This window comes from Schistocerca cancellata, chromosome 1 (genome assembly GCF_023864275.1).
Source record: "Schistocerca cancellata isolate TAMUIC-IGC-003103 chromosome 1, iqSchCanc2.1, whole genome shotgun sequence".
Classification (NCBI taxonomy): Eukaryota; Metazoa; Arthropoda; class Insecta; order Orthoptera; family Acrididae; genus Schistocerca; species Schistocerca cancellata.
Genome location: NC_064626.1, coordinates 924005667 through 924149845, shown reverse-complemented (window position 1 = coordinate 924149845; position 144179 = coordinate 924005667). Strand labels below are relative to the sequence as shown.

At 40.4% G+C, this 144179-nt stretch overlaps 1 protein-coding gene and 1 long non-coding RNA gene across 3 annotated transcripts; one reads left to right on the top strand and one right to left on the bottom strand.

Moving 5' to 3' along the window:
• Positions 1-8044: 8044 nt before the first annotated feature.
• Positions 8045-18127, top strand: LOC126191411 (uncharacterized). 2 transcript variants are annotated; one of them, XR_007538345.1, is made up of 7 exons: positions 8128-8177; positions 8370-8594; positions 9042-9198; positions 9413-9483; positions 12000-12057; positions 16236-16269; positions 17490-18127. It is a non-coding gene; the product is annotated as an uncharacterized LOC126191411 (long non-coding RNA). The 2 variants fall into 2 exon arrangements; XR_007538346.1 differs by lacking the exon at positions 8370-8594 and having other exon boundaries at positions 8045-8177.
• A 7775-nt stretch (positions 18128-25902) lies between these two features.
• Positions 25903-117681, bottom strand: LOC126162656 (uncharacterized). Its single transcript, XM_049919298.1, has 7 exons — positions 117562-117681; positions 117015-117268; positions 76988-77186; positions 62882-63196; positions 56263-56508; positions 55360-55521; positions 25903-26542 (listed from the first exon to the last, which is right to left on the bottom strand). The coding sequence occupies exons 1-7, from the start codon at positions 117652-117654 to the stop codon at positions 26219-26221; spliced, it is 1593 nt and encodes a 530-aa protein (XP_049775255.1). The 5' UTR covers positions 117655-117681; the 3' UTR covers positions 25903-26218.
• Between the last annotated feature and the right edge of the window lie 26498 nt (positions 117682-144179).

Genomic DNA, 144179 nt, shown 5'->3' with positions numbered 1-144179 from the left:
GTAGAGGCTGGGCGCGTGCGTATCGCGGACAGCACATAGAACAGCAGCCATCTAGCGGCCAAGACCTGGAACCGCCAGCTGGTCGGCAACAGCCTCTCCCCACCCCAACCGGGCTAGCGCCTGCCTGCCCCGCCTTCCCATCGCCTTCGGCTGGTGGGACGAGTACAGCTGACTCACGCATATGCTGGTTCCACACCACTTCCAGGGACACCACTCGCAACTGTCGTCCGCCCTGCGCGTTCCCAAACGCCGCACGCGGGCCGCAGTAGGCGCCATGGCCTGCGGATACATGCAGGGGCGCCCACATACATTGCATTCTGTCAGATCCCCCACCTCACGAGGACGTCTGTACGCCTTGGATTTAGGTTCGCGCCGGTATTTTCTCGTCGATACCGGAGCAGACGTTAGTGTCATACCTACCACATTTTCTGTAAAAGACACGACACCAACCAAACTGTCCCTTCGAGCAGAAAATAAGTCGCTACTTCGTGTCGATGGTTTGGCCAAGTCACCTATTGAACTCATACCTGGCAAACAGTTCACTTGGTCCTTCTACGTGGCTGACGTCGAAGATCCAGGATTAGGCATTGGCTTCCTTTTCCACATGAGACTGTCTCCAGATCTTCGGTCAGCTGCATTATTGCATCACACCTCGTCCACTCATATTGCATGTTCAGTCGCCTCTTCGGCCCCCCTCCCTCTCAGCTGCCCGACGACTTCGATACAGCTCCCATCAAGTGCTCTTCATTGGCGGACAGCCTCACAACTTCCATTGCCCAGCTCCAGCCCGAACGCCCTGCAGTCGACGATCTCTGTGCTCACAACGCCGAACTGAACCGTGCCATATCGTTGGCTACACAAGCCCTCACCGAGGCACAATGCTGCGTACAACGCCTGTCAATGCCACCACTATCCAACACCGGAGAATCACCTCATGGAACTTCGTCGCCGCCAACGCAGACAGCTGCCCTAGCACATCATGTTAGTGACTCTTGTGTGCTACTGATTCCCGTTCACGACGGCCCCCGAGTGAGTTCGCCAGTCGAGCTGAACGCTATCATGAATGGCACGACACACAAAATTGTCACGACAGATGAGCCCCCAGTGCGCCATAAAGCGCGCCGACTGCCACCACATAAACTACGCCTTGCTAAAGCTGCAGTGGAGGAACTTCTACGGGCAGGTATTGTTTGCCCATCGGACAGTAACTGGTCCTCGCCCGTACATTTAGTCCCCAAAAAGGACGGCACTGTGCACCTCTGCGGCGACTATCGTCGCCTCAACGTGCGGACAGTATTAGAAAATTACCCAATACCTCACATACAAGACTTTGCGCAAGTACTTAGTGGAGCACGCATCTTCAGTGTCTTGGACTGCTGCAAGGCATATTTACAGATACCAATGGAACAGAGTGACATACCAAAGACAGCAGTGATCACACCTTTCGGCCTGTACGAATTTTGTTACATGCCTTATGGTCTCAAAAACGCGGCCCAAACTTGGCAGCGTTTTATAGACTCACTTCGTTTTAACTGCACATATTGCTACGCATACCTTGACGACATACTAATTTTGTCCCCCTCTGACAGGGAACATGAACTCCACTTGGCCACGATACAGGACTTATTGACACATAACGGAGTTGAGATCAATAATGACAAGCCACAACTCCACTGCACCGCTTTCACTTTTCTGGGGTACACCGTCTCCTCGGACGGTATATGCCCTCCTTAGGAGCGGGTTGACTGCATTCGCGATCTACCCCTTCCAGTGTCGTTTTGCGATTTACGCCGGTTTTTAGGAACTGTCAATTTCTACTGTCGTAACCTGCCGATGGCGGCAGCAATTCAACCCCCTTTGACTGATGCATTGGCTGGGAAACAAACCTCAGGCAGTCGCCGAGTACTGTGGTCTAACAACATGGTGAGAGCTTTTGAAGGCCTTAAATCAGTGTTAGCACGTGGTGTCACTCTCACCCACCCTTTGCCAGATGCCTGCATCTGTATTACAGCAGATGCAAGTGATTTTGCAGTCGGTGCAGTCCTCCAACAGCATGTCAATGACACGACGCAACCACTCCGGTTTTTTTCTGAAAAACTATCTACAGCTCAACATAAATGGTCAGCATTTGACAGAGAGAGAATTGCTTGCAGTTTATGAAGCTGTAAAATATTTCTGAACAGACATTGAAGGAAGGAATATAACAATTTTCACAGACCATCACCCCCTCAAGGAAGCTATCTGTAACCCCGCTGCTGACCTTCCCCCAGGTAGGTTCTGGCAAATGGACTTAATTTGCCAATACACAACAGACATCCGTTACATTCGAGGTTCAGAAAATGTGGTGGCTGACTACCTATCACGTATCACTGCAATTTCATCCCCCATTAATTTCGTAATTTCGACGAATTGGCCCACTTACAGGACAGTGACACTGAATTGCACAACCTCCGACAGTGCCCAGATACTACCCTTCACATGGTTTCGTGCAACCTACCGGGCTTGGCCAAGCCACTGTGGTGTGATACATCCATGGGCACCGCTTGGCCCTTTGTTCCCCCTGCGCTGCTGCGTCGACAAGTGTTCACTGCTTTACATAATCTGGCACATCCTGGTGCTAAGGCTACTACGCACCTGGTTACAGAACGCTTTGTGTGGCCAGGTGTGAAGAGAGATTGTTGTACTTGGGCTCGTGCTTGTTTACAGTGCCAGCGCAGCAAAGTCGGCAGGCACACACAACCCAGTCTAGAAAGATTCGACATCCCAAAAGGCCGCTTCCGTCATGTACATGTGGATCTCACAGGACCATTACCCGTGTCTGATGGTTTCAGGTATATCCTTGTAACGCCAGAAATGCATATCCTCCTATTTCCATCTATTGTACTATAAATTTTTTTCCTTATTTTGTTACCTGAAGATATGACATTTCTATGTCTTTATATATTGTAATTGATTTACTGTTTGTAAATATATATATATATATATATATATATATATATATATATATATATATATATATATATTTATAGATGTCGATGTATAATTGGTTTGTTTTGTAAATATTATTATTTGTATTTTTACGCTGGGTCTGGCCTAGGGAAAACTATGCTATCAAACGATTACATCGATAGTTCGTGTGGAGAACCAAAGTGTTTAGGATCTTTGGTAGTGTTAACTCTGCCGCATGGAGCACGGGCAGAGGGAGAGTCTGGCTGGAGTAGGGCGGTGGAGCAGGTGTGTTGTGCGATGCTCCCACGAGTTGCCGTGCTTTCGGGGTTTGGCAGCATGTAATTGCGCTCGAGTTGGTTTGATAGTTTCTGATATGGTGTCGCGGACAGGAAGCATTAGCTGGCGCACATCAAGAGCCCGTTTCGCCTGGTGACCGTTACGAGAAGAAGGTGCACCAACATCCAGCTTCTGCAACAGCGACGGCCGACAATGAGTGACTGTCGCCACCTCCCCAATCAATGAGTGCAAACCTTCAATCAACCAACAAGGAAGACTAAAAGCACGTAAAGTTTTAGAACTGCATGGTGGACCTCAGCTTTTAGAACTGTTGCATCACAAAAATACAGCAACTTAACATGAACCTTTGCTGCTCATTGTCCCAATTGAATTACCAAGCAGGGTCCCTTCCTTTTCTGGAATGAACCCAAGTGTCGTTGAAATTCATACGCCAGCATTAAAGTAATATCATTCTGTTTCACTGCTTTAATTTCAAAGTTCAGTTAAAGTATTCATAGCTGGCTACAATATTTAGATTACACAAGCAGAAATTAAGAATGTGAGTTTTGTTACCATATTTTAGCTTACCTGTGACTGCAGCTCAGCTTGGTACATACTAAATTTTACTATTGTTAATTGTTCAGAATCATTTAATTCAAGTTCAAAGTTAAATCTCTTATTTCTAAATTGTGTAGATTCAAGTAGCTTTTGAAATGATTGTTAAGGTAGCCCAAGACTAACCTTATTTTATTGAATTTCGTAGTGCTTCAGAAACAAAGTTCACTATTAATTTCAGTCACTAAATTAACTTTCAATTTTCTGATTTTATTAATTCTTTTGCTAAATTAAGTCAGAGTGTAGCAAAATTTATTACTTCTGACAAACATTCAGTTTTCACACAACACGTGTCAACCTTCAGTTGCCACACTTTTAGTGCTAATTATATGTGCATTTATCTTTCATTTTCAGTTATTATAGTAGTTGTCCACAGGACTGGCGACCGTAATTTTCCCCAAATCTCAAATATCTAATTAACACCAATTAATTGTTAATGTAATGACCGCACATTTACTTTCTTTATTAATTTTACCCTTTTCTCAAAATTAATTTCCAGCAATATCATTTGCATTTTTTCTTTCATTTAGATGTAACCCTTTCCTCCCTCTTTACCAACAAATTAACTTCGGTGATGATTGCTTTTCCCAAATTTCCATTAGGTGCTCGCAGTTTAATTTTTCACTGTCATTAAGGTCGATAAGTGAGGGGGAGGTTACATCCTGTCCGTCATTGACCGCGTTACACGTTAGGTGGAGGCAATACCCCTGCAGGACATCGCAGCGGATTCCATAGCACGCGCATTCGTATCCTCCTGGATAGCTCGATATGGCTGTCCTACATCCATCACCACCGACCAGGGAAGACAGTTTGAATCCCTGCTCCTTAACAAACTCTGCGTCCTCTGTGGGGTGGATAGATTCCGCACTACGCCTTAGCACCCTCAGAGCAATGGACTGGTCGAGTGGTGGCACAGAACTCTGAAAGTGGTGCAACGCCCTTCCCTGGGTTATGCTAGGAATATGCACGGCTTACAAGACAGACCACCAGGCTTCACTCGCAGAGCTCCTGTATGGCGAGACCCTAGTTCTCCCCGCAGAGTTCGTCAATGATGAAGCAATCGCCGACCTATCCGACCTCCCCACACTAGTTGAGCGTGTCCGGACACACATAGCCATGATCCGCACGTCTCCTTCATGACCACATACCCATCCTCGGGTGTTGCTGCATTCGGCACTGGACCCTTGCGAGTTTGTTATGTTACGGGATGACACAGTCAAACTGGCATTACAGCCACCTTACTCCGGCCAGCAGCGAGTAGTGGCTCGCACGGACAATACTATGGACATTCTCGCCAGTGGTCATTGGCAGACAGTTTCCCTCCAACGCGTGAAACCAGCCTGGATGATCAAGGAATCTGTAACACACACCCCCGAGTCGAGTGTTCTTCCATCAGGTGACAACCCTGATCTCACACAGACCACCCACTCCGCTGCGCCCCACCATGATCGTATGAGCACCAAGCCTACACCTGTGGGCAACTCAGTAGTTGCGTATGATGATACTCTACCCTCGTTTCAAACAGGCACTGCGTGTGACAATCCACAACCTCAGTCTCAACCACATGTTGCGTGTGACATTACACGGTCCCGAGTGTTGGCACCCAATACCCCCACAGAGTGTTCCAGTGTTTATCCTGAACTATGTTAATTTTATCCCCCACACCCCCTAGTGCCCCCTACATCCACTGTCGATGAAATCTGCATCGCAATCAACGTCTCTGAGTGCCCACGAGACGAGATTTCCTTGCATCTCCACGAGGGATCCATCTTCGTCCTCCGCATAGAGGACACTTCACGTGGGTCCACACCCACGTCACACATCACCATCCTGTGCATAGTCCCTATCCCAAATGGGTTGGGTATGGCTGCCATAGCTGCAATATTCAGCACCTACAGGATGTTCAAGATTCACATCCCCCTCTCCGCCGGTACTGCAACAACGACATCTTCTGTGCCAGTCCAGTTCACATGTGCAGGTCGACCAGTCTGCCCCCCCCCCCCACTGGATGGCGGACTATACGAGCGTTAGTCCAACCTGCACAGACAGTATGGACTCTTAGCACATGCTGCTATCAACCAGCGAGCATCCCACAACGCCACTACACAGGAAGGCACCCACATCCTTCCCCCAGTGCTCAACACTCCCATGGGGGAGGGAGGGGGGTCTTTGGCGACAGTCGACCGCCAGTAACTTCACCGGCGAAGTGCAGAGTAAACGGTCTTTGGAGATGCGAGATTCTTTGGCAGTCCCGACTACAACTTGACTGAGTGATACATGTGCCGTGAATTTCAGCGTTGTTTTTCTTGTGTTTCTGTAATTATACGAACCTTAATAAAAGTGTCTTATCGTAATAAGTTGGAGTTTTCAGTGCGTGGTCTGTCACTATAGCCAAAAACCCACCGAAGTCTGGCAACAGCAGATGGTGGAGTAGATGGGGGAATTACAAAGGTTCGTTTGAGCACTTACCAGACAGTGCCAGGCACCAGGCTGTACTGTGCATGCACAGGTACGATGACGTAGGCAGTCCGCGCTTGGTGCTTGCTCTGCTCATACGCTTCTCGTCGAATTTCTCGTGGAATTTCGTGGTGGGGCTCCGCGTGACCATGTACAGCCCTGTGGCATGTTGTTGAGAGGACATACAGAGTTGTACTTAGAGCAATTGTTTTATCATATCCCACTCAAATAAAGGATGCAAATAAGGAAGCAATTCTTGGCAAAATATCTTTTCAAAATTAGACTCCACGGTTTGAAGTACCATAACATTTTGCCATGGGGTGAATTTGACAGATTGTTTTTTTTTATTCGTACTCTGCAATATTGTTATGTAGCATTTCCAACAGGTTTACATCTACACAGCACTGCATAAAGCTAGTAGGATGGAATACAAATTTCTTGGGGAAAATAAACAGTTTCTTGTGTAGCTTACACTGGAATAAAGGACAATAAATTTCACGACTATTTCAAAATCTGCAAAAAATTAACAACGTTGTCTGTGAGGCAAAGAAACTGTACAACGGACAGTTTATATTCTACTCTAGGATTAAATATGAAGCCATGTGTGGGGTTAAAACGATAAAACACGGTATGCTGCCAGTCTACAATTTACCATAGAATGGCATTCTATAATTTGAGAAGTAAACACAAATTAAGAAATAACTTCAGGCCTAAAGGAAGTAGTAGACAAGTGCCTTGTGTTCGAAAAACACTTGCACAGAAAGTAAATTTGTAAAATTCTGCTACAGCTGTCATTATATTTGAAACAAAATATTTAGTTCAAAACTACTGACCAAATTTGCCTACTTAGTCAACTTCAAGTAAATGTTTACGTTTGTTCGTATGTATATAGCATTAAGATATGTTACAGTGTCATAAAAGGAACAGGACATCAGAGACTACTCCAGCCAGCATCGGAATTTCATAAACCAAACTAAAATGCTTCATTCCGCTCTAATTTCACATTTCTATGTCCAGATGCACTCTGAAGTACCTGATATTCAGCTTTTCATGTGGTTTTCGTGATACCAATTTTCTTGGGGGTCCAGTACTGTATTCTCATGTTTGGTTCTTTATTATGGTATAACGTCATTCGTCCCAGAAAATGAAAATTTGCACTTGAAATTGAACGAAGTTGAAAGTAGCCAATAGTGCGGAATGAAATACTTCGTTCCAAGTAAACTAACTGCCTCACCAGAAAAAAATTAATAGAAGCAAATTTATCTACAAAACAGACAGAAGTAGCTTCATTAAGACATTAATGGTTGATTGGTAATAATGTGGAAATAATATAAAATCAGAAAATTGAAACTACTCTCTTATTTCGGTCTTTCATGGTTATGAGAATGTACATTAATTCACTTGATGGCTCCAAGCCACAGAAATCTGTTTTGATTTCATTTGACGTGGGAGCTGTAAAGTAAAAGACCAACAATACTACGAAGACACGAAACGTATGCACGGGTCACGTGGGGAAGGACTCTCTAACTCAGCTTGCTTTGTGCAAGCGCGAATCTGGCAGCTTGGGCGCGCCAGAAAAAATTTTCCGGATAGCATTTGGCTACTTGTTGCTACTGCTCATACACCAAACAGCCACGCTACGAGTATCCAGAAGCGGGAGGAAGGCACTGCTCATACGCGAATACAGCTTTGCGCAGGCGCACGAGCCCCCTTGCAACTGCTCATACGAAGCTTAAGCTGGTGCCAGTTTAGAGATCAAGGAAGCCAGTAGAAGTCTGGCAACAGCGGATGACGGAGTAGATGGGGGAATATCTTTTCCGTACTCTCCGGCCCACGCCAAGTTCTTCAACTGACGGTAGCGGGACTGAGCACATGTGTTGGTAAGAGAAGGCAAAATAAATTGTGAATTTTAGCCGTTTTCTCCGTTGTTGCTGTCATATTTAATCACCCGAAAATGATTTGTTTTTAACATCTCCACACTTTTGTGATAAATAACCGTAATCGAGTGAATTAGTTGTAATCTCATTTATAGCCCCTTATATCGTCATTTACTCATGTTGATGTGGTTGCAGAGCCATGCAGACTGTGAGAGGATTACTTCAGTTTGCAATCAGTGGGACACATTATTGTACGTCAGGACGCCTTGTGACGCGCAAAGGCCTATATTCAGACAGTATGGAACTTGTGGAAGAATGCATAAGTATACCTGCAAGTTACGAAATCGTTTTCTTATTGGGGAGTGAAGAACTTATGTAGAGACTGGAAGGGTTATAGTGCAGCCATCACATCTTTTCGAGGTATTTATTATAGTGAGGTGTAAACTTCATTGTACCATTTTCGGTTACGTTACGTGCTATAAAGAACATTGTTAAGCAGTTTTGTTTGGCATAGAAATATATTAGGAAAGGGCATTTAAGGTTTTGTTTGGCATAAATATAGTTGGAAAAACTAATAGGAAGCGATCCGGTGAAACTGGTAGGAACGATTTGCTGGGTTTTTAATGGGTGGGGGGCGGCTAGCGTTGGCGTATTGTTCCTTTCCTCAAATTTGATGCTGTCAGTTTTTCCTTCTGTTCTTTACCATTGGTAAGCACTTATAAATGAACGACATATGATGATATGCTAGCAAATAGCAATTACTTGAAACCTGAAAGTTTTTCACCTCTAACGTCCTGAAACTGTAGATAACATTTCACAGATTTGGCCTTGCATGTGCATTTGTGTGATGAAATTTTGTTGTTCTAGGTTATCGTCAGTTAAATAATGAAGCATACCCATCGTTTGCTCCCACATGGAATGTGGAGAGGATGGACATAAGTTACTTCATGATAATGGAGTCTGATCTTGTTAGAAAAGTTGTTGAGTGTTCCAAGGGATGTACTGTGCCATGAAAACATGAGTGGTAAGCTTAAATTATACATTTTGACACTTGTGGGTCTACTTTAATGAAAGTTTTTCATAGGTGATAAAAAGCTTTGAACTCATTTGTTATGATGATGTCCTTACCTACTCTGAAAATTAAGCTGATGGTACCCACAGCGTTCTGAATATGATGTGTTTATATTTTTATTATTTGTTATGTTGATGTAAAATATTTCAGAAAGTCAATGTTACAGGTTTTCTGTCCGAACGATGCAGCTGGAAATTAGCACGTGGGGAAATATTGTTGAGGATAGAAATTTGTAAGGTAAATTTTGGATTTCTTTAATGACTTGCTTGGAAAAACTAATTGAATTGTACAGATTTAATCAGTAGAGAATAGCAGACACAGTACGTTATAGAAAAATTGGCGTCAAGAGATAAAGAGAATACTACCAAATTACAAAATATATTGGAATGTTTAAATTTCAGCACTAGAAGCCCACCACAAGTTTTCTCATTGCGTTAAACGACTACCTTTTTGCAAACTACGAGAAATGACACCAAATGGGAATGGTGATGGTGTGTGTCTGTCAACGCAATGTACAGTTAGCTTTGTAATATCATCACATGTATTTGTTTACAGTAATTAGTTTTTATATGCAATGAAAAAATTAATTTTTGTAGTTGTTCCTAACATGCAGTATTTTGAAACAGTATCATGCTGACTATCATTCAGTACACTTTAGCATTCTTTTTCGTTTTGGATGTAAAGTTCATACATATTTTAGCAACACACAGGGAATGATTTCTTAATGATTAGTGTCTGCTTATCTCTCACTGCCAGCTTATGTTGCCTTTGTGACTCTGTTACTGAGGCCCATATTGCACTACAAAAGAACTTTGTCAAAGCTGTTTGGTCAAATCTTTGAGAGATTACTGGAGTATCTTCTATCAAAGACCTTTGATAAAAGTTGAAATGAGGACCTAATACTGATTAGTCCCCCAATGTATACATTTTGGGTTACTAGTTTTAGTGTGTATCAAGCTTCCAGATGATGGAAAAGTATATTTGGTGCAAAATTGCTACAGTGGTCATTGCAAAGTATGAAGAATACAAAATTCTTTATAACACAAAGTATGCTGTCATAAGAGGTAGTAATTGTTTAAGTAGCTGCAACAATCAGTTGCATTCAAAGGCTGCCCTGAGGATGATATGCTAACATGTGGAAAGAGATGCAGAAAAAGATAAACACAAGGAAAGTCAAGTGTTGTCAAATTGTGCATAGATGTTTATTTGTAATGCAGATAACAGGTATTCAGTTTAAAGACTGGTTTGCTGCAGCTCTCCGTACTATTGTATCCAGGTCAACGGAAGCATCAGATTCCACCCATCTGCTTTGACCCATGACGTAAGGGTGTTGTGGTGTGTGACATTAAGGTGCGGAGTTTGAGTTGGTTGTGTTTGTATATGTCGTCCTGTTGTTTAATGGCGCCGTGTGTATGTATGTTGTGGTTTTGTTTTTCATAATTGAAGGTGTTGGTATTTTTGTATCAATACCTATGACTGAAACTAATTTACATAGTTGTGTGTAGGTATCGGTGTTTCGGAAAGTGTCATTCCTGTAGATTTTGTAATTTTTTTTGTTAGTCATTTGCGTGTTTTGGGATCGTGTGGTTTCTTTAGTTATATTTAGTTTGTCCCCTCCCTAAAATCCCCAGTTTCCTGTGGTTGTCCCACTAGTTTGATTGTATTTTAGGTGGGAGATGTTATTGTCTTATTTATACATATTTTCATGTTTGTTGCTTTGTGTATGTAGATGACATCATTGGTGCTGTATTGGAGACGCTTGGAATAGCCATTTCCGCCACATTGATGATGTCATGGGTCAAAGCAAATGTGTGGAATCGGACACTTCCATAGTCCTGTGTATCCTGAGTAAGCATCACCATCGCAAGTAACTACTGCAGCCTACATCCTTCTGAATTGGATAACTGTATTCATCTCTTGGTTTCCTTCAATTGCATTAACCCCCTCCTCCCCCACATTTCCCTCCAGTACTAATTTGGTGATCCCGTGATCTCTCAGAATGTCCTAACAAATTTCTTTCCTCCCCAATTATATTCAGTAAATCATTAGTTATGTGATATACTCTTCTAATCTTCAGCATTCTTCTGTAGCATCACATTTCAATATTAAGAAGACACAAAACATATAGGCCTACACGGGTCACGTGGGGAAGGATCCCTCCCTACTATCTCAGCTTGCTCTGTGCATGTGCGAATCTGGCAGCTTGGGCGTGCCAGAAAAATTTTTCTGGGTAGCATCTGGCAACTTGCTGCTACTGCTCATACACCAAACAGCCACGCTTCAAGTAGCCAGAAGCAGGATGAAGGCACTGCTCATACGCGAATTCAGCTCATGCAGCATGAGCCCGCTGGCAACTGCTCATACGAACCTATTGTAACACTGAAGTCTGAGCCTGTGCCTGTCCTGGATGCTGGATGGTTATTTTTGCCTAAACTGGTCTGTTGCTGTGTATTGGTGTTAATTTGTTACACCCAAGTAACAACTTTCATTTTATGAGTGGATGTCTATTTTGCTACCAGTGGCTCTGCCTTTCTTTCCCTCACATAAGATCAAAGTAATGTTCTTTAGGAATTGTGTATCAGTAGTGCAATATGTCATATGCTCTAGTCTTAATTGAAAATTTTGTAATGATGAACCTCCTTACCTACTCAGATAATGAGCTGATGGCAACCCACAGCGTTCTGATAGAATAAGATTTGTTAAATTATATTTCTCTCTGATTTTAGGGAACTGAACAGATTTTAATATTTCAGGTGTAAGCCACTCGGGGAGACCCGAATAGTTAATGAATGCTGTGGAGTTCTTTAAAAGGTAAAGTAATTTTTAATTACTCCTAATTACTTATTTTTAATTCATTGATATTTTGTGCGGGGGAGGTTTCTGAGAGAGAAGTGGGGCACTGAAGCTGTGTTCACCCTGAGTTTCCAACAATGTTTCAAAATATATTTCCAGGCTACTACTTTGTTGCAGAGCTTACAAAGAGGTTTTGAAACATGTATTTGCAGCAGTTTTAGTATGCATCAAAGGAAACAATGTTTCTGGCCACCTACCACATATCCCCATTGCACAATGCTAGCAAATGTTTATACATGTGTTTTCAAATGCCACTATTTAGTGGGTTTCACAAATAATAGCGGACAAGACAGGAGAGTGTGTAATTTAGTTGCTTATGGGGAAAGGAGTTCCTGTTAGAAGTAAGGAGTTCTGGGACACTATTACTTTTTGCAGCAACTGCATAAAGGAAAAAAAAATTGTCATCCTTTACCAGTGAGGGGAAGCAAAATATGGAGAAAGTAACAGATCAGGCAGTGGTGTTGACAGTGTAGCAATCTATACGTGGTAGGTATGGTCACCCTCTCCTGCATTTTGCGGATGAAATTCATAAGCCAAAAGAAACTTGGGCATCATGAGCAAAGAGGTACAGAAAGTTGCTTGTCTTCGATTTAAACTGTGCAGTAACGTTCATCTAGTTACTTTGGCACAGTACATTTACTTAAGACTTTAAAAAACAATTTGTAAACTTGTCATGAATTTGTTTGAGGTAGACTTTTTGTGGTTGTTCTGAGGTGTAGTAAAATCGGATGCAGTGACAGTTTGTCTCCACGTGCCTGGGATAATCTGACCTGTGTGTAAATTATATAGGCTAAATCAAAGCTTCCTTGTGGGGTATTGATTCTTTGCTGCAGCATTTCACCTTAACACTTTGTAGATTTTTCTTTTTTCCTCCCTCCCCGACCTTGAACATGCCAGCCTGTATAGGCTGTCAGACTTTCCTGTCATGGAAAAGTGTTGTATGCCATAAAAACACTTGGTAGGCCTTTGTCCCTCCAGGGTAAACATTCAGCTTGGTCAGGGTTCATTTTTTGATTCCCTTAGGGTTGCTTTCTTGAAAATACCTTCATCTGGAATTCTTTCTTGCAGCTAATATTTGCATACACATGCAATTTTACGTCATTTCTTTTGTTGCTAGCATTTGAGTGAGAAACTTGATTTCAGGTTTTGGAATATTTATTAGTGGGAGGAGGTGATGCTGAAGAGGAAGTGGCTGGTCCTTCCACATCTTCCCCACAGAAAAGATATTGTGTGTGGGAAGCTAGATGGCTACAGTGTTGCTTTCCAATTGCTAACTAAAGTATTGTGAAATCAGGGGTAAAAGTCCAGCAGTGCTATGAATCTTCCAAAGTTGCTCACAGTAACTGAGAAAGACTCTGCACATTTTATATGGGGTACCTGTAGAACATTCAAAGCTGCAAACTGCTCAAATTTGTTCATCTACAACGAAAACTCAGTTTTGCTCTCAACCATGTGATTATCTTATTCATACCTCTTAACAGTATTTAAATTTATTAAAATGTCGCATATTCCATTAGCCATTTGTAGCTGACATAACTTAATGTGGTAATAGTAATCTTGAACAAGTTCTGTTACTCAATTCAGTGCTTAGTTGAAATAACAGTAGGCTTTACTGCACTTAAACATGAATGTGCTTAGAAATTGTTGTTTGAAGTGGAGCTTGCGCATGGTAATGATCAAAGCAAACAAAGAGTAGTTTTTATGTCACTTGTTTGTTTCCGCAGTGTTTGAAGAGTTGATTTGGGACTGAGTTTATGCATCTTAAATATATTTGCTTGGTGTATAGGGTGAGTCACATAAGAGTTATCACCTTTTGTTTTGTGAAAAGTTCCAGATATCGAAAATAGGATTTTGGCAATTGATAGTGTGCTAAGGGACAAAGGGACATGTACTTCGTTATAAGGATCCTTAACTCTTACATTGGTGGAGATACAGAAGCAAGTATGATTTTTTAAAATAGATATGGCATCCGAAAGAGCTTGAAGAGAAGAGTGCAGTGATAAAATGCTTGTTAATGTTTTAAGTTGAAAGTCTTCACAAAACAATTGGAGCAATATTGTGTTATAAACACATTCATGCCAGGCTAGGTCCTTTCATTAAGCCTTTAGATAGCTTACTTGTCTGCATTGCAGAAGTAGCAGCAAGTGTCATTTATAGGTACATCATTTCTGCTTAAAAATTCCATGCATGCAGACTGCACTTTCAGAGGTTATATGTGCATAGATTCTGCCCTTTTTGTGTACCTGAATATCTGAGCCATATAGAATTTTGTTGCTTCGCTGTGCATTGCTAGGAAGACAATGCTATGTTTATTCAGACGAAGCAACATTTACGAACAACGGTACTACAAATTTACATAGTATGCACTACTGGACAGCGGAAAATCCTTGCTGGCTTCATGGGATAAGACGATAATGGCTGCAACGCAAACCTTTGGTGTGCCATCTTGGTAAATACCACTAGGGACCTCAGGGATGGTGATTGGAAACCTGGTATGCACTTGTTCTTATGGAACATTCTGTCTGCTCTTTTAGAAGAGGTATCACTGCAAAAGTGACAAAGTATGTGGTTCCAGGATGATAGATGCCGAACTTTCTCTTCCCATGTTGCAATGCAAAGACCAGAGGAAAAGTTTCCTGGCTGTTGGGTAGGCTGGAATGGTGCAGTACAATGGCTGGCCAGGTCTCAGGATTTGACTTCTTGGTTTCTTTCTGTGGAAGTACTAAAATGTGTACCTATCATGAAGCCCTAATTATGCTAGACAATATGCACTGTTGAATTGCCACAGTATGCAACAGCCTATCCTACAATGTACTTTCATCTTCTCTTGAATGGCTACGATAAATATGCCTTGCAGTCAGTGGTAAACTATTTGAACATATAAATCAGTGTAAAATAAAATTTCGTTTAGAAAAATATTTATTTTGTGGGTGGCATTTTGGCCATTCTGAATACTGTTTAGTTTATTTAATGTGTATTCTTTCTGATTACAATTTTGAGTAATATTCATCAGACAGCAGGTGGTTTACTTTAAGCAGCACTTGGGTAGAGGTATGTCATTTAATTATTAACAATAAAAAAAATTCCTAAGAAAGTTAATAGATAAGTTTCCTTATTCCCTTGAAGAGGGCAGTGTGAAGTATGGATGATGTTTGTTTTGGCTTTGACAAGTAAGCAACAATGAGGATGATTTAAATGTAAAATTTCCTGGCAAAACTAGTTTTTTCCACAGAAAACTGGAGACATAACATTTGAAGTTGTTTTCCGAAGCCTGATCTGATACACCACAATCTAGTATATGTTGTAGTTCCTTGTACAAAAATCATAGCTGACCCTGTATCTGTGTTGTGAGGTTTTATCTTAGTAACATAGGCCTGTCTTGCTGCACATAATGATGTAACCTCACATGAGCTCTGCTTCGCAATGTTTACACTGCAATAACTGGCTCTTGTCTCATTGCTTTCCAATTTTAGTTAATTTCTCAGATTCTTTTGCTTAGAGTTTCAGCCTCAACATTAACAAGCATTATAATATCACTGTACTCACCTTTTCAAGCCCTTTCGGATGCTGTTAAAGTATTTATCACCCTATTTACAAATCATACTTTGTAGAATTTGTCAATACAAGTGAGGGCACCCATACCCCTCCCCCATCTCTCAGGGCAAGGAAAAACTTGTGTAGTCAGGTGTTTTTCCTTGAAAAATGAATTAAGTCAGAATTGTGCAGGTTTTTTAATGGGGTTGGAAATGGAATGGAGACAAGAGTTAAGGCTTGTTATCACATAGCAAAGTCAATGCCCTGTAGTGTACTATAATTTGCTGAAAACTTTGTTTTGATACCTGGAATTAACTAAATGAAAGGTGTGTTACATACATGACTTGCCATGTATAGTTAATATTTATTTTCTGGCACTTAGCTTCTTACTATATAATTTCAGTTGCCCTTGTTGGTGATACTTGCAGAAAATAAGTGCAGTCAGTATAAGGCAGATGATGAAATGCTAATATGTAGCAGTAACTTGAAACCTGAGAGCAGAATTCACCTCTAACGTCCTGATGCCTTGTTTCCTTCCTTCTTTGTTTGGAGTGGCATTTACCAACTAGTCTCATTAATATGGAAACTTCTTGTCATTGCAGGTCAGTGCCTGTGGCTTTGGGAGGTGAGATTAAGGTAAGGTTTAAGTTTATTTTGTAAAATGCTTCCAGTGCACTAACAGTGTGTTTACAGGCATTCTGCAGAGTTATTTTCATTATGTGCACAATATTTAGATGCCCAAGCCAGCCATCTTCTTTAGGTGCTTTGAGTTTTGCTACTGTGTACTTGCTGCCTGTGCAGAAGTTGGAAACTAAAACAAGTCTTTGTTTTCCTGCTGCTTAAGTCTTCATTGTTTGGTACTGCTTTCACACATTGTATGAACACAAACGTCTGTTCATACTAGTGCATATTGTGCATTTGTGTTTGTGCACTCTCTCTAGTGCAAATTTTGAATTCACGATTGCCTTGGCTATATTTTACCAGATATGCTGAAATGATGTATGGCAGCGTATGTACATAGGAGTGTTACAGTAAGTCCTTTAGTAAGACAGTTTCATCGTCATGTAACCACATTTTAAGGTTCTCATACTTATTCATTAATCTCAGCTTAGCCTCATTTGCCTGATGAAGTATTACCTAGGTAAGATTTCTTGAACATTTCGTATTGGGTGAAGGAAATTGCACACCTAAAGATGGAATCTCTGTTGCAATTACATGCAGAAGTAAGTTATGGTTCATTTATTTTCAGAAGTTTCATTTTTAACAAATGTTACTTTTGGATGTAGAACTGTTAATCAGAAGTAGTTTAAATTCAACATCCTGTTGGGCTCAAATGCTTTTATGAACACTTTTATGTATATAGTTTTGCAGTGTTTATGGATTGGTGAAGGAAGATAAATTTTTGTAAAATTCTTTGGTAGTTAGATGCATTTCAGAAAGTTTGGAAAAATTTTCTGCACTTGGTTTTACTTTCAGTATCATTGCTGTGAAGTTCTAAAAAAGTGCTAAAGTAAACATCCACTAAAGCCAAAGGCAACAGTTTCTGCATTGTGATTGCCTTAGGATGTGTGATGGACATCTGTACTTGCTCCAGATTTGCAGCTGTGTACTATTAGATTCATTTGTCTTGGGCACTTGGAAAATAAGTTGCTGATTAAAAAATTTTGTGCCTGTGGCATTTAATGTGTCATTCCCAACAATCTACTAATTACTGTTTTCATTGTTTATAATTGAATACGCTTATTCAAGGTTAAATTTCTTTTCCTTTGAATCTCAGATAATGAAACATCAACTAAATGCAAATGATTATCCAGTGATCAGATGTTCTACTAAAAAACTTCTCATTTTGATTTCAGATTACAGCTTCGGTATCTTCAGATCAAAATGGAGTGATGTGAATAGTTGTGGCTTTATTGAATTACTGACAACCTAGTTAGGGAAAAGGAAGGCTTGTTAATGCAGATTATTTCACAGGACTAATGTGGGTTGGACCTACAAGGTGAGAAAAGTAATGAGGCTGACAGTACTGTGAACAATCTGGTAACACTGTGTGCTTGTGTAGCCTGTTGTGTTCATCCCTTCTAGATGTTCAGTGGTTCATCTCCATATGGCCATCATGTGATTTTTGAGACTGCCATCGGTGAAGTTTTTTTATAAGTGGAACATTGGAATTTAGAGCAACATTATTCCATAAAGTTTTGTGTTAAACTTGGGGAATCTGTATGTCTTAAAGAGTGTCATTTTGGAACTTTGGAGAACATTCAAAAGAAGTGACCGGTGTGCAGCACTGCTACCAAGACTGGGAACTGACTCTGCTGGTAAACAGCTGCCAACAGGAACTAATTTGAAGGGGATAATATTGTTGTTTGAAAAAATAAAAATTCCTAGAGAAAGTCTCATTACTGTTTTCATGCAACTCATATGTTGTATTAAATATGTAGTTGTCAGTACCTGTATCTGTAAGGTTTGAAAATAAAATGTGGTGACTCCAGTATATGATGAAGCAATGTTACTGTTTCATACCTGGCTCTGGTGCATGAACTGTTTTTATTCCTTAGTTGTTTAATTCCACATGCAGAAATGCTTTGATTGGCCTGTCATTGATTCTTAATCTGACATAAGAATGTTTTTCATGCTGTGGCAATTGTGAAAAACAATGTTACTGTAAGAATGACTTGTCATAAGTGTGATCCATATACAAGGTTGATTTCCTGCTTTACTTGAGCAGTCTCTTTTACTGTTGGGCCCTACAAGCTTGTCTCCAGGCCTGACACTGTTATAAGTTGTCTGTTTAAAATAATGCTTCTTGCAACCAATTTATGTCTTCGTATTATGTGTTTTACTGATTTGTTGTACACACACACACACACACCAAAAAACATGTGAGCAATCACTATTTCAGTACGTTGCCCGATTAAGAACTGCATCTTCAATCTAAGTGCTGTTCTTGGAATGAAATGGTCCAATCCAGCATGTTGAAACATACCCTGAAATTTTCCATACAGGAAGAATACACCAAGAAAATGCAATGTCGAAATTTTAGCTGCTATTATGCACTATTTTTTTCCACAGAGACTGCTTATAACTGCAGTTTGTACAGCCCTTCCTGCCTAGTACACTTTTGGTGAATAAGCAGTTGTGACACGAGCAAAGTCCAGAGTGCACATGAAAATTTTAGGCATCCAGACCACACCGAACATCTCAAATTGTTAGTTTTTTCAGTAACTTGCAGTTCATATTCAGAGCTAAACTGTTGTAGGTATTTTTGCATTTTCTAGCAGAGGAAAGAAAATAAAGGCAGTGTATATGATGCATTACAAATGACTTCTATCAATTGGGACTTGACTGTCAAATTATAGAAGTATAACAATCATTACAGCACACATTTTTTGAATAATGTATGTTTTACTGACAGTGAAACAGCTTGTTTGTTTGGTGTAGTCATCACAAAAATGTGAAAGTGTATTGGATGACAAACTCTTACTAGGCACACCTGGTAAAAGAAAACTTTATGCCTTCATGCACTTAAACAGTAACTGCTAGTTTTATTTAGTCAGAGTTGGGATGGAGTAGGAAATGGCCATGGCTGTTGGGCTGCATACAGGTATACTTCATCAGATTCGGAGAACATAGTAATGCAAAATGAAACAATGTTGTCCTGCTGAGCTATTGGAATCTATTTTCTGACAATTCTCTGAAAAATGCTGTTGGTAAGAAAGCATTTTGGGTGCAATATTTAAGATTTTTGTAATGGTCTTTATATGTTTGCCTTGTGTTCCTGTTAAACAGGATTGTAGGGAACAAAAAGAAGTTGGCATCTCCATCAGTTATCAATTTATCTGTAGTGCCACCTACTGACGTTGCCTATGTTTTCCTTAATCAACTTGGCAATTTTGCAACTTCCCTTTTTGGATAACTTTTTGTTTAACCAGGTCAAATAAGTCTGAAATTGTAATGTTCGTTCCATTTGCAATTCAGAGGACCTAATCTCATTTACAAGCAACTGCCACCACAAGCTGGTGGAGTCATGTGACATTGTGTCCACATACAAGCAATTGCCACCACACGTGGGTCTTATTGCATGCTGGTGGAGTCACATGTGACCAAGTGTAACTGTTGTATCAGATGACTGGCTGCTTATTGAATTTTTTTGGTCACCATCTTTGGAGTCAAATTAAAGCAACAGCTCATATTCTCAGCTGGTATATTCCCTGGTATATTTTGGAAACTATTGGTCTTATTTTCTTTGAAAATTTGAACTTTTGAAGAAAAAAAACTCAAATATTCTTTGTAAATGATGAGTTAGAAAGCCACAGAACCAATGTCATAATGGTTCATGGTGACAGGTCCAATGTGTCTGTCTGGAACAACCCCTAAAGAAAATGGAGATTCATAGGAACGAACTGCTACTCCAGAATAAATCTGGCTATGGTGCTAAAATAACTGAAGTGGTTAATTTTTTAAAGATTTGTACGGGGAAAGAATATCCCACTTGGAAGAACTGCTTCTCTCATGAGATAGCGAGTTGGTTTTTGGAGAAACTTGCCTTTTGAGTGGTGCCAGAGAAGATAGGCTTTCAATAGAAAATATAACAGATCTCACAAAATTGTTTCATTTGTATGAAATGGCGAAATATGGATCATTTTAGATCAATTGAGGACACTGACGGAGTAACAGTGAAGGCTCCCAGGTGGAAAAAAATCAACAGGCTCATTCTTTTAGATGTTGACTACTGATGGGTTTATTCGACATGCTTTGTGGTTTTTTACATTGAAGAAACTGGGGACTATCATGAAGAATGACACCAACAAAATTTAGAGTGGCTTATACACTTTTTTATATTTGGGAGTAAAGAACGCTAATATTGATAATGCAGCATTTCCCTCAGTTTGATTAACCCAAGCACATGCACCCAACAAGTCACACAGTGGGCCAGCTAGAGAAGAATGACAGATTCTTAAATAGGGAAGTGGAGGAGGTAGAAGTGCTGGAAATTATGAAACAGCATAAATCACATGTGACATTGACAAAATTGCAGGAGAAAATGTTAATAATTAACTGTGCATCCCATTCCAACTCGACATTAGTACCTTGTAGCAGATATTAACAAATGAAGAATTAACATACACTAGACTAGCCTACCTGTGAACTTATATTTTCTAGCAGAAAAATAAAATTTTGGATTTTATATATAATACATTTTTATGTGTGTACTTGTTAATTTGATATTACATTAAATAGGGGCTCTAGTAATAAGATTAGGGGATGATATCAGAACCAGTGAAGGATGACGGTAACACATACTTTAGGTTATGGAGTCTATCCTTTTCCATAATATGCAGGTGAGAAATGCATTAAAATGTGTACCAAGGAACTGAAACATAATTTTTACTTTATCTCAATATACATCTCACACTACCTCTTTATTTATAAAGAGGGTGTGTTTCAATCACTTGGTGAACAGCATTGGCTACATAGCCATTGGCTGTCACTGATTTTCTTTCGATGTCTAGACTATAATTATTGTTGGTTTGCAAGAGAAGTTATTAAGAAGACTGTTAGAAAATGGATAGATGCCTATTTTGCAAAACCATAATGCTCAGAAAGGTCTAGAGATGACTTTTATCCCGAAGTGGATTTAAAATAGCTGACTGTAATGATGGTGATTATGACCTGAGCTGTAAAATATTTATTTGTTCACTGGGTTTTCAAGAATTAGTCAGTTTCTGAAGTTGGGACACATTCAAAATTCTTGTAGTAGTAGTTTACAGCCAGCTGCTGTAGTCGAGCGATTCTAGGCACTTCAGTCTGGAACCGCTGCGCCCCGCACGTTAAAATCCTGCCTCAGGCATGGATGTGTGATGTCCTTAGGTTAGATAGGTTTAAGTAGTTCAAAGTTCTAGGAGACTGATGGCCTCAGATGTTAAGTCCCATAGTGCTCAGAGCCATTAACTTACAAACCTGATTCTAAGTTTCTGTTACTATGAAGTTTCCATTCAGAATGGTATCCACTCTACACAACATACCAGGTGTACCGGTATGAAATGAACCTTAAGATACAAATGTGTCAATGTGGAACGTTTTTGCGAATGAGCCTTAATTTTTTTTTTTGGTTGGTTGGTATGACATCTGTCAAAGATATTTAGTATACATCAAGTCATTGAACAAACATCATCAAATGTTTTCATCGTGTTAAAGTCGAATTTTGTACCAGAAAGTGACGAATTGAAGAAAGCATTAATTTTTTGTTTTCATTTGAAAAAAAGTGCTGCAGAGTCGCATCAAATGCTTGTCGAGGCATACGGTGATCATGCTATATCAGAAGCACCATGCAAAAGATGGTTTCAACGGTTCAGAAATAATGATTTTGATGTAAGAAATGAAGAACGTGGAAGACCCACCAAAAAAGTTCGAAGACGCCGAATTGCAAGCAATATTGGATGAAGATGATACTTTGAGTCAGAAGCAAATGGCAGCAATGCTAAATGTTGCACAAAAAACAATTTCAGACTGTTTGAAAGCCATGAGAAAGATCCAAAAGTGTGGAAAATGAAAGACAGATGGAAAACAGAAAAACCATTTGTCAAATTTTGCTTCAAAGACATGAAAGAAAATCAATTTTGCATTGAATTGTTACTGGCGATGAAAAATGGATTTATTTTAAGAACCCTAAACGGGAAAAATCATGGGTTAATCTGGGACAACCATCAACATCGACTGCAAAACCAGATCGATTTGGCAAGAAGACAATGCTCTGTGTTTGGTGGGATTAGAAAGGTGTGTTGTATCATGAGCTTTTAAAACCCGGTGAAACTGTGAATACTAAACAAATGATCAATTTGAACTACGCATTGATCGAAAAAAGACCAGAATGGGCCAGAAGACATGGCAAAGTAATTTTTTTTACATGACAATGGACCTGCACACAAAGAAAAACTGGTTCAGGATACAATCAAAACACTTGGCTGGGAGCTGCTACCCCACCCACCGTATTCACCAGACTTGGCCCCTTCTGATTACCATTTGTTTTCATCAACGGGACACGCACTGGCTGAGGAACACTTCAATTCCTATGAAGAAGTCGAAAATTGGGTGTCTGAATGGTATACTTCAAAAGTCGAACATTTCTATTGGCGTGGTGTCCACAAATTGCTAGAAATGTGGTCAAAATGTATAGAAAGCAGTGGTCAGTACTTAGAATAAAATGTTTTTACTTTTCAATTCAAAATTAGTGTTTCATTTTCACAAAAAAAAAAAAAAGCTCATTTCATACCGGTACACCTGGTATGAATGAATGCCAAGTGATCATCTTGCCGTCTGTAAATGTGGACGTGTGGCTTTCACATGAAAAGAAATTGCAATAGCTACTAACCAATCGATACTGAATATCTGATCATGATGTAATAAACTGAATCATCTGTCTTTGTTCAAACATACATTGTGGAGGCCCTGCCAGTGAAACATTCACCACTCAATGTGTTAACATTGATGACAAATACATGATAATACATCAGTGGTGAGGCCTTCCCCACCCACTGATTTCCTGTAAATGTTCACCAATATTCTCAATGCTTGTGTGTGTCACACACTGTTACTGTAGTGTTTTCCAGAATCTGTCACATGTTTGAAAGATAAAGTGCCTTGCTTGATGCAACAAGCACATTATGTAGAATAATGATAGTTCGATGGGCCACAATTGTTACTTATATATTGTTACCAAAGGTGCTTATGGTTCACTGTGTGTTTACACCCACGTATTGTCTACGCATTATCCCAACTACAAAGTTTGGGAGTAAGATGACTGCAAGGTTGCCACACCACAATAGTAATGTTCTCTTTCAACAATAATGTAATGCCAGCCCACTGCTAAACAGTAGTCTTGTGGTATGTAGTGGACACTTAACTTGGCTTGGAGAGTGTTTGCAACTATGGTTGCATAAGATACCAATAGAAATTGGGCTTGAACTACCTCACTTACAACACTGCAAACCTCAGCAAGCTATTTTGCAGTATCTGTTGCCAAATGCTTTGGGTTGCTCATTGTTTTCTATTTTGAAATGGGTGAGGGAAATAATCCTGGTCTGTCACGGAGTTCAAGTACAACTCTCACCACAACTAAAGGAATTGCTGATTTCTGAGTGTGTGTGTCATGTCTCCTTTCACAAAATATGGGTGTAGCCTGGCAGCTTTGTCAGAGTATGGCAGATCTTGTTGCCTCACACCACTCCTTTTTGCCTCAGGTAGTGAGTATTGCATGTTTCCGTTTGCAGGCAACTGCCGTGTTTATACTACATACTATAAAGTCAATGTTTCACTGCCCACACAGTGGATACACCACTTCTGAAGGGTATGTTATCATTGCAATTCATCTCATACAATTAATAAGTTAAATGTAATTTATAAAAGACTGTCAGTGAAAAACATGCTGTTGTTTTTGTGTTGTCTTCAGTCCTGAGACTGGTTTGATGCAGCTATCCATGCTACTCTATCCTGTGCAAGCTGCTTCATCTCCCAGTACTTACTGCAACCCACATCCTTCTGAATCTGCTTAGTGTATTCATCTCATGGTCTCGCTCTACGATTTTTACCCTCCATGCTGCCCTTCAATGCTAAATTTGTGATCCCTTGATGCCTCAGAACATGTCCTACCAACCTGTCCCCCCTTCTTGTCAAGTTGTACCACAAACTCCTCTTCTCCCCAATTCTGTTCAATACCTCCTCATTAGTTATGTGATCTACCCATCTAATCTTCAGCATTCTTCTGTAGCACCACATTTCAAAAGCTTCTATTCTCTTCTTGTCCAAACTATTTATCATCCACATTTCACTTCCATACATGGCTACACTCCATATAAATACTTTCAGAAACAACTTCCTGACACTTAAATCTATACTCGATGTTAACAAATTTCTCCTATTCAGAAACGCTTTCCTTGCCATTTCCAGTCTACATTTTATATCCTTTCTACTTTGACCATCATCAGTTATTTGGTCCCCAAATCCCAAATAGCAAAACTCCTTTACTATTTTAAGTGTCTCATTTCCTAATCTAATTCCCTCAGCATCACCCGACTTAATTCGACTACATTCCATTATACTCGTTTTGCTTTTGTTGATGTTCATCTTATACCCTCCTTTCAAGACACTGTCCATTCTGTTCAACTGCTCTTCCAAATCCTTTGCTGTCTTGACAGAATTACAATGTCATCGGCGAACCTCAACATTTTTATTTCTTCTCCATGCACTTTAATACCTACTCCGAATTTTTCCTTTACTGCTTGCTCAATATACAGATTGAATAACATCGGGCATAGGCTACAACCCTGTCTCACTCCCTTCCCAACCACTGCTTCCTTTTCATGCCCCTCGACTCTTGTAACTGCCATCTGGTTTCTGTACAAATTGTAAATAGTCTTTCGCTCCCTGTATTTTACCCCTGCCACCTTTAGAATTTGAAAGAGAGTATTCCAGTCAACATTGTCAAAAGCTTTCTCTAAGTCTACAAATGCTAGAAATGTAGGTTTGCCTTTCCTTAATCTATTTTCTTTAAGATGAGTCGTAGGGTCAGTATTGCCTCACGTGTTCCAACATTTCTAATAAAAAGTTTTTAAAATTGTGTGTGTAAAGCATAGTAACTCCACACTTTAATGGGATATGATGATGTAAATTCAGTGAGAACCACACAATGCAGCATCATGAAGATGACCATTGTCAAAAAAAGAGATTTTTTTTGTATGTTCTTTAATGATTGCAAGTTTATTTCATTAATAAATGAAATACAGTAATTACTCATTACGAAAATGAAAACTTGTATATTTATCATAAAAGCAAATTTATGCAAATAACACAACAGATCAGAGCTCATAAATGACTACAAAAACTAAAGGACTGAATTCTTACTTATCCAGATGAACAAATCTGGTAGATTTTCATATTTAATAATTATCTGAGTAAAGTGTGTGTGTGTGTTTTATTTGTTTCTACTGCAAAGAAATATTTCCTCTTCACTTGTCTGCTTACTTTGAAAATGGGACCTTGAAACAACCATTATCAAAAATAAGTAATAATTTTCACCAAGAGTAAGACAAAATGAAAGGTTTAGTAAATATTTGTCCAAATATATTGGCTATATAATTATCTGCAAAATGGCTTTTTTATAGTTATTAAAGTTATAAGACATAATTATATGTCAAGATCTACTATTAGATAATTTTAGCTATTACACAAGTATAACAACCAATGATTAAAGACTTGTAAATGAACTGAGACAATATAAACACTACATGACAAATTATGCTGTTAAGGAATTGTTAGCAAAAATATAACATGACTGATGCGTTCAAACGAGAGAACTAATTCTCTTTGTTCACGAGACAATTTAGCCTCGGGAAATAAGCTGTTTGCAACAAATGAGCTAATGGGACTTCAGTGTCAGGATAACTTCCTGTGATTTTGCTTGTCTGGTACCCAGTATAAAATAATATTGCAGTACACCAGGATTATGACTGCAGTCGTGCATAAAGATACCAAGAACATTCAAAAGGCAACCAGCACCTAGGATAGTGTCAGTTTGCTATTGTTGTTACTATTTCCTTTCCTTTGCTGTTTCTTGTTGCTTCTTATTGAGATTCTGCTGTTGTGCGAAGGTGTCGTCTTCTTCTTGCTCCACGTTTTTATGTGTAACTGGCAACACCATAGGGGCATGAAGTGAAATTGAACAATACAGTGTGATGGAGGATGACGATCCAAGTGCAGCAGGATCAACAGTGAGGCAATGTTTGCGAGCCCACAGCAAAGATAAGGGTTCATGGTATCCTCTAATTCTGCCCCTCCACGATCGAGGTTTGCCATCACTGGCCACAACTTCTAAGGCTCCTCTGGCTACACCTGCGCGGCCAGATGGAATTGACTGTTGAGAAAGAAAATTAAAATGTTATTTAATTCATCCTGTGTAATGTGACATAGATACCAGAGATACAGCTGTGATGACATGCTTCTGTAGACTACATTAACAACTGCTTATCTTAAGTGATAATAACTAATTTTGTTTAGGAAAGTGTTGATGCACTAGTTTAGTTCCTCTCATAGTTTGCAGCACTATACACCTGCTGTCCATCTGTGTCACACCTCGCTTTTCAAAAGTGTTTCCGAAGAGTGAGTTAAAGCCTGATGTTCTTGAGCTAACTATTAGACCTTTGGGGTACTGCAATGGGGAAGGAGCACATCCATGCATACACAAATGCTGTGACCATCTCAAAAGATCTACTGCCACCTCTGTATTGTTAGTTGTAAATTGAGGAGTTCACAGCTTGGGGTACCATGATGATGTCTGTGCCTCTGGGTAGGATTACCCACAAACATGGGCCCAATGAGGACAGAGTGGTCAAAAAGTGAATGAAGGGTAGCAGGTTAAAGGACAGAGAGGTGGGGGGGGGGGGGGGGGGGGCGGGGGGGGAAGGCAAGTGCCTCGGGAAAAACAGTGTTAGCGATAGTCAAGATGGGTAGTATGAGCAGTCGTGAATTGCTTGATATATGAGCAGTCGTGAATTGCTTGATATCTGTAACATATCATGCAAGGGTAGGCTATGTTGGTTGTGGCTATATCATGCAGCTTGATACTGTGTTCTGCTTTTCATAAAGAGGTCAGTCCAAATCTGTGCAGCAGCATGGTGAGGTTGTGTGTGTCAAGTTATGACCAAATGCTAGGTTTCGTATCCTAGGGCCTTGAGCAACAGTGTCACCTAGTGACAACACTCATCCTGTGTTGCCTTGGGTGACAGATGGAGGTCTGTCCTCAGCTGGATGTCTCCTGTGTAACGAATGAAGTAGCCAAAGCCTCAGAGCGTTTCCTTCGACTACTTGATTCTTTAGTTGATGTCGACTCCTGATGAATCAAAGACGTCCTGGTTTGTTCAGCAGTAGCCCCTTGAGTACTTCCACAGTGAGGTCTGCCTGTTGCTCTCTCCCTCCCACTCCGTCACTGGGGCAACCGTCAGTGGGGCAGCGATAGAAACCTGTTTTTCTGCTGTGTGGGCTGGGAATTTGTGTGTGAGCTGTGAGTACATTTTTCGCTGTTGATGGGACACTCCCATCATTTCAGCAGCCAGGGCTGCCATGAATGAGGTAATCTCTGCTGCTATGGTGGCTTTGAAGGCTGCTGCTGCTGCTGCTGCCGCCTTGACCACAGCTGACAGCGACAGTTGCTGTCCTTCCACTAGCCCCCCCCCCCCCCCCCCTCCCCCAGCCACTCTCACGGGTGGGGTATTGTGGCCATGTACGGGTGGTAGTTGGTATCTGGTCACTCCTCAGTAGCTGCCTCTCTTCCCCCCCCCCCCCCCCCACCCTCCCCTCCCTGATACACACACACACACACACACACACACACACACACACACACACACACGCACCCCCACACCCGCACCCGCACGCGGAATATTTCAGCTGTTTGCAGACAGAGGGAACACCTGATGTCTGCTCATGTCTTGGGTGCTGTTATCTGTTGGCAACTTCCCCCTCGACGGCATTTCTTCTTTGCCATTGTCTTCAGGTTTGTGGCCTAGTTCTGACCACTGAAAGTTGGGTAGTTGCACCTGTTAGCAACATGTGGGCCACCAGAGGAAGCACATATTGCTGCTTCTTATCTTCCACTGTCACACATGGCTGCCTGAGCATTTTACGTAATGCAGGGCTTTAACGGCAATGCTTAGTCATGTGGCCTTCTTCCAGGCACTTTAAGCACTGCTACTATAGCTCCAAGCATGGAGGGAATGCTTCTGCTTTCATCAGGAAACCTAGTAGCTTCCACAGTGCAAAAGTTTGCCTGCCATTTGCTTGGCCATGACAAACTGCAGTGGCTTCCTCCTGTTTGTCCGGTTATGCCCACATCCCCAAACCCAGCATGCAACAGGCCTTCCTTCACTGCTGCCTCGTCACAGGTCCAAGGACACCCATAGATGAGTGCCTGGATAGACTTCTTGCACTGTCTTGGTAATGTCTTTTTTTCTTTTGTGTCTCCACCATCTGGGTGCCCAAAGTGCTCTAGAGTGCACTGTGGTTGGCCTTGTCTGCCACTTGCAGTTCAATTGCAGCATTAGAGTCAATGGGCTTGATGCTGGCTTTATCCCTGTAGCAGCCAGCAATCATATTGTATACCTTTGTCCATGATGTCCCTCTGCATTAAATATACAGAGGAGGGATGGGTGTGTGATCGTCTTGTGTCATCCATCGCTAAGCAGACTATGAGTTGCATGACCAAAGGCCCCTTTGCTGCCGTAGCTCTCTACTCACCGCCTCATTGCCCATTTTGTTGCACGAGAAACACAACAAAATTTGCTTTGTGTCATAAGAATGACACTACAATTCTGCTTACATCTCACCACAGCACACACATGCTGTCTCAGCTCTGTCAGCCTCAGCGGCGTAGTACGCAGCAGCAGCAGCAGCAGCAGCAGCAGCAGCAGCAGTTCGCTTGCTGTACTACAAAACTAGCACTACCATCTGTTGATTCTTTGCTGTACTACATTGTGATAATAAAACATGTGAACAAATAAGTTCAGCAGATAATTTTAGATATACTAGTATATGAGATCCAATTTTGAGAAATATTGCCTATACGTTCATTGCCCTGAGCTACACTCAAGTTACCTGCAAAAACCCAGATGACAATTTGTCTAGTACCTTTGGAAATTAGCATGTTCAGACAGACAAGATGGTTTTAAATAAAACTTTAAACAACAATATCATTTTATTCCATGATCCAATTTTGATGCAATAAGGCAAAGTGCATGAAATTTGTCTAATAGTTTTGGAGATCAGCATGTTGAAACGGACATATGCCCAGCATTACAATTTTTTTGTTGTTATAGATCTCATTATTTCTGAAGAACAAGAGTTACGTACTGTATGCTTTGATGATTACTTGCACTGAACACTGATTCCTACTTTGTTTGTGACAATCTGCAACCTCAGACTCCAAATTTAGAGTAAATTTATGAAACATACAGCTAATAAAATTTCCTTTAGAAGGCCACAAACTTCATGTCTGAAATGCCTTGTTAACTTTCACATCAGTATAGAAAAATCTACTGCAAGCGGTGTGCAGCAAAGAAAATTCCATGTAGAACTTTTTTCTTTCTGTTGTGGCTGCATACAATTCTGAACAGATTTTTCTACTTGCCAAAAGTATAACTCAACAGCAAAGTACTTGGAAGTAAGTATGAAATTGCAATATTTTTGGATAGGCACTTGGATGTGTTTTATTCTCTCATTTCAACACCAGGCCTACTGCTCACTTTTGCTGAATATTTTTTTTATTTTGAAACTTCATTATCTCAGAAGATTATTCCTTAACTCAATGGCAACTTCATGTTAAAAAAAGTAGCAGTAGTTTTTGTCTACACAGTAACACAATAAAAGCTGCATAGCGTGTGGATTTACCAATCTGCTGACTAAGATATACATGTCAGAAATAGAACTTTGCAGTTTTATTGCATTGTGTCTATTAATTGTTTCTCTCTAGTATCTGAAAGTGTTATTAGTTTCAAATTTTACAGTATTAGTTAGGTGAAATGCAGGAATAAAAGTGGTAGGTTTATTAAAAAACAAATATGGTGACAAAAGACATTACTGTATGTGTGAAAAATACACACACGTAGAATACTGTATCTCACAACTCAATAATAATTTTTAGTGAGGCCATAATTAAATTTTTGAAATGAGCTGGGATTACTTACTCTAAATTTGACATCAACTGTAAACTGCCTCACCTGAATTTTACAAGATAATCACACCTTATTATAACATCATTATACAGTCAGTATTTGGTATTTAGTTGAAACAATTAAATTTTTATTATTTATCATGTAGCTGATATTTAATCAATTCTTCTCAGTAATGTGAGGATCTCATTTTTTAATGCACAGCATGAATTGCCTCCTTCTGCACCATATAGATATCTTGTGCAAATCATTTTGCATTTCATAACAATCTTTTGAGGACTTCACTACATTGTAAATGACATCATTTGCAAAAAATCAAAGAGGGCTGGTTACATAATCTCCCAAACAGCAAAGGGCCTATAACACTTTCTGGTGTGAAGCTGGGTATCACTTCCATTTTACTCAATGACTTTCCATCAGTTATTACAAACAGTGACCTCTTTGACAGGGACTCATGCATCCAGTCACACAACTGAGACAATACTCCATACACACACTATCTGATTAGACAGGCACTTGTGAGGACCAATGTCAAAAATCTTATGGAAATCTAGAAATATGGAATCAACTTGAGAGCCCCTGCCAATCATACTTGTTGTTGTTGTTGTTGTTGCTGTTGTTGTTGTTGTTGTTTTCAGTCCTGAGACTGGTTTGATGCAGCTCTCCATGCTACTCTATCCTGTGCAAGCTTCATCTCCCAGTACATACTGCAACCCACATCCTTCTGAATCTGCTTAGTGTATTCATCTCTTGGTCTCCCTCTACGATTTTTACCCTCCACGCTGCCCTCCATATCTAAATCCCTTGATGCCTCAGAACATGTCCTACCAACCGGTCCCTTCTTCTTGTCAAGTCGTGCCACAAACTCCTCTTCTCCCCAATTCTGTTCAATACCTCCTCATTAGTTATGTGATCTACCCATCTAATCTTAAGCATTCTTTCGTAGCACCACATTTCAGAAGCTTCTATTCTCTTCTTGTCTAAACTATTTATCGTCCACATTTCACTTCCATACATGGCTACACTCCATACAAATACTTTCAGAAACAGCTTCCTGACACTTAAATCTATACTCGATGTTAGCAAATTTATCTTCTTCAGAAACGCTTTCCTTGCCATTCTGTCTACATTTTATATCCTCTCTACTTTGACCATCATCAGTTATTTTGCTCCCCAAATAGCAAAACTCCTTTACTACTTTGTCTCATTTCCTAATCTAATTCCCTCAGCATCACCCGACTTAATTCGACTACATTCCATTATCCTTGTTTTGCTTTTGTTGACGTTCATCTTATACCCTCTTTTCAAGACACTGTCCATTCTGTTCAACTGCTCTTCCAAGTCCTTTGCTGTCTCTTGACAGAATTACAATGTCATCGGCGAACCTCAAACTTTTTATTTCTTCTCCATGGATTTTAATACCTACTCTGAATTTTTCCTTTTGTTTCCTTTACTGCTTGCTCAATACACAGATTGAATAACATCGGGGACAGGCTACAACCCTGTCTCTCTCCCTTCCCAAACGCTTCTTCCCTTTCATTCCCCTCGACTCTTATAACTGCCATCTGGTTTCTGTACAAATTGTAAATAGCCTTTCGCTCCCTGTATTTTACCCCTGCCATCTTTAGAATTTGAAAGAGAGTATTCCAGTCAACATTGTCAAAAGCTTTCTCTAAGTCTACAAATCATAGAAACATAGGTTTGCCTTTCTTTAATCTCTCTTCTAAGATAAGTCGTAGGGTCAGTATTGCCTCACATGTTCCAACATTTCTGCGGAACCCAAACTGATCTTCCCCGAGGTCGGCTTCTATCAGTTTTTCCATTCGTCTGTAAAGAATTTGTGTTAGTATTTTGCAGCGGTGACTTATTAGACTGATAGTTCAGTAATTTTCACATCTGTCAACACCTGCGTTCTTTGAGATTGGAATTATATTCTTCTTGAAGTCTGAGGGTATTTCGCCTGTCTCATACATCTTGCTCACCAGATGGTAGAGTTTTGTCAGGACTGGCTCTCCCAAGGCCGTCAGTAGTTCTAATGGAATGTTGTCTACTCCCGGGGCCTTCTTTCGACTCAGGTCTCTCAGTGCTCTGTCAAACTCTTCACGCAGTATTGTATCTCCCATTTCATCTTCATCTACATCCTCTTCCATTTCCATAATATTGTCCTCAAGTACATCGCCCTTGTATAGACCCTCTATATACTCCTTCCACCTTTCTGCTTTCCCTTCTTTGCTTAGAACTGGGTTTCCATCTGAGCTCTTGATATTCATACAAGTGGTTCTCTTTTCTCCAAAGGTCTCTCTAATTTTCCTGTAGGCTGTATCTATCTTACCTTTAGTGAGAAAAGCCTCTACATCCTTACATTTGTCCTCTATCCATCCCTGCTTAGCCATTTTGCACTTCCTATCGATCTCATTTTTGAGACGTTTGTATTCCTTTTTGCCTGCTTAATTTGGTGCATTTTTATATTTTCTTCTTTCATCAATTAAATTCAATATTCCTTCTGTTACACAAGGATTTCTACTAGCCCTTGTCTTTTATCTACTTGATCCCCTGCTGCCTTTACTACTTCATCCCTTAGAGCTACCCATTCTTATTCTACTGTATTTCTTTCCCCCATTCATGTCAATTGTTCCCTTATGCTCTCCCTGAAACTTTGTACAACCTCTGGTTCTTTCAGTTTATCCAGGTCCCATCTCCTTAAATTCCGACCTTTTTGCAGTTTGTTCAGTTTACTCATTACTTCATGGGAATGAGGGCAAGTTGTATACTGAAAGACTGATATTTTCTAAATCTGTGCTGGCTATGTGTCTGCAGACTGATTTCCTTTAGGTATTTCATAACTGTCAAACACAGTGTGTGTTCCAAAATCTTACAGCATTGCTAAGTATGTAGCTATTGCACAGTGCACTCCGAAAGGAACCTCACTGGTATACAATCGGGACAAGAAGACTAGCCCTTATTAAATGGCTTGAGTTGCTTGACTACACCAAGAGTATTTACTTTTAAGTTACTTATGGTGGCAACTGCTTTTGATTTGAATTCTGAAGTATTTAATGCATCTTCTTTGGTGAAGAAAGTTCGGAAAATGAAGTTCAGTCACTCTGCTGTAGTGGCCTGTCATCAGCAACAGTACCATTGCCACAGCACAGTGAAGTTAATGATTGTGCTGTTGGTGTACATTACATGTGATTAAAATCTCCCCAAATGTTCTATCAAATTTCAAGACAGAGTGTCATTGTGTAAGCTATTAAAAGCATCTCGCACTGAAGTCCAAGCTGATTTTGGAGCTTATGTAAAACAACATCAGTCTTCAAAATTTTTCTTTCTATTAAATCTGGCATGTTATTTCATTGCATCTGCGAAAGTGTCCTGAACTGCTTTGTGGATGATGGGGGACCTGTTCAGTTTCTCTTAATTTACTGGATATGAACCTCTCAACTGCCATCAGTACTACTACTTCGAATTTAAGCCACGTGTACTCAACACTTATGTAGTTAATTCGGGAGGGATAGAGACACTCTCATCAAGCTATCAGGCAAATTCTTATCCTTTTTCAATAGTTATATTTTGCAATCATTTTAGATAGATTTGGATGTTACAATATTCAGTCTGTATGGAACCTCCTTGTGGGCATGTGGGGCGGCAGGTTTTATTAAGAAGAGTTGGTTGTATAGTTGTTGTATATTACGCTGTCTTTCTCACGCGAGGCTGGCAACTAATTTTGTGGTCAGACAGAAAGTGATGGAGAACATACTGACCATATTTCCCAGACTGCATGGCCACATTCTGGTCCAGCCCACTGAAAGAAATGTTTCTATTTTCCTTCTACTTAGTGGGATCAGGACTATGATTATAAATGAAAGTACAAAGTTCTATTCAAACATATATCAAGTATCTCTCACACAACACTTTGAAAGTCACAAAGTTCAACTGACAGCAAATCTTCCTATTCTTAACAGCACAACTAGCAATTCATAGGCGACTTCTACGGTATGTTCATACCAAATTCTCTTACGCCTTGACTAATAATACTCAAATGAATGTTCCAATGTAACAGTAAGAGAGAAGGAAAGTTGCTTCTCACCATATAACGGAGATGCTGAATCGCGATAGGCACGATAAAAAGATTCACACAAACATAGCTTTCGGCCATTAAGGCCTTTGTCAGCAGAAGACAAAACACACACACACACACACACACACACACACACACAACTTGCACACACGTCTGCAGTCCCAAGTGAAGTGTTGCAGTTTATATGGAGGGTAGGAGAGAAGGTGCGGAGGGGGTAGGGGTAAGTAGCGAAAAGGAGAGAAATAAAAATAAAAGACTGGGTGTGGCGGTGAAATGACGGCTGTGTGTGCTGTAATGGGAACAGGGAGGGGGCTGGATGGGTGAGGACAGTGACTAATGACGGTTGAGGCCAGGAACATTACGGGAATGTAGGATGTATTGTAGGGAAAGTTCCCACCTGTGCATTTCAGAAAAGCTGGTGTTGGTGGGAAGGATCCATATGGCACAGGCTGTGAAGCAGTCATTGAGATGAGGGGTATCATGTTAGGCAGCATGTTCAGCTACAGGGTGGTCCACTTGTTTTTTGGCCACATTTTGTTGGTGGCTGTTCATGCGGACAGACAGCTTGTTGGTTGTCATGCCAACATACAATGCAGCACAGTGGTTGCAGCTTAGCTTGTAGATCACATGACTGGTTTCACAGGTATCCCTGCCTTTGATGTGATAGGTAATGTTAGTGACTGGACTGGAGCAGGTGGTGGTAGGAGGATGTATGGTACAGGTCTTGCATCTAGGTTTATTACAGGGGTATGAGCCATGAGGTAAGGGATTGGGAGCAGAAGTTGTGTAAGGATGGATGAGTATACTGTGTAGGCTTGGTGGACAGCGGAATACCACGGTAGGAGGGGTGGGAAGGATAATGGGTAGGACATTTCTCATTTCAGGGCACGACGAGAGGTAGTCAAAACCCTGGCAGAGAATCTAATTCAGTTGCTCCAGTCCCGGGTGGTACTGAGTTACGAGGGGAATGCTCCTATGTGGCCGGACTGTGGGACTTTGGGAGGTGGTGGGAGACTGGAAAGATAAGGCATGGGAGATTTGTTTTTGTACAAGGATGGGAGGATAATTACGGTCAGTGAAGGCTTCAGTGAGACCCTCAGTACATTTAGAGAGGGACTGCTCGTCACTGCAGATGCAACGACCATGGGTGGCTAGTCTGTATGGAAGGGACTTCTTGGTATGAAATGGGTGGCAGTTGTCGAAGTGGAGGTATTGCTGGTGGTTAGTAGGTTTGATATGGATGGAGGTACTGATGTAGCAATCTCTGAGGCGGAGGTCAACATCTAGGAAGGTAGCTTGTTGGGTTTAATAGGACCAGGTGAAACAAATGGGGGAGAAGTTGTTGAGGTTCTGGAGGAATGTGAATAAGGTGTCCTCACCTTCAATCCAGATAGCAAAGATGGCATGAATAAATCTGAACCAGGTGAGGGGTTCAGGATTCCAGGTTTTTAGGAAGGATTCCTCTAGATGGCCCATGAATAGGTTAGCATAGGATAGTGCCATGCGGGTGCCCATAGCTGTACCACAGATTTGTTTGTAGGTAATGCCTTCAAAGGAGAAGTAATTCTGGGTGAGGATATAGTTGGTCATGGAGACTAGGAAGGAGGTTGTTGGTTTGGAATCCATAGGACATCTGGAAAGGTACTGTTCGATAACAGTAAGGCCATGGGCATTAGAAATGTTAGTGTACAGGGAGGAGGCATCAATAGTGACGAGCAGGTCACCGTGTGGTAAAGGGAGAGGTACTGTGGAGAGTCGGTCGAGGAAATGGTTGGTATCTTTTATATAGGAGGATAGGTTCCAGGTAATAGGTTGAAGGTGTTGGTCTACGAGAGCAGAGATTCTCTCAGTGAGGGCACAATAACCGGGCACAATGGGGCGTCCTGGGTGGTTGGGTTCATGGACTTTAGGAAGCATGTAGAAGGTGGGAGTGCGGGGAGTGGTTGGGGTAAGTAGAGAGATGGACTCTGGGGAGAGGTTCTGGGATGGGCCTAAGGATTTGAGTAGTGACTGGAGATCCTGCTGGATTGCTGGAATGGGATCACTGTGGCATGGTTTGTAGGTGGAAGTGTCTGACAGCTGACGAAATCCTTCTGCCACGTAATCCTTGCGGTTCAAAACTTCGATGGTGAGGCCTTTGTCTGCAGGTAGGATTATAAGATCTTGTCCACCCTTACACAACCCCTGCTCCTAAACCCTTACCTCCTGGCACATACCCCTGTAATAGACCTAGATGCAAGACCTGTCCCATACATCCTCCTACCACCACCTGCTCCAGTCCAGTCACTAACATTACCTATCACATCAAAGGCAGGGATACCTGTGAAACCAGTCATGTGATCTACAAGCTAAGCTGCAACCACTGTGCTGCATTGTATGTTGGCATGACAACCAACAAGCTGTCTGTCTGCATGAACAGCCACCAACAAACTGTGGCCAAAAAACAAGTGGACCACCCTGTAGCTGAACATGCTGCCTAACATGATACACCTCATCTCAATGACTGCTTCACAGCCTGTGCCATATGGATCCTTCCCACCAACACCAGCTTTTCTGAAATGCGCAGGTGGGAACTTTCCCTACAATACATCCTACATTCTCGTAACCCTCCTGGCCTCAACCTTCATTAGTCACTGTCCTCACCCATCCAGCCCCCTCCCTGTTCCCATTACAGCACACACAGCCATCATTTCACCGCCACACCCAGTCTTTTATTTTTCATTTTTATTTCTCTCCTTTCCGCTACCTACCCCCTCCCCCCTCCGCACCTTCTCTCCTACCCTCCGTCTAAAGTGCAACACTTCACTGTCCATCACTTCCACCATACTATCCCTCGCCCTCCCCGCCCCAGCCTCCTCCTTACCCACACCCAGTCGCCACTCCCATCATGCACTGGTGCTGCTGCTCGCATTGTAGTTTCAACTCTCTGTGACTGCAGATGTGTGTGCAAGTTGCATTTGTGTGTGCGTGTGTGTGTGTGTGTGTGTGTGTGTGTGTGTGTGTGTGTGTGTGCTGCTGACAAAGGCCTTAATGGCTGGAAGCTATGTTTGTGCGAATCTTGTTATCGTGCCTATCATGGCTCAACATCTCCGCTATATGGTGAGTAGCAACTTTCCTTCTCTCGTATTGTTACATTCCATCCTGGATTTTCCATTGTTTGATCAAATGAATGTTCGAAATAAATGCTCGCCATAAAAGTGGAAATAATAGTCACCATTCGCCACGCGGATATGTAATTATCCCAAATGGCACACTAACAGTTCCTTTGGAGAATTCTAAGTGATACAGAACAGTGTACAGTCCTTGCGAGTCCACTACTAGTTATTACCACAAATACGCGATTTGTCACAGTCTATTTCTGACGTCATCCAAGGCAGAGCGCGATCCGACGATTAACAGACGTGGATCTTACAGTGGCTGAGTGTGAAGTGAACCTCTCCCGCCTTCGGGCTGTATTTATATATGTGTCACAACAGACGACTGAGGGAACATCTGTTGTTACTGCCTTAACACATGGCAGCAGCCCCAGAATGACCGCTTTCTCAGACACATAATCTTTAATAACAGTTATGAATTAATTTAGAACCTTCTGAATTTTTACATGTATTTAGATAAGTTGTTTGAAAGCACAGAAAAAGTATCAGATTGATTTAATAAAAACTTTGCCTTCTAGTGTTTTTATAGTGGAACTAACGGTAGATTGTAACCTCTGAACCTTACCTTTACTAGAACCTGTATTAGCTGTTATTAATAGAACTCTAAAATTTGGTATAGCTCTATTATTTAGTAAGTTTTAACATGTGCTCTAACCGAAATTCTTCGCCATTAAAATTACTGCTACTTAATCTACTACAAATGGGTATATTTTAGTTACAAATTTGTTTTTCACTTAATTACTCAAAAACTACAAGAGGTAGCTTAACGTGGTCTCTTAGTAATTATTTTTAGGGTGAACTGAAGCATAAAACAAATTTTTATGTTTCGAAGTCCAGTTTTTAGCACCTTCCATCTTTTAAAAATATGGATTCCGGTCATAGTTTTCGTTCTGTAGCTTTGAAATTTGCCACTTATTTATGTGGTCCATGGGCACATTCTGACCAAATTCTGCCTTTCTAGGTTTATTATTTAGCGCCACTTTTTTCATAAAACTGCATTTTTGCAGAAACTATCAAGTCCAGGTACATTAAGACTTGATATTTGAAACGTTATTACATTAAGGGGAGACGGAAGGCAAGTAGGCTTCAAAAATTCGATTTTTAGATTTTAGCATATTTGAAATGCCTGGTCTTCCCTGTGTGAAACAGTTTTTGTTTTATATAAATATGACAATTTTTTCGTAAGGTATGAAGCTTTTTCCTGACACCCTGTGCAATCTATGGACGGTGACAGCAAGGCTTATGACCGGGTATGTGCAGAACAACCTTATGGTTCTAATGTCACAATTTCTAAATTAGAGTGCATTGGGTATGCCCAGAAGAGAATAGGGTCCAGGTTGAGAAGATTATTGAAAGAAAAGTAAAAAATAGTATTGGAAGATGAAGAAGATAGGTGGTAAAGGTCGCTTGACAAATGTTGAAATAGATAGATTACAGAATTATTATGGCTTGGCCATAAGAAGACATGTAGGTAATCTAGAAAACATGAAAAAAGCTGTATGGGCTATCTTTTTCCATAAGCTTTCCACAAATGAAAATCTAGTGCGCGGTCTTTGCCCGAATGATCCTGACACTTAGTGCACGTACAGGAGAAGTGTCAGACACTACTACAAAAATTCTTTACCTGCATCACTAATGAATGAAATTAAACCCATATTTAGAGACCTTTGTAAAGATACCTTGTTGAAGAAATGTCTTCATGGGAAAACCTAAAATTTAAATGAATTTGTGAATTCTGTCATTTGGGACCAGTTACCAAAAACAGTATTTGCTCAGCTTACAACCCTCAAATTTGGTGTTTATGATGCTATTTTATGCTTCAATGATGGTGTAATTAGAAAACTGGATGTTTTGGAATTATTTGGCATAATATCTAGTGGAAATACTGCAAAATCCTTGGTGCAAATAGATAGAGAGACAATCTGCAAAGCAGATATTGTTAATTTAAAATGCACAAAAAAAGATCAGTGTGATTCAGATGATGCTCAGTATGGTGCAGGAAAATATTAGTGGTAAGTAATTCTCATCAATAACTGTACTAGAATTGCAATATTAAACTTTAAATGGATTTTTCTCAAAACTAAATGTTTTTATTACTTTTAGGTACCATTATTTGATAAATTAATGTGGTTAGAAACACGAAATTTGGTCAATTTGTACTGCAGATGGTAATAAGTTATTACAAGTAAATTGAGAGCCACCAAACAATCAGAAACTGTTTAATAATAATTAATGTAAAAAAAAAAGTTAAATTTTACTCGTGAAAGAATAAATTTTTTTCTCCAAAACCATAAGAGGTATTATGTTCATTTTACTTGTAAATTGAGGCATATATATATATAAAAGCAGATATTATTAATTTAAAATGCACAAAAAAAGATCATATATATATGCAGTAAAAATTTCATTGTTTTATCACATAGTTATTTTGCAAAGTGTACCTATTCAAGGGTAAAATAGCATTGGCAGAATAGGAATAAAAACTGCCTTCCATATCCCCTTAAAATGTACTTTAACAAAGTTTTAAATGTAAATTTTGACTTTTAATTTTATACTTGTGGTGCAATACTTGCGCGCTACCAGACGCATTAAGGTGACGTGGTGCTACTAGCAGAAAACTGGGTTAAATCCCAGCACATTCATTTGCATCTGTATCACACACACGATACAGTGCTTGTTTGCTTCAGACACTAATTCCTGTACCCATCATCGTGCATTGTATTTGCTCAGGATTGATGTCGCCAAGACAACTAGTATTTTTTTTATTGCAACCGTTTACACATTGTGTGGGCTCCTGAACTAACTGCTCAAAATAATATTCAGTGCAATTTCGGATGATGTTTTGTGCCTCCAACATTAAATATGTATTTTCCACCACCTTCTCATCGGTATATTGAAGTTACCCGCAACTATGATATAATGTGTCAGCTAACTATTTGAAATGAGATCCCCAATTTTCCTTGAACCCTTCAGTACCTATGTTATTTGAGTCAGGGTGTCAGATTGTCGAGTATAACTGACTTCAATTTCAGTAAAAGATAAACTACTTTTAACAGCAATGAAAACACCGCCGCCTTGGTGAAAATTGAATTTACCTCTGGTTTTAGCCAGCTTTCAGAGCCTATAACTATATCTTGTTTCAATGCTTCCTATGCGTTCTTGGAGCTGTGGTTCTTTCCAAACACAGTTATGACACTTTACAACTATAATACCAATGTTTCCTACCGTTGGGTCAGTTTATAGTTATACCCTTTTTCAGTGTCCAACATGCACCCTTTGACACTGAACCCTTTTTTTCATACTTCTGCAATCTTCTAACCTAAAAAACCATCAACTCCACTCCACACTGTGTAGCAACCGCTTGTGTGTAATGAGCCTATGATCTATTAAGCAGATCCTGACACCGCTCCACCCTACAGTGTAAATCAAGGCAGCTGCAGCCTGTACATTAGCAGACCTGTTTCAGCCTCTACTTCACATCCTCTGTACCACAGGTCCACAGTTGGACCTGCCAGTGATCCTGCAGATGGTGATCTCCAACTTCAACTTGCAAGCAAGAACGGCTCTCTTTACTACTTCAGGGAGCTGCAAGAAACCAGAGAGTATATCTTCCGATGCAAAGTGATCATTAGCACCAGCATGAATCACACCCCTCCAGTTGGCTGCACCCTGTGCTCTTCATGGCATTCAGAATGACCCATTCCACATCTGGATGACTCTCTCCAGTATGCAGACTTCACACTGGACTTCCTCCCCTCCTTGCCAGCCATGTGCTTAAGGAGCTCCATCAAGAGATTAACAGTGGAGCTCCCAACTACTAATTGTTCCAACCTCGCTGAATACTCGCATCTTGTATGCTGAGAGGCTTCCTCTGAAACATGCCAAGTGACTGGATCAGTCCCACAAAATGTCTTTCGCTGTCTGCGTCAGCTCAAATCAATCTCCCACTCTGCCATGGGTAAGGGATCAACATCAATGTGACCAGTAACGGGGCTGACCACAGTAGTGGATTGATCGGGGAGGCAAGTTGAATGTACTGAATGTCTCTTGAACCCACCATCCATGTCACCACTGCATGACAAACCATTACTATCTGGAGATGTGAGAAAATGGTCACCAACTAAGCCTGCATCAGAACACATCCATATTAAGAACTGTGGAAATCTCTACTACAGAAACAGGAGAAATTTGAGAACGTTAATTGTGAAAGCAGGCAAAACTAAATAAGTAGCTCACTTCTTGTTAGAACTCTCCTATTGCTGCTACTGGGGAGCAAAGACTGATGAATGAGTGACCTGCCAATTCACAATGTCTTCTCCGTTTCTCTCTTCATAGAAAAACATTATTCAGTATACTGAAGTACACTCTTCTCTAGTACACGCACAAATTAGCAACTGTGCTTTACAAAACTTTGGACCTTGGTAAAATCATCCAGTGAATCTAAGACAACTGCTTGAATGATGGCACTGAAATGGAAGATTATAAAAATGAAGGCAGAAATAATTATGTCATTCAAAACTGCTTAACCAACAAATCATCGTGTCATTTCTATTTTATATTATCAAATGATAAAAAAATGACAGATACAGAACTGAAAACCGGACAGTATTAAAAAAAACTGTCATGGAATGTGATAGATCAGTGCATATTTCTTCATACTTTTTCTATTTAGGTCTCTAACAATGATTTTGTTTTATTACCGAAACTGAATTGAAAAAGCTGTTCTACATCTACATCTACATGGATACTCTGCAAATCACATTTGAGTGCCTGGCAGAGGGTTCATCGAACCACCTTCACAAATCTCCATTATTCCAATCTTGTATAGCGTGCGGAAAGAATGAACACCTGTATCTTCCCACACGAGCTCTGATTTCCCTTATTTTATCTTGGTGATCATTTCTCCCTATGTAGGTTGGTGTCAACAAAATATTTTCGCATTCGGAGGAGAAAGTTGGTGATTGGAATTTCGTGAGAAGATTCCGTCGCAACAAAAAAAGCCTTTCTTTTAATGATGTCCAGCCCAAATCCTGTATCATTTCTGTGACACTTTCTCCCATATTTCGCGATAATACAAAATGTGCTGCCTTTCCTTGAATTTTTTTCGATGTACTCCGTCAGTTCTAGCTGGTAAGGATCCCACACTGCGCAGCAGTATTCTAAAAGAGGACGGACAAGTGTAGTGTAGGCAGTCTTCTTAGTAGGTGTTTCCCTGTTATTACTTAACCAATGTTGTCAGACAATTTTTTATTATTGTAAAATTTAACATCTATTTCATATAAGATAAGTGAGTCTAAGGAATTAATAGCTGATAGACACCACAGTATTCCATGTCAGTACTGTAGGTAACATTTATGCAGGAGATAAAACACTGTCCTGAACTACCTGGGAAAGCAGGAAACTACTTTCTCTAACAGTTGCATGTACATAGGTAGGATTCCACGTTAGTGTGTTCTCGAATCCTCTGATATGGCACACTATCAAAATTATTTGATACAACCTTAATTTAGGTATTGAGCCTGGAACTTTGCACTGTCCCCCCCCCTCCAAGTATAACTAATTCCTTTCTATTAATTGTACTATAATACCAACACATTGCCATGTGGAGGCACTTAGTCAATTTCTGTGACTTACAGAGAGGTTGTGACAAGTGTAGAGAATCTTCCTTCTAACATTTCACTTTACATATTTTCATTTAAGATACTTCTTATGTTTTGGGATAATACAAAATCGAGAAGCATTTTTCATCTTAGTCTTGTTCAAGCTTTACTCCTATGCTTTTCTAGTATTTGTCTCAAATATTAGCTTTTTCTAAAACCACCTGCTCTTAATCACTGAGCTGATAGTACACTGGTTACACTGAGTCCTTCCTCCTATTAGCCACATCAGTTGTCCCTTGCCAGAACCAACTGTTTGTGTGTGATGCCACCAACAGAATGTCAGTGTACCTTTCCCAATTATGTGTCATCTATAAGGAGCAGATTTTTTAGGTAAATAAATATTTTTTTACTTTTAGATAAAAAGCTGTAACTAAGATAGAAATTCCCGAAGCAGCCCACTTCAGTCATATATTTTTGCAATCTATAATTAATAATGTATGTTTTTGGAATATATAAGTAAATATATATTTTAAATAATATTGCTAAAACACAATTTGTCACTTTCCCTTCTTAGAATTTTTAAGTTACCAGAAAGTCTCATAATTTTTGTATTATGAGAACACAATTTGAATGAACTTCATTCATAAATGTACTGCGTAGTGATTGACCTCCACTACATGTGCCTGTCTCGCTATCTGAAAGGGGAATCCCTTATTTATGATGTGGGTGGATGATGCAATATATGCAACAATTTCCAGTCATTGCCCGTGTCTTGTTTAAAGCAGAGGATTATACAGTATATTAAATGAAGTGATTGGTGATATAATGCTGTAACTAAAGTCAAGTGTTCACACTCATTTGTAAAATATAATGGAAGGATACTACTCAGTCAAAAATGTGGGATCAGTAAATGCAGACCAGCGATCTGAAGTCTTGCAGTGTTTACCATTTAGTATACATAGAATGTCCACTTCATGTAGAACAACCAGACAAGTTCTTTTAGGTGAGGCAGCTTTCTCTTCACATATCCTAATTTTAAAAAGTTCCGAATATTATGCAGATTTATCCAAAACTTTTCTTTCATGTGATATTTCTTTATTGATGAGTCCAGTGCTCAGGAATTTTCTTACAAAACAAGTAAATTATGGAACACCAGAAGAATCAACATTAAGAAAATTGAGTGTGCCTGACTGTTATGAAGAAATGCTTTATGAAAATAGAAAAAAATGGCAGGGGAAAAGCATTGACAAATGAACAGACTCTGCTGGTAGGAAAGTAGGACATGTTGTGGTAGGTGTGCTAGAAAACAATGAAATATTTTCCAAGCAGAGTTTTCTATCAGCATGTAAAGAAATATCAGCATCAAATCATATAACAATGGCTTGCTTATTCATCTTCAGTTATGGTGGAATGGGGTGAAATTCAATAGTATTTTACTCTTGCTTAGAAGTGCTGCTCCTTTTAAGAAGAAAAGTAACCAAAGGCCTTTCTGTAAACTTCCCGCACAAAATATATGTGACTCGTCTAGTACATGGTTTACATAGAGCATGTGAGCAGATATGTACATTATATTCTGAAGTGACTAATTGAACTCAAGACACCAAAAAAGTGTTTGTGAAAGTGCCAACAAGAACCGATTGGCTCAGAGCCAAAACTCCAGATCTTGCACTTCCAACAAAACCCACTGGGGACATAAACCTAACTGGGGAGAAATCATGTATGGGGCTCCCCAAGGTTTATTATTAGGACCATTATTGTTCCTCGTATATGTAAACAATCTTCCGTCTAGTATACGACAAGCAGAATTAGTTCTTTTTGCAGATGACATTAGTATTGTAATAAAACCAAACATTTGTACAGATCATAGAATGAAGGCTTTGATGACTGGATGACATAGCTGTTGGTAAACCTTTCAGAATGTAAGGTCGTGGTCCAAGAAACTGTTCTGTTCATGACGTTTCTTCCAGGACTGTGCTGGACATCCTCAGAGGCACTCCTCCACTAAGCCTTGCCGAATGATTTATGTCGCTCTCGGATGTTGTACCGGTCAGTCAGCAAGACTCAGCGGAGGAGCGCCTCTGAGGATGTCCAGCGCAGTGGCGGATGAAACTTCAGGAATGGAAGAGCTTCTTGGACCACAACCATACATCCCAAAAGGTTTACCAGCAGCATATGTACAGAAACAGAAGAAATGGTAAACAAAGTTCTTAAAAGTATCACTGGTTGGTTTTTTGTGAATGGTCTTACCCTCAATTTTAAAAAAGATGCAACAATTCAGTTTTGCACATCTAGAGGTACAGCACCAACGATAAGTATAACACATGGTACAGAAATAATAAATAGGGTGGAAACTTCAAAATTCTTAGCTGCCTACATCAATGAGACTGTAAACTGGAGGAAAAAAAACATTTTGGAACTCCTAAAACAACTTACTTCAGCAACATTTGCACAGAGAACCATTGCAAATCTTGGGCAGAAGAGAGACAAATCATATTTTTATTCAATAATGTCATACAGAATAATGTTCTGAAGTAACTCATCTTTAAGAAAGGAAGTCTTCATTGTGCAAATATGTGCTGTAAGAATAATATGTTATGCTCATCGATGATCGCCCTGTAGACATCTGTTTCAGGAATTGTGCATTCTGCTTCACAGTATGTTTACTCCCTCATGAATTTTGTTGTAAATAATCCACTACAGCTCAAAAGGAACAATGTGGTTCATAATTAAAATAGCAGAAGGAAAAATGACATTCATTACCCCATATTAAGGTTGTGTTTAGGACAAAAAGGGGTGCACAAATCTATGACAAAAATGTTTGGTCCCGTACCCAGACATATAAAATGTCTGACAGACAGCAAAATAAAATTTGATAACAAACTGAGAAAATTTCTCCTTGACCACTCCTCCTGTTCTGTAGAAGGATTTATATTACTGTAATGTGCTAAAAGTGGCAGGTTGGAATTACTTTTTTTGTAACAAACTGATTTGCGGTGTGAATGTAAAATGACTTATGCTACTCCATTACAATCTATCGTGCAGAATGATCCACGGAACATGTAACTAGCTGAAATTGTTTAACCTATGTGCATAAAACTATTATGCTATAAAATACAGAATAAGTCAGGACCGTAAATGTGAACAAGTGTTACAACTCTTAGTCCCTCAATAATGAGAAAGCCCAGAAGAGACTTAGATTAGTGGACTCTGACTTATTTTTATTTATTTTTTTTATTTTTTATTTATTTATTTATTTATTTATTTATTTATTTATTTATTTATTTTGTCGCTACAGCTGGGGGAGAAAAAAATAGACTTATCTTTATAACTACGGGCCAGCCACAGTGTTCCAAATGGTCCATGAGCCAATGTAAACAGAGGCTCAGTCCGTCTCCCATTTGCTCGATCCTTCTCGGAAGTACTTCGCACAGTGTGACACGTCATTTAGTATTGCAGAGTGGTACATTTTGGTCAGCACAACTTTCTTCAGTTTGGAGAATCGTTGTGAGAATGCTGTTTACCCTTCGCTATTTGTTTGTGGTATGACTGGTCTAATAGATGTTTGCATAAAAAGGGCCTGTTCAGGCTGTTGGAGGCTCTGCAACACTGTGGGGCATTTGCAGTTGGAGTGATATGGGACCACAGTTACATCTAGATAAGACTCTGACAGGTGACACATAAGTAAGCATCCTGTCTGATCACCTGCATCCTGTGCATTCCAACAGAATTGTGCAATTCCAACAAGACAAAGCAACAATCCACATTTCTAAAATTGCTACAGAGTGGCTCCAGGAACACACTTATGAGTTTAAACACTTCCGCTGGCCACAGAACTCCCACCAGACATGACCATTATTGAGCATATCTGGGATGCCTTGCAACATGTTGCCCAGAAGAGATCTTCATCCCCTTGCACTCTTACAGATTTATTGACAGGCCTGCAGACATTAGTCATCTATTGACAGCCCTGGAGACATTAGTTGAGTCCATTCCACGTCATGTTGCAGCACTTCTGCATGCTCGTGAGGGCTTTGCAGTGTAGAAGAGATGGATGAGAATTCACAGTATCTATTATACAACTACATAATCAATGGGTACTGCAAATTTGCTATGGAATGACATAACAGTACATGCAAAAAGAGTTTGAAGATTCAGTTGACAATGAAAGAACAAAAAATTGCAATGATCGCTAGATGGGATTCATTATTTTTTACATCAAGAAAGACTTTGTGCTATTTTTGCATGCATAGAGCATGTGAAGATTTTAATTAATTAATTAATTTTGCAAAGTATGTTGGCTAAGTCAAGGGGCATGCCTGGAATGATTTAAAACTCACTAATGTTGAATTAATGAAGAACAAACCAGTGTGGTAAAGAAAATTAGAACATTCAGAGTCAATTGCAGACCTCTCATTGTAAATGGACTTGACTGTACATTGCCCACAGTAAGACACAGCAAACTGAGCAACAGCTAATTTCTGATTTGATGGGGATGTATTTAAAAAGAAAATCACATTGTGGAAGGGACAAATTCTGGCAAAAAATACTGTCCATTTCTCTAAGCACAATGGCGTTAAAGAAAATGAGAGATTTGAAGAATTCATTGTGACTCTGAAAGAATTACAAGGATAGTTTTCTGAACATTTTGAGGACAATAATCTTACACTCATTTTCAAGACCATTAGCCATTTCAGTTGAAAGTGCCCCCAACCATGTACAGATGTTAACTGATTGATCTGCAGTCTAACTTCCATTTTAAGGACAAATCCTTTTACATTAAAATTGTCCAGAATCTCTGCATTGCTTTCCTCATGTACAGTTTCCACATCTCCATAACGAGGTTAAAAAAGTGCTAAAATATTCTGATCAACATTTGTATGTTTGTGAAAGATCTTTTTCTGATCATGATACTAAATAAGTCATAATCACTTGGCAAATTGGCAGCGAAAATCTTTAACTGTCCACGTCTCTCCGTACGGTAACAGTTTGTAACACACAAAAATTATCTTACATTTCTTGACGCCAAAAATAATCAAACACCACTGAAAATTCACTTTTCTTGTGATTTACATTGTTGAGAAATGTGAAATATAAAACCAACTCATATGCAGTATGATTGCATTGCCATTTAATTGCAGCACATACACAATTTATTCCTCATGTTGCACGAGAGCATTGCAGGAATGATGAACATAGCATAGCTCTTGACCCGGATAAAGTTAATTGTTTTTTCATGGACACTGTAAGTAATATTAGGAGCAAAATTGAAACAACAAACACTAATGTAAGTGATCTACTTAAGCAACAACAACCTGCAAACAATACTTTTAAATGGAGGACAATCGCACCCACTGAGATTACAAAGGTAGTGGCAAAGTTCTCAAACTCCAAGAGCATGGACTACTCTTGCTTGTCCAATTACATAATTAAAAAAAAAAAAAAACAGTGCATATAATTATTGAACTTTTGGCCTTTCTGTTTAATAGGTGTCTAGAATTTGGAGTCTATCCTACAACTCTAAAAATATCGAAAGTTATCCCAGTGTATAAAAAAGGGGACAAACATGATGTCAAAAATTACCGACCAGTTTCAATAGTTCCCATTTTCTCAAAAATATTTGAATCTCTTATTTATAACCAACTAAACTACTCCTTTGAGTCACATAACTTACTCTCTAATAGTCAATTTGGCTTCTGTTATTCTTTCAATTGTGAATGAAGTAATAACAGCCTTCGAGAATAAAAATAAAGCCTCACTTCTTTTATGTGATATAAGTAAGGCATTTGACTGCATTTCTCATGATATCTTACTTGCTAAACTCAAATTCTATGGTGTACAAGACTCTGCATTGGCAGTAATTGAATCATACCTAAACAATAGGAAGCAGTTTGCATCTGTCAGAAACAAAGGCTCACAATTGCTAGAAGTTAAAACAGGAGTCCCACGAGTTTCTGTCCTTGGGCCCTTCTTTTTATAATTGCAGTCAATGATTTACCCCATTGTATCCCCAATACTGTTATTTGTTATGCTGATTACACATCTTTGCTTGCTCCGCATGAGAACATATCAGTTCTGCAAGGTATGATGCAAGATGGCCTGGAAGCAGCACTAAATTGGTTCTCATCGAATACACTACTTTGCAATCCTGATAAAAAACAAAAGATTATACTAGGATTGTCAAAAGAGGTAGAGGTGAAAGCAGTTAAAATTCTAGGAATTCATGTAGACTAAGTTAATGTGGGAAACACACATCAACCATACCTGCACAAAATTGTCTTGAGTTACGTATTTAATGTGGAAACTGAGAAGCCTGGTGACAAAAGAATATTTAAGAGTTATTTATTTTGGACTCTTTCAGTCACATATAGAGTATGGACTTCTGATACAGGGACACTTTCTTCACATCACTTAAGTTCTAAAAATTCAGAAGAAAGTACACCTCAGCATTGTATGCAAAAAAAAAACAATATATCAGATTTTGAAATGAGGGAAAACATACACCACCATAATACCGGAGGCAAAACAAAATTAGACATACCTAGGCACAGGCTGACAAGAACAGGGAATTCCCATCTATTCAATAGTTTAAAAATATTTAATAAACTTCCATTTTCTTCTCGGTCGGCTCACATAAGTAGCTTCAGGAGCAAGCTACCAAACTGGTTACTAATCAATCCTTTTTACAATATAACAGAATTTATGAATATAAAATCAATTGACATTAATTTTTAAGGACTTCATTATGTGATGTCACTGAATGTATCTATCTTATGTTATGGTGTATGTTATCATCTATGGACACTATTTGCAATGCTCATTTAGCTCTAAGGTACTATTCAAGGAAAATGTTATATGATATCCATTTAAATTGCCTATTCCACCTGATTCATCACGCTCAGACAATGTGTCATGTTAGGGGAAGCATGCAGTTAGTGTAATATCACATTTTATTATGGAAATAATTGAATCAGATACTGTCCTGTATGTAGGAACCACACATTATTACTCAATACTCAAATGAGGAGGCAAGTTATAATCAAGAATAGTTTTTTCCAGTGTTGAGAACTGTAATGAAACAAAGTGAACATCACACAACACTTAAAAGTTACATCGCTAAAGGCAAATACAGATGTAAATTAACACACAACTATTGTCATGGCATACCTGAACAATGCTTAAATGGACAATGTAATGTAAACTTACTTAAATATTACCAGTGATATGGTGTGAAAAAATTTAAAAAATATTGCATTTAGTAACTGATACAGGAGTTCAGCATCAATTCATAGCTCACCCTGTTATACTCCTGGGGAGACCATAGTAATATAAACTTTATTACAGAAATAACTGTGTCAGATGATGTGTTGTTTGTAGGAATCAAAGACGTTACTCCTTGCATAATAAAAGTGATCATCATCATTGCATTATCTCTGTTGTTGAATGCAATATCAATGACTCCAATTTTGTTCTTGCTCTCACAAAGACTAAGGAAGCTTATAATTGTCAATATTGCATATTAAAACTCAACAGTGAAAGTTGGATTCAAGAAATAAATAAATGAGTGCTTATCTCTTATAAATAATATCTGACATAAATATCACTATTTCTAGTGATTCTAACTACTTCAGAAAGTTTCAGCCACAATATATGCCAACATGGAGTTGGAGAGATGCTGGGGAGATTGGCAAATGAATCTGCAAGTAAACATGGCCACTTTCACAGGACTTAAGAGCATGCAACAAGAAATCTGGCACAGCTCTTTGACAACATATTACCAATCAATGAAACACACACACACACACACACACACACACACACACACACACACACACACACACAAAGGCGAGCTTAATTTAAATGGACATTCCAATACACCATATAAAAACCAAGAATACATGCTAATCTTGTCTATAAAATACAATAAAAATAACAATACACTAGGCTGAGCATTATGGCACTCATGCCAGGGCAAAGTCTGCAACCCAAAGTCTTGGCCACCCCTGATGTAGCTGAATCACAGAAAAGACATTTACCAGCAAGACAAGAAAAGCACTAGTGGAGGCAAATAAATTCAAATACACATGTAACTGAAATTACGTCAAGTAATGCTTCTTTTGGACTTTAATATCACATGCACTAGTTAAAGAAGGATCATTCATAAACATCAAATAAGAACTGACATACTGTAACAGATTAATACAGGGTGAGTCAAAAGGACTTATGACTCTGAATTGATATAAAAATTTCTAGAGATGAGTTACAGATTGGAAGATGTGTCATTCTGTAGCAAACAACCTTAAGATTCACATAATTTTCGTTTGTTGTGACTACCATTTATGATGCGGTGAACATTCCACCAGTAATAATTTTCTTCCCACACTTGTTGCAGCAAATTGAGCTAACTTGTACAATGGTAGTGTAGATTCAACAAAAAGACTGTCACAAATACAGCTTTCAGCCATTAAGGCCTTTGTCAACAATAGACGACACACACACACACACACACACACACACACACACATGGGGGGGGGGGGAGAGAGGAGGGGGGGGGGGTCCTTAATGAAACCCCAGAGAAAGAAATCCAGTGGTATCAAGTTTGGGGAGCAAGCTGATCATGCGATTGGCCCTTCATGGCCAATGCACTGGCCTGCGAAGCTATTATTGAGGAAGCATCAATCTTCCATGAGGAAATGGGGTACAGATGCACTACATAAATCAAACATCTACCAATTTTTTAAGTTATCTCAATAAATTTCTGTATCATTCCATAGCTGTGAAATCCTTTTTGAGTCACCCTATGTATCATAACCTATACATGAAAATGAGGGAAGCATGCATTAGACAGGATTTACAGCAACATTACACAAAATAGTTTTTAAAATGCTTCAAAATCCAGCTTTTCTACATGATGCTCTATGGAGCAGTCATTATTCAACAGGCATATTTTATGTCTTAGACACTAAAAATGCCAGTTTACTATGGTGATCAAGACATGTTTTATGTTAATTTGATGCAGTATTTAAGTAACAGGAAACAACCTGGTGTCTCAGGATTTACTGTGAGAGAGGGAATTCTGATTTCGAAGTACATTTACTCTTGTGGATTAATAAATCATTTCCTTCTTTTCATTAAATTGTTAATTTATCGGTGCCATTGGGTCAAGACAGTTCTGTATGCTTGCAACAAAAACATCCTGATCAATCGTGCTATCTTTGTATTACAAGATACAACCAAGGTATTCCAAAATGAATTTTTGCCCTGCAGAGGAGTAGGCACCAATCTGGAGCTTCCTGGCAGATTAAAACAGTGTATCTGATAGGGAGTCATACCCAGGGCATTTGCCTTTCACAGGAAAACATCCTATTCAGCTATGCATGCTACAGCTTTGAGGACACGTTGTGAGTCATGCCTACATTGCTCTATCGGTAGAGCTTTTTTCTGTGAGAGACAGAGATTCTCACTTCGAATCCCTGTCTGGCAAATGGTTTCAGTATACCAGAAAGTTTCAACTGGGAGGTTAACTGATACAGCTTAAACTGATCCAGAGGGCAATCTTCAAAACAGCTGATACATTTAGAATCAATTATTGACTTACAGGTTTTCTTATAGCTGTGGTAGGTTAACAGAAACATTTCTGAAGGAAATTGAAATACACTCAAACATAATTAACAACATGTACAGTTATGACAAATAGTTCATGAAATAATCTTCATCACTAACTAATATGAATGTTAATAAAAGCTGCCTCAGCTAGTATTTGTGTATTTGTTATGCCTCAAACAGTTTTGGACTACATCTAAATCTTCAGATGACAAAATGTACCAGTGCAAAAAAATACCAAATTGCCACACACAATGCTAAAAGCTACATGCTAAAACATGACAAGCACATCATGATTCACTTTGCTGAGCACATTTGACAAGCACAGTCAGCAGTATGTGCAGGGAATGTAACAACATGCAGCAGTGTATGGTTCAATATGTTCCTGCACATAGTGCTGAGTGCTTGTACCAGGTGGTCAGCAAAGTGAACCATTGTGCTCATGATGTTAAAGCACATGGCTTACAGTGTTTTAGCACTTTCTGAGTAACGAAGATGTTCATATACAACGAAAGCAGTTGTGGCATAATAAACAGACATGTAAAACAGCTGAATGCTGCTGAGGCTTTTATTAACATTTGCTTTTGATAAGGTACAATATAAGATTCAATGATAGCAAATAATATATTATATAGATTGTGTGAGCCGTTTCTATTGAGGTTATTTAAAACCAGTAAATTTAAATGTGAAGTGCACAATTTGTTTGTTTGTGTTAATGGCTGTTCTTTTTATGAATGAGAGACAGAGCTGCTCTTATGTACATTTGAACTACATGAATGTACAGCTAATTTATAACCGCTTTCATTAAGAATTTCCATTCCTTTTTCTGTATGATGTGCACTAGACAAATTATGTCAACCACCATCTAATTCTTGAGGTGTTCCAAACAAACCACTAGATAATTTCTTTGATATCCCCGAATATTCTGATGAAGCAACTTTGTTTATTTCAAATTTCACACTGTTTTTATGTGCTGAACTGGAAATCTGTCAATTTAATTTCCCTTATTATTGTCCTCTAGAATTCAGAATTTGGGCTAAAATGTATCTCATGTGACGAAATATACATTCAGGTGACAAAAGTCATGAGATACCTCCTAATATCATGTCACACTTCCTTTTGCCCGATGTAGTGCAGCAACTTGACATGATGTGGACTCAACAAGTCATTGGAAGTTCCTTATAGAAATACTGAGCCATGCTGCCTCTACAGCCATCCATAATTGTTGCGAAAGTGTTGCCGGTGTAGGATTTTGTGCATAAACTGACCTCTCGAATACGTGCCATAAACATTCGAAGGGGTTAATGTCGGGCAATCTGGTTGGCCAAATCACTCACTCAAATTGTCCAGAATGTTCTTCAAACCAATTACAAAGAATTGTGGTCCGGTGACATGCTATAAAAATTCCATCATTTTTTTGGGAACATGAAGTCTATGAATGGCTGCAAATGGTCTCCAAATAGCTGGACATAACCATTTGAAGTCAATGATCAGTTCAGTCAGACCAGAGGGCCTAGTCCATTCCATGTAAACACAACCCAAACCATTATGGAGGCAACACCAGCTTGCACAGTGCCTTGTTGACAAGCTGTGTTCATGGATGCGGTCTGCATCCCAGACGAACCGAACCATCATCAGCTCTTACCAACAGAAATCTGGACTCGTCTGACCAGGCCATGGCAATCCTGTTATCTAGGATCCAACCAATAAGGTCATAAGCCCAGGAGAGTTGCTGCAGACAATATCATGCTGTTAGCAAAGGCACTCATGTTGGTCGTCTGCTGCCATAGCCCATGGATGCCAAATTTGACCGCACTGTCCCAATGGGTACATTCATCATATGCCACACATTCATATCTGTGGTTATTCACACAGTATTGCTTGTCTATTAGCACTGACAACTCTAAGCAAACGCTACTGCTCTTGGTTGTTAAGTGAAGGCTGTCAGACACTGCATTGTCCATAGTGAGGATTAATGCCTACAAAAGGTGGTATTCTCACCACACTCTTGACACTGTAGATCTCTGAATATAGATTTCTCTTATGATTACTGAAATGGAATGTGCCATGTATGTAGCTCCAACTAGCACTCTGCATTCAAAGTCTTAAATTACCAAGCATTAAAAGTCTTAAATTACCATAGTGCAGCCACAATTATGTCGGAAACCTTTTCACATGAATCACCTGAGTACAAATGACAGCTCTGTCAATGCACTGTCCCTTTATATCTCATGTACATGATACTACCACCATCTGCATATATATTGCTATCCATGATTTTTGTCATCTCACTGTGCAGTTCCACAGTATATCACTTTATACTATATGTACAGCAGCATTACATTCTCAATAAAAGAATGACATGTAACTATCATTAACAATAAAAAGACTGGCCAACAATAGGCTCAGAACTATTTAAAAGTGAAATTTACATGGATAATACAGGCCTAGTGTTACACATCGAAGTGCTTACTTCCACATAGGGCTAAAATGAATTTTCTTCTTTCACAAACTCTACAGTTCTTGACATTTAACTACAAATATCCAGTCACTTGTCAAATGAAATATGTTATTACCTGTACAGTGATATACATGATTACTCCGTGGAAATGTGCTGCCACAATGAAAAGACGGCGCCCAGCCTCCTGTAGGAAATATACATGTTGCTGAGCTTGCAGTTCAGCTACAGTCACTGTGTGGCTTGTTTCTGTAGCTGACATGATGGCCTCTGCGTGTCGCTGCACATACACCAAGTACATTATTGGTTTTAAGGGAATCTTGTTTGTAGTGGAAAATCTATTTCTAATACAAGCCATTACACTTTACAGCTGAATAGTCTGCCATCTATGAAGGAAGTTAAAAATTAAAGTTGCTTTGGTTTAATTTGAAATTAAAAAATATCAATAATTATTAATTCTAAATAGTCAAAGCTTGTTAATTATGTTTTGTGGCCAGTGGCTCTGGCAATATTTATATTGGTCATTATGAGAAACGGAACAATTTTAAAAATTAAGTCATAGGGCTTAATTCATTCTGATCAGAGATTCTAAGTGACTTTTGCCACTAGGCAAGCATTCCTATGATGATATATATATATATATATATATATCCCCCCTCTCTCTCTCTCTCCCCCCCCCCTCTCTCTCTCTCTCTCCCCCCCCCCCCTCTCTCTCAAAATTAACATGCACATTTTCTACATTGTTTGTCCATTATTTTCTGATTCACAACAAAACTGTCCTGCCAGTAGCAATTAATTGATGGCATAATTATAAAAGCAAATTATGCTCACAAATTGTTAAATATCTTAACTGCAGACATTTGATGTAGTTGTCCTTAGGCAAAAAAATAGGTATAACATATGATGAAAACGAAGAAAAATTTAATAAGTGGGCTAGTTGAGACAATTGACAGCATCATCAAAACATTTAACGCCACCTAAATATATTTTGCGTAATAAAAACAAAGTGGAAGTGCATTACTTGGCGAAGATGAGATGCTAAACTACGAAGCCTCCCAGTCCAGTTGCATTCTTGCTGTGGACAGCTCACACAGTGAAGCGAATCTTCCTGAAAAGCAGATCTAGCATCCTCTGCTCCACTAGCTACTGACAATGGAGCTGTTCTCCCCCGATTCTTTCCTTTTGTACTTTCCACTGCTTGTGTGGTACACGGGGCAACAGCAGGAATGCAAGAAGGTTGAGATGCAGACAATTTCTCAGCAGGAGGCTGAAAACAAAATAACATTACTTAGTAAGGAACATTGTTAATATGAGTCTCCATATGGAAAACTAAACTGTTTGACCAAAAAAAAGTGTAGCACCCACAAAGTTTGGTTTAGTGTCAATATCACTGAATACTTTCACACCATCAGTGGGTATATAAATAATTAAGAGTTGCAATTCTCCGTGACAGAATGGACACCGCGGTGCACAAATGTTCAAGTTTGGTGTTGTTACCAGGCCTAGTATGGTATGTAACGAGCAGGAACAGTGTCAGATGTTGAGTGATCACTGTGAAGGACTCTTGAGATGCCCGTGTACTCATGTGATACTGCAGCATTATCAGCACCTGGCAGAGCTTGAAAAGGAGCCTCATTGTGGCTCTTCATTTGGCCAATGGGTCAAAGAGTGCAATATACAGATTTGTGGGACATTTGGATGTGACTGTGGACCAATATTTGACTGCGTGGAAAAGTGAGGAAGGCACATCTGATCGCCACAATGGAGGATCACTGTATTACGCACCAAGAACATCATAGCCTCTTCACACCTGTGCTTGTCATTCAAGAAGTTGTCTGAAATATTTAGTGTTACCCTGGACCATCAACTGGATACCAGCAACAGCCAGGCTAGAGAGTTACCATCCCACACATAGGCTGCCATTAAGAGTGCAACATAAACAGCTGCATTTGGAGTGATATCATGACTGGGAAGCATGGATTGCTGATTAATGTTGTTATTGTGATCAGTGATGAATTGTGGTTCTGCACTACTTTGGGTTATAGTTGGTAAGTATGACAGTGACATGTGGGGAGCCATGGGGTTTGACTTCAGGTCGTGGCTGGTAGTGACTGAGGGAACCCTGATGGCACACTGGTACATCATGGACATCCCGCATTGTCACGTGTTACCTCTGATGTGACAGTATAAAGGTGCCATGTTTCAAAAGGACATTGCTCATTCACACATGGCACTTATCTCTATAAACTGTGTGTATTATGTGGTATTCTGATACAAAGCACGACCTGCAAATCTGTCTCAAACAGAACACGTGTGCAATCAGTTACAACAGTTGTTGGCCAACTTTACGGCACCTTTACCAAGTGAATCAGTTTATGCATCCAAGCCAGAAGGGTTGTAATGTCATGCTTATAATTGGGTTAATATGCCTATTTCTCTGTAAATTTGATTCAATTTAGTAATCACCGAAATAACACTGCATAGCCTCTCAATCCTTGTAGTTTTGTTTCATTTCATTTCCTCCTCCCTTTCTGGGTATACATGTTGTTATACATGTGTTTAAAGAAATGTTATATACTTTTGTAGAAAGTCACTGTCAGATAAAACATAGCAAACGCAAAATAACTTGAGTGTATATGAGGGTATGCTGAAAAGTAATGCCCCAAATGTTTTACTCTATTTTCAATATTGGTTGAGGGACTACATGTCAGGCATCTCAGTCCACTTCCCAGTTCAGTGATGCAAGCTGCAACCCTCTGTCATTAGAGGGCTCCAAATTGTAGTGTGCAACATGGCCGCGTGAAACACAAAATGTCTGTGCACGAGACGCCCTAAGAAAACTTAAAGCACTAATTATAAGAGTTTTTCCACAGCCAGAGGGCCCTCTCCTTCAGCATGACAGTGCCAGACCACACAAAAGTGCTGAAACATACCCTCCACACTGTCCTGATTTGGCCCCATAATATTAATCTGTCTCCAGAATTTAAAGAACATCTTTGACGACTTCATTTTGATAGTGAAGAAGTAATGCAGGCAGAGGTGAGGTTGTGGCTCTGTCAACAATCAAATATGTTACAGTGATAGCATCAACAAATTGCTCTCTCATTGTGAGAAATGTATTTGCTTCCAGGGTGCCTATATTGAGAAAGAAATATGTAGACATGAAGAATAAAAATGTAGAATATTAATAAAGTTTGTTATATTTGAAATAAATCTTTAGGAGTTTTCACATAAAAAAAATTTTAGAAGCATTACTTTTCAGCAAGCCCTCGTAGTTTTGATGGAAATAATTCAGGACCAAGAGGATTAATTATGGAAGGCTTAGGAACTGGAATACATTGCATACAGAAACTTCCAGTTCAACAAAACTCAGAACAGCTCTGAAATGTGTAATAGGAAGAAACTAAATTCACCAGCAGCTACCAAAACCAACTCCTAACTTCAAACAATACAATATTCCACTGGAAGGTAAAGAAAGATTAAAAAAAAAAAATCAACAATGTACAAATGTAATGAGTCACCTACAATACATATGAAATGAAAAGTTACAGAAACAAGAACAGTTAACAACAATGAGTGCAGTAACTGGGAAGCAAGTCTTTCAAAAAGCAAAATGCTGAAGAAAATAATAATAATAAAAATTAATTCTAAAATTTGTCTTCTTAGATGGCAATGGAAGTGGAATAAATACTATTATCACGGAGAAACAGTTGAGACTGCATTTATAGGAATAGTATAACCTTAGGAAATATGAGAGAGAGAGAGAGAGAGAGAGAGAGAGAGAGAGAGAGAGAGAGAGTAATAATTTCAAGATACAGTTTACAGAAGTCTATGTCATATCTATACATCTAAGAATATAATTATTATATCAAAATTAATCAAAAAGAAAAAAAGGCATATCAGAAAATAATTCCACAGTGACACAATTTAGTAAAAAAGTTTGTCCACAACCATTGAAATTGCTATTAGAAATCAAAAGTGTCTCCCCCTGCCTCTGCCCGCCCCCCCCCCCCCCTCCCCCAAAAAAGGGTGCAGCACATTGGAATGTAAGATTGATTGATGCAAATTCTAAAAGAAAGAAGCTACTTTACAGTGCATGGCTTAACATCCCTGCGAGTGGTCAATATTGATAGAGATAAGGAGGCACTACAGCTAGCGGTTGACGAGAGCAGCCAGATGGGTGAGTATTGTCACATGAGCCCAGCCACTTAAAGACTAATGGAGCTAAATGAGCAGCCATAAGTTAGAGAAAATCATGCCTAGATACTATATGGATACTGACCCTGTTTTGGACATTGACATTCTGGTCGTCATTATTAATGATTATTACATTGTTTATGGGTTACATATTTGTATTAGTGGTGGACACAAAAGCAAAAAGATCTTACCCTATTATGTTTTCAGTGACATGTTAACAGTCGATGCCCATGTTAATGACCTCAAATTTCTGGAATTTGGCAACAGCTGCCACTTCAACAGCACCAGTTCAAGGAAAAACAGCAATAATTTGCAGCTCAAGAGGAGCAGCACCAGCAACAGCATGTTGCTCTCTTGCAGCTCATGTCTCAACAGCAACAGCATCAGTTGCTGGCTGCGGCTGCACCACCATTGCCTTTCAAAGCTTTTGACGAGTCTTCGGAGAGCTTGGAAGACTACCCCCACCATTTTGAACAGTACAGTTTTGCTTTTGGCATTTCTGGTAGGTATCAAAGTGTTTTGCTCTTTTCTAGTAGCTGTTTGTATGAAGTGGTGCACAAATTTCCAAACCCCTTGGACACTAGTGAATTATCTTTCACTGACCTCTGCACTCTGTCAACTAAGTAATACAGTCAGCAGATGCATCTTGTTGAGAGTAGACTACAGTTCAGTCTGTACCATACACAACAATAACAATCAGCAAAGGCTTATGACTTTTAAAGTCTTGCATTCAAGTACAATTTCCCATGTCAGAGCCATAAAGTTTGGTTTGCAGAATCTTACTTTCAGGTAGTGATAAGGCACCTAGCCCGACAGGGAGGTCACAGCAAAGCTTTGGCATAGTCTGATCCTAGATTATGTTAAGTGCTTAAAATTACTAAATCTCTTGAGGTTTCTGCAGCTCAGCATGTCTTCACACAAGAAATTTAATTATCACGAGTAATTTATTGGAACTGTGAACAGCAGTCATCTGGTGATTCTGACTCATTATATTTTTCCGCCTCTAAATCTCATTGGGGTTTACAGGCATCCAAATCACCAGTGTCCACTGGGGGATGCACGTCTTTCATTCTGCTATCCCGTCAGCTTCGAGTGTGCTTTTTTTGTAATGTTAATCAAGTTGGTCAAAAATGCCCTCCCTCCAAGGAATTGTGACAGTAGTCACACAAGTCTAAGAATCTGCAGCACGGCCCTGATTGCAGTAGCCAGCATTCCAGAAGCAGCTGCCTGCACCATACAGGCAGCAGCAAGCAGAGCTACCTCACAGCTGTATCAACAAGCAGCCCATCACAACAGGTCCAGCACCAAGTCTCATCTTGCTGCTGCAGGGCCATTCCTATCCTCATTCTTATCCTCATAGAACTGTTGCTGGTGACTACCTACAAAAAATATCAAACAAGTATTAACCTTCCTATGTGTACGGCCCTGTACAGCTAATAATATTTTCAGCTTAGACATCTTTACCAGCTTTGGGTTCAAAGTAAAGGACCAAGTCAATTTAGTGCCTGGAAAAGTACATTTTTGATTGTGACATACTGTGCAATTTCTACAAGGAGATTTGTGAACCTATGTTTGGGTGTGCATGTAATTTTACTGCCCACATCTCTTCTGGAACCATACCCTAAAGGCTCTATTCGTCTTCTGTAATAAATCCTTATTTTATCATTCCACAGGAGTGTTTCTTTCCATTTCTTTTTGTTGCTTGGTTTCAAGACATTCAGAGTAAAATCCTTATGATGGTCTCCACTTATTACTTCTTGGCTAGAGTTTCTTGGACTACATTTTCTTACCAGTTGCCATACTGTAACTTCACTCATCTCCCTTAAAAACAGTTGCAATCAAATTAAATACTTATGTTAAAATACCGGTATTTACTGCGACGTATTTCATAACATCTCATTTGTGAAGTAGCAAGGAGTGCTTTTGACTTTTTTCCTCAGCGGAAACCTATAAGATTAATCTCATATTCTACAGTAAAATTTTGATTCTTGATGGCCGCTACTTTCCGCAACATTCTTGACAGAACAGTAATTTGAGAAAAAGATATTTCCCACATCTTCCCTTGAGCCTTTCTTTAAGAGTGGTTTTACCTTTTATATTTTAAATAAATCTAGGAAACAGTCTTGATTGTTATTTTACCCTCTGATTTAATTACTTAGGATGTTAACCCATCTCAACTCACAGATCATTATCATCATCATAGTGATAATACTATATTTTTGCCCACAGACAAAACGTTTCTGAACTTTGTGAATCACAAAAACTTTTAACAAGCCCAAGGGATATACCTTTTATGGTAACCTAGGGGTGTATGTCAGCATTAATTTCTTGTTCTATCCTACTTTATTTTCATCTGTTTAACATTATTTTCATGAAGACCAAAATGATGATTTTTCTGTCACTGTGATATTTGTGGAAATAGTTTTTATTATAAATACCATTATGTTTGTAGTAATCCAACAAGGTGGTTTTTTTAATATAAGTGAAATACAAAATGATAATCACGTCTATAATGCTGCATACTTAACTTTCCCTCTGGTATTGTCAATTGGCTCTCATGTTGCTTTAACCAAGGAACATACAAAATATTTAAAGGTTTTAAACTGTAACTGTGGCTGTTGCATGTTTTACAATACACAAATGATCCTTCAGCTCATGAGAAGTCATATGTGAACTCTGAGTAGCACAGAATCAAAGGCATCTTTCATGGGTTTCTGAGGGACTTTGGTCACATCTCCAAAATTAAGCATATTTCACTCATACAGATGTGGGGGTACACTGGGGATACCATTCCAGACACACTCTTGCCCATCACCATGCCAACCAATTTCACTGTATGTAGACAGAATTCCTAAAAGCACAAGCATTAGCTTAATTTTATAGGTATATCTCCTTTGGCTTAAAGCAATTTCACACTCCTGAAATTACAGCCTTGGACATTACAATGGCGTTTTCTACCTCGCACTGCGACTAACCAACTCCCGTACTACCAGTGGCTCTGCATGTGACACTAACAGGGCATTGCAGCACCTTTGCTTTACATGTAAGTGTGCAGTAGCCCTTAACAGCAAGGAGTCTTGAGTTCAAATTCCTTAGCAAGCTGCAGATATCAATCACATGTGTAAGTGAGCATAATGTCTATTTGTACTTTCTTTGTATCAACCCCAAATAGCTGTACTCAGAGCTGGTACAAATGAAGTGTCATCTCCAGGATGTATCAGAACATTTTTAGCACTGCAGGTGTTTCAATATTTTGCTTTATAGTCCTGTATAATATGGCAACAACAACAACAACAACAACAACAACAACAACAACAACAACAACAACAACAACTACTACTACTACTACTACTACACCATAATACAAAAGTTCTCACATTGACAATAACAGAAAATCAAATCAGTAAGTCAATAATATTTGAAACTGTTAAGTTTTAATATACCGTAATAGTATCATTTGATGTTGTTGGCAGCTCTGAAGGAACGGTGTTCATAAGTGCCAGTGTAAGGTCACCCATTAATTGTGGCATGTCTTGCTCTAATGGTGTGCTTGTAGTATCTGGCGGTGTCCACTGACCCACTTTCTCATTGCCTTGAACATTCCACTGCTGCTCTCCAGTGGCTGTGAGTGGTGGCAGTGAAGGTGGAGGTGGTGGTGGAGTTGAAGCATCAGCCACAGGTAATTGCACATGAAGATTTTGTTGTGAATGATATGACTGATACTGTTGATTCAGTTGATGCAGATGGTTCTGATAAAGCTGTAAAAATATTGCAGCAGCAAAATAATCCAGTCAGATATATTTTGGGTTTATATTAGTCACAAACACATGTGAATGCAATCCAAAGAAAAAAGTTTCTCTAAAACTGTTTAAATACTTTAAGAAATATGTTTCAAATTTATTTACTTTTCTTGAGGCTTCATTTATATATGTTCTGGTCATAATAATATCAGATTATTACATACCTTGTTGGTTTCTCTCTCTCTGAATGATTGCCCACTACATTACACAACTGAACTGAACAAATGAATCATAACCTATAGCAAAGCCACAGAGTTTAGGTGGAAACTTAGGGAAAGGCCATTGGGTAAAGATTTACAATGCAGACAGTGTTGATGAAAAATATTCTCTTTTCTGACACATACCTTAAGCAAGGGAACAATTTAACAGTAACAGTGACAAGAGAATGGGAAGGGATGGTGGGTGGGGGTGGGGGAGGTGCTCAAAGGGTAGTACATGCCCCTGAGGCGTGTTTCCTGCAGATGGAAATGAACAAATAGAACACAAGAAATGCAACATATTCCTACCAAGCCTGATGCACACATGTACATACCATGATCCCAAGGTAATGGTACATGCACTGTACACAGCTACATCAAGCAATAGTGACAAAGTAAGTTCCTGATACTTTAAAATGGAGACTGACCAGTTCAGGGAGCCAATTTTAACAGAAAATGGTACTCCAGGATTGCCAGGGATTAGTGTTGGGTTCACAACCTAACACGTAAAAATCAAGTTTTATGAAATCTAACAAAGAAATATAGAGTCTGACCTGTTTATGATGAACTGGATGTTACAGCTATTGAAGAGGTGAGATTTTTAGGTGAAGGGGAAATGGAGAAGAAGATTATATGATTGATATTGGTTCTATTGTAAATAAGAAAAAAATCTTCTGATGGACTTCTAGGCAAAGTCACACAGACTATGCAGATTGAGAATCAGAGTGAAATTCTGCAACTATAGTCTCATAAGTGTTCCTGTCCTTCCAGCTGAAGAGATCAGAGAAGAGGAGGACATTATTTCACGGTGAATTAGATGAAGTACACAGTGTGTGTCCAGGAGCAGCCTGCAGAATAACTTTTTAAGACGTGAATGCTAAAATTGGAAAAGATGGTGAGTATGAGTTCTGCATTGGAAAATACAACCTACATGATAACTCGAATGACAATGATATCAGTCTTTTACACTTTGCTTCTGTGGCAAATATGATAGTGGATAGTACAATTTTTAACCACAAAGATATACACATTATGGCACGGAAATCTCCAGATGGAAATACCTTCAACCAAACTGACCATCTCCTAATATATGCAAGATATCTGTCTAACCTAATGTGTGTTACAAGCTATAGGGGTGCTAATGCACACTCTGAACACTAACTTGTAATTGCAACAATCAGAAGACAAAACTCCACTGCAAGGAAGTTATGTGGATCTCAAGCAAGAAATTTCCATATCGAAACTGCACCCAAGATTTTCTGACCTACTCCAGGGAAAACTGGCACTTTCCCAACAGTGAGAGAATTGAGGAAATATGGAAGCATCTAAATCATGGTTTACAAATTTTGTAACAAATGTCCAGTAAGAGTAGATCATGCCACATGAAATTGCTGGTCTGGTAAAGAGTGTGCACATTTAACAGCAATTACAAATGAGGCCTACAGGTGAATACAAGAGGCTGGGAGAAACGACTTAAGTAATCATGTGAAGTGCATTAAACGTGTAAGTTATGTTAAATCAAAGTAAGATAACAAGAAAATCAGCACCTTATCTGTCAAGTCTGGAAAAGTTGAAAGTGACATAATGAGGGCCAAATATCTGTTTACTTCCTTTTTGGTGAAACACAATGTGCCCGTAAGTGTGGCTGGTCATCTTGTGTTTGATCTAAGAATATGGTTCTCACATCAGAAGTTGCAAAGAAATATAGCTATGACCACATGAAAATGACATGCATAGTAAATAAAATGCCAAAAAACGCATAATCTAAAGTTATTAAGCGCCTTCAGAACAGACCATCTTCTTTAGCAATGGCTGGAAGCAATGATGTGAATGGCAAGTTGTATCCTACTGTAGTTACATCCAATAATATTCTGCTGGAAAAAGTGGTGAGCACATTGTTATCCATGCCAGCTTTAGATGGAGACTCAACAGGTCAAAACACGGGTAACCTGAAGTTATCACAGCTGAATCATCTTAACATACCAATTGGTGGCTTTCTGCTCTGACAATGCTCCTGTTATGATAGACTACAAAAAATGGGGTTTCAGTAGTTCCGGAGAAAGTTCAACCAGGTATTGGAATCATAGGTTGCATTTGCCATCTGATAAATCTAGCATCTGAAAAAGGTGCTGGAAGATTACCACTTAAAGTGGATGAGGTCCTTAGAGAGAAGTGTCAGAAGAAAAGAATGCCTCAAGAAATTTCACAACTTGCACAATAAAGAGGCAAAGAAAAATGTTAAGCATGTATCTACTAGGTGGTTATCTTAAGGCAGATGTTTGGATAGACCACTGGACCAGTGGGATGGGCCTATTGCTTTCTCCAAGGAGGAAGTAATATGTACCCAAAACACTTCCACACCCACATATCATACACAACACAAAATTTTCTCCCTTTCTTGATTTTAGGAGGACAGAAAATCAACAGAATATGATTCTTTAAATGTCTGGAAGTGCTGTTTCTTGTTAGATTTATTCATGAATCCTACAATAGGAATATAGGATATGAAAATGTCCAAGAACAAAGTCTTGATATGTACTGAAACATTTAAAGGAATGTGGATCACTGAACATCACATAAAACTATAACAGAAAAACTCAAGGCAGTCAAACACTTCACTGAAACATGTGAAAGCACACAAAGTCTTAAACTGATTGTACAGATGTGGGGTGATTATCGAATGTTAATGTTCAGTAAAACCGTAAAATGCTGCAACTTGCATAAATTTTACGGATAAACTGTATAAGTTGGCAGGTTTGTATGTGATATTCCATGTTATGTTCCTACAAACACTTACGCCAAGGTATTTGTATAAGATGATCAATTCCAACTGTGACTCATAGATGTTATTGGATACTACATTTTTTTTTGTCTTGTGACTTGCACAATCTTACAATTCTGAGCTTTTAAAGCAAGTTTCCCATCTTTGCATCACTCTGAAATCTTATCAAAATGTGACTGAAGATTTCTGCATCTTCTTTCAGACAGTACTTCATTATAAGTTACTATACTTCAGAGGTTACTATTTATGTTGTGCGCAGTGTCATTAATTACAACATGAAAGCAAGGGTCCAAACACATTTCCTGTGGTGCACCCAATGTTACTTGTACATCTATTGATGACTCTCCTTTCCAGGTAAATTTCTAAACCACATCTGAAGAAATGTAGAAGTTTATGGAACAGCAAGAAAAGAAGACACTTGCAAATTTCAATGTTTTAATACACACACTCATGTGCCTAAATAAGTACCAGCTTTTAGTAATATGGTGGTTCAAGAATCATGTTAGTGATTTTATTTCTGAAACTAATGTCTGTGTTGTTGGCTTAGGTGCTACAGTATCTGCTTGACTACAACTAATGCAGCTTTTATTATTGTAATTATTATTAACAGCTGTAATGTTTGTTGCCCTATGAGGGAGTTGTTGGCCAGTTGTTGCTGTGTCTGTGTGTTCATTGAAGCTGTTATCGAGAACTCAGTTTCAGTTATTTCACAAGTTTGTGCTTAATTGGTGTATTTTATTTTTGTGTGGAATAAAGGTTTTGATTTTTTGATGAAACGCTGCTGGGTTTTACAATTTTTGCAGTAATTGAATATTTACTCATTGGTATAGCTTGTTTATGAATTAGGAAGAGGATTGGTCTTCCTTGCACAAGGTAGTTTAAGCCTATGTTTTAGCCATCTTTTGTCACTCCTCATCCTCCCCTCGGCTTTCTGTAGAAGATTATTCCTGTCTTTCATGTTTAGTGCCAAATTCCTCCAATTCTGAAATCCAAACAAAAGTTTAAAAAAGCATGTACAAAAAGAACTGGAAAAATCATAACAGCTGAAAGAGATGAATGAGGTCAGAAGCTTTACATCAAAAGTTACATAACAGCCAAAAGGAGTTCCAGCTTACTAGAAATTTATGCAGTAATACAGATGGTTCCATCTTTAATGGTGATGAAGCAATATGTGAACCATGGATTCAACACTTTGGCCAACTGCTGAATGAGGGTTTAGCTGAGAACCAAGGAATCTTACCCTCTGTACACAAGGAACTCAAAAACAGAGGAACCAGCACCAAATGCTGAGGAAATGGAGGCAGCCACTATGAAGCTGAAGAATAATATGGACCCAAGGATGGATTTAATACCAACAGAACTGGTACAAAAGGCAGGAAAGGAATTTTTCAAACATTTTCACAAGCTGTAATTAATATTTGGATAGATTAAAGTATCCCTGATGGAAGGAACATAGGTATTCTCAACAGACAAGAAAGACGGTGTCATGATGTGCTCTAGCTATAGAGGGATTTGCCTATTATATGTTGCATATAAAATATTATCCAACATACCCTGTAGTACACTTGCACTCTACATTGAAAATGCTGTTGGTGACTTATCAATATGGATTTTGTCAAGGAATATCTGCTGATGATCAGATCTTCATGATATAGTAGATACTAGAAAATTATAAGGAATTTGGTATTGATACACATCACCTCCTTATAGACTTCATGTCAGACTACGAAAGTATGGACAGAAGGAAGCTGTACACAGGAATGGAAGAGTTTGATATTCCTAATAAATTGATCACTTTAAGGTTGTAAGAGATGCTGGCATTAATACAAGGCAGATTATCCTGTAAAAATCAGTTCAGGTGCTGGCATATGCAGATGATATTGATAGAATTGTAGGAATTATAGGAAGACCAAGAGCAAAGAAAGAAGCCTTTACAAGTTTTGAAAGATCTGCTAGAAAGATAAACCCACAGATAAATCAAGCAAAATCTAAGTACAAGGCATGTTCAGAAAGTAAGTGTACTAGATGTTTATCTATTTTTTAGAAAAAAAGTATTTGAAGGAAAAAATAGGATACTGTTGATACATTTGTTGACTACTTTTCTACATAATCACCACCCCATTCAGCGCATATGGTGAGCCTTGGCACAAGCTTCTTGATGCCCTCCTCTTAGAACTCTCATGCAACCTCCTTTCACCACTGCTCGTCAGTTGAAAATTTAATTCCACTCATTTATCTTCAGGGAGGTGAAAAGAAGATGATCTGAAGGCACCAAGTCAGGAGAACATGGCGGATGGCTCAAAACATCCCAACCAAATGAGTTCAAGAGTGGCTTGGTAGCTAAGGCTGTGTGACAACAAGCTTTGCTGTGCAACAATCACACTGCTTTTATCAGCAATTCTCTCCTTTTGTTTTGAATACTCCTTTTAAGTTTTTTTAGAGTCTCACAATATAACTGTATACTGATGGTCTCCATTTGATGCAGAAATAGACCAACATTATGCCTTGTCAGTTTTAAAACAATGAAGCCACGATTTTTTTGCTTGAAATTGTTGTTTTGAATGTTTTGGCATATGGGGAACAACTGTCTTTTTGTCCCAGGCATATAATAAGCCACTCATCACAACACAGCCCAGAAAATTCTCACATTCCAATTCAAAGCTCATATTGGTCGCTGTACACTTACTTTCTGAATACGCCTCATATATGCCTTTAACTAAGAAAGATTATCCTAGTGAACCTAAATGAAAAGAAACTGGTTCACATAAATTTGGTGCTATATGTAGTTTCACTTACCTCGAATCAGAGGTAAACTTTAAGAACAATGTTAGCCCTAAAATCCAAAAGTGAATATTGTTTGCCAACAAGTGTTACCATAGCCTCAGAAACTAAAAAGATGTTCAATGCAGCACCTGATTAAACCAAGAAAGTTGACAGACCAAAGCTAAGATGGGAGGAATGTGGCAGAGAGGACATAATGAAAACTGGAATGCATAATTGGAGGAATTTGGCGTTGAACATGAAAGACAGGAATAATCTTCTACAGAAACCCACGGCACACAAAAAGCTTTCATGTCAATGATGATGATGATGATGATGATGATGATGAGGAGGAGGAGGAGGAGGAGGAGGAGTGACAAAAGATTGCTAAAACATAGGCTTCAACTACCTTGTACAAGGAAGACCAACCATCTTCCTAATTCAAAAACAAGCTATACTAAAGAGTAAATACTCAACTACTGCAAAAATTGTGAAACACAGCAGTGTTTCATCAAAAAAGCAAAACCTTTATTCCACACAAAAATAAAATGCACTAAAAGTGCAAGAACCGACTTAGATAATTACTGAACACCAATTAGCACAACTTTGCAGGAGAACTGAAATTGAGTTCTCAATAACAGCTGTGACAAACACATGGACCCCACAACAACTGGATAACAATTCCCCCATAGGACAGCAAACATTACAGCTGTTAATAATAATAATTCCAATAATAAAGGCTGCATTAGATGTAGTCAAGCAGATACTGTAGGACCTATACCAACAGACAGACATTAGTTTCAGAAATAAAATCAGTAACAAGATTCTTGAGCCACCATATTACTAAAAGCTGGTACTTATTTAGGCATGTGAGTGTGTGTATCAAAGCAATGAAATTTGCAAGTTTCACTAGTATAAAAACTGATATAATCAAAGTATTCTGTTCAAACATTCTGGAGAAGGCCTTGACTTTGACCATAAAATTCTAAGACATTAATGGCACCTTTCTTCAATGAATGGAATTCATAACAGTTATCAGATGGATCACACTGACTGACTGAACCATAGGAATAAAACTAAATCTTGAGTGAAGAATGTCTCCTCAAATATCTTGATTTATTCTTCTCTTAAAATACTCTTCTCAAATCATTTCATTGCTGTACAGTAGACATGTCAAGATTTAAAATTAGAAACAGTTTTTGAAGAGTAATAGAATAGTTTATATTATTTTAATACTGCTACACAAATGCATACTGCAGTTTTCAGTATACAAAAATAAAATGTTTAATTCCCTTGTTGAAATTGTGATACTGACCTCAATGAATTCTTGCACCAGAAGAGTGGATTAATCTTTTCAGTGACCAAGTTCCACGTTTAATATATTACTGCATTTTATTTTATTGTAATTTTAATCTTCATATATACTCTTGACATATGGGAGTAGAATTTTAAGTGGTATGTCAGGAGTTGAAAATGCCTCCTGTGACAAGTGCTGTAGTTGTGGTAAAAATGGAAATAGTTTACTGTACGCTGATTTTTGCACAGGAATAACGCCATCTCCTCATACTTGTAAATGGAGGGAACACATAGTATTTTATCTTTTAACAGGGGTCAACAGGATATCCATTGTCTGGCAACACACATGCTCCTAATTATTCTCTTTGGTAACACAAGGAGTCTGATAACATTTGTTGAATTTCCCCAGGAGATTATGCCACAATGAATAATTGACTCATAGTAGACTACCATTGTGGTGTCTATGTTTGTGGCAACTGCCAAAATACACATTGCAAATGCTGATCTACTAAATTTATTTGCTATATGGTCAATGTGTACCTTCCAATTTAGATTTTTATCAATATTAAGGCCTAAGAATGTAACATGATTTGCTTCTGAGATATCCTAATCATTGCAAGTTATCTTTATTTCATTCTCTTCTAATGATTTAGCTTCAAATTGCATCATTCTGGTTTTAGTTACATTTAGTTTTAGCCCATTTTGATGGAACCAAGATTAAATTTTTTGTGGAGTATTTTTTACACTTTCAGGAACTTTTTCAGTTACCTCATTTTCAATTAGAACTGATGCATCACCAGCAGATAAAACTGAATGAAGATCAATAGCGTGTGGTAGGTCGTTTATGTTGAAAAGGAACAGAGACCCCCAATATTGAACTTTATGAGACTCCTTGGAAAATCATTTTCCAGTTTTTCAGTAATTTCTTTAATTTGAAGTTACAATTACTCCATTTTCCTTTCTGTTAGGAAAGAGTTGAACCACTGTAAAGCAATGTCTCTAATTCTATATAGGTGTAGTTTGTGGAGACATAGGGAGTGCTTCACTGAATCAATCAGATCACAGAATATTCCTGTGATCTTTTCACCCTTATCTAATGTGGAGCATATTTTTTGAGTAAACTCACTGACAGCAATTAAAGTGATTTTTTCCCTGTTGGAATTCAAACTGTTTTTTTTTAATATATGTCATTTGAAGTAATAATTTTTTGAATTTGTTTTTCTGCAACCTTTTCAAAAACTGTACAGAAGACCAACAGAAGAGAGAAGGGGCAGTAATTCCCCATATCTTCTGTCAATCCCTTTTCAAATAACAGTTTCATCTCGGCATATTTCAGTACATCTGGAAAACATCTCTACTCAAAAGATTGATTTATAATAACTGCCAGAGGTTGTGAAATGATATTATACATATTCTTGATTACAGAAGTGGGTATTTCATCCCATACACATGGGGATTTCTTTCTTAAAGACAATATTTCATTTTACACATCCCTTTTGGTGATTTTTTTTTCAAACTCTTTACAGGATGTATTCTGGTTATTTCCCAAGCTTATAAAATTTGCTTTGTCTTGATAGACTCTTATATCTATACCACACCTTTTCAGAAAAACTGTTGACACAATTTGAGATCTCAATAGGGCTTATTGTTAAATAATGTTAATTTTGAAATTTAATTAAATTTATGAATTTTTATTGACTATGAAGTGGCATTCAGAAACAGATGTTTAGTTGTGATATAAGGATACAGACTATGGATCCAAACTAAGCCATCTAAGACAATGTATAAAGTAGCTGATATGGTAAACTATCTGGTTCATAGCAAACTTTTTGAATCTTAATCTCCTGAAAATTCATAGCAAGCAATAATATATCATCTGCATCAGAAGTAGGAATTAATAACAAGACACAAAATGAAACAATGTGTATCAAAATGTTTAGTGTTCTGCTCCATAGCCAGCTACGAGGGGGGTTATCAAAAATTAAACAGGAAATATATTGCATAATGAATCTTTCACTGTGCAATTAAACTGTTTCCTGATCTATGACTTGAACCTGCATCTAGCCTTTCATGGGAATGCTCTTACCTGCTGCACTACCCAAGCACATACTGTGCAGCAGACCAGTACTCAAACACTGAACCTTGCCTCTCACAGGTAATGGAAGCAATTTTCCACTTTTTACACTTTTAAGTAACTCACATCACGAAGACTGGAAGACCAAGGTTTTGGATTATTTTGCATACATCCACTCCCCATTGTCTAAAGAAACTACAGTATTCTGATGTGATAACTTAGATATTTTCATTGCTCCAGAGCCTGTCACTCTCTCGGCATGTGTTTGAATGTTTGCAGTAAATAGTAAACATGCGCTTCAGGTGTACTGTGGTTTACACAGCCACAATACAAGCCACAAAAATGATTTCCATGCATGTTTGAGAATGAGGATCTCCATTTTCTTGCACAGGTTACTAACAGAATTAAGTAGTAATAACTGGGAAGACATGGACAATGAGATTGCAATTTGAATGTCATTTCCAACAGTAACAATAGGTGCCTCAATCAGCACTGTTATCCAACAGAGTGTTACTGTGAGAAACAAATCAAATAGGAATAGAACAACATTGCACACCTAGAAAAAGGCCCTATGACAACTACACTGTTTGGTCACAATGATGAGAAGTATAGCACCTGTGTCAATCTAATTTAGATAGGAAAAGAAAAAAGTAAAATTTTGCAAAATTAGAATGCTCACTCAGTCCCACTATTCACTGTACATTTATGGAATACAAAATGAGAGCTTTATCAAGGGCACACAGCAGATGAGTAATTATTTCCTAGCAATATTCTAACACCACCACGAATTCAGATTTCCTGTAAGTCAGGGAAAATTACATTAAAAGCCAAAAAAAGGATAGCCAACATCTACAATCAACGTATCTTTTGTTGAAAGGAGAGCTTTGTGTAATACAGAAAATTACCTCTAAACAAAACCTGTAGAGGCACCACAGGAAGTAATGTACTGTTCTTCATGGGGTTATTAGAAAAAGATACTAAATTCCCTGATAACAGCAGCAATGAGAGATATGTGATTCTTGAGTTTCTCCCGGCGTATTTGATAATCAAAATATCCACGGGTATGCTGCCGGTCTATAGTGTCCAACGGGCACAATATTTCGGCGATCAAACATGTCGCCATCATCAGGTGAACTGACTGACTGAGCTCCTGTGAACGTGCCGGCACGGAGATCCGTACGCTATGGCTGCTCAGAGGGAACTGGGTTCGGTCGCGGCGGCGGCCGATTTAAATACCCTCCGCCCGCGGCGCGCTCCCTCGACTGATGTATCCGAGCAAGTCGGCGGTCGCTGAACATTGTTTGTCGGAAAATCACGCCATGGAGTATGACCGCACGAGGATTCTGGTACAGACGTCGAGATACTGGGACAGCGTTGTTAGAGAGGCCATCGAAATTCGCACCAATGACGACCTCATAAACCGGGACTGTGGCTATAATCTTAGCAAGGCTTGGGAACCAGCGATCGGGTTAATCAAGAGTAAATCGAGCAGATGTATAGTTGTGACGACCACGGCGGACAGAGCCATCACACCGACGTCATCTCAGACGCCGTCGCAATCTGTTCCACCGCGCGACCGTGGCGCTGGGCGCGGACGGCGGAGGGAGCGCGCCGCGGGCGGAGGGTATTTAAATCGGCCACCGCCGCGACCAAACCCAGTTCCCTCTGAGCAGCCATAGCGTACGGATCTCCGTGCCGGCACGTTCACAGGAGCTCAGTCCGTCAGTTCACCTGATGATGGCGACATGTTTGCTTGCCGAAATATTGTGCCCGTTGGACACTATAGACCGGCAGCATACCCGTGGATATTTTGATTAATGAGAGATATGATAATATATTGATATCATTGGCCACTAATTTCAATGATTTCTTCTTAAGATTAGCTGCAAAAATAGGGGGAGAGAATTGGAGCATTTGAAGTAATGAATGGATTTGCTTGTACAATAATTCCTTAGTCCATCAGCTGATATCAGTAACAAGAGATCACAAAAATAATTAGGTTGCTGGAACAAGTAATACAATGCATTGTGATGGTATTTCTACATCTACATATACACCCCGTAAGCCATGATATGATGTCCAGCAGAGGGTACCCTGCACCACAGCTAGCTGTTTCCTTTCTTGTTCCACTCGCAGATAGAGTGAGAAAAAAAATACTATCTATATGCTTCTACATTAACCCCAATTTCTCGATCTTATCTTTGTGGTTCCTACGCTAAATGTATGTTGCTGGTAGTACGATTGTTCTGCAGTCAGCTTCAAATGCCGGTTTTCTAAACTTTCTCAGTAGCGTTCTCTGAAATGAATGTCTTCTTCCCTCCAGGGATTCTTACTTGAGCTCTCTAAGCATATCTATAACTCTTTCATGTTGATTAAATTTACTGGTAACAAATCTTGCAGCTCGCTTCTGAATCTTCTTTCAATCTGACCTGGTGTGGATCCCAAACACTTTAACATTACTCAAGAATATGTCACACTAGCATCCTATATGCAGTCTCCTTTAGAGATGACCTACACTTTCCTAAAATTCTCTCAATAAACCAAAATTGACCATTTGCCTTCTACACTTTCCTAAAATTCTCCCAATAAACCAAAATTGACCATTTGCCTTCCCTACCACAATTCTGACATACTCATTACATTTCATATTACTTTGAAATGTTAGGCCCAGGTATTTAAATGGCATGACTGTGTCAAGAAGGACACTACCACATCCATATCTACATACTGTGAGGAGAAAGGCAGAGGGTACATTCCATTGTACTGGTTATTAGAGTTTCTTCCTGTTCCATACATGTGTGGAGCATGGGAAGGTTGAATGCCTTTGTGCATGCAATAATTATTCTAATCTTATTCTCACAATTCCCATGTGAGCAACATGTAGAGGGTTGTAATATATCCCTAGAGTAATAATTTAAAGCCAATTCCTGAAAATTCATTAACAGATTTTTTCGGGATAGTTTAAGGCTGACTTCAAGAGTATGCCATTTCACATCCTTCAGCATCTCTGTGACACTCTCCTATGGATTAAACAAACCTGTGACCATTCATTCTGTCATTCTCTGTACATATTCAATATCCCCTGTTAGACCTCTCTGGTAAGGATCCCACACACTTAAGCAGTATTCTAGAATGGGTCACACAAATGAACTTTAGGAAGACCATAAAACTTGGTGGTACTGCACCTTGTATTTTTAAACTTCTTATGACTTTCTTTACTCATGGAAGACTTCAAGGATAAGGCACTGAACTCAGCCAGTTTTAAACCAATGGTCTCCTGGAGGTACACATGTGATGGATGAATTACATCGATTTCTTGAGCATTTGAATTCCATCCATGCTAGCATCAAATTTATTATGGAAATAGAAAAAGATGGCTGCCTACCCTTTTCAGATGTTGTCATTCACCACAAAGTTGATGACACATTGGGACATGCCGTGTATCAGAAATCAACACACACAAATCTATATCTTCATGCCAGTAGCTGCCATCACCCTTCACAGACCGTAGGTGTCCTCAAGACCTTAGTGCATACGACACACTGTATATCCGATAAAGGCAATTTGCAAGAAGAGCTCACATACCTCAAAAGCATTTTTAAATCAAATGGATGTTCTCCACAACAGATTCGTAGAGCATTCAATGCAAAACCTAGAATGCAGGTAAGTGATGGGGAAGAAGATAGTAATTCCTTCAGATCTAGTGCATTTTTGCCCTTATTGGGTGCTCTTTCCTTGAAGATATGCCGTATTCTTGAGAAACACTGTGCTAAAGTGATCTTCCGGACCCCCATGAAGATTGTAGCTTTACTCAGTGCTATGAATGACGATTTAAAACTTCATAAAGTGGGTAACTGCAGATTTCCTTCTTAGAAAGTGACCTAATTCTCTCAATTAACAACTTCAAATACTTACTACATTGAAGTGGTTTTAATTAATTACATACATCTAATTCTGATCAGCCTTATTTTCACCAAACACAATCATCATCATGATTCCAATCACATTTCATGGAAATATGTTTGTGCATTGCATACACAGTAAATACAAACACTTTCATTCATGAAACTTCCTGGAAGATTAAAATGGGTGCTAGACAGAGACTTGAACTTGGGACCTTTGCCTTTCCCGGCAAGTGCTCTACCGTCTGCGCTACCCAAGCACAACTCACAACCTGTCCTCACAGCTTTACTTCTGCCAGTACCTAGTCTACTACCTTCCGAACTTCACAGAAGGTCTCCTGCAAGATTAGACTAATTCTTTCTGCACTCTTTATGTGAATGTGCTGTACTGCTGAAAAGAAAGACAAATACCATCCAGGTCACATTTTTAAGAAAAAATAAACATCACTTCACGCTACTGAAAAAATTTCAACTGAATTAACCAAACTGTTTTGGTTACAAGCTTTCTGTAATTTCCAGATTCTTAAGAGGGTTAACTCAAAACTAGCAATTTACTGAATATATCGTTCAATAAGTTATACCACCCAAATTTATTTTCATTGTGACAGTATTAATATTATTAGTGATTTCAATGTATGCCGAAGCCCCGTTAGAACTCCTCAAATGTACTCCTCTCAACTGCAGTTTTAACAATCTGCTTACTTTGTGTTAGATTAATACATATAATATTAGTTATACCTGCTCTTCGGTGGAAGCAAGATAGTTGTAGATCAGTGGATAGGATATCTGGTCATTTTGTCGAAAATTTGGTGGCGATTCGACAAATTTATGACTTCCTCCTGTTGATACGTAGCACTGAGATTGTGGTGGCTGGTTTGCAATTGGAAAATGAAGAGATGGCTGTGACAAAGGTTTTCTGTCACTATCTGGACTGACCCTGAAATAAAATGCAAAATTAATTTACTTTGGTAAACAATCAACATTACCTCACTAATCAATTTCTTGTGTCAGAGCCACTGAATTACACAAGTAACAAGGATTGTGGATTGTGTTATTTCCAAATTATATTTATTGTACACAGTATGTTCATTTTGATATGACTACCTACTTGGAAGAAGAGTGTAATTAGGGAATGTGTTTATGGTTTTACTTGCCACACATGAACTTTAGTGCCATTTCAGTGTTAGTGTGTGAAAGCAACTGAAAAATTCTGTTCATCATGTTAGAACTTCAAGCTTAACACATATATTTCGGAACGACACAACAACACATATAAGTCACAGAGTAAGTTGACAAGTAAGACATGCGAACACGCTAGCATTCGAATGAGCACTGAGTCCCAGTCTAGCGGCCGCCACTGGGCTGGCCGCTTAGGTGCCGCAGCTGCTGCATGGCTGGCAGACAGCGCCGCACTTAGAGGATGCGCGTAATTGCGCGGCGGCACTTTGAGTGATCAGCGAGTCACAAGACTTTTCCCCCCTTTGAAATTGTTGCACTGGTCTTGATGGAGGTGTCCTGGAGATGGCTAACGTTCATAGGCGTTGTTTGATTCGCCGTAAAGTCTCGAGGAGAAGGCTTCCCGTACGGACGGAAGTGTCCCCGATGATAACGGGTCGAGATGACAGGAGACGTAGGGGTCGAATCTGCTGGGGCCCCATGCACCAATCTGCCCGTTGCGGCAAGTCCAGTTGATATGACAGGAGACATGGGCGATGTGTCGGCGTCCGTTGGAGGAGGAGGCGAGTAGATTTGCTCTGACAGAGGATGGTCCTCCGGTTCCTGCATGGGCACGTCTCCTGGTGGCGTCCGTTCTGGTGCTGGCATCGCAATGACGGTGAGAGGGCTGCGTTGTGAGTATTGAGAGATGCCAAGATCCCGAGTGTCAGGTAGAGCCAAAGGTGGTGTGGCGGCATTCGTAACAGGCATTGCTGGCACCCGAGGCCGAAGCTGGTCCGAATGACGCACTGCAACACCCGTGTCCGTCTGGATTTCATACAGGCATCTGCCACGGTGTCTTAAGATGCGGCCCGGGCTCCATTTTGGCCGCCTGCCATATCCCCGTACCCAGACGAGGTCGTCGGTGGTGAACCGGCCAAGTGAAGGCACCTGCGGCCGTGAGGTGGGAGGCCGCAGAACATGAAGTAGCGTGCGGGGCTGTCGGCCATGTAAGAGCTCAGCCGGGCTGTGGTCGCCCATGGGGGTGAAACGGTAAGACGCCAGAAACTGGAGAAGCGCATCATCAGCAGCAGAAGAAGTCAGAAGTTTCCGCATCTGAGCCTTAAATGTGCGGACCAGTCGTTCAGCCTCACCGTTGGATTGTGGATGGAACGGCGGGGCAGTGACATGCGTAACGCCATGACGAGCACAAAAATCCGCAAATTCGGAAGAGGCAAATTGCGGACCATTATCAGTAACAAGAGTAGAGGGGAGGCCTTCCAAAGAAAAAATGCGGGCGAGAGCACTGGTGGTTGCCGCGGTGGTAGGTGACGTGCAACGGACAATGAAAGGAAAGTTAGAGTAGGCGTCAATTACGAGGAGCCAATAAGTACCTAAAAAGGGTCCCACAAAGTCAGCATGAATGTGCTCCCAGGGCTTCTCAGGCGAAGGCCACAGTGACAAAGATGACTTCGGGGCAGCGGCCTGCGACGCACAAGGGCCGCAGGCAGCGACCATGTGTGCTATTTCAGAGTCGATGCCAGGCCAGTACACATGACGGCGTGCCAGAGATTTTGTGCGAGACACACCCCAGTGCCCTTGGTGAAGGAGGCGCAAGACCAAAGCACGCAAAGATGCAGGTACCACAACACGCGGCGAAGCATTGTCAGTGGAGAGGAGGATAACACCATCCCTAGCCGTGAGGCGGTACCGCAAAGTGTAGTAGTTCCGCAACGGATCAGAAGTCTTAGCGGACGGGCGATCTGGCCAACCCTTCTGAATACAGCGTAAAACCCGGGAGAGGGTAGGGTCAGAACCCGTAGCAGCTGCCAGCTCATCCCCAGTGATGGGGAACCCGTCCACAACCCGCTGCTCGGCAACATCCAGGTGGAAACGCAAAAGTTCGTCCCTGTCGAATGCCTGATCAGGACCCCTGGGAAGGCGAGACAGAGCATCAGCATTCGCATCGTGAGCCGTTGGCCGGAAATGAATCTCATAATTGAAACGGGACAAGTAAAGAGCCCAACGCTGGAGGCGGTGTGCAGCCTTGTCGGGAAGTGACATTGATGGATGAAACAAGGAAACAAGTGGTTTGTGATCCGTAACAAGATGAAATTATGAGCCATAGAGAAAAAAACAAAACTTATGAAGAGCATAAATGATGGCCAAAGCTTCTTTCTCAATTTGAGAATACTTTTGTTGGGCATCCGTGAGCGTTTTCTAGGCATAAGCAATGGGTTGTTCCGAACAGTCAGAAAAACGGTGCGCAAGGACTGCACCGACCCCGTATTGAGAGGTGTCTGTGGCAAAAACAAGATGTTGGCCAGGTCGATAAGTAGCCAGGCCTGTTTCAGCATAGTATTCAACTTCTGGAAAGCTGCTTTACATGACGCAGACCAGTGAAAAGGCACGTTTTTATGCAACAGGCGATGCAACGGCTGAGCCACCGAAGCCGCAGACGGTAAAAACTTGTGATAGTATGCTATTTTCCCCAAGAAGGGCCGCAGTTCCTTAACAGATGTAGGGCGAGGAAGGGCATCGATCGCAGCGACAGTTTGTTGAAGTGGACGAATACCATCCCGAGAGAGTTGAAACCCCAAGTACGTGATAGATGCCTGAAAAAATTGTGATTTCTGAAGATGACACTTAAGACCGGCAGTCTGTAAGACATGAAAAAGTGTGCGGAGATTTTGAAGATGTTCTTCAGTGGTAGAGCCAGTGACAACAATGTCGTCCATGTAATTGATACACACAGGGACAGAGAGCAATAATTGTTCCAAGAATCGCTGAAAGAGAGCAGGGGCACCAGCAACCCCGAATGGAAAGCGTTGGTATTGATAGACGCCGAAAGGCGTGTTAAGGACCAGAAACTGCCAGGAAGCAGCATCGAGAGGAAGTTGATGATAAGCTTCTCACAGGTCAATTTTAGAAAAATACTGGTCTCCAGCAAGTTTAGTGAACAGTTCTTCAGGACGGGGCATAGGGCTTTGAAATCGCCACAGAGACGAATATCACCATTTGGCTTAGCAACTACGACAGGAGAGGACCACTCACTGGAAGTGACAGGAAGTAAGACCCCTGAAGCAGTGAGACGATCCAACTCCCGTTTTACCTGATCATGAAGGGCCACAGGAATGGGCCGAGCCCAAAAAAACTTAGGCCGAGCAGTGGGTTTGAGCGCGATATGAGCTTCAAAGTCATTTGCACGGCCTAACCCAGGAGAAAAAAGGGACAAAAATGTCGTCGACAAGGAATCCAATTGAGCATAAGGAATAGCATCAGAGACAATATTGACAGAGTCATCTATGGAGAACTCAAAAACGCGAAAGGCATCAAAACCAAAAAGATTTTCTGCGTTGCTCTGGTCGACCACAAATATGGGAACAATGCGAACGACGGATTTGTAAGATGCCTCAGCATTAAACTGTCCCAAGAGAGAAATCTTCTGTTTATTGTACGTCCGTAATTGCCGAGTGACAGGGGACAGGATTGGAGAACCCAGCTGAAGATACGTCTGAGAATTAATTATAGTGGCAGCAGAACTGATATCCACTTGCATGCGAACATCTCGACCAAGGATTTGGACAGTGAGGAATAACTTCCCTGAAAGGGAAGTAGTGCAATTGACAGGCAACACAGAATCAGAATCAGCGTCATGTTCATGAACATCATGTATGCGGTCAGATTTGCAAACGGAAGACACATGACCTTTCTTTTTGCAGTTGTGACACACAGCCCAACGTTGGGGACAATTCTCACGTGAATGTTTCGTAAAACACCGCGGACATGAAGGAAGCTGCCGGGGGTTTTGCTGCAGTTTCTTAGCAGGTTGTTTACGGCTAGGTCGAGGCTGCGCGTGGGAGCGCACTGCGGCCACGTCGGCCGGCGGGGACGCGCCGCACGCGTCGTCAACAGCGCACAGAGGTTGTATTTCCCCGACATCACCCCACGCTTCTATTTGCGCCCCAGCGGCGCGAGAAATTTCGAAAGACTGCGCAATGGAGAGAACTTCATCTAGAGTCACATTCGCCAACTGAAGGGCACGTTGCCGAACTTCTTTGTCAGGCTCCGACCGCATAATAGCATCCCGTACCATGGAATCGGCATAGGATTCTTTGTGAACGTCAGTAACAAATTGACACTTTCGACTGAGGCCGTGAAGTTCAGCAGCCCAAGCACGATAGGATTGATTTGGTTGTTTTTGACAACGATAAAAGGCAACACGAGAGGCTACCACATGCGTTTGCTTTTGAAAATAGACAGACAGAAGTGAGCACATTTCAGCAAAGGACAAAGACGCAGGATCCTTCAAAGGAGCCAACTGCGACAACAACCGATACATTTGAGGTGAAATTCAGGAAAGGAACAGAGACTTACACGGTTGTTCATCCGTGACATGAAATACCATGAAGTGCTGTCGAAGACGTTTTTCATAATCAGACCAGTCTTCCGCCGTCTCGTCGTGAGGAGGAAAAGGAGGTATAGCCAACGACGAGAAACGCCCCGCATTTGACGCCGCGATGAAATCGCGAATCGCCGCTGTTAGAAGCGTTTGCTGTTCAAGGAGATTTTGCAATAGTTGCTCGACAGTAGCCATGGAACGCTGTGAGTCAACGGTGAGAAGGAAAAATCCCATCCTTGTTGCCAATTGTTAGAACTTCAAGTTTAACACATATATTTCGGAACGACACAACAACACATATAAGTCACAGAGTAAGTTGACAAGTAAGACATGCGAACACGTTAGCATTCGAATGAGCACTGAGTCCCAGTCTAGCAGCCGCTGCTCGGCTGGCCGCTTAGGTGCCGCAGCTGCTGCATGGCTGGCAGACAGCGCCGCACGTAGAGGACGCGCGTAATTGCGCGGCGGCACTTTGAATGATCGGCGAGTCACAACACATCACATTACAAGTAGCAATGTTTGTTAAAAAATTGTATGAAGCGTAATAATGTTCTATAAATAGGACTCAGTAATTATCGCAGCACAAAAAATTTTTTCCTTAAAAAATTCCTCTGTAATCAAATAACCATTAAGCTACTAATAGCAAATAAACAGCAGCCACACAGTGAACCTGAGGAGGCAACAGTTTTATTTTATCTTATTTTATTTTATTTTTTTCAGTGTAGTGGCATCCTTACTAACTTGTGTGATCCAACTTACGCGACACTAGCAAACCTGACAATGCTTTGCAATTGCTAAATATGTATGTAACCTACTTCTCCCCCCTATCTCTGTCCATGCCCTCCTTCCCCTTCTCTTTGTCATAACTTCAATGACAGTATTTCTCTTGCAATTAATAGTACAGATGGCTATATCACAGATCTCTCCATTTGCAATGAAACAATAGTGAAATGTTAGCAATACAAAAAATTTTAAGTTGGCTAACTTTGTATATTTTCATTCAGTAATTTGCTTTGGAACAATGTTGTTGGAGAAGAAGCCAAGCAGTGCAGTTGCCGTAATCTAGTGATTATGATACTAGATTGTTGCATGGAGGGCCCGAGTTCAAAACTCACCTGAACTGAAAAATTTTAGTTTCTATATTCAGTTCGAGTACATCCTAGAAGTATCCACAAATGTCAAGAAGCATTGTACTGGAATGTTCTGTAGCTGTATATATACCATACTGCCGGAGGCAGTTCGCTCTGTGCTCTTGTATGTACAAGTGCTGAGTAAACCTTCGTTGAGTGAAGTTAGTGTTTGTCATTCATCTACTTAAACCTTCCTCTACATGACATTATTCTGGTGGAGACGCTGGGTATCGGAACTTGTGATACCATACATTATCAACAACACAGTGGCTCCAATCAGGCCATGACAGAGCCGCCGTTTAGTTGGCAAGAAACCTGAGTTCGAACCATATTCAACAGATTGTAATCTATCAGAGACAGAAGAAGAAGAAGAAGAAGAAGAAGAGGACATCACGATAACAGCAATTGTTGCCACCACAAGACATCCTTCCGCATTCTCTGGTGATGATGGCCAAGATCCAAATAAGTGGCTAAAGGTATATGAGCATATAGCCAAATTTAACAAATGGGATGACACCGTGTGTTTGGCTAACGTATTTTTCTACTTGGAGGGCATTGCCAAGCAATGGTATGAGAACAGTGAGGAGAAGTTCACAAGCTGTGAAGTATTCCAGGTGGAACTGCACAAGTATTTCGGCGACACACAATGACAGAAGTGCAAGGCTGAAGATTAATTTAAGTGCAGGGCACAGCATCCAGGAGAAATGACAGCATCCTACATTCAAGACGTCTTGGAGCTGTGTAAAAAAGTGGATCCTCCAATGAAGGAGGAAGGTAAGGTTGCTCATCTCATGAAGGGTGTTGCTGAGGACATGTATCGGGCCCTACTCCTGAAGGAGGTTTCAACAGCACACGACTTCATAAAATGGTGCCAGTATATTGAGACAATGCATCAAAAAAGAATTACATGCGAGAAGTTTGAACGGCTTCCAAATGTCATATCAATGTCTGTGATGGAGGAAGAAACTGATTTCACAAGTGTTCTTCATCAGATAGTGAGACAGGAAGTTCAGAAGGCCCTTTGATTGCATGGCGAGCAGGAAACTGAGATGCTTCAAGAGGTCATAAGGGAGGAAGTGGAACAGACATTGAACCTGTGGTGTCACCGCCAGACACCACACTTGCTAGGTGGTAGCCTTTAAATCGGCCGCGGTCTGCTAGTATACATCGGACCCGCGTGTCGCCACTGTCAGTGATTGCAGACCGAGCGCCACCACACGGCAGGTCTAGAGAGACATCCTAGCACTCGCCCCAGTTGTACAGCCGACTTTGCTAGAGATGGAACTGACAAATTACGCTCTCATTTGCCGAGACGATAGTTAGCATAGCCTTCAGCTACGTCATTTGCTACGACCTAGCAAGGCGCCATTCACATTTGATATTTATCTTGTGATGCCTGTACCGTCAGAGAGATGTTCACCAATTATGGATTAAAGTTAAGTATTACATCAACTACGTACTTTATTTGCTACTATAAATTCCCTTAACTGTTCCAGACCTCACGCCAGTCTGCGTGAGCTTAACGCGTGCCTTTCGGCATCCTCGCATAGTGACTTGGCTGTCTTGCCAAGTCACAACAGAACCCATCTCTTGTCCTTCATTTCCCTTCAAAATGGTAAAAATGTCGAGACCCGGGCGAAGTTACATTCCTACAATGCCACATGAGGAACCTGTTTGAGCACCAAAGAAGACTGACGTCTGGAGAACCCAGGATAACCAACCAGTATGTTTCCACTGCAGATGACCAGGACATGTGGTGTGCCATTGTTGAGAAAGATGGCAGATATTTGATGACACCCGCACCAGAAGACAGCAGACCGATCTTAGCAGACGCCAACTCTGGTATGACGAAGATGAACAAGAAGATGTGGGTGCAGGATGATGTAGGTCACCATCGCTGCAAGCTAGCTGCTGGAGAGGATGCTCCCCAACATGCCGATCAAGGTCTCCATCACCGTTTAGAAGCTCCAGCCGAACACCTAGCTGCCACAACATGGAAAACTAAAGGGTGTGACCTCGCTTGGAGGTGAGACCACTGACGAGAAAAATCCTCCGCCGTCAATCACTACAAAAATGACAGGAAACTAAATCGATATCCTCATGGATGGCCAATCAGCACAAGCTGTTGTGGCCTTTGGAACATCATATTCAGTCATTTCGGAGAAGTACTGTCGCCAGATGCAGGAAACCGTATTCGTCAACAACAAAACATCTCTGCTGAAGGTGGTTAATGGGAAATATGTAAAACCTAAAGGAAGATGTGTCATTCATATCAGTATAAGTGGCCATACACAGCCCTTAGAATTAGTCGTCTTACAAGAGTGTAGCCATGACGTCATTCTCAGATGGGACTTTTTGAAAGCTTCTCAAGAAATTATATAGTGTGATCACTAAGATTATGCTACACGAGATGAGATACTGTGGACAGAAGATGCGCATCTGCATGTGTGGAGACTACGTGTGCTGGATGAAGTGATCATTCCTGCAGTCAGCACTAGAAAGGTAGCTGTCATGTGTCCTGCCATGCATCAACCCATGGATCTTGTAGTGGAATGTAAGAGAAGCATACCACTGAAGAATAATTTGGTCATCCCAGCCTCTGTCATCTCATTTAAGAACAGATTCGGTGAATTGTGAATAGTTAACTGTTGCTGAGAACCGCAGATCCTTCCAAGATGCATGTGCATAGCAAATGCTGAGCCGTTAATTGCAGAACAGTTGAGTATCACAGAAACCTCCCATGCCGAGTCTGTGGGTGAAATCAGTGCTAACACTATGAGACAATATCTTATAGCTCAACTATCACCAGATCACACTAAGGACAACAGAAGAAGCTACTTGCATTCTTCGTGAGTTCTCTGAATGCTTCAATCCACAGGTGAAGAGCAAATTAGACAAATTGACAGTGAAGCACCGGATTAGCATTGGAGTCCATCAACCAATAAGCCAGAGAGCATACCGTATGTCAGCAATGGAACATCCAATAATTCACGACGAGGTAGAGGAAATGATGAAGAATGACATCATTCAGCCTTCACAGAGCCCGTGGTCATCACCAGTGGTTCTCGTCAGGAAGAAGGATGGCAGTTGGCGCTTTTGTGTTGATTACAGTAAACTTAATAAGTAAAACAGACATTTACCCTCTTCCACGAATTGATGATACACTAGATAGCCTCCTTCAGACAAAGTTTTTCTCAACCATGGACATGTACTCGGGATATTGGCAAATCGAAGTAGATGAGGCTGATTGTGAGAACGCTGCATTTATCACCCCTGAGGGCCTGTATGAGTTTAAGGTAATGCCATTTGGTTTGTGTAATGTACCAGCAACTTTTGAACAAATGAGGGATAATCTTCTATGTCACCTGAAGTGGATGATGTGTCTTTGTTATTTAGATGACATTATAGTATTCTCAGAGACATTTGATGAACACACAAAGACTGAGAGCCGTTCTTAAGTGTATCCAACAAGCTGGACTGAAAGTTAATCCAAGAAAGTGTCTCTTTGGAGCGAAAGAAATCAAAATACTTGGGCACATTGTGTCAAATGAAGATGTGCAGCCAGACCCAGAAAAGGTGAGAGCTATAATGGAATTTCCTACTCCTAAAAGTATTAGAGATGCGAGAAGCTTCCTCGGATTGCATTCTTATTACCATCATTTTATCATAGACTTTTGTATCAAAGCCAGGCCAATCCAAGAGTCGTTAAAAGCCGATGCTAAATTTATCTGGGGTGGTGCTCAACAAGATTCTCTTGATGTGCTGCGAAAATCTCTGATGACTGACCCAGTACTTGGTCTGTATGATGAGAGAGCACCTACAGAACTACACACAGATGCCAGTGGATATGGTAATGGTGCTGTTCTGGTGCAGATTTTGGATGGAAAATAGAAGGTTATAGCCTATGCTTCTAGGATACTTACAAAAGCTGAGAGAGACTACTCAACTACAGAAAGGGAATGTCTTGCTGTGATCTAGGCCATGTGCAAATATCGACAATATCTCTTTGGAAGGCCATTCGCAGTTGTTAACACCTTGTTGGTTGACAGGTCTTAAGGATCCAACAGGACGACTCACCAGGTGGGCACTACGTCTTCAAGAGTCTGACATTACCATGGAGTACAAAAGTGGAAGAAAACACCAAGATGCTGACTGTCTCTCAAGAAACCTTGTGCAAGGCTATCAAGACTTTGATGAAGATAGTGACTGTCTTACTACACTCCAGGATCTCTCTGCTGAGCAGAAGGATGATGCCAAGATATCTCAAATTATGCTTGCCTTAAATCAGTCAGAGGATGCGAAAGGACAATTTAAGGTAGTTAATGGATTACTTTGCAAGAAAAACTTTGATCCATTTGGAAAGAGGTGATTCCTAAACACATGCACTTAAATGTTCTACAGAAATTCCATGACACACTTGAGGCTGGACATTTAGGATTTATTAATACATACAATAGGATCTGCAAGAGATTTTTCAGTCCAGGTTTATTTAGGAGTGTTCATCACGCACTGTCGAGAGTGGCAGAGGAGAAAGGCAGTTCCTCAGACACCACCTGGCCGACTCATACCAATTCCACCAGCCAAAACGACTTTCCAGCATGTTGGGATTGACCTCCTCGGACGATTTCCAACGTCTGCTATTGGCAATTATTGTTTGCCCTGATTATCTGACATGCTTTGCCATTACAAAAGCCGTGAAAACAGCCAAAGCATTCGAGGTTACCAAATTCATCATAGAAGACATTGGATTAAAACACGGTGCCCCAAGGTCATTAATTGTGGATAGAGGGAATGTTTTTTCAGTCGAATCTTGTGACAGAGATAAACTGTCTGTGCAACATTACTCATCACATGACAACTGCCTAACAACCAAAAACTAATGGGCTTACTGAACACCTTAATAAGACCTTGGCCGACATGCTATCAATGTTCCTCAATGTTGAACAGAACAACTGGGATGAGGTACTTCCTTTCGTGATGTTTGTATACAACATCACCAAACAAGACACCACAGCATTTACGCCATTTTTCCTGATGGATGGGCGTGAGGCAATGACAACGATGGACACTGTTTCCGTTACATCCTGATGACGTTGATGACCACTACATCAGCCAGGTGTTAACCAGTGATGAGGAAGCTTGGCAGTTTGCTCCACTCCGCTGACTGCAGGTTCAAGAAAACGATCACTGAAGGTAAGACATGAGCCACCGCCCTATTGTCTACCAGCCTGGTGACCTCGTCTGGATCTTCACTCCTGTTCGGAAGGTTGGTCTCTCTTAGAAGCTCCTCAGCCACTACTTTGGACATTATAAGGTTGTAAGACAGTTGTCTGACGTTACTAATAAAGTTGAAGATTTCGACCCCGACACAAGACGACAAAAGATCAGAGATACGGTCCATGTCCTTCGAATGAAGCCCTATAAGGATCCTGCAACCCAGGGTAAATTCATAGCTCCAGTGACAGGCAACAAGTGGAAAGGCAACGAAGAATTTAGTGGCAAGGGAAGTTCTAAGATCACTGCCAGGGCAAACATCAGTCATCGGGAGTCGGAGGATACAGGACTGGTGACTCGTTCCCGGACTAGGACGACGTAACACCGAGATGCTGTTCCCTTAAGGAGGGTACAATGTTGCTGAAGAAGGTGAGTAGTGCAGTTGCTGTAGTCTAGTGGTTATGATACTAGATTGTTGCTTGGAGGGTTGTGAATTCAAAACTCACCTGAACTGAAAAATTTTAATTTCTATATTCGGTTTGAGTACATTCTAGAAATATCCACAAATGGCAAGAAGCATTGTACTGGAATGTTCTGTAGCTGTATATACACCATATGTGTTCTGGCTGGAGGCAGTTCGCTCTGTGCTCTTGTATGTGCAAGTGAATGAACCTTCGTTAAGTGACGTTAGTGATCATTCTTCTACTTACACCTTCCTTTACATGACAATATTAAACTTAATGACAAATTATTCATTTTGCTGAGTATTATGAGTGAGTTATCAATAAACATAATCCAACATAGGTTCAAGTGGCAACACAAATTGTTATGGATGGACCAGGGATTAAACAGTATCTGACACAGAGAAGAAGTTACGCTCTTTCCATGTGATGTGTTAGTGAGCATTGTCCTGATGAAAAACAGGTCCATGAGAACCTCTGTGGGAAGGTTTCACTTCTAATTGTACAGATTCTGTAATGTAATGACCAAATACACACAGCTCAAAATAGTCATCATTACCTATATCTCAGACCATGGCACCACATGTCCGAGTGGTATTTTAACATAAATATGTTGAATTCTTCCCACTTTGTCAGCCTAGGATTAATTGCAAACTCTTGGTGTAATCTAAATCTGTTTCAAACACAAGTCTCTTTGCTCATAATACACAAAATTTTGAAGTACCGGTAACAAAAATTTGTTCTGATGTAATATAACACACACTTTCAGCTACAACATAAAATCACTTGATATTATCCACATCTTCTCGTACTAGATATTTTAGTACATTTAATCTGTTAGTTCTCATTGTACAATTTAAGTTTCTCCTTTTGGTTTCCTGTTAATAAATTATCCCAATAATACTAATATTTAAAGGACTCAGAACTATATCTTATTTGCACTGATATTAATTGAAATATCAATAAACTGGACCAAGAACTTTCACAATACTTCAAAAATTCCTATTTTATTTTTGTACTCCACTGATCAAATCAAATCATTTGATATGCATAACAACAACGTTCTGGTCAATTTTTGTTTCGGAAATTTAGTAGTGGTTTTTGTTTGTGTGTGGTATAGCTTTCCTATCCCCACGTCAGTCAATTCTATTCAGACATTATAAACCACAAATCTTCTTCCATAACATAGTCTTTTAGCTTTGTATGGAGCCATGATGACTTAGCTTACATAAGACTATTAGCAAAACATATGAACCATTTTCATATCATTTTAGCATTCCTGTATTCGGAAACTGAAAGAGGTATGAAAATAGCCACACTGTCCTTCCGAATGACTGTAAGAGTCAATAAGAAAACTTACAGAAAATCTGATAAAATGCCTCAGCCCCTTTTACCCTCTGATGTCACATTATGTAAAAACAGCTAGTAACTTGAAATTATCCCAGCTGGAGTTACTCCAACTTATTCTGTGCCTGTTCAGTACAATTTACATCACATTGCAGAGTAACCACATTTATCTGTACACATATGCCATTAGTAGCTGTACCTCCATCAAATCAGACTGAAAAGTGGTTGTCAAAAATAGGCTTCTGTCAATGATGCAGGCTACACCACATTTGCAGTCCACACACTTCACTTTCACTTAGATGATTAATCTATGGTTTATGGCCTGATCAAGTCTTGTTTGTTATTATTACTATTATTATTATTTATGCAAAGATAATCAGTTGGTCACATAATACATTTGGTTGATGTCCTAGAACTGTTTGAGTGTGATACACTGAAATTACACAAAAGTTTACATGTGCCAAGTTAATCATCAGCAAATTCCCTAATTACACTCTCTTTCCCAGTAGGTTATCATATCAAAATGAACATGCTGTAAGTATAACTTGTAAATAGCACGACTGACAGTCCAATATTATTGTCACAGTTTGGAGAATGCATTGTGAAGATTAACACAGTTCATGGGATTAACTGAAAGTTCACAGTCAATTATTAAAAACTGGCACTGAATTACAGAACGAACTACTGGAGGCAAAATTCTCAGGTAAAACTCAGCCAATTATACAAGTTGTAAAGAAACGTTAACAGCTGGATGGAAGCCACGTGCTTTGTTAAGTCATTAATTTTGACTTAAAAGGCAACAATATATTGCCAAGATTGTTTCAACTACTCTGCAGACATTTTGCTGGGGAGCCCTTACACATCCTCCATACAATCACAATCTCTCCCAGTATGATTTCCATATTTTTGGGGCCTTCTAGTAGATGTTTGTGGCAGTCTATTTGTTTTGGACAAAGGAGTGAATGCCTGGGTGCAATCACAGTTCTCTAGGCAACCAGAAACATTTTTCTATGAAGGAATGGACCATCTTTTCTCACGGTGGGATAAATGTGACTATCTCGACACTCTAAATCTAAGATGAAACCGCATTGTATTGATCTTCCCTTTGTCTGATTGAATTTATGACAAAAACTGAGAAGCTTATTATTTTGCCAGCATTCCTACGCATTATGATGTTATAATATGGCCACATGAAGCACAGGAAGCCACGAGACCTGCCATCTCACCAGCAGACAGTTGTAGTTAGTATTAGCTACTTGCCAGGAGGTGCATGCATTTTGCACACATGTGAGACATGTAGCCACCCCTGCCCCAGGTGCTCTGCCATGGAAATAAGATTGTATACACTATAGCTTAGCTGCCTGACTGCCCACACATCAGCTGTCTGCAAATCCTTGTCCAGTGCTACAAACGGGCAGGCACTTGAGCTGAAACTGCCATTTGTATGCTTTCACTCATTAAACCTACAGTTCCTTGAAGACAGTATGTAAATTTATCACGTATGCAGATTATGAAGCAGTGTTGGGTGTATTAGGGAAAGAACTAAAATTTTTGATGGGGATATTACAAAACGATAAGCAAATGGAATGAGCACTAATGCAGGAAGGAGCAAAGTAGCAAGACACAGCGAGCATGAAAGTTCCACCAAAATATCAACACACAAAGATATACACTGAAACAAGTAAAACCTTAGATCAGGGCTTAACAACTGGCTGGTTTTGAGCGCGAGTACTCGCGTCTGCTCAGGCACGTGCTCGCGAGCAGGTGCAAGGTCGCAGAGTAGGGAAGGAGGGGAGGGAGGGAAAATGCGTGCGCACGTTTGAATAGGGCCGCAGCATGCCTATTGAATTCGCACCAACTGTGTAACGTTTAAAGTACTACGATCAGCTCTAACAGTCACTTCGCTGGTTAAGAATCATGTCAAGTTGCCGTTGTGTAACCCCAACCACGCTTTCGCAGTTCAATCCCCTTGGGAGGAATTGTATCTGTTCACAGAAAAAGATGGAGTTGCAAAATGTTTAGTATGTCACAAAACGCTGAATTCTTTTAGGAAACTTAATTTGCAGCAACATTATATGTCGTACCACGTGAAAGACTACGGAAGTGGAAAATGTGATGGACCAGATTGTGCACAGGAAGTTATTAAACGTAAAAGGAAGCTATCCGAAGAAGATCTGGATGACGAAGAAAAATCAACTGAGGCAGCTCTCAGAGTGAGTTACAAAATTGCTTTGCTTTTAGCAAAATCCCTGCGTCCCTTCACTGATGGCAATTTAATAAAATAATGTTTGGTAGCTGCAGCGGAACATTTGTGTCCATCTCAAGTTGAACAGTTTCTGATTGTGCCATTATCTAACATGACCATTATGCATCGCATACAGGACATGGCAGACGACGTCCAGAGCCAGCTTGCAAATATCTGTAAAGATTTTATGGTGTATTCTCTAGCTCTGGACAAAAGTGTTGATATCACTGGAACAGACAGCTTGCCATATTTATTAGAGGTGTTAATAGAGATCTTCAGGTGAGGGAGGAGCTCCTCGATGTAGTAGTCATGAAGAACACTGCAACTGGAGGTGATATTTTAAGTAGTGTTGAAGAAAGTGTTGAAAATATAGGATTGTCGTGGAATTCTTTAGTTTCAGTGTCTACAGACGGTGCACCAGCGATGACATGGAAAAAAATCAGGTTTCGTTGCGCTGTTGAAGGAGAAAATGCAAAAACTGACCGTGCCGAATGAAATAAGCGGCGTTCACTGTGTGATCCACCAGGAAAACTTATGTGCAAAGAGTATCACTCTAAAAAATGTGATGAGTGTTGTTGTTCGTACAACCAATTATATAAGGAAGCATGGGCTACAACACAGACAATTTAAAAGCTTTCTTGAGAATGTAGAAAACCAGTATGGTAGCCTGCCTTATTACAGCGAGGTCCGCTGGCTTAGTCGTGGCGAATTATTAAATCTATTTTTTTTGCCTATTAGATGAGATAAATATGTTCATGGAAATAAATAACATGTGTGTTTCTGAATTGAAAGAGCCTTCATGGAAATGTGATCTCGCGTTCTTAGAAGATTTAACTAGCCATCTGAATGCTTTGAACATTTCACTACAAGGTAAAGATCTGCTAATTACTCATTTCATAGATCGAATACGAGCTTTTAAAATGAAATTGACACTTTGGGTGAGTCAGCTGGAAACAGGAAATCTAGCTCATTTTCCTAAATTACCATCCATGCAAGATGTTCACAAAAACTGAACGTTATTCACATAGTTTAGTTGCCCTTAAGGAAGAATTTGATCAACGCTTTCAAGATCTGACAGCACTAGACAGTGATTTTGATCTGTTCTCCTCTCCATACTCAGCGAATATTGAAGAGATTGTCCTGAGCTGCAACTAGAAATTACTGACCTGCAGTGTGACAGAGAATACGGAGATAAATTTCAAAACAAGAAAAACATTTTGGAATTCTATAGACACTTCCCTCAGCATAGATTTCCTCGTTTGCACAAACTGGCCGCTACAATAATATCAATGTTCGGTTCCACATATGTTTGGGAACAACTGTTCTCTGCAATGAAATGTAACAAGACGCGCCTGAGAAACGCATTTTCTGATCGAAATTTAAACTGCACGCTGCGCCTACAATGCACAAGAACAATTACTCCGAACATAAACGCAATTGTAAAGGGCAACAAGTACAAGATAACTGAGAATCCCACACTCCAGTGACACCTTATATTATGTAACAGTTCACAAATTAATACGTATGTAGAGGCATACACTAAGCTAATAAAATTATCTGGCACATGTACATTTTCCTTTATTTGTTGCATTTGTCGCAGTATAATTCGTGAGTGATATCCCTGCAGGTGGCTGCAGATTTACATTGACTAGCGGCAGCTGTTGTGTGCGTCACATGGCTCTCCCCACTCTCCGCTCTGGTCCGGTAGTGGGGGTAGCGTGCTCGCGCTGCTCCATGCTCGCGCCTTGCTGCTCACAGCTTGCTCCGCGAGCACGTATGTTGTGAAGCCCTGCCTTAGATGAACTTAAGAAGATGGTGATAGAAAATGGAAGGTGTAAGAAGGAAATAAGAAGTAGAGTATCTGTTGTTGGAAAGAGCTTTTGGAAAGGTGAAAAGATTGTAGACAGCAAAAAGAATTTAGATGCAAATGGGATTTGCCAATTGTTTTGACTGTAGTCAGAGAGCCATGCACAATAAAAAATAAATACTTAAATAAATTTTGAAATGAGATAGTGTAGAAAAACGCTAAAAATGAAATGGACTGACAAAATAAGAAATGGAGTAATACTACTAAGAACAGAACTAGTGAAAATAATCATCCTGGGGGGGGGGGGGGAGGGGGGGGGGGGAACCACCTTGGTTGGGACCAACTGTGTATTCCAAAAAATTGCCTACAATAAAAAGTCTTGACAACACAGACTGCAAAGCAGAGAGGGAGAGGACGAAGAAGACTCAAAAAGCTGGATGAGAGTAAATGTGAACAAAGTTAGCAGCAAATTAAGTAAGAGGCAAAAGGCATAGGAAAACTAAGAGTGCCCAGTTATTACCTTTTGTAAGACAAAAGATACATAAGAAGACAAGTTTCTGTTAACAAATTACGCACTGTCACTGACAATCATAGAAATGTTTGAAATATGGTTAGTATGCATTCTATATTTACTAGTGAACCCAGCAATGCTTTAAAATTGCTAAATATGTATGGGGATTGGATGTACATCCCGATCTTCTTCTTCCCTTCCTCTCTGATAATCTCTGTCTCCCCTCTCTATCACCTTGATCCTCATTTATTGTGAATGTGAACAAAACCTTGAAGGGGAATTGAAGTTGCTTAAAACAAATGGGTTAATCAGCTGGGATCATCAGTATATGGGGTATGAGAGAGACTTGAACTGTTCCATCTTTGAGGATAGTAGGTTCAATGACAATAAGTCACATACTTTTAACATTTGAATGGGTAGGATTAGGAAGTTTCGGACGATTCAGATTCCATAGCAGTATTCTAATCGTAAGCCGATAAGCTATAAAACACAACTTTCCTGATTTCTGTTGCAACCAAGTGCAAAGAAGAGATCAAAATAGTGCATTGTCATTTACACAATTTTTTCTATATGACTGCAAGAAAGAAAACAAAACCATACATTTCCACAGCAAACTGTTTAAAAAATATACAGCTGAAGCCCATCTGAATGATTATTAGATTACTGTATAAAAATTTGAAGTAAATCAATCACAAACCGTGATTTTTTTGTAACAACATTAAACAATGTCTTTTCTTTATATATCAGCCCAAATATTAAATTATAGTATTTACACATACTCATTCCACTTCCTAGCATCACACACACCCAGATATATCAACAAAATATGTAGAGCAAAAATTAAATAAATAGCACTGAATGTACTGGTTGCCAAAACGTATCTGGTACTTACAATTTTTCATAGCTTGCACAGGTAAGGTTGGGATAGCAAGACTACTGTTGGATTATGTTTTAGTGGGGTTCAAACCAGCATGGCGAGTGGAGAATCATGTGTGATGGTTTGAAGTGAGATAAGTAGTCAGAGTGCTAAGCAAATCAAAAGAAGAAAATCAGAAGTGTTGATTAATCATTTGTCATCAGAACTAAGTATTCTAGTAAAATAAAAAGTTGTTATTTAACAGTAGCCTGATAAACATTAAATGTTTCTGATCTTAAAAGTCGCAGTCAGCAACATAGCACATGATGGTTCAGTGCCTGCTCCCCCACTCCAATACCTTACATGTAGCGATTAGTGATCTTTACTGAAGAAATCATAATATTAAAATTAAAAGTGTTGTTGAAGAGACTTGCGTTACATGCCAATAATGGAGCTGTCAGTAGGTGGAACCAGCAACCAGAACCATGCAACCAGACTTAGATGTGCAACAAACTGAAGTGAAAAAGGGAACGAATTTACAATTGTTTTGTAGTTACAGGATTTTTTTTTCCAGGACAAATTTCAGTCATCAGTTGCAAATAAATTTTATTATGCTTTACCAGTTTCAACAAATTAATTTGTCATCTTCAGAACAGAGCAAGATCTGATTATTCAACAACACCACAAAACATTCTTAGGCCTTAAATATTCTCAAAGAACTTACTGTTTTAAAAAGAAACCAGTTTATAATGGTCCTCACTTTCCTTTCTATGAGAGGGTTATTAACAAAACCAATATATCCTTTGATACAGCAGAACTTAACTCCTCTAGATCAGACAACTGTGACTGAACTGATTGTTGATGTGAAAAATGCCATCAATACTGCCTAACTCAACAGATGTGAATTAGCTAAGGTGGGCTGCAAAGTTCAAAACACTAAATATCTTAAAGAGGCCTTTGATACCAACAAAAAGAGATTATTAACTTTAAAAAATGTCAGTGTCCCTCCCAGTCATATATTTGCATCTTTTGATATGACAAATTTCTATACTAACATTCCTATAGATGAAACAGCCCACATTATTGAAGACAATTACACTAAATACAATAAATTGAATGCAGATGAAATTAAAGAATTAACAAGATTTTTGAGAATCATTCTAAAGTAAAACTGCTTCAGTTTCAATGGTCAGCTATATCAACAAGTTGAAGACTTTACGACGGGAAATTGTCTTGCTGGATTTCTAAATGACACCTTCATTAATAATTTTGAAATAATTTGTTTTATTTCCAATAGTATTTCTTTCAACAGATAGTATGTTTATGATAACATCATTGTATTAAAAGGAGATGTGAAGGACATCAAATCACTTAGTGAGTCACTGAACTGCTTTCATCCTAAATTTAAATTTACATATGAAATACAAAAGCAACGTAATGAACTGAGTTTTCTGGACCTGAAACTATGTTTAGTAGATGGTAAAATTAACTGTGATATTTACAGGAAACCTACCACAACATATCAACACTCATGCCTCTTCATGTCACCCCTTTAAGCACAAATTGGCATTATTTCACACTATGATTGAACGTATCATGGATGTGCCCCTAACCCCTTCTGCTACAACAGAACTTAATGACTTAAAATATATAACATTCAGTAATGAATATGAAGCAAACCTTGTATAAAAACTTTATAATAATAAAAACAAACAAGAATATAAATTCCTCTACACTTAATAAAAATAGTCTTACTGTTAAGAAATCCATTACAATTCCATTTCTAGGTAACATTTAATTTCTTATAGCTAGTTTGTTTAAAAAATATATGGCATCACTGTGTGCTTTACCATCTACAATGTCAACTAGTTGCTCTTTATATCTAACGAGAAACCTCAAACTGGTGAATTTCTCAGTTCTGGAGTACATAAAATACAATGTAATAAATGTTCGAGTTTTCATATAGGACAAAAGGAAGGGCAATTAATATCCAGTTTTGTGAGCACTTCCTCAACAAAGATGGTGAGAATTTATATATGTAAACTTTTACATAACCTCTCAAAACATAGAAACACACACTTTCTCCTCTATCCTTTCGTAACATGAAAATTTTACATATAACTGCCAAGGGCTACAAAATTAATCTTTTACAAGAATTTGAAATATATAAACATGCTAACCTGCAATCAAAAAATTTGTTGAATGATCAACTTGCATTAAAAATATACACTATTTTGATTGCATATCATCCCTTTCATGTGCCCCACTAGAACTATGTGCCACTTTTTTTGCCAAATGTATAATATATAACTTCTTTATATGCCTAGGTTATCTTTTTGATATTGGCTGTTTATAATTAAACTTTCTCTCTGTAACACATTACAACATGGAAACTGATTACCATAGGAGCACCAAACTTGGTAGCATTAATGCAAAGGATATGTGGAAGGGAAATAATGCAGGATCAACTCAACTGGAACACTTAATGTTCAGCTATGATAAATCATACCATTACATACCAGTACCATTACTGCTACAAAAGGGGCTCAATATGGCACCCATCAGTGTCTAGAAGAGACAAAGTGCAGGATTGCATTCTGCACAGCAGAACGAAGCATGTTCATAGATATGCTGGTTACTTCTCTTGATATGCTGCATTTCAGATCAGCACGTGTGAATGTTCCCCTAGTAAACCCTGTCCTTTAAGTAGCCCAACAACCAGAAGTCACAGGACGTGAGATCAGGTGATCGTGTACTAGGAAATGATCGGCTGATAATTCGACTGTTTCCAAATGTGTTTCAGAGAAGCAGCTGAACTTCACAAGCAATGTGCAGTGGGGCCCCATCTTGCATGAAAACTGAGTTCAATGCGCCTATCTCCTGTAGGGTGGGTATGACATGCTGGTGAAGCAAACTGTAGTAATGTTGGCCAGTCACACTGTGCATCCTTGAGTGCCAACCCATTCAAAAAAGAATGGGCCAATGATGAAAGTAGCTGTGAAGCCACACTATACGGTGACATGTCCACTGTACAGAGGGACTTCATGCACAGTGTCTGGAGGTGAAGATCCTCATACTCAGCAATTCTGTGTGTTCACCTCACCCCTCAGAGAAAAATGAGCTACATCTGTCCATAGGATGGTCCAGAGCCAGCCCTTGTCAACTTCAATGCTTGCAAGAAAGTGAAAAGCAAAGTCAACACGTTGTGGTGCATCCTGTGATGCAAGCTGCTGTATGATATGAATGTTATACAGACCTCATTTGAGAATGGTTCAAAGCACCTTCCATACAGTAGAACATGGGGTGTTCAACTGTCATGCCACAGCACACACACTGCCTGACAATCAGGAATTGCACGCAGCATTGTCTGCCACAGCAACAGCGATTTCATTAACCACCTGTGGTGCAACTCGTCATCAATCTATTCCCAAAGCGATGTCCAGTTCTCCACTTGATTCGAACTATATCAAGCTCTGCACAGCAGGTGAAGAAAGGGGACCCTTCTGTAATCCTTTCAGCCAGCGATATTCTTTAAGTGCAACTACAACATTACTGTTCTTTTGATAATAATAGAGCTTCACCAATAATGCCCTGCTCCTTTTGTCCAAGCTTACTTGACACATCAACAATAAGTGGACTGCGGCTGGTCAGGTGTGCGAGACCATGGATCACGATGACTGATCATGGCACCTGCTCACCATAGTTGGAGCTGGAAGGTGGCACTGTGGCGCATGGAAATCGTGCAGCTCATACTCTGGACATTAGTGCTATCAAGTTTGGTACTCATATGGTAATTAGTTTGCATGTTATAATATGTTAAATAGGGAAATTTTAGTTACAACCACCCAGTATGTTCTTTTATCTATGTTCCTTGCTGCTAGCACAACAGATACATGGATGTGATTTAATTACAGTAAATTGTCGAACAGTGTTTAAATTAATCACACACACTATGTACATTTCTTAACACACCATGACACTATCCTCCTATGAAGAAGATACTGACAGCTGCTAAACTAAGTAAGTTTCTGTAATATAATTTTTATACTTCACATAAATGTATAGCCAAGGACTAACGAGTTATAATATCCCTAATTTAATATGCTTCTGAAAACGACAAAATTATTTGTTGAAACTGGTAAAGCATAATAAAATTAATTTGCAACTGATGACTGAAATTTGTCTTGAAAAAATAATCCTACAGTTGCTGAAAATTAAAGCCAATAATAAAATAATAAAACCAAAGAATTCAGAAGAAAGCCATTGAGTACTCCCTGTAGGCCAATATAACAAGTGAATGTTGCTAGAATTAATGCTGTGGTAGAATTTTCAGGGGTCACATTTTCGGATGTGAGATAACATGTGAAAATGCCCATCTGACAACCTATCAGCACCTGAAGCTGTCCTTTACAGCCAGCAGTGCAGTGCAGTGCAGTCACTCAGTCAGTCAGTCGTGACGCCACAGTGCTATTGTATTGATCTTCCTTCATGTCAATGTTTTGGCTCTGGATTCACTTTGTCTTAGATTTTTTCGATCCTGGTTTGCTCATTGGGAAGAGATTGCCATTTGACATGCAACCCCAATTAGCAGGAATGGTAACAGAATCCACAGAAAAAGTGTAGAAAGAACTGTCAGATTCAACAAGATATGTGAGCCAAAGGAACACTTAAAATACAAAAAATGTATAGTATGGGAATCAGTGAGAAGCAGAGCGGATTGTTGAATGGATGCAACAAATGAGCATGGTACATTGACCTGGTAGGAATGCTTATGCTATAAAAAAGGATGAGGCATGCAGCGGAACTTCTGACCATCACATGTGAGATGGAAAGCCGTATCAGAGGGATGAAAATTCATGCAAAACACTTAAAAATGCAGAAAGAGATGACCTTGTTCAGGGCTTCAAAATTAGAAGTAGTTCTAGAAGAGAGCTGATCCGGAACTGGAGATGAAGGCTCAGCACAGATACAATTACATGCAGAGACAAGTTACACGACAACAGCTGTTATCAGAAAATGAGATACAGGAAAAACACACACACACACACACACACACACACACACACACACACACACACACACACGACTGCAGTCTCAGGAAACTGAAACCACACTGCGAGCAGTAGCACCAGTGTATGACCGGAGTGGTGACTGGGTGGGGGAAAGGAAAAATAAAATAAATAAATAAAGGCTGGGTGTAGTGGTGGAATGACGGCTGTGTAGTGCTGGAATGGCAGCAGGAAAAGGGCTGGATGTACGAGGACAGCGACTAATGAAGGTTGAGGCCAAGAAAGTTATGGGAACATAGGATGTATTGCAGGGAAAGTTCCCACCTGCACAATTCAGAAATCTGGTGCTGCTGGGAAGGATCCGTTTGGCACAGGCTGTGAAGCCTCTATTTCTTTTTATTTTTCATTTATTTCTCTGTATTTCTCTCTATGTCTCTCCTTTTCCACTACTCCCCCCCCCCCACCTCCCCCCACCCGCCACCCAACCTGCAGCACTTCACTGTCTGCCATCCCCACCATACTATCCCTGCCCCCCCCCCCCCCCCCCCACCCAAGCCATCTCCTTTCCCCCACCCAGTCGCCACTCTCATCATGCACTGGTGCTGCTGCTGCTGCTGCTGCTGCTCACAGTGTTGTTTCAGTTGCCTGAGACTGAAAGCTTTAAGCATGAAAATCTTTTTGTTGTGTCTATCTGCCACTCAGCACCTCCACTATATGGTGAGTAGCAACTTTCCTTCTCATTGTTGTTGTTGTGGTCTTCAGTCCTGAGACTGGTTTGATCCAGCTATCCATGCTACTCTATCCTGTGCAAGCTTCTTCATCTCCCAGTACCTACTGCAGCCTACGTCCTTCTGAATCTGCTTAGTGTATTCATCTCTTTGTCTCCCTCTACGATTTTTACCCTCCACGCTGCCCTCCAATTCTAAATTGGTGATCCCTTGATACCTCAGAACATGTCCCACCAACCGATCCCTTCTTCTAGTCGTTGTGCCACAAATTTCTCATCTCCCCAATCCTATTCAATACTTCCTCATTAGTTATGTGATCTACCCATCTAATCTTCAGCATTCTTCTGTAGCACCACATTTCAAAAGCTTCTATTCTCTTCTTGTCCAAACTATTTATCATCCATGTTTCACTTCCATACATGGCTACACTCCATACAAATACTTTCAGAAATGACTTCCTGACACTTAAATCTATACTCGATGTTCACAAATTTCTCTTCTTCAGAAACGCTTTCCTTGCCATTGCCAGTCTACATTTTATATCTTCTCTACTTCGACCATCATCATCAGCTATTTTGCTCCCCAAATAGCAAAACTCTTTTACTACTTTAAGTGTCTCATTTCCTAATCTAATTCCCTCAGCATCACCCGATTTAATTCGGCTACATTCCATTATCCTCATTTTGCTTTTGTTGGTGTTCATCTTATACCCTCCTTTCAAGACACTGTCCATTCCATTCAATTGCTCTTCCAAGTCCTTTGCTGTTTCTGACAGAATTACAATGTCATCGGCAAACCTCAAAGTTTTGATTTCTTCTCCATGGATTTTAATACCTACTCCGAATTTTTCTTTTGTTTCCTTTACTGCTTGCTCAATATACAGATTGAATAACATCGAAGAGAGGCTACTACCCTGTCTTACTCCCTTCCCAACCACTGCTTCCTTTTCATGCCCCTCGACTCTTGTAACTGCCATCTGGTTTCTGTACAAATTGTAAATAGTCTTTCGCTCACTGTATTTTACCCCTGCCACCTTTAGAATTTGAAAGTGAGTATTCCAGTCAACATTGTCAAAAGCTTTCTCTAAGTCTACAAATGCTAGAAACGTTGGTTTGCCTTTCCTCAATCTTTCTTCTGAGAAGTCGTAGGGTCAGTATTACCTCACGTGTTCCAATATTTCTACAGAATCCAAACTGATCTTCCCCGAGGTTGGCTTCTACAAGTTTTTCCATTTGTCTGTAAAGAATTCGTGTTAGGATTTTGCAGCTGTGGCTTATTAAACTGATTGTTTGGTAATTTTCACATCTGTCAACACCTGCTTTCTTTGGGATTGGAATTATTATATTCTTCTTGAAGTCTGAGGGTATTTCGCCTGTTTCATACATCTTGCTCACCAGATGGTAGAGTTTTGACAGGACTGGCTCTCCCAAGGCCGTCAGTAGTTCCAATGGAATGCTGTCTACTCCAGGGGCCTTGTTCCGACTCAGGTCTTTCAGTGCTCTGTCAAACTCTTCACGCAGTATCATATCTCCCATTTCATCTTCATCTGCATCACCTCCCATTTCCATAATATTGTCCTCAAGTACATTGCCTTGTATAGACCCTCTATATACTCCTTCCACCTTTCTGCTTTCCCTTCTTTGCTTAGAGCTGGGTTTCCATCTGAGCTCTTTATGTTCATACAAGTGGTTCTCTTATCTCCAAAGGTCTCTTTAATTTTCATGTAGGCAGTATCTATCTTACCCCTAGTGAGATAAGCCTCTACATCCTTACATTTGTCCTCTAGCCATCCCTGCTTAGCCATTTTGCACTTCCTGTCAATCTCATTTTGGAGACGTTTGTATTCCTTTTTGCCTACTTCATTTACTGCATTTTTATATTTTCTCCTTTCATCAATTAAATTCAATATTTCTTCTGTTACCCAAGGATTTCTACTAGCCCTCATCTTTTCACCTTCTTGATCCTCTGCTGCCTTCACTACTTCATCCCTCAGAGCTACCCATTCTTTTACTGTACTTCTTTCCCCCACTGCTGTCAATTGTTCCCATATGCTCTCCCTGAAACTCTGCACAACCTCCGGTTTAGTCAGTTTATCCAGGTCCCATCTCCTTAAAGTCCCAGCTTTTTGCAGTTTCTTCAATTTTAATCTGCAGTTCATAACCAACAGATTGTGGTCAGAGTCCACATCCGCCTCTGGAAATGTCTTACAATTTAAAACCTGGTTCCTAAATCTCTGTCTTACCATTATATAATCTATCTGATACCTTTTAGTACCTCTGGGATTCTTCCATGTATACAACCCTCTTTTATGATTCTTGAACCAAGTGTTAGCTATGATTAAGTTATGCCCTGTGCAAAATTCTAACCGACGGCTTCCTCTTTCATTTCTTAGCCCCAATCCATATTCACCTACTACGTTTCCTTCTCTCCTTTTTCCTACACTCGAATTCCGGTCACCCATGACTATTAAATTTTCATCTCCCTTTACTATCTGAATAATTTCTTTTATTTCATCATACATTTCTTCAATTTATTCGTCATCTACACAGCTAGTTGGCATAAAAACTTGTACTACTGTAGTAGGTGTGGGCTTCGTATCTCTCTTGGCCACAACAATGCATTCACTGTGCTGTTTGTAGTAGCTTACCCGCGTTCCTATTTTCCTATTCATTATTAAACCTACTCCTGCACTACCCCTATTTGATTTTGTGTTTATAACCCTGTAGTCACCTGACCAGAAGTCTTGTTCCTCCTGCCACCGAACTTCACTAATTCCCACTATATCTAACTTTAACCTATCCATTTCCCTTTTTAAATTTTCTAACCTACCTGCCCAATTAAGGGATCTGACATTCCACACTCCGATCCGTAGAATGCCAGTTTTCTTTCTCCTGATAACGACATCCTCGAGTAGTCCCCGCCCGGAGATCCGAATGGGGGACTATTTTACCTCCGGAATATTTTACACAAGAGGACACCATCATCATTTAATCATACAGTAAAGCTGCATGCCCTCGGGAAAAATTACGACCGTAGTTTCCCCTTGCTTTCAGCCGTTCGCAGTACCAGCACAGCAAGGCCATTTTGGTTATTGTTACAAAGCCAGATCAGTCAATCATCCAGACTGTTGCCCCTGCAACTACTGAAAAAGCTGCTGCCCCTCTTCAGGAACCACACGTTTGCCTGGCCTCTCAACAGATACCCCTCCGTTGTGGTTGTACCTACGGTACGGCTATCTGTATCACTGAGGCACGCAAGCCTCCCCACCAACGGCAAGGTCCATGGTTCATGGGGGGGTTCCTTCTCATAATATTGTAAATTCCATCCTGGATTTACCATTGTTTGATTAAACAAAAATTGAGCAACATAGTAATGATATACCACCCAGACCTATCAAAAGAATTCTGTTTAGGCTGTAAATGATCAGAAATCAGTCTTGGTCTTTGTCTCTTATCAAGTTCAAGAAAAAGAGCAGGAGAACCAATCAAAATGATAACCATAGCAAGCTGCATGCTGTCAGAATGGGAGAGGAAATATTTCATATACAAGAAAAAAGCAATGGAATTTGGTGTCTTGAAATTCAGGTACTACCTGGTGACTAGGCTTGTCTGCACTTTCAAACAACAGTTGACAAAGGCAGTCAACACATCTCCAACCACGTCGGCCCTCATCCTGTTTTGGGCACCTATCACACTATGCCAATTGACGGACACAGTCCAGCAGAGCTCCTTCATGGATGGCAGCCACGGACCCTGCTCTATTTGCTGATGCCATCCTCCTTCCGCACCCACTCCCACCCCTCGCAGCGTTATGCACGCGGCACGGTCTGTGGGTCTCCAAATACGGGCGCAAGGTGGTTTGGACACTCACCACGGTCGTACCTGCCATGGGTGGCATGTGATGTCGGTGCAGACGTTGAAAGGATTGGAGTGCTGTTAACATAATCCGCTCCGCCCTCGTGCCCCTACAGGACTCATGCTGCTGCCTCCTCTCCTACCTCCTTTGGGTATGGACGTGGTCCTCGAGGAGGCGCCCCTGCCCCCAGTTGCCACCTCACCGCGGGCCACCGGCCCTCCCCTCCGCCAGGTGGATTGGCAGCTCCCTTCCCTTCCCTGCCCTGGGCCAGCTGTCATGGATACCTTGGGCATCCCTTCCTCCCCACCAACGGTGGTTGATGAGCCCGGCTCTTCTTCCCACTGCTGCCCACCTCACCACTGTCTGGGGCATTTCCGCCCCTACATACAGGTTTCAGGAGGGAGAGGTCTGGGACAGCGCGCTGCAGAATTTGAATTCACGCCAGACCACATGGAGGTCGAAGACCCCTCGGGTCTCTGCACCATCGCGCTGTAAGCCGTGGTAGCGCACCCCTCCTGGCTACATTTAGTTAGAGGACGCCGCAGTGAAACACGTGGTCCTGATGGCCAACAGCGGTGCCCCCGAACATGTATTTAAGCACCTGCCTCTCGCTCAGCCAGCCAGTCTAATCTTGGGTGCATCTCTGGACATATCGCCTTGCCTTAAACAGCGTATTTACTTTCTTGTTCTGTGTACGAGTAGACATGGTTTTCTTGTGATCCTGCAGTTTCGATCTTGTTGTTGTTCGTTAGGTACTTTGTTGGTTGTGTCCGTCCTTTTCCGTTTATGTTGCTGTTCGCAGGCCACTCCGTGGACCCGCCGCACTTTCCATCACGTTGCCCCACAACCGTTCCGGTCGCAGTTACAACTACTACTTGACAAATTGGAAAATATAACTGAGAAACAAAATAAGGTTGTAGTTGGAAAATGGTTCTTCACTGAAAAATACATACCTTTAGTTCCTTTTGACAAAAAATATTTTCCTGCATGAAGTCATCTTAAGTGTACAATGTACTGCCATTCTGCCAGTCTGCTGAGAAAGTTTTCAAAGTAGAGTTTGTCTCCTTTTGAAAGATACTATGTTACTTTAAAATGAAATATGTGATTTACTGCCTTTACTTGTAAATATTACACACACATTTTACTTACGTTGATGGATTGATTTGTGTGGAGGAACCAAACAGTGAGGTAATTGGTCCCATCGGATGAGAGAAGGATGGGGATGGGAATCGGCCATGCCCTTTCAAAGGAACCATCCCAGCATTTGGATGTTTTATTAGGCATTTTTCATGTTTTGTGTCATGTACACTTACGCACAAAGATTTGTAAATGTAATTTAATGCAATTTGCAATGCTTTGTTAACCAACCTGAGAAACAATATACTACTTTAAAATGAATTTCGAGCCATACAGTTACTGACTGTTTTGGAGAGATGATGTCATATTATGGATTTATGGATTTCTGGGCTGTCTTGTTTAATGGTAATGTTTATACATAATTTTAGTTATATTTGGAGAACTAATGTGAAGCACTTCTATGAAATTTGATTGTTTGGAAATATTTAATGTGAAAAAAGTTATTGTAAGGTGAGTCGGTAGTAAATGCTGTTGCATTGTAGATTTACAGTTAGCGTTTGAATTGTTATGGAAGAACTGAGATATTTTTCAAATCTTGTTATGAGTAGGAGACGCTTTTGAAATATATGTTAGCAACTTTTAAAGTAATTGTGTGAATGAAAAAAGTATGCAGTGAACGTCATTTAAGAAAGAAAACTGTTTTTCAGACCACATACGTAATGCCTGTTGTGAAAATTGTAGTAAGTGAGAGCAGAAAGTAATTTTGCAAGTTAAGTTTATTCATGATGATATCACTCTGACAAATTATGAACATGTGCTGCACTTGATAAAGGATTTAATAATGATACACAATGGTGAGGATATTTTCTTTAATACTGAGCTGTTCAGTTGAGAATTACGTTGTGGTATTGTGGTGAAGTAGGATCTTTCTGAGATGTTGAGGAAATGTTGATGGTAGAGGAAATATGCACATGATGCTATTGATAATAATATAACAACATTGCTAATAATACTGAGTTGATACTTTAGATGCTGACAGGATGGAGGATGAAGGTATGGGTCTAATGTTGTAGGATTGCAGGACCCAGTGATGCACTATACCACATGTAATAAGCACTATTTTATTACTCAGAAGCATACATATACAGTTATATACATTCTTGATTCTCCAGCCATGTGTGTGCACTGTTCTGCATACAGCCACAGACTGGTGACAAAGAGCTTGCCAAAACAAAGATATTCCACACGACTTGGTCGAATGCTAAAGTATTTAGCTTCTTGATGCATCATTAATATGCATATCAAAAAGAGTTTTGCATCGCCCCAGTTCCCAGAACTCCTGAAGACAGATGTTGACTGTGTATAATGTATCACAAACAAAAACCCTTTGACTGTTCAGAGATGTCACTAAACCCACTCAAAGATGTTAACAACCATGCATGAGCAGTGCCTATTAGACGGAGAGGGTCCAACAGCCAATCAGTTCCAGTCATTCCACCAGGAAGGAGGTACACAGCTCATGTTGTCTGTAATTCAACCATGCCTAGATGGTCAATACTGTGGTTCGATCGCGTCCGCATTGTTACTTTGTGCCAGGTAGGACTCTCAACAAGGGAAGCATCCAGGCATCTTGGAGTGAACCAAAGCTATGTTGTTCGGACATGGAAGAGATACAGTGAGACAGGCATTGTAAATGACATGCCTCCCTCTGGCCACCCAAGAGCTTCTACTAAAGTGGATGACCACTATCTATGGATTATGGCCCGGAGGAACCCTGACAGCAATGTCACCATGATGAATAATGCTTTTCGTGCAGCCACAAGACATTGTGTTATGACTCAAACTGTGCGCAATAGGCTGCATGATGCGCAACTTCACTCTCGACATCCATGGCAACGTCCATCTTTGCAACCACGACAACATGCAGCACGGTACAGATGGGCCCAACCACATACCGAATGGACCGATCAGTGTCGCATACGCCTTCAACTAGAGAATCGTCAGAGACGCGTTTGGAGGCAACCTGGTCAGGCTGAGCGCCTTAGACACATCGTCCAGTGGGTGCAGCAAGGTGGAGGTTCCCTGCTGTTTTGGGGTGGCATTATGTGGAGCCGAAGTACGCCGCTGGTAGTCATGGAAGATGCTGTAACGGCTGTACAATACGTGAATGCCATCCTCCGACAGACAGTGCAACCATATTGGCAACATATTGGAGAGGCATTTGTCTTTGTGGACGACAATTTGGGCCCACATTGTGCACATCTTGTGAATGACTTCCTTCAGGATAACGACATCGCTCAGCTAGTGGCCAGCATGTTCTCGAGACTTGAACCCTATCGAACATGCTTGGGATAAATTGAAAAGGGTTGTTTATGAACGTGACCACCAACCACTCTGAGGATCTATGCCAAATCACCATTGAGGAGTGAGACAATCTGGACCAACAGTGCCTTGATGAACTTGTGGATAGTATGATGATAAATACAGGCATGCATCAGTGAGGAGTGAGACAATCTGGACCAACAGTGCCTTGATGAACTTGTGGACAGTATGACGATGAATACAGGCATGCATTAATGCAAGAGGATGTTCTACTGGGTATTAGATGTACTGCCTGTGTACAGCAATCTGGACCATCACCTCTGAAGGTCTTGCTGTATGGTGGTACAACATGCAATGTGTGGTTTTCATGAGCAATAAAAAGAGCGGAAATGAAACTTATGTCAATCCCTATTCCAATTGTCTGTACAGGTTCCGGAACTCTCGGAACCGAGGTGATGAAACTTTTTTTGATGTGTGTATAACGCTTATTGTTTTGTACAATCATTGCTTGCTTATTAAAATGTTCAATGTATTTTTATCTTTTTTGGAAGTAATTTTGAGCACACTGAGGTTATTTGATGATTTTTGTGTCCCAGTACAGTACAGTACAGTACAGTCTGTTATGGAGTAATGAGCAGTTATAGCTATGTATTAGCCAGTTATGGAGTATCAAAAGTAGTAGTGCTTCAGTGAGTTATGGAGGAACTTTGTGAAGTTCTTGTTATGAAATTATGTTATTTATTGAAGCATGGAAACAGAAGCTGTGAAATTAAACTGAAGGTGTGATTATGAACTTCCTTCTTACTTACAAAAGATGCACACAATTAGTGATAGAATACCTAAAAATGTGCACAAGAACAATTGCCGAGTGTTATTAAATCGCCGAAGTAGCGTCAAATTGAAAGACTTGCACCAGGCAAATGGTCTACCCGACAGGACGCCCTAGTCACATGACATTTATTTAGCAACAGAGGGAGAAAGGGGAGTGGCTGCAACATTTGAGACAATATCTGTTGCATTTGTTGGGCCTGAACTGAGTAAACCTGCATCTTGTTCTACTTGGTAATAACTGTTCACATTTGGTTGTATTTTCTCCAGTGCAATAAGAATAAATACTGTTTTTCATGAAATTTTCCCAAATGTCAGATACAGGTGCAAATTTGTTATCTGGCAGGGAGCTCAGGTTGATTTTTCATAGAAATGTGGAACTTTAAGTAACGTCCATGGTGAAAGCAGGTCTCCAAGATTGTGACCAAAGATCCTCTGCAGACACACCTTTTGAACAAATGAAACTTTCGAGCATGTGACGGCTTCTTTTTTCAAACATTCACATCTGACCATCTTCCAAAAGACTGACAATCTCCCACTCAGTTCCATCACTAGTGACAATCTTTGTAGAGGCACTGAACTTTGCCTGCTGTGATGGATGATGTGAAGATTGACTACCATCAGCATCTGAATCCCTCCTCATTTATGTCGTCTTCATCTTCACTTGTCTCTTGTACAAAATCCTAATCTTCATCACTGAAGCCCATTTCCAACTCAGTTTCAGTATTTCCAAGGAGACATTAACATTTCATCTTCAGAAAGCTCATGCTGAAGAGACATGTTTGAATATATCTGAATGACCCGATATAAACTGTGGCAGATTAGAATTGATTGACTGACTAATTGAGGGGAATTATGGGACTAGATGGGGAGATCATCAGTCCTGCAATTCCAAAGTTACTTGCAGATGAGAGAGGGGTCCACTAAAAGTGGACAGAACCAGTCAGAGGAGTCAAACTATACAATGAGGAATGTAAAACACACACAACAGAAGACATAAAAGGGTAGACAAAACCTAAAAACTGGTTCATTATGCAAAGAGGAAACAAAGGGTCAGCCTGGTATGACCAATGCTTAGACAGCATAAGACAGTGGACTCCTTCCAAGAGGAGTGGAAGGAAGAGCACCAAACTGCAGTAGTCTCCTTAATTGTGCGGAGTTTATTACTGAGAGCAGTAGTGCAACAGATGTCATTCTACTTTTGGGCAATTTGATGCAAATCCACATTTCTACACCTGGAATCGTGAAAGGAAATGGGGGGTAAGTGAGCAAAGTTAAAGTTTTCGTCCATAAGGCCAATGTAAGAACTTTAACTTCAAAATTTTCAAAGTGCAATAACTCATGAAAATACGAACGGATTTAAATAAGAAAGACATCACTGCAATCTACTCTTGATTCTGTTTCATTTGATATGTATCTCATCATTATGCGAGGAAAAGTCATCGGGGGTGCTTATCCCCCTGTCGCAGCACACTCTTTACTTGATGGACCAGCAGTCTTCTGTGGATGCCGTCTCAACTTCAGCATTGACATCAATGATTCCTTCACACATGGCAACGGATGGTTAACCGTTGCTATAGTACGAGGTGGATCTGGAGTCCCAAATGTATCTGGCCTGGAGAGCTTCGTGGACCGTGATGTTATTGCATATAGAACCTACCATGTTACTGAGAACGCAAATAAAGACTTTGGCAAATCTACCTACATGTCACCCTCTCCCTCTCCCTCGTCCATAAGGCCAATGTAAGAACTTTAACTTCAAAATTTTCAAAGTGCAATAACTCATGAAAATACGAACGGATTTAAATAAGAAAGACATCACTGCAATCTACTCTTGATTCTGTTTCATTTGATATGTATCTCATCATTATGCGAGGAAAAGTCATCGGGGGTGCTTATCCCGTACGCGCAGGGAAGAAAATCTAGTCCCTGCGCGCGTACTTATCCCTGCGCGTACGGGATAAGCACCCCCGATGACTTTTCGTCGCATAATGATGAGACACATATCAAATCAAACATAATGAAGAGTTGATTGCAGTGATCTCTTTTTTATTTAAATCCGTTCCTATTTTCATGAGTTATTGCACTTTGAAAGTTTTGAAGTTAAAGTTCTTACATCCCAACCTAACCTCAAATTGGGCTACGCGACAGCCCGTACGCTGTAAGGCGGTTGAGATTAAGTGAGCAAAGTTAAAGTTTTCGTCCATAAGGCCAATGTAAGAACTTTAACTTCAAAATTTTCAAAGTGCAATAACTCATGAAAATACGAACGGATTTAAATAAGAAAGACATCACTGCAATCTACTCTTGATTCTGTTTCATTTGATATGTATCTCATCATTATGCGAGAAAAAGTCATCGGGGGTGCTTATCCCGTACGCGCAGGGAAGAAACTAAGTGAGACTAAGTCCCGCGCAGATTCTAAGTCCGAATCAAGGTCAGTCGCTATCGCGCGATTATATAAGCGAGCGAGCGCTGCTCAGCAGCTCATTCGCGCTGCTGCTGCTGCTGCACAGGCAACTGCATTGAACGCTGCCACCATGCCTCATTATAGACGATATCATCGACGCTCAAGACAGACAATATATAAAACTATTGAAGACGTTGAAATGACAACGTCCGCTGCAGACAAGAAGAAGAATACTATAAAGTCTGTCGCAGCACACTCTTTACTTGATGGACCAGCAGTCTTCTGTGGATGCCGTCTCAACTTCAGCATTGACATCAATGATTCCTTCACACATGGCAACGGATGGTTAACCGTTGCTATAGTACGAGGTGGATCTGGAGTCCCAAATGTATCTGGCCTGGAGAGCTTCGTGGACCGTGATGTTATTGCATATAGAACCTACCATGTTACTGAGAACGCAAATAAAGACTTTGGCAAATCTACCTACATGTCACCCTCTCCCTTTACTTTATATACTCGTAATAGACATAAGCTATCATCTAATGAAACTGTATTTATTTGGATTAAAGGCAAAGGTACTTGTGAATATGTTAAATTTGTAGGTGATTGTACTGTATATTTTCATAAATAAAGTTATTGATTTACAAGACCAATTGATCTGTAGCGTAGCCCAACGCGTGCAGGGACTAGATTTTCTTCCCTGCGCGTACGGGATAAGCACCCCCGATGACTTTTTCTCGCATAATGATGAGATACATATCAAATGAAACAGAATCAAGAGTAGATTGCAGTGATGTCTTTCTTATTTAAATCCGTTCATATTTTCATGAGTTATTGCACTTTGAAAATTTTGAAGTTAAAGTTCTTACATTGGCCTTATGGACGAAAACTTTAACTTTGCTCACTTAATCTCAACCGCCTTACAGCGTACGGGCTGTCGCGTAGCCCAATTTGAGGTTAGGTTGGGATGTTTTTTTTTGGTGGATACAGTTCCCCACAGTCGTTTATTGAACAAAGTAAGAGCATATGGACTATCAGACCAATTGTGTGATTGGATTGAGGAGTTCCTAGATAACAGGACGCAGCATGTTATTCTCAATGGAGAGAAGTCTTCCGAAGTAAGAGTAATTTCAGGTGTGCCGCAGGGGAGTGTCATAGGACCGTTGCTATTCACAATATACATAAATGACCTGGTGGATGACATCGGAAGTTCACTGAGGCTTTTTGCAGATGATGCTGTGGTGTATCGAGAGGTTGTAACAATGGAAAATTGTACTGAAATGCAGGAGGATCTGCAGCGAATTGACGCATGGTGCAGGGAATGGCAACTGAATCTCAATGTAGACAAGTGTAATGTGCTGCGAATACACAGAAAGATAGATCCTTTATCATTTAGCTACAAAATAGCAGGTCAGCAACTGGAAGCAGTTAATACCATAAATTATCTGGGAGTACGCATTAGGAGTGATTTAAAATGGAATGATCATATAATGTTGATTGTCGGTAAAGCAGATGCCAGACTGAGATTCATTGGAAGAATCCTAAGGAAATGCAATCCGAAAACAAAGGAAGTAGGTTACAGTACGCTTGTTCGCCCACTGCTTGAATACTGCTCAGCAGTGTGGGATCCGTACCAGATAGGGTTGATACAAGACAGAGAGAAGATCCAACGGAGAGCAGCGCGCTTCGTTACAGGATCATTTAGTAATCGCGAAAGCGTTACGGAGATGATAGATAAACTCCAGTGGAAGACTCTGCAGGAGAGACGCTCAGTAGCTCGGTATGGGCTTTTGTCAAAGTTTCGAGAACATACCTTCACCGAAGAGTCAAGCAGTATATTGCTCCCTCCTACGTATATCTCGCGAAGAGACCATGAGGATAAAATCAGAGAGATTAGAGCCCACACAGAGGCATACCGACAATCCTTCTTTCCACGAACAATACGAGACTGGAATAGAAGGGAGAACCGATAGAGGTACTGAAGGTACCCTCCGCCACACACCGTCAGGTGGCTTGCGGAGTATGGATGTAGATGTAGATGTATCCACTACTCTAGCCAAACAGTCACCCAGTTCATTCACTGGGATGCACACATGACTTGGGACCCAGAGAAAGGCAACTGAGCATGTGGCATGGCCAAGGGCAGAGAGAAGGCCAGAGATAGCAGGGACCAAAGGGTGATGACAGTAGCATCGGTTGAAAGCCTGCAGGCTGCTCATTGAATAGGTACATATTGAAATACTGTGGAGGGAAGCCTAAGTAACAAAATGGAGGGCCCTTTTGATGGCTAGTGGCTCAACTGTGAACACACTACATGATCCAGTCAATAAATGGGGTTCTAAACAGCACGAGACAAAGCATATCCCATCTTATCTATCATCTTAGAACTGCCAGTGTAGAAGATGGTAGAACCCTGGAACTCTGCAAGGATGGAATGTACAAGACACCGGAAGACCATAGGTGCAACAGAGACCTTAGGATCCTGAAATAGTTTGGTCCTAGTATGTGGTCTAGGTATCCTCCTTGGGAGGATGTGGGAGGAAATACACAGAGCATATTCCAGTGAGTGGAGATGGAGATCCCGACAGAGGGAAGTGAGACACATTCCAACCAGCAATCCCACCCATGGGCAGTTAACCAGGAGGGAGACATCCATCATTTGCAAAGAGGTCAGGTTACATGCGATGGTCAGGAAATCATCAAATGGCAATTGTGTGAATCCCTGCTTCTGCGAGGAGACTGTCCATGGGACTTACGCGAAAGGCATGAATAGCCCACAAAGGTGAACATGATCAAGAAGTGGAAGGAGACGCTGAGCCACAAATCTGACTATCGTAATCTAGTCTGGACCAGATCAGAGCACAGTAAAAATGGAGAAGAGTAGCATGGTCTGCACCCTAAGATATGTGTACTGTAGGCCAATGACAAAAATTCATAATCCAAGTTTTGGAGGGAGAAAACTGGAAGCCATGGAAGACAGCCCATGCAGAGGCCCATTGGATGGTGCCTTGGAGCCAGTGCTCAGCGCATGCTACCGAGTGGGAGCTGCATCAGATGCAAAAATCATCGACATGCAAGGGTGGGGTAACCAGAGGTCCAAAACAGTTATAATCCCATTGATGGCTGTGAGGAAGAGGGTGACACTTAATACAGAACCCTGTGGGATACTGTTCTCCTGAATCTGAGAGGTGCTGAGTGAAGAGCCAACTGGAACCCAGAAGAGCTGTTGGAATAAAAACCCTCAGATAAAAATCGGAAGGGAGCCGCGAAAGCCCCAGTCATGGAGTGTAAATAAAATGTGATGGCACCAAGCTGTGTCATATGCCTTATGTAGGTCAAAGAAGGCCACGACAAGGTGCCAGTGGTTAATAAAAGCTTGTCTGTTGGAGTCCATCTTCCTCAGAAGCTGCACTGGTACAGGGACGAAATGTCCCGAGATTCGGGTTCCCTACATAACTGGAAGCTAAGCACTTCACAAAGTGTGTTTGTCAGGCTAATTGGATGGTAGCTGTTGAGAGAAGGGTTCTTCCTGGGCTTAAGGATAGGCTTCAGTCTTTTTCATGGTTGCATATTTATATTCAACAAAACTGACATTTTAAAATGTAGATTCATTCCTTCTGCCCATATACGTGTTTTACCTTGAAGCATATTGTGTTGAATGTTACTAAACTGTATAGCCACATGTTTTTGTCATCAAACATCTTAGATACGTAGATATTTGAGAAAGGATTTGATTTAAATTAATTTACACTATCTGATCAAAAGAATCCAGACACCTAGCTGAAAATGACTTACAAGTTCATGGCACCCTCCATTGGTGATACTGGAATTCTATATGGTGTTGCAGTGAAGTTGCCATGAGCGGCACTGAAGTGGGCAGGGGAACTGTCACTGATGAGACACAAATCAAAGTCTGTAATAGGTTGGTCAATTAGAACACTCCTACCCACCAAAGTGGCACTCCCCCACAGGATGTGGTGCGCACTGAAGTCTCCAAGTAGGGGGTACAGTGGCGGGAGTTGCTCTATTAAGGCAGGAACATCAACATAAAGAAGTGGCCTACAAGGAGGGAGATAGACATTGCAAATGGTGGTTGCTGGGGTCGTTCGAATTCTTTACCACTATCGGTTCCAGGGTGGTGTGAAGGGTGAGCTAGTCACTAATGACACTGGTGTGAACCAAAGTGCAGACCCCTGAAAATGCTATCCTTGGGCTAGCACAGTTGTTACAGAACACCCAATAACCACGAAAAGTTTGGTCATGACACACACCGTTGGGTGGCTTGCGGAGTATAAATGTAGATGTAGATGTAGATGTAGATGTAGATGTAAAATTCTTGAAGAGCAAGGCAGAATGCAGAATAAGAGGAAATGAGTTGTTGAATTTCCAGTAGTTGACAGTAATATCTGTTGCAATTCCACTGGGTTATCATGTGGCTAGAGACCAGGGTAGACATGTAGAAGCTGAGGGGAGGTCATACCACCGGGTTAGTGGTTGTCACCTACTAGGATGGGGTGACATCCAACAAATCTGGGTCTGATTCAGGATGAGGAGGAGGGGGTGAAGCCCCCCGGGAAGTGGGGGAAGCATCATCCTTTGACTTGCACTGCTTCTTCTTCTCACTCGGACAGTTGAAGGAGATAATATCAGTAAGGAAATATGTGATAGCAATGTCAGGATTGGACAGAGAGCAAGCAGGTTTGGGGTCCTCTGAGTGTGGCTCCCTCATCCAACCAGAGGTTGCAGGCTTCCTAATCTGAGAATGACGGGGAGGGTGTTCCGAGAGGGAGCCCCATCCCTAACAGGAGCCAGAGAACAGGATGTCTTCCCTGGCGGAGGAGGAGGAGGAGGAGGAGGAGGAGGAGGAGGAGGAGGAGGAGTACCTTGAGGGGAAGGGATGGGAGCCGCTGAGGGCAAAAAAAGAGAAAGGGGGCAAGATAGGGGTAGGAAGAATCGGAAGACGAAATGGAGGCAAAGGCAGAGGAGAGATTTGCAGGGTGAAGTCTGTCAAACTACTTCTGGGCCTCAAAGTAGTTGAGACAATGAAGGACCTTTATTTTCTGAATTCTTTTTTTCTTCATATACACTGGACACTCCGGTGAGTGAGTATAATAGAATGGGGACGAGAGCAGTTTACATACAGGTGGTGGGCTGTAGGAGGGCTTTTAGACGTAAGTCACATTTCTGTCTGCCACTTAAAGATGACGATGACAACCTTTAGATTACTGGCCACTAACATTGCCTAAAACAAGGACACAATGTCCACAACTAAACTCAGAAAATCCTAAAAATAAATCTAAGGCAGCAAGATAATTTCATGACACAGGGAAACAAATGATCGAAGTGCATCTATGTTGATTCTTAAAGAAAATTGTTTACAGACAATATTAAATAAACAGAAGGCTTACACAACTGAGCTGATGGGTCTTCTGTAACAGTAGCTGGAAAATGTTAATGCAGATGCACCAGCTGTCTGCATGTCATTGTGAAGATTCCAAAGCATTTCCAAAGGCCTCATGTATGTTCGTTCTTCAGGTGACATTTGTGTAGAAGGCGGCAGAGGTTGATGGAGGATAGATGACTGCATTCTTGCTTGAGAATACACTGGCCCCAGTAATGCTGGTGACATGATTGTCGCATTCCAATAGTGGTTTGCCGATTCCTGGAATTTTGAAATTTATATTTCTTAGACACATGGAAAAGATCTCAATTATGTTATACAAAAGCAAAGAATAAAGTGTAGTTAACAAAACACACACACGTAACAAAACTTTCACTTTTCATGGAATGACCCTTTTGGCAATTAGTATCAGGACTTTCTTAGCATTCAGAAGTATAGAAATGTACTCCAAAGTATAACAAACATCATAATTCTATTCATGTAAACATATTAACTATTCTTTGCTAACTAAAAACACAACCATGTTAAATTGTCCCATATTTTGTAAAACTTACTTCATCACTACTGAATGGTGAAGGTGACATGAAACCAGAATCAGGTGACATCTTTGTTTCTACTGGTTGAGGAAACCATATGTTTGGTTGCATTATACTGTGCTTTGTCTCATGCTCAGTGTCTTGTGATATATCTGCAATCTGTGGTTTTGAATTATTGATACCATCATCCTCCTGGAAACATTTTTTAAATGATCATAAAATTTTTTATTACTGCCATCAAGAGAAAGTAATCACTGTTAAAAATAAACTTTTGCCTACTGATCTATACGACTATATAAATACAAGTTATCTGTAGTAACCAAGTAATACTCAAAACCGATCCAAGTAACATAAATATGGCTGTATTCATAAACCTCTAAACAATAACAGAAATAAGCCTCTTGTGACTCCACACATAACAAGCCAAAAGAATCATCAGAAGGTGTCACATAAGTGATACACAGAACAATGGTGTGAGTGGTACAAACTAAAAGAACATACTGAGAGAGTCATGCTGCTCTACATGTAAATATGCATGAGTCACCACTAGACAGCACAGCAGAGCAGAGCAGAGACTGTGCTGTGTGCTTGCTTTCTACAGGTGGCCTCTAGCGGCCAGCCCGCGTTGATACAGTTGGCTGCTGATTTAAGTGCACACACATGGTGACATTACACTCAGCGCACTTGCACTCACATGCATTAGTATCAGGATACAGCACGACTCTCCCTCATGCAAATAGAGCACCAAAGTGATGGAGGAGATGATGGCAGTCTGACGAGAGAAATCCACTGGATCTGGAAAAGCAGCAACAGTGCTGACAGCAGGGGTGGGACAATGTGCCAGGTGGGCACCAGAGCATACTGCCAGAATTCACTGACACATAGGCACATATGAGGATGATGCAACTGCACAGCTCCTGACAACAGCACTGAGGAGGAGGCTGCCATTGCCATCTCCGCATTGTCATCAGCAGGCATGTCCCAGTGCAGAGGAGATGGAGCTGGACCCACTGGCAATGAACACCGAGGCAATAATGGTGAGGTGGCTTGGGAGACGACCCAACCGGAACAGCAGGTTGCGGCAATGGATCCGAGAACAGGCACCAAGGAGCTGGTAGCCCAAGGTGCAGCACATGGAAGAGGCTGTGAATGGGATGAGGGCACCCCGCAACAGGTGATGATGGGCTGAAGGCAGAGGGCGGTGGGGAGGGCAGCAGCTATGGGGACCACACCCACAAACCAGTAGCTTCTAGCAGCAAGTGGGGGCACAACTGAACAAACTGGTGCACCACTAGCCCATCGGCCATACTGACATTACAAATACGGCATCCCCAGCAGTGGACAACAGTGGCCATAGTGACTGGTATTCACTTGGACTGGTGACCAAACCCTTGCGCCCACACCGGCGACAAGAGCAAAACGGCAGGATGAACCCAACTGCAGCATCTGTGGCACAGGCCACAGAAGGTGGAGCAGCATGCATGGCTGTCAGCCATGAAGCAGCTCAGCTGGGCTCCACTCCCTTATAGGCATGAAGCAATAGGAACTGAGAAAACAGAGAATGTCATTGGTCAAAGAATCCACAACAAATTTTTTCATTTGGGACTTGAATGTACCCATTAGCCATTCCGTCTCACCATTTGATTAACGGGTGGAACGGTGGAGCCATAACACGATTAATGCCATGTTGGGAACAAAACAAATGAAAGGTGTGAGAAACAAACTGCAGACCATTGTCGGAAACTAAGGTACAAGGCCAATTGGAATTCAAGAAGGGCCTTGCAATGTCTCTATGAATGTATTCCCATGGTTGGTGTGGAGTGGGCCATGTGGACAGAGACACCCTGGGATGCACACTCTCACAAGCCATGACAAAATTGACAATTTCCCCATCAATCCCTGCCCAAACAACGTTTCCTAGCTAACAGTTTAATGTATAAAACTCCCAATGACCTTACTGGAGGAGATATAGAACCTCACACTATAATGTGGTGGGAATGACTACTCGAGGAGACAGGTCTTCCGCAAACACGTTCAAAACTCTGTCGAAAACAGAGATGCAATACAGTAAGTAAAAATAGTTGCACAAAGGGTCCTAAGCCTGGCCTGGCAGTTTATCTGGCCAGCCCTATTGAACAAATCAACTACCTGGTTGGAACAGCAAGTGCTGTGGGTGAGGTCATAATTGGGAAAGCCTAAACAGTGATCCAAATTTCAATATCATGATGGAAGCAAAGCAATTCTTCATTATCAAAATTTGGATCAGGATCCACACAAAGGCAGGACTAGGCACTCGCAGGCAGGACTAGGCATCCACATTGGCACATTTAAACATAGATCGAAAATGGATATTGTAATTGTAGCGAGACAGGAACATCATCCAGCATTGTAGGTGGTGCGTTGCCTTGACAAGCAAGGAACTGTGAGGGTTAAACAAGGAAACTTAAGGTTTATGGTCAGTAATAAGGTGAAACTTGGAGGCACACAAAAAACATTAAATTTCTGAAGAGCATAGACTATGGCAATGCACATGGTAATGGGTAAAAATAGTAAAATTTTTTATTGTATTCTACTTCCATCAATTTAACTTAGCCTCTTGCAGTGGCATGGTGAGCTATTCTGTAAACTACTCTGCAGTACTTCTGGCTGGCTCCCATGCTATTCTGTTGAGCTAGGGAGGCCACCACAGTACTGCTGAGTGAGACACACCAACTTTCTGCCACAAACCTGTGTGAGCGAAATGCTCTCTTCATACCATGTGTAGTTTATTCCACAGCTGTGACCAGTTTTCATGTGATTTATATTCCTTAGAAGTTATTCTTGGGAATAAATCCATCTTTTTCATGAATCCTGGCATTTATCATTTTACATGTAGGAAAAACACCCCAGGTGCCCACCTGTTACCATCTTGACATGCACAGCTAGAGCATCTTTTTCCACAAGAGAGTAATGCTGCTGGGCTGGAGTGAGAGATTTAGAGGTGAAAGCTTGACATATCAATGTGCTACAATGATGTTGAGGCCCTACTGCGAGGCATCAGTCATCAAAACTATATGCTGGTCTGGAGAGAATGTAGCTAAACAAAGCACCAAGAGTAGTTTGGACTTCAAAACCTGAAAAGCGTTTTTGCAATCCAGGTTCCAGTGAAAAGGTACATTCTTGCACAACAAGGCATTGATTTTCAGTACAACAAATTTGCTTTTTATAGAATTTGCTGATTTTCAAAGCACATCCCAGTAGCGTATTTTAATGCAGTCAGCTCATCTGTTTCTTTAGAATTTGTCCTTCATATGTGATTCCAAAACTATGTTTCAGGTTTTAAAAGACTGGTGCACAGTGACAAAAAATTAGATACTCAGAGCTCTCAAGTATAATAAGAAGTTTGGCTAACTGACAGCACTGTCTTTCACAGAAACAGTGTTGGAGGGAATATTGTTTTTTTGTTTATGTCTCCCTCTGTTAAAACATCGTACATGGTGAACTTTAACTCTGTCAACAAAATTTCAGGTTGTTCAAAAATGTTAAAATGTGTGTGAAATCTTATAGGACTTAACTGCTAAAGTCAGCAGTCCCTAAGCTTACACACTACTTAATCTAAATTATCCTAAGGACAAACACACACATCCATGCCCAAGGGAGGACTCGAACCTCCGCTGGGACCAGCCGTACAGTCCATGACTGCAGCACCTTAGACCGCTTGGCTAATCCCGGGCGGCTCAGAGGTTGTTCAGGGATACTTCCTGAGTAGAATGGTATCAGCAAACTGTGGATTGTTGCAGAGAAATTTTATTTTGTTTGATTTCTTATCCCCATTTAGGTAGTATGTATTCCACCTAAAATACCTGCATACCAGTTCACATGTTCCCAATATGCACTGTGTGTATTGTTTGGAAAGAAACTTACTGCATTCTCTCTCAGTACTTGCTGTTGACAAGAGTAATGCCCTCTTTACCTTTCACACTCAAGTTTGCTTTCAGTACAGCTTGGTTCTGTCTCTCATTCGTTTTTCTCACACTGTTAGTTGTAAGTTAACTGTGATACACAGCAGCATGCTTAAGTTGCTCATTAAGTTGGATGATATGTGCCTCATGAATGGCTTCACTGGATGCAATAGAAGAGTGGCATGACAATGCTATGCTGAGCTTTTCCCACAGCAGTGACAGCTTGCCAAACTAACAATGTGTGATTTGGGAGTAAAACAGTTGGGTTCTTAACTGGATTCAGATACTAATGTTGAAGCAGTGTTGCTTTATTAATTAATGAACAAAAATTCAAATCAACAAATAAGTATATTTTGTTTGAAAGGAAGAGCTGTGGATAACTTCAAACTACAACAAAGATGAGGGATGCTGATTTTACAGATTACTTCAGAATGGATAGAGAAGTTCTCGGAAATACATGACATCATACAGCACACCACTGATGTAAATTGATGTTATGTATATGAGCCAATTGCAACTGAACTGGCAGTGTGTTGCAAACATCCCCCAGGCTGCGGCTAAGCCATGTCTTCGCAAGGTTCGCAGGAGAGCTTCTGTGAAGTTTAGAAGGTAGGATATGAGGTACTACCAGAATTAAAGCTGTGAGGACGGGGCATGAGACATGCTTGGGTAGTGCAGATGGTAGAGCACTTACCCGCGAAAGGCAAATGTCCCAAGTTCGAGTCTCGGTCCGGCATAAAGTTTTAATCTGCCAGGAAGTTTGAAATGGCAGTATTTTTGAACAATGTCATGAACAATGATAATTTTGTGCTTGCGATCTGAAGACACAGTTTAGGCTCATGGCTCACCAGTTATTGAAGTATGCATTGCTCTTAAAAGAAAAACAACAACAAAACAAAACAGCAAAACTATACATAGAAATAATTGAAAAATGTAATGTATTAATGAAAAAAGATTGAGACCTTGAATGGCAAAAAACAAAACACTACTCAGTGACAAAGTTCAGTAGCAAGACAACATTTTTTGAATGGCCATTACTACCACTGCCCTTATGCGCAGTGCCAAAGGGAGTTTATTGAAGACCTGCTCCCCACCTCACCTCTCCCGTAGTGCTACAGTGGTGCATGGTGCAAGAAACGGCCATAAACACACCACCATGCAACCAGGTACACACACAAGTCATATCACCTCTGCACTGCTTGCTAATTTGCACAGAACCAATTGAACCTGTTAAGTTACAAAAATACTTTCCTATGTAGACTCTCTATATGCCATCATTTTTGTAACTTCTGTATAAACTATATCAGTGTAAGTTTCACATCATTTTATCTGTGTTCGTAATGTTCAGTTATCACCTGACGATGGCCTATGAAGCCAAACACTAGTTTGAGACCAAATAAGTATAATTTTACAGAGCATTATGAAGTGTTTCCAATTTAATATTGTTATTATGTTATGGCAATGGAAAATTCTGTTAATGTTACGTATGATTGATTTAGTTTGTAACCCCAGTCACCTTCATTTCTGTGAAAATACCTTCAAACAGTGAAAAAGCTTGTAACATGTAATCATCAAAATGTGCAGTACAGAACAAAGAGTAATGCAGCAGCCTTCAAATGCAAAAGTACAGGGTGACCAGAAAGTCCCTTACATGGACAATTATTTAATTTAACTTTAATAACACATTACATTTATTTGTCTGAAGCGTTAGCATGTGCACCCCTACTACACCTGCACAGCTTATTATGCCTAATGTCATTGTACTCATCTACTTTTGTAGCTGCAGCATCACATGCTGAAAGGTTTCAAGCACACTTGCCTGTGGAGCATCATTTTCCACATTCTGTTTCTTTCTGTTGTATTCTTTTATATTGTGTTTTGTAACACAATGTAAAACTTCATGGTCTACATCACGCAAGTAGTTTTCTGTTTAAAGATGATCATCAAAGTTTGAATCTTTCTATCTTAATCTCCTAGTTTTCTCTTGTTCAGATATCCTAATTGCCACAGCTCTGGCTGACTGAACACCATGCTTGCATCTGATTTAAACATATCACTCTGAGCCAAGGGTAGCAGTTTGTCATAACTGCTCCACAAAAACTTTGATATACTGTCGATATTGTAAAATGCAGATATGTAGATGTTAGACTAACTTTTCTGTGAGATTACCTGAAATTTTGCCAACAATTGGGACAATGCACTAGTTTTTGTAACTACTGATTTGTTCCCATTGGCCAATGTAAAGAAGTGGTGAATGTTATGCATTTTCTTTTTTCATAGTTTATTACCAATCATTACTCAAAGCATATAAGTTTTATTGTCTGCAGTTCTGTTTAAATAGCAGATAAAGGAACATGTACAGCTTAATGCACTTTCAAACGGAAATCTGCATGTTCGTGGCAGTGCCAGTGCTGGAAGCTTCAACCTTTGGTGACAATCTTAACAGAAAACCACACTCATGATGTAGATTTAGGAAGAAAAACTGAAAGATGACCCTACAGGAAATTAGAAACATATAGCACAGATGGCCACCTTAGTATTAAATAACTAAACTCAGTTTCCTTTCTCCTTTCTGCCACATTTTACTTACAAGTACTAAACAAAAATTGTAAATTTAGTTTTACTTTATATTATTTGTTAAATGCATCTCCACATAAAACATTATTGTTTCCTTTTTTTAGTTACTTTAACTATTTTTGCATTATGTAAATTCTGTAGATGTAGGGGTCTAATCATTTGTGTGTATTTTGTATAAATAATATCTAATTCATTTTATCTGTGTTTGAGATATTCAGCTGTCACTTGATGACCTAAGAAGCCCAGTTCATGGCCAAATATAAAACTTTGCAGAACATTTGCAAGTGTTTCTTATTTAATATTGAATCATAATTATATTGTTACTCTGTAACAACTCACTGGAGGCTGCAGGTCTTTCATACCAAAACACTCAGAAATACCTCTGAACAACCTCAAAAATTTTGTCAGTAGAGTTTAGATTCATCCCGCACATAGTTCACACCCGAATTATTAGTAATTCATTTGAGAACTTCCATCTTACATGATATTGTGAATATGACAATGCTTGCCACCTGCTAGGTTCCACAACTGCTAGTAAGCATTCAAGTAGCCCAAAAAGTCATTGCAACAACAGGTATGTAGCAGTTTTATTATTATTAATATTATTATTATTATTATTATTATTATTATTATGTTGTATGGCTCAACAGCCTGGTGCAAGCCTTTCAACTGGATACCATTTTGGCGACTTTCATGTCCCTGAGCAAATGGCACCAAGTGCCAGTGGGTCAGCCATGGACACACGCCCCCGCCCACACCCGCTCGCACATCCGCACCCACGCACAGAGAGCGAGAGAGAGAGAGGGAGGGAGAGAGAGAGAGAGAGAGAGAGAGAGAGAGAGAGAGAGAGAGAGAGAGCGCAGATACTTACAACCAATCACCAATTTTCATAGTCACAGCTTGATCAGACAAAAAATCAACATACCATGAATTTTTTATAGGGCTGTGAAGCTCTTTAGGGCTTTGTTTTCATGAATTATATGTCAGTTGCACTAATTATACATTTCTGTGAGAGTGTGACTGTAGTCTGGACTGTGACTCAAACTGTGACCTTTGCCCTTTGTGGGCAAGTGCTCAACTGAGCAAGCTATCCAAGAAGACCCACCCTCACAGCTTGCGATAGCTCAAAAACACTCAAAACGAAAGGTCTTACATTTGAGACCTGGCCAACACACTATTTTCATCAATCAGGAAGTTCCTGTAGCAGTGTTAATGATTAAAGTATGGCCACCTTATTCTACAATACGAAATTTATATTACTGTTTCTTCAATATAATTTGTCTTCATTGCACATGATCCCTCATTTTGCCATGAAACCACATCACAAACTTAAAGACATGTTTTTCTTTCACATGGATGGTCAATTGTATGACATTTTGACAAGAAGTGGTTTTCTTTTAAAATCCAGCGGTACACCACATCGACAGGATTTGGAGTGCAAATACTGGGATACCTGGAGTATGGTAGATGAACAGGATGTATCTAAATTACATCAGTTCTTAGTAGACAGACAATTTCACTTTGATACCTACCACCACACCCCCAAAACTTACAATCTTGCCTCATTAATTTCATGATTATTGATAGGCACTGCGCTTAAGCCATCTTCACGATCCAACTATAGATAATTCATCTTGTGATTTTAATTTCATTAGTTTTGTGTCACATTCATCAAAAATTACTTCCAAATCATCTGTTAGACCCTATTCTGATCATTTTTTTAACCTTTTTTCCAGAAGAAAAGTTCTCCTGAAAATGGCAGTGTTGTTGTAGCAAATAATGTACAATATTTTGAAAACAAACGAAATTGTCATCAACAAGCTCTTTCACAGATTCTACATATTTCCAACATAGCGTCATGACAGGATCAGCAACCTGGATAGCATAATCTCTTTATAGTAATTCTGTCACAGTTGAGTATTAATATGCTGGCAGGTAGTTTCAAACTACCAAGTTAATTTCAAGCCAGCCTATGAAAGTTGCTTTAATAGTGCCTGGTTAGATGACAATTCACACACAGATAATGTACATGATACATATTCACATGAAATGTCAGGACAATTTCACAAGGTAGCTGTATCCATGAAATACAGTTCAACTGCTACGTAATTAAATGTAACTGTGATGGATCCTACTAGGATGATGAAGCACTTGTTTCTTGATGTCACAGTTTTATCCAAGGTCTTTACCACAATGGAGGGGTATCTGTTGAGAAGCCAGACAAACGTGTGGTTCCTGAAGAGGGGCAGCAGCCTTTTCAGTAGTTGCAGGGGCAACAGTCTGGATGATTGACTGATCTGGCCTTGTAACATAACCAAAATGGTCTTGCTGTGCTGGTACTGTGAACAGCTGAAAGCAAGGGGAAACTACGGCCGTAATTTTTCCCCGAGGGCATGCAGCTTTACTGTATGGTTAAATGATGATGGCGTCCTCTTGGGTAAAATATTCCGGAGGTAAAATAGTCCCCCATTCGGATCTCCGGGCGGGGACTACTCAGGAGGACGTCATTATCAGGAGAAAGAAAACTGTCGTTCTACAGATCGGACAGTGGAATGTTAGATCCCTTAATCGGGCAGGTAGGTTAGAAAATTTAAAAAGGGAAATGGATAGATTAAAGTTAGATATAGTGGGAATTAGTGAAGTTCAGTGGCAGGAGGAACAAGACTTTTGATCAGGCAAATACAGAGTTATAAATACAAAATCAAATAGGGGTAATGCAGGAGTAGGTTTAATAATGAATTAAAAAATAGGAGTGTGGGTAAGCTACTACAAACAGTATAGTGAACGCATTATTGTGGCCAAGATAGATACGAAGCCCACGCCTACCACAATAGTACAAGTTTATATGCCAACTAGCTCTGCAGATGACGAAGAAATTCAAGAAATGTATGAGGAAATGAAAGAAATTATTCAGATAGTGAAGGGAGACGAAAATTTAATAGTCATGGGTGACCAGAATTCGGTAGTAGGAAAAGGGAGAGAAGGAAACTTAGTAGGTGAATATGGATCGGGGGGGGCGGGGGGGGGGGGGGGGGGGGGGGAAGAAATGAAAGAGGAAGCCGCCTGGTAGAATTTTGCACAGAGCACAACTTAATCATAGCTAACACTTGCTTCAAGAATCATAAAAGAAGGTTGTATACATGGAAGAAGCCTGGAGATACTGACAGGTTTCAGATAGATTATATAATGGTAAGACAGAGATTTAGGAACCAGGTTTTAAATTGTAAGACATTTCCAGGGGCAGATGTGGACTCTGACCACAATCTATTGATTATGAACTGTAGATTAAAACTGAAGAAACTGCAAAAATGTGGGAATTTAAGGAGATGGGACCTGGATAAACTGACTAAACCAGAGGTTGTACAGAGTTTCAAGGAGAGCGTAAGGGAACAATTGACAGGAATGGTGGAAAGAAATACAGTAGAAAAAGAATGGGTAGCTTTGAGGGATGAAGTAGTGTAGGCAGCAAAGGATAAAGTAGGTAAAAAGACGAGGGCTGCTAGAAATCCTTGGGTAACAAAAGAAATATTGAACTTAATTGATGAAAGGAGAAAATATAAAAATGCAGTAAATGAAGCAGGCAAAAAGGAATACAAACATCTCAAAAATGAGATCGACAGGAAGTGCAAAATGGCTAAGCAGGGATAGCTAGAGGACAAATGTAAGGATTTAGGGGCTTGTCTCACCAGGAGTAAGATAGATACTGCCTACAGGAAAATTAAAGAGACCTTTGGAGAAAAGAGTACCACTCGTATGAATATCGAAAGCTTTTGACAATGTTGACTGGAATACTCTCTTTCAAATTCTGAAGGTGGCAGGGCTAAAATACAGGGAGTGAATGGCTATTTACAATTTGTACAGAAACCAAATGGCAGTTATAAGAGTCGAGGGGCACGAAAGGGAAGCAGTGGTTGGGAAGGAAGTGAGACAGGGTTGTAGCCTCTCCCCGTTGCTATTCAATCTTTATATCAAGCAAGCAGTAAAGGAAACGAAAGAAAAGTTCGGAGTAGGTATTAAAATCCATGGAGAAGAAATAAAAACTTTTGAGGTTTGCCGATGACATTGTAATTATGTCAGAGACCGCAAAGGACTTGGAAGAGCAGTTGAATGGAATGGACAGTGTCTTGAAAGGAGGATATAAGATGAACATCAACAAAAGCAAAACGAGGATAATGGAATGTAGTCAAATTAAGTCGGGTGATGCTGAGGGAATTAGATTAGGAAATGAGACACTTAAAGTAGTAAACGAGTTTTGATATTTGGGGAGCAAAATAACTGATGATGGTCGAAGTACAGAGGATATAAAATGTAGACTGGCAATGGCAAGGAAAGCGTTTCTGAAGAAGAGAAATTTGGTAACATCGAGTATAGATTTAAGTGTCAGGAAGTCGTTTCTGAAAGTATTTGTATGGAGTGTAGCCATGTATGGAAGTGAAACATGGACGATAAATAGTTTGGACAAGAAGAGAATAGAAGCTTTTGAAATGTGGTGCTACGAAAGAATGCTGAAAATTAGATGGCTAGATCACATAACTAATGAAGAGGTATTGAATAGGATTGGAGAGAAGAGAAGTTTGTGGCACAACTTGGCTAGAAGAAGGGATCGGTTGGTAGGACATGTTCTGAGGCATCAAGGGATCACCAATTTAGTATTGGAGGGCAGCGTGGAGGGTAAAAATCGTAGAGGGAGACCAAGAAATGAATACACTTAGCAGAATCAGAAGGATGTAGGCAGCAGTAGGTACTGGGAGATGAAGAAGCTTGCACAGGATAGAGTAGCATGGAGAGCTGCATCAAACCAGTCTCAGAACTGAAGACCACAACAACAATTTCTTGATGAACAAGTCATTTTTGGATAGGTTACTTAAGATCATAGTAAACATTAAACAAACACCTCTGTTACAATTATAAATTAATTCAAAAGTGAAATATAAATGAAATACATTAATTCAAAAGTGAAATCCCAACTGAGCTCAGCTCATGCAGTTACCGAAGTGATGTATATTTTTATAAAGAAAAACATTATTCACTGCTGATTCAACAGAACACAATTTGCATACCAAAAAGGCTTGGTCATGTTGTAATTGCTGCTGCTCTTGCTGTGGCTGCGGCTGCAGCTGCTGTTGTACCTTTTGCTGTTGTCCCTGTTGATACTGGTGCTGGACCTCTGGAGAAGAGTCATGTGTGTGCAGCCCTGCATGCGCATGGCTCTCAGGTGACCAAGAACAATCCTGTCCACTTTGCCTACTGCACGATTCTCCTGTGCCATCAGTTCTTGAGGCTGATGTCAGCTGGGGACCAGACAACATATTCAATGAGCACACAGCCACTGTACCTACAAAAATGTACTGCCTTACACAGGAACTTTAATACATGATGTTCCTCAGACACAATTATTTATTAAATGAAGCAACAGCTGCTGTGTACATACATGGTTATATTTCTTAACAACCAACTAGAATTCTAATACACTGTAGCACATCTGGGAATGGTGGTGTGGATTAGAACAGCCAGCATTGATTTTTGGTAGGCATTTATAATGCTACCATAGAAGAACCATTGATTTTTTAAAGAAAGGAATAGTAAAAACTGAAACACAATCAGCTGAGGTAGAAAAATTGAGAGTAGACTGACAGATACACAAAATATTTGAAAATTCACTAGGTTTTGAACCTTGGAATCTTACTTCTGGCATTAGACACTATCAGAGTGGGAGAAATGGAGGTTTCGAAGTATTGCATAGTTTAAAGACTCATTACAAGATCATGAGAAATGAAAACAGAGAGAAAGCATGGATTGGATGTATTAGTTACAGTTGAAAGGAAACACTAATCATTTGTTATATTAATCTGCAGTAAAGAAAATTCAGTTGGGTAAGCCTTTAGTAAGCAAGAGATCCTGCATCCTTTGTTCACAGAGGTAAACACTAGCTTTTATGTAATGGTAATAGTCCTGTGTACACCTGAAGTTTCTTTTACGACTTAAGGTATCTCTCACAATTAAAAATGACACACTGTGTTCTATTTGCTAGGATGCTTTAATCCAGTCACAAATCTAGTCTTATGTTCTATTCATTCATATGTTGTTCATAAGTGATAGTACAGGATTGTATTTAACACCTTCTGGAAGACAAAGATCACAGCAATAAACTGAACACCATTTAAAGAGCCATCTAGGTCTCTTGAAGGAAGAGATGAGCTGGGTTCCACAAGACTATTGTTCATGGAATCCATTTTGAGTCCTATAAAGCAGATTTTCGGTCTCCAGAAAGGTTATAAAACATGAGTATAAAACTTGTTTCAAAATTCGACCACAGATAGACATCAGTGATGTAGGCCTTTATTGTGTGCATCTGTTTGATATCCATTTTTGGAAATGGAAGTGACTTGCAAATTTTTCTAATTATGTGGAATTCTTTATTTCTTCAGTGATCATTACTAATAACTGCTAGAAGAACAGCAAATTCTTTCACCTACTTTAAATAGAATCATGTAGGTATCCAATCAGATCCATTCAGCTTTCCTCTGTCCAGCAGTTTTAGTTGATATTCTATTCCATTGTCATTATCTCAGTATCTGTCACTTTAATATTCATACATCAATAGGAAGGAGGAACCTTGTACATCTTGCAGAGTGAAAGGGCTTCAAAAAATAGAATTTAGTGTTTCAACCCTCCCTCATTTACCCTCCATTTTGATGCTGGTATGGCCACTGAATGTCTGAATACATGTCTCTGATACATTTACTGACTTTATACATGTTCATACTTATCAATTCAATGAACCCTTTTAATATATGGCTCTCATGGCGCTCATATGGCTTCATTCAGTTTTTGTTTGTCAGCACAGTTTTAACTACTTCCAAAAACTTGGTGAAACTCTCTTTGGCTCTGAATGCTTTCTAATATGTGAATAGGTCTACCTGTCAAAGACATATTGTATAATACTCTTTGTTTAATCCATTTATACTCAACGTTTTTAGTCTCAGGGCTCAATGTTTGATGCAGACTAATGTTTGTTGCAGACTGGTTAGATATGCTGAAATCCAATTTTCTTGTCATGTTAACTGAAAAGGAATGTCTTCCTACCTTTCTTCACATTCTTACTGACACCCATATTCAGGAACATTGTAACAGCCTTATAATCACTGATACCCTCCTGACAGCCAATTCACTCAAAAATTTCACGTCAGTCTTTACCCACGAGATTCAATACCTTACCCTCACTGAGTTGGTTCTCTGATTATCATCTCAAGGTAAACTGAAGATAGGCATCTTGTACAATATCACAGGAACACCTTTGCAAACTTCCTGCCCTGTATATAATTGGTTCAGCTCAAATTTCCCCATAATACAAAATCGTTGCCAAAAATATGTAAGTGTGTAAGTTTTTCCTGAAATGTTCCATCACTATGGCTCCAGACATGGAAGGGGAGGAGAAGGAGGGGACTGTAAAAGCAACTAGTTACCACACTTGATCCAAATTTAACAATTATCTTCAACCTCTTTTTCTGCATTTAGATTTGTACTAATCTCATTAGAAATAATATTTTAGCAGTAAACACATCTTCACCACCAAAGTCCAGCCTATATTTACAACACAAATAGCAACATAATTTACTTTTCATTTCTATTACTTCTGGAATCTGTTACGCTTTCTGTTCGTGGTAGTATGTGAAAATTGTAATTGTTTATCAAAGACTAGTTCTGAAACCTCCAATGGATGCTCCTGTAAGTGACTAATACAGAATTAAATTTTTTTCCATTCTGCAATGATGAATACTATTGCTCTGTGACTTATGGGGATGATGCTACTCTACACTTTCCATTGCCAGTACATACTTTTTTTAAAAGGTTTGTCAAGAGATTTCTCTATCCTAAAAAAGAGCCATATGTGCATGCCACACATACTCCACTACACCAGCAGCACCTACTTGTGTGTAGTTTAGATCCTGGGAATGATGTTCCAAACTACTATCCCAACTCCCACACTGTTAGAAAGACAAGCTGTCTATCATTTCAGCTAGTCATCTTCAGGAAAAAGATGATGGCCTCTGAATCCTGGTGGCAGAAATCATCCTACCAATATGAGCTACAATCTGCAACTGCATTCCCCAACTCAATGAAATAGCCATTAGCAAAGCTGCCTCGAAATCTTGGATCACCCTTCCCCTTTTCTTCCACTTGCCCCACCATAAAAAACATGTGAAGTACACACTGGCATTGCCTACCAATCTGCCTTTTATTTCCCTGCGGGGTTCCATTACCTGCTCAGCACTGTGTGACTGTCTTGCAAAATTATATGCACTTGCCTACTCTGATATTTAGTAACAAAAACAGATGTCATGTGACTGCCCCTCCAGTATGCACTTGGCTGTGGGGTTAAACTGCAGTACTGGCAGTACCTTTTAGAACTGCAATTTTTTATTTAATTTCCATCCCATATTTTAACTGTTCATGAACAACAAATAAAACAGACCATACCCTGAGCTTATTAAGTGGTAAAGTATTAAAATTTTCTGTTGCTCTTAAGGACTTCTGTTTCATAGTAATTAAGTGGATTATTGTTTTCCTAATTACTAATTTCCTAATTTCTGGATGCCACAAAACCATATACCTTGTGATGTATGGGGATGAAAGTTTTTAGATTGGCTAGTACAACAACTATCATAGTTGCAATAGAGACAAGGAATTTGTCATTCAATTTGACACTGACCACAATTACAGTATGAATGGAATGGCGGATGCTAACGCATTGTGTGTTTGTAGACAATACCTTTGTACCAAATGTCAAGTCTCGATATTTTGTCACTATATAACTTCCATAGCTCCAAGTGACGATGTGTTCCTACAACAGATTACAGCTTTCAGAACATTTTTAATAAGAAGCTACCACATCTCTATAATAAAGCATGGACACCTGAAATCATCATCATCATTATGAGAGAGACAATCATCAGGAGTATGAGATGATCCACACATCGAAATGGATGCTGTGGATGAGAAACAAGTCTGCAAGAAAAAGTTACATTTGGATTTATAATTCCATCTGTATAAAATGCTGGTGGTGCATCAGACCACAGATTTGGAGTTCCAGAAATAGTAAGACTTATCTCTCATTTTGATGACATTAGACTTGTCTGCAAGTGACTTTTTTGCAGGGGTATTTGAAAGAGCATGTCTATGTTAATAAACACCAAGTTTAATGGAATTTAAAGCTGTCATGAAAGAATAGGTAGATTGCTTTATTGGTTGGTTGGTTTAAAGAGAGAGAAGGGACCAAACTATGAGGTCATCGATCCCTTGTTCCTAATAAAACAATGCCACAAGGGTGAGGATAAAATGGATGAACCATATAACACAAAACAGAAAGAAAGGAAAACCCACAAGAATGAAGGGAAGGCAACGAATGCTAAAAGGAACAAAAGAGGACAAGAAATTAAGACAGAGATACTAGAAACAGAAGGGAGTAAAACATGAAAGCAGATTACAGTGGCTGGCCAACCGTGAGAATAAAAAGGGAAAGCCAGCCACTCAGCAACACATTAAAACCTCCACCATAAATGCACTAGGGTGGAGGACACAGAGGGACAAAGGACATGCGCTAAAACCTACATAGAAGTATAAAACCCACTCTCATGGATAAAACGTAAAACTAAAGTTGCTGTGGAGGCATTGTCACCCAACACCAAAGACAGGGTGCTGGGAAAGTTAAAAATCTGCTGCACAGTGGCTAAAAGTGGGCAGTCCAGCAAGAGGTGGACGACTGTCATTTGGGAGCCACAGCAACCCTGAGGTGGGTACTCACGACAGAGTAGATAACCATGCGTTAGCCACGTATGGCCAATGCGGAGTTGGCAGAGGACAACTGATTCCCTCAGAGAGGCCTGCATGGAAGACTTTCACACATTCATAGTCTGCTTAATGACACACAGTTTGTTGTGCATGCTGTTATGCCATTCCGTCTCCCAAAGGCGGAAAACCCTGTGATATAAGAAAGAACGCAGGTCAGCTTCAGAGATGCCTATCTCCAGGAGCGGTTGCCGCGTCGCCTGTTTGGCCAGCCTGTCGGCAAGTTCATTGCTGGGGATTCCAACGTGTCCTGGGGTCCACACAAACAACATGGAATGGCAGGACTGTTCCAGGGCATAGATGGAATCCTGAATGGACGCTACCAGAGGTTGGTGAGGGTAGCACTGGTCGATAGTTCGTAGGCTGCTCAATGAGTCAGTACAAAGGATGAATGACTCGCCAGGGCATGAGTGGATGTACTCAAGAGCACAAGATATGCCACCAGCTCTGCAGTGAAAACACTGCAGCCAACTGGCAAGAAGTGCTGCTCAACATGTCCTCCATGAAATGCAAAGCCTACGTGACCATCAGCCATTGATCCGTCAGTGTAAACCACTTCAGAGCCCCAGAACATGCCAAGAATCGAGAGGAAGTGACAGTGGAGAGCAGCAGGGTTAATGGAATCCTTAGGGCCATGCAAAAGGTCCAGAAGAAGCTGCAGCCAAGGCGTACACCATAGAGGTGTACTTGAATGGACCGCAAGCAGAAGTGGTAAAGGGAAAGACTCCAGTTCGAGAGAAGGGAGTGCACGCAAATAGCAGTTGTTAGCCCCGATCTGAGCCGCTGATGTGGGAGATGGACTGCCACAGGTGGGAAAAGCAGATGGTAATTTGGATGCTCAGGGGAACTATGAATGTGTGCTGCGCTAACTGGCAAGCAGTTGCACATGTCTCATCTGCAGTGAAGGGACACCAGCCTCCACCAGTATGCTGGTCACTGGACTCATCCTAAAAAAGCTCCTGTCACTAATCGAACCCCACAGTGGTGCACAGGGTCGAGTAGATGCAATGCTGAAGGTGCTGCCAAACCATAAACCACACTCCCATAGTCAATTTGGGATTGGACAAGGGCTCTTAGAGCTGCAGCAGCATTTAGCTATCTGCACCCCAATTGGTGTTGCTCAAGCAATGGAGGGCATTGAGGTGCTGCCAGCACTTCTGCTTAAGATGACAAAGATGAGGGAGCCAAGTCAATCTAGCATTGAAAACCAGTCCTAGGAATTGACATGTCTCCACTACAGTGAGTGGATCGTCATTAAGATAAAGTGTCGGTTCCGGATGAACGACACGACGCCGACAGAAGTGCACGACACACGACTTTGCAGCTGAAAACTGGAAGCCATGGGCTAGAGCCCATGACTACGCCTTGTGGATGGCTTCCTGGAGGCGCCGCTCAGCAACAACAGCACTGGAGCAGCAGTACAAAATGCGGAAGTCGTCTGCATACAGAGAAGGTGAGAGGGAGGCCCGACAGCCGCTGCTAGACCATTAATGGCCACTAAAAATAGGGATACACTCAATACAGAGCCCGGCGGGATCCCATTCTCCTCAATATGGGGGGGAACTACGGGAGCCACCAACTTGGACACAGAAAGTATGGAGTGACAGGAAGTTTTGGATAAAAATCAGGAGTGGTCCCCGGAGATCCCACTCATACAATGTGGCAAGGATATGACGTCGCCAAGTCATGTCGTATGCTTTACGCAAGTAAAAAAAGACAGCAATCAGGTGTTGCCATCTCCGGTAGCTGAGTGGTCAGCGTGACAGACTGTCAATCCTAAGGGCCCGAGTTCGATTCCCGGCTGGGTCGGAAATTTTTTCCGCCCAGGGACTGGGTGTTGTGTTGTCCTAATCACCATCATTTCATCCCCATCGACGCGCAGGTCGCCGAAGTGGCATCAAATCGAAAGACCTGCACCAGGCGAATGGTCTACCCGATGGAAGGCCCTAGCCACACAACATTTCCATTTTATCTGGAAAAGGCTGTTTGGATGGCAGACTCAATGGACACAAGATTATCACTGGTAGACCGACCCTGGCGGAAGCCGCCCTGACATGGAGCCAGCAAGCCATGTGACTACAGGACTCAACCCAATTGCCGACATACCATACATTCTAGCAGCCTACAAAGGCTGATGTGCCGACAGCTATCCACATCAAGCGGGTCTTTACCGGGTTTGAGCACCAGAATGATGGTGCTCCCCTGCCACTGAGACGGAAAGACGCCATCATACCAGATTCAGATGAAGATGATGAGAAGATGTCACTTGTAGTCAGATGTTTAATCATCTGGCTGTGGATGCTACCAAGCCCAGGAGCTGTGTCAGGGCAATATGCAAGAGCACTGAGGAGCTCCCACTCAGTAAATGGAGCATTATAGGATTCACTGCAGCATGCAGTGAATGAGAGGACATTTCCTTCCAGCCGCTGTTTGAGTGTGCGAAAGGCTGGTGGGTAATTCTCTGACGCAGAGGCTCGGGCAAAGTGCCGCGGTAATCGCCTTTGGGTCTGTACATAACTCGCCAATTATGGTAACACCAGGGACAGCTGTTGGAGCCTGGTACACAAAAAGACATTTGATCTTTGCCCAGACTTGGGGAGCTGACATGTGGCACCCAATGGTGGAGACATATCTCTCTCAACACACCTTCTTCCGTTGTTTGATAAGGTAGCAAACACGGGCACTAAGCTGTTTAAAATCTTTGAGATGCTCCAGGGAAGGGTGCCGCTTATTCCACTCTAAAGCTTGCTGACCCTACTTAATTGATTCGGCGACTTCAGGCGACCACCAAGGGACTGCCTTATGCCTCGGGCATCCTAAAGAGTGAGGGATCGTGTTTTATGCCACACAAACAATTGTGCTAGTCACCTGCTCAACCATCACATCGAAGTTACCATGTGGGGGACATTCAGCGGTGACAGCAGAGGTGAAAGTTCCCCATTCCGCCTTGTTCAAAGCCCATCTGGGCACAAATTTTCTCTTAGCCTCAGTGTTGGTCAGTCGGTCCAAGGTCTTGTACTCCATGATTTTCCTTTCTTTCTGGAGAATCCTGCAGTCAGGCGAGCAAGGTCAATGGTGCTCTCCACAGTTGACACAGATGGGAGGCAGGGCACATTGAGTATTGGAATGTGATGGGCGTCCGCATGTGATGCTGCAAGTACATATGGCCGAACTTCCAGCACTTAAAGCACCACATCAGGGAGGGATATAGGGCTTTACATCACACCGGTAGATCATCACCTTGACCTTCTCAGGTGATGTATCACCCTCAAGGCCAAGATGAAGGCACCGGTGGCAACCTGATTATCCTTCAGACCTCTGAGGACACGCCAGACAAAATTTACACCACGCCACTCTAAATTGGCGTGCAGCTCACCGTCAGACTGCAAAAGAAGGTCTCTGTGAAATATGATACCCTGGACCATATTTAAGCTCTTATGGGGCATGATGGTTACAGAAATATCCCCCCGCTTGTCACAAGCGAGTAACTCCCGTGACTGGAGAAAACTATGCTGTCTTGATCCGGACTGACCCAGATCTCATTTTGGACAAGGAAGGTGTCCTCGCCCAAGAGATGGAGAATGGGCAGGACTGCAATGCGACACCGAGAAAGTGGGCTAAGGGTCTCAATGCACGATGGACACAATGCACCTTGTAAGATGCCCTTCCCCAATTCGCTCTCTTCGGGATAATTTTGAAGAATGGAGGTCAAACACTACAGGGGACCGTCACATAAAAGCCAAAACGTGTGACACTCCTTTTAGGTGCCTCGTACAACAGGCAGGAATACCTCAGGCCTATTCTAACCCCTGGACCCACAGGGGGAGAGGCAGATTGGTTGAACAATGCCTATGTGCCTGACTGACTATTGAAAAAGAGTTGAAAAATTTTAGAGAATGGCCACAACTTTGATGACTTACATTTTGGAAGTGACTATGAAAATCAAATAGAAAACATCAACATTTGGATTTGTACAAATAACAGTACATACATATGTATCCAGCAATCATGGACCCTGCAGACCATGTGCTGCTTCCATAAACTGCCCCCATTCCTTTCTGTTTTGTGCTCGGTTCCTCCAGGTGTTTTCCATCCCCAGGGCTGCCAGGTCCTTCACCATGTTGTCCACCCAACACGGCATTTGTCATCCTATGGAGCATCTGTTGTTTGCTTTCCCCCTCAAGTATCTTCTTCACCTGTCTTTCTTCTGGAATATGGGCTACATGGCCTGCCCACTGAATTATTTTGCTCTTCAGCTTCTGTAGTATTGCTGGTTTTGTATGAAGACCGACATTTGCTCATTCCTCCTCCTCCTCCACTGTCTAATCTAAGCTGGGCCCCAGTATCTTCTACATTACTCTTCTTTCAAATATTAATAGTTAGTCTATTCCTTTTCTTGTTTAGTTATGACAGGTTTCCAAACCATACATGATTGCTGGTACATATCACTGTATTATAGACTCTCATCTTAGTGTTCACTGGTATTGATATCGAGCTGAGCTTCTCCCTGAGGGAATACATTCATTTCATTCCCACTGCTATTCTTTCCTTGATGTCCCTTCCTATGCCATTACCATCGAATCATGATTCCAACTATCTTAGCTGTTGAACTCTAACATCATGCCATCTATGTCAAGAACATTCTTCTTGCTCGTATCATCTTTCTACCCTCCCATCGAGCTGGGTACAGTGTTTATGAACAACATGCCTCCAGTTTGCTTTATCTTGGTGTACTTCTTGTTTCCCAATTTTCTCCTCTAGTTTCAGATCTTCCTCAGTCAGTATTTTCAAACTGCATGAACTCTGTTTTATCTTGATTCACCTTTAGCCCAACCTTCTGTTCTTATTTGTCTGTTTTTGTTGATTTCTATCATGACAGTTTAATTCACTTAGTAGTACTGTATAATCTGTATAAGCAAGAGAACAGAGATTAATGTACAGCCTTTTAAAAAAAATTACTAAGGTTTATTCGAAAAAAATTGTGTATTCCATGGCTCACCCTATACAACACAAATCGAACTAGGAAACACTGTCCTCTGTGAGTAGTAAAGCATTTAATCAATTCAACAATCTTGACAGTCATGAACTCTGAGAAATATATCAGAACAACTCATTCAGTTTACATAAAGAACATAAACTGTTACAATGAGTTGTTATTCATTTTCTTGAACAGCTGTAAGTTAGACTGGACACAGATTCCCTAAGTTTTTATCATCTTTTGTTCATTGTAATCTTTTCCAAAATTCCCTACTATTACTCCATCACAATTACACATTGTAAGCATAGGAATCTTAAAGTGACGTGGACCAGCAATAATTAGTTTCATTGCGTGAACCAATTTTGTGTCAAAGAGAAACTGTATATCAATCACATATTAGGAACAAATTAAATTATTTACATGAGACAATGCAAAAGGATAACATTTTCGTGTATCATACTTTTTTTTTCACCAAATTGGAATAATATAGGGTGTCCTCATTTTTATTCAGTGATGGACATCACGTCTATGAACCATGACCTTCTCAGGCAAAATGTTAAAGCTAGGATAAAAGCTCCAGTATCCACTCTATTATCCTTGGATCCCTTCTGCATGCAGCGAACAAAATGGACTCTACATCATGCCATATTAGTATGCAGCTCTTCATCAGTTTGAAGTGTTTGGTCCTGGAGGAAGATGACACCTTGAATGCTATTGAGCTTGGCAAACTGTCTACTTCCATTTCTTCTTGTGTGGCTCTTACGTTGAGGTATGGTCAGTGATGGAAACACAGTAGGATTGTAAACTTCTGCATTAAAATCACTATTCCTGACTGATGAGACAGGCTGTTGGCACAGCCACCAAGTTTGATCTGTTTCACTGCAGATTATCTGCCCCGATGCCATTCACACACTAATCAGAGGCTCCCTCCATCGGCACCACCCCGGCAATGCAAAGGCCACTTGGCACAGTAGCACAGGGGCACCACTCCGCCAATGAAAAGGCCACCTGGCACAGTAGCCATTGCCCTGAGTCCCCATACCCTGAAATGACACAGGTATCTACTCCTTGGCTAACATGGGGAGGTCACAGCTCAGGCATCAGGAGTGAGATCCCAACATTGTCAGGGGGCTAACACCAAGAGGGTACATGACAACGCCACCACAACAGACTGGCTACCATGCTGGATTTCAGGTGCAGAGGTAAATCCACAGCAGAGAAGTAGAGCACCACAGTAAGGTGTCCTTCCCCAAATGGCCCACACTTCACTAAAATTTGGAAAGGGGGGGGTCAAACCCAAACAGGGTAAAACAATTTGAAAAAGCCAAAAAAATGTGAAGGAAAAAGCATTAAAAACATAACAGGGAAAAGAGAGCAAACCTTCAAAAGCCCGAAAATATTCACACAACCAAGGTAAAAAAACTTGACCCAATAAAAAAAAGACTCCTCTTAGTCACCTCTTTTGACAGGCAAGGAAGGGCTGCGGGTCTGTTCTAGCGCTCGACCCTGTGGGGGAATTTACAGTGTGTGAAATCGTATGGGACTTAACTGCTAAGGTCATCAGTCCCTAAGCTTACACACTACTTAATCTAAATTACCCTAAGGACAAACACACACACACACACACACACACACACACACACACACACACACCCATGTCCGCGGGAGGACTCAAACCTCCACCAGGATCAGCCACACAGTCCATGACTGCAGCACCTTAGACCGCTCGGCTATATTATTTCTAGTTCTTGTAATTTTTTTGTTGGAGATTGAACATTATGATGCATTAAGTGAAATGGAAGAAAGTTGGTTTTGTTCTGCTTATTACTACTACTTTTAGTCATTTCTGGTGAACCACTTATCTCAGATAACATCCAGAGTCTGCTTATCTGGTGTTCTTCCTTGGTCTGCTTTCTACTAAAAAAATCATTTGGATGGCAAGGAGGCACTTTTTACCTTCTGCTCACTTCATTGGACACTGCTGCTAGTGCTGTTTCTTGTGTAGTATTAGTTTCCATATGCCAGGTTGGAAATGTTGCCGCTGTCTTCATAGTGCTAGCAAAACTTTTCCTGGGACATATTCTTCGAGAGGTATCTGGTGTTGACACTGTTTGTGTATTGTCAGTCTGAGAGGAATTCTCTGACGATGTTCCTGAGGTTTGTGACACTTCACTGCATGTTGTATGAACATGATTAGTACTTTAGGGAACTGTTGAGATTAGCTGAGTTAGAGGAATGGCAGCTGACCTAGATGTATGAGGAGTACTCTTCATCATTCTGATGATTCTGTTTTTACAGAGAACAGTTTTTCCCCTCCCATGAAGATGCATAACACGCCTGGTAAAGAGGTCACAGTCCATATCCCCTGTGTGTAGGAAGAATGTGTTCTGAAAGGTTGAATAGATTTTGTAATACAGTCTGTTTGCTTTGTCAATCTCTTTGTTTACACAGGAGAAATTTCGAAGGCCGTATGTATGCGGAATTTTTACAAAAATCACCGTTTGCTTCTCAAGTAACATCTGTTTTTCCTTAAGCATCTTGTGATTCCTTTGAGATCATTTTTATCAACATTGTTGGCACCTGCTATTAATACCTTGCATCATTTGTTCTTGAAGCAGTTCTTAATTATTTAACACACAGGAGCTCCCAGTTTAATGACACTGGTGGTGTTTACTCGATGATCATTTTGTAAAATGTTCATGATTCCTCTGCCAAGCCTCTGTCAGAAGATATACAGATTTCAAGATTTTTCATCAGTTCTTTATACAAAGATGCCTTGTTACTACCAACCACTTTCATTTTTTTACTGTACGTGAAATAAATGAAGTCTTATTGACCGTATTTAGTGACATAATTGTTCTATTTGCTCCTGTGTTTATTATTTACCTCCACTATTATATTTCCATTCTTAATAATCTTTGAATTAGTTACATTTGCTGTTAAACGGTCATTGTTACTTGGCAGCAAATGATAGTTCGCCCTTGCCATAGACTGGAAAGTTGTCTTGCATTCTTTGATCTGAAATAGCTCAGCATTTTTGACTTGTAAAGAGTTTTGAGTAATATCCCATAGTGAATCTTCCAAGTAATTTTTAGCATCCTTTAATTCACTGAGTAGTGATTCTGTCACAGAAAGTTCCACACCTTCGTACAGTAATTAGCAGCATCTGAGGGCAAGTATTATCGGTTTGAAAATTCAGGATTCTCGGGTTTCAACTTTTCTAGTTTGGTTTCTATATAATACGCTGAATATACAATATGCTAAGTTTTCGAGATTTATTTTTTAAAATGGACAAGAAAATGATGGCTTGATTTATTTAGTGTTACAGAATCAACCTATGCCAATGGGATCAGTCATCAACAGTATTTTTATACCAAACAAATATTTAAAAAATTCGCTAATTAGTGTTTGTGGGCACTAACACCCTAAATTTCAAATACTCTTAATGATCTGCATGTGGCCAAAAATTGCTCCTTACTGCTTGTCAACTGGGATTGCCTATCTCACTGCATATTTTGTTCTTTCCCATATTATTAACATTAGCAGATAATTCTTGTCCATTGACCACATATTATAACACTGCAACTATTGAAACTGAAGGTAATTTATAATGAATTAGCTACTACTACTTGCTTTTATAGGCGTTTATTATTCCATGATGACACTTTAAGATGCTTGGTGTCTCATCTTATTCAGATATTTAGATTATTTACAGGTCGTGAACATTTTTCTTTACGAACAACATTACAGAATTTTGCAATGGAAATTTTTAAGGCACCAATCGTAAAACCGAAATCTAGGACATACAGTCACGACACACACTGGTGTGCAAGGTGTTGCCATTTGACAGCTGGAGCAACATTAGCTCTCCAGCGGGTGAGAAACCAGATAGCAACATGCGTCGCAATGATGTTTGTTTTTAATTATTTTCTATTTAATAAACCGAACAATTGTAATATATCTGCATTCCATGCGTTAGTACATTACCAAGAGATAGGAATTATCGTGAAATAATGCAACAACAGTCTAATCCTAAGTATTCAATGACATAAGCTACAACTTACTGGTGAAGAAATACTTTCGAATATATGTATATTTGCATCTTCTCCCGCTGAAAGCAAGAGAATATAAACAAAAATTTCATGCTTGAGAACCATATATTTCTGTTACTATCTGTTGTTATTATCATAGGCACTTTCCTTGGCACCATTTTTTTCTTTTAGTCAGCCATGAGCCAGTGTGGCTGACGCTGATAAGCATCAAAACAAGTCACGAGCCCCTGCGGCTGAAGCTTATAAGCGTCCGCACTCACCGTCGGATTACTCAGTCTAGTTGCAGCTTCTAAGCTAGCATCAAAGCGTGTAAACTTTTGTTTTGTGTGGTCAGTTATCGATCGTATATTGTTCGTAATGGCAGCTAACGAACAGACACCTGGTCCTTCCAATGTGAAAAGGAGCAGAGGAACAGTTACTTAGTGTACTAGACGACAGTGATTTTCTGTGTAGTGAGGACGAGGCACAGCACAGAGATTGTCATTTAGAGGCTGCAGAAGAATTGCAGAGTGATAGTAGCATGGAAGCACAGCTTTCGAATCTGTTTCGTGACAGTTCCGAACTGATGATACGGATCACGATGGTTGTGTAAAAATCGACGACTAAAAAGAGCCCGATCTGTCACATGGAGATAATCCAGGTGAGTCCTGGCCTAAGGAACCACATAATATGCAATTTCACCCATTTACGAAGGAAGAAGTTTTGGAAGTTTATCCTGCTGGCAGTTCTCCTATGGATTTCTTCCGATTATTGGTAACAGACGAATTGTTGCAACTTGTAGTTGACGAAACAAACGACAACGCAGTCAACATATTGCTGAGCGAAAATTCAAAAGAGCGATCTAGGATCTGTAAATGGAAACGTCTAAGTATAGGCGGATTACTAGTTTTCCTGGGTGTTTCGTTACATATGAGTAACGTTAAATATCTGCGATTACAAGGCTACTGGAAGAAAGAACCACTGTTTGAGAATAGAGGAATAGCGATGAGTATAAGCAGAGACCGGTATTTGATCATATTACGCTCTCTGCATTTTGCAAAAAATCCATTTCCAGAAACCCGAAACTAGAAGATGGTTTATATAAGACACGACCTATATTGGATTATTTTAACACAAGAATGTCTCAAGTGTATTACCCGGGAAGAGATTTATCAATAGATGAATCAATGATTCTTTGGAGGGGAAGATTGTCTTTAGACAATACATAAAAAGCAAACGTAATAAATATGGCATGAAGAT

Excerpts from the sequence above, each read along its gene's own strand:
- LOC126162656 (XM_049919298.1), bottom strand. The coding sequence starts at position 117,654 with ATGCAACCAAACATATGGTTTCCTCAACCAGTAGAAACAAAGATGTCA. Across the intron at positions 56,509-62,881 it reads CATCAAATGATACTATTACG|CCTCCTGCTGAGAAATTGTC; the intron begins GTATATTAAAAC and ends TTTTGTTTTCAG. Across the intron at positions 55,522-56,262 it reads TAGCATCTCATCTTCGCCAA|CGACACGCAGAGGCCATCAT; the intron begins GTAATGCACTTC and ends GTGTATGTGCAG.